Source organism: Toxorhynchites rutilus, chromosome 2, assembly GCF_029784135.1.
Source record: "Toxorhynchites rutilus septentrionalis strain SRP chromosome 2, ASM2978413v1, whole genome shotgun sequence".
NCBI classification, from domain to species: Eukaryota; Metazoa; Arthropoda; class Insecta; order Diptera; family Culicidae; genus Toxorhynchites; species Toxorhynchites rutilus.
The window spans coordinates 333065160-333209338 of NC_073745.1; the positions used below are offsets into that span (position 1 = coordinate 333065160).

At 37.8% G+C, this 144179-nt stretch overlaps 5 protein-coding genes and 1 non-coding gene across 9 annotated transcripts; 5 read left to right on the forward strand and 1 right to left on the reverse strand.

The window, feature by feature from the left end:
- The first annotated feature begins 21685 nt into the window (after nt 1-21685).
- LOC129769587 (protein eiger) lies at nt 21686-88328 on the forward strand. Its single transcript, XM_055771949.1, has 7 exons — nt 21686-22063; nt 30142-30264; nt 79063-79454; nt 81767-81956; nt 82018-82137; nt 87555-87809; nt 87871-88328. The coding sequence occupies exons 1-7, from the start codon at nt 21908-21910 to the stop codon at nt 88129-88131; spliced, it is 1497 nt and encodes a 498-aa protein (XP_055627924.1). The 5' UTR covers nt 21686-21907; the 3' UTR covers nt 88132-88328.
- On the forward strand, nt 72058-74879 carry LOC129769588 (uncharacterized oxidoreductase dhs-27-like). 2 transcript variants are annotated; one of them, XR_008741919.1, is made up of 3 exons: nt 72058-72881; nt 72933-73456; nt 74816-74879. XR_008741919.1 is itself a non-coding variant. In XM_055771950.1 (2 exons), the coding sequence occupies exons 1-2, from the start codon at nt 72084-72086 to the stop codon at nt 73380-73382; spliced, it is 1248 nt and encodes a 415-aa protein (XP_055627925.1). In that variant the 5' UTR covers nt 72058-72083; the 3' UTR covers nt 73383-73614. The 2 variants fall into 2 exon arrangements, 1 of the variants encoding a protein (XP_055627925.1); XM_055771950.1 differs by lacking the exon at nt 74816-74879 and having other exon boundaries at nt 72933-73614.
- An 8291-nt stretch (nt 88329-96619) lies between the features above and the next one.
- Nucleotides 96620-141332, forward strand: LOC129771960 (trichohyalin). Of its 2 annotated transcripts, none has more exons than XM_055776123.1 (9): nt 96620-97007; nt 133052-133143; nt 133228-133324; nt 133444-133596; nt 133906-134940; nt 135003-135240; nt 139528-139739; nt 139807-139931; nt 139995-141332. In XM_055776123.1, exons 2-9 carry the CDS (start codon nt 133060-133062, stop codon nt 140196-140198), a joined length of 2148 nt encoding a protein of 715 aa, XP_055632098.1. In that variant the 5' UTR covers nt 96620-97007; nt 133052-133059; the 3' UTR covers nt 140199-141332. The 2 variants fall into 2 exon arrangements, with proteins under 2 accessions (XP_055632098.1, XP_055632099.1); XM_055776124.1 differs by lacking the exon at nt 96620-97007 and adding an exon at nt 127052-127369.
- Nucleotides 117025-139480, reverse strand: LOC129771962 (uncharacterized). Of its 2 annotated transcripts, XM_055776128.1 has the most exons (4): nt 139187-139480; nt 118772-118954; nt 118592-118705; nt 117025-117125 (listed from the first exon to the last, which is right to left on the reverse strand). In XM_055776128.1, exons 1-4 carry the CDS (start codon nt 139235-139237, stop codon nt 117102-117104), a joined length of 372 nt encoding a protein of 123 aa, XP_055632103.1. In that variant the 5' UTR covers nt 139238-139480; the 3' UTR covers nt 117025-117101. The 2 variants fall into 2 exon arrangements, with proteins under 2 accessions (XP_055632103.1, XP_055632101.1); XM_055776126.1 differs by lacking the exon at nt 117025-117125 and having other exon boundaries at nt 118433-118705.
- LOC129772187 (U4 spliceosomal RNA) lies at nt 128775-128920 on the forward strand. The gene has a single exon (XR_008742583.1). It is a non-coding gene; the product is annotated as a U4 spliceosomal RNA (small nuclear RNA).
- Nucleotides 141333-141797: 465 nt separating the features above from the next.
- Nucleotides 141798-142845, forward strand: LOC129767111 (phospholipid scramblase 3-like). The gene is made up of 4 exons (XM_055767731.1): nt 141798-141921; nt 141981-142028; nt 142095-142241; nt 142301-142845. The coding sequence occupies exons 1-4, from the start codon at nt 141798-141800 to the stop codon at nt 142843-142845; spliced, it is 864 nt and encodes a 287-aa protein (XP_055623706.1).
- Nucleotides 142846-144179: the final 1334 nt, after the last annotated feature.

The window sequence follows — 144179 nt, forward strand, 5'->3', positions numbered from 1 at the left end:
TTGTGTGCGTACGTGCGTGCTTCATAACCCGTACGTAAAAATAGTGCATCTTCGCTACGCTGAAACCCCATTTGTATCTGTTCTCGTGTGCATTGGCCCTGTAACGATGCAACAATCGCTTATTTTTTTATGCTATGATTGACGATTGTTTGGTGTTGCAAATTATGCAGTCGTAATGATAAATATAAACAAGGAGGGAAGATAGCGGGAGGGAAATATTTACGCTTGGGTATTTGGTAATGAAGGCAAATATTCAGTCTTTTTCCAAGCAGTTAAAATTGTTTGTTTTCTGTCCTCAATGCATTGAACTGACGCTACGGCATAGCAGGTGTTCAGGTTGTGCACCAAAAAATTATTTGGAGAATACCAAGTTATTCAATAAGTTTTATTAAGTTATTAATTTATTTGGGCTACATGCCAGTCGCAAAACTGCTCTCAACTAGGATTGCATTTGCGCTAATTTTGATCATAATGAAGCAGTGCTACTCTTTTCGAGGTTGTTGAGATTAACAGATAGAGTTTGTTTCGTTTATTTAGTCACCAAGAAAGTAAATGTCGTTCTGAAATGTTGTATGTGATTTGATTTCGCTTGTCAGTTTGAAAAGTTTTGCTTGAAGGTTTTGCTTCTCTACTAAGGATGACAGCTGCGCTTATCTCGAGTATGTACTGTTCTGTGAGCACAAGAATGAATTATCAAACAATTATCGTCAAATAATTCTACAATAAAAAAATGGGTGGGTTATATCTATGATATAACCGCAAGGTTGACGTGGGACCACCTTAGCTTAGTAATAAATTGTTTGTATTTATTAAACTTTTGATTGAATGAAACAATTTCCGAATTCAATTGAATTCAATATATTTGCGTTGTGAGACCGTGTTAGGGAAACGCACTCCAGTTTACACGAAGGCAAGCGAGTACTAAAGGATTCACAGTTTGCATGTATTTGCAATGCCGATTTCCCCAGACACCTTGGTTTAGAAGTCTTTATAGGTAAACAGATTTCAGTCGGAACAAAAATACTCCCGACCTGCATGAACTTGTAATCCTAATTTCCCTAGACAACTTGGTTCTGAAGCCTGTGTTGAGGAAACATTTTTAAGTCGGAACAAAAATGCCCCAACTTGCATGTATTTGCAATGCCAACTTCCCCACGCTCCTTGGATTTGAAGTCTGTGTTAGGGAAACACATTTCGGTGGGAACAAAAGCTTCCCCTACTTTCATGTATTTGCAATGTCGATTTCTCCAACGCTGCTTAGTTTTCAAGTCTGAGATGGGGAAACCGTAAAGCGGGCCAATCAAAACGAGGCAGCTAGGGCGTTCAGATAACGCTTAACATTTTACAGTTATTCAATTATTCTACTAATGAAAAATTACATTTTGTTAATTGTGATAGATGCGTAGAAATATTCCCTATCAATTGATGCAAACATCTTTCCGATCCAGTAGAAAATGTTCGAGTTATAAGCACTCGAAATCTTGCATTTTTTCCTGCGTGTTCAGTTTTCATATTACCCCCATATACTCCGGTTAGACGTAGTCCCACGTCAAAAAACATTTCAGGGCGACGAAACTGGTAAAATGGTTATTTAAAAATTTCCGTTGCGTTATAAAGTAATATCCGAAGTTATGAACAAGCGGATTTGAATTAAACCACAGCGTAGTTCTACGTCAACAATGCGGTCGTGTCTTGAACACAACCTCCTATAATTTTTTCTTCGATTTCTTTATATAACCCTTGTTGAGCAATTGTCGATTTCCGCTGTAATAATTATCGAATTCCACTACACCGAGACAAATTGTTGAACTGGTTTCTGTTTGATTGCAATCCATGGCGTATGTGCTTTACTTCTGTTATTTTTTCGGGTTTTCATGTTCGTATGATTCGGTTATCCAAACGTCGCTGAATAATTCATGTAGTAAAAAACAATGAACTTATTTAAGGCCCCGTTTCTATAATTCAATTTTTGTTAACGCAATCATTACAGCACACGGACCCCTTCTTGGAAGAGTGGATTCCCTTTCTAAAAATCGTTGCATCCAGCGTATTTTACTTTATATATCTACGCTTCACTGATCTTATAAAACCAATCCAAAAAACCACCAAATGTCGAATAAATTGACATTTGGGACTTGAATTTTCAGCTTTCTTTTAAGCTGCTCAGGTGTTGGGGAAGGTAAGCTATAGCGGGAGAAAGGAAATCACATTTTTACTTTTTGAAAAAAATCATTCTGCTTTTCACGTGCAGCATGTCGTGCGTTTCGTATCAGTGATCATCGTGGCAATCCCTCCTAGCAACAAGAAACGGCAACGGCAAGAGCCATTGCAGCGGACCAGTATCGACGAAACGGCGAACCACACCGTCGAGTGAACCGAACCACACAATGATTCTGTTTTTTCCTGTTTTCATTGGCGTGTCGCTTGATCTGAGGATGAGAGAGGGGGCGAACGACTCATCTGTGAAGTTTGTAAAGTAACATTATCATAGTATTGATGTTGCTTATGCTTGTAGGGTATGTCTGTCCTCCGGAAGAAGCTAAAATTGGCATGATTCGGAAGCTGTGTCCGGTCAAATATAGAATAATTGTGTGGAGCAGATCATACTTATGCCAAACACTAATATCTCACGACAGGAGAAGAATCGTACCAATACGCCACGTTTCAGCTGAGGGAAAATGCACAGCAACTGGACACTTTCTCCACAGCTTCCGTATGCATTGATTCTGTTCCACGAGCACATGGAAACACGCCATGCCATCGTATGGATGAAGGTGATGATAGCCAAACAGCATTTCGCGAATCATTTCCAACACACCAACCAGCGCATGCTTCAGCGAACTGTGTGATGTTCTCATCTATACCAGTGGAGTTGTAAAGCTAAAATCATGAAACTGCCTTCGTAGTTGTACTGTTCATGAGCGCATGTGCGGAATGCATTATCTTCTGTATTCAAAAACACATGTAGACTGCTAAACGTTTACCGGCCGGTTGATTGGTGGGCGATAAATTGAAATAGTTTTATTGGAGCAAGTGTATATGTGAATATGCTCTGGCTCAAAGATTGATCGAGTCAACCTGGTGTTTACGCAGAGGAATGTATTGGTTGAAAGCAGTACCTGCACTTCAAAATTCGTTTTTGAAAGACAAAAAAATATATGAAATATATGTTAAACTGCATTGTACAGAGACAAGATAATCATGTTGATAATGTACCAAATGCTATAAAATAGATACGTACCGAGTACCAGTCAATAATTTAATGCACCTGATCATTAATTAGACTAAACCAAATCGTGAGGCGTGGTGAAATCTGAGTTACTACGTACATTACTGAAGGATAATAGTAATGTCACAAGATGATTGTGACCATTTAATCTTTATTCACATTTTGCATAAGTTGTCTTTTGAGAACATGCATCCGAAGCATATAAGCATACACAATCAGCGATTGAAATCCTACGCATCTCACGATTTTGGTTTAGTCGAATCAATGATCCAGTGTTCCGACTGGTACCTGACAAGTACCTTGTTATTTTTAAGCTTTTAGCAAATTATATGCACACTTACTATGTTTTCTTTACAATAGAATTGTTAATTTTTTTTCTTATTTGTTATTACAAAGTTTCATTCCTGTCGATTTGTTGCAATCTAACACAATACATAATCTTTCCAAAGATATTACTCAACTCAGGGTTACGTAGGCTCATCCTTAATTAAATAATTTAGATTCTAAATACACAACTATGTGTTTTGTGCGGTATACCCAGGTTTTTTTAACGCGGATTTTACAATTAGCGCGGTTTTTTACGAGGTACGTATCCCCCGCGTAAAAAAAACCTGGGTGTATATGAAAAAGCAGCATATTTTGCGGACTATATCTCTCGCACAAAAAAAGATTAACCGTACTGACAATCTAAATTCTATGATCCATCATTTCGTTTCGGACTTCATCATTGGTATACCCATACTGAGGGGAATGAAAAATTGTGATCTTGTGATGTGATAATTTTGTGGCGACGGTTACCTTTTGGGTAACAAAATATCAAGATGGATTACATTCAGTTTCATAATTTTCTCTGGTTTCTCTCTAAAGGTATTCACATAGAATAGTCTGGCAAGGTCACCGCGAATAACAAAAATCGTGGATAACGCAATAAAGGACTAAAATGAGGTGCCAACACGAAAAACAGGAAGTGGGTTATACCTATGGTACAACCGCAAGGGTGACGTAGGACTATCGTTGATTTAGAGATTATTTGTTTGAAGTTGAATCTAAATCCATTCTGAATGAATGAATAAATGAATATTTGGGGGACAAGGTTTTATGCATCCAATATAGGATACGAAAAACCTTGTTCTGAAGAATAATCTTCAGAAACTTTCCTGCTAACTGCACTTGATTGACAAATCACAAACTCAAATGTATTATCTGGATATTTTATGGATAGAAAACATTAAAATAAACTCTTTCGCTTGAATGTAATTTTCAATTCCAAGGGGAACTGGTAGGTTATTTTCCAGCAACGATTAGATATTTCCACATTTTCCTCGATACTGGAAGTCCATTCAAATAAACTCTTTCACATGAATGTATTTTCAAATTCCCAGAGGAACTGACAGATTATTTTCAGTAACGATTAGATATTTCCACATTTTCCTCGATACTGGAAGCCCACCAGTGGTTAATGCTAATTCGATAACCATCTGTTAATAGCACTTGATTGAAACATATTTGGTCACAGTGTTACATGGATAGAAAACATTAAAATAAACTCTTTCACATGAATGTAATTTTAAATTCCCAGAGGAACTGGCAGATAATTTTTCGGATCTTTCTCGATGCTGAATGGCATCCAAACGGAAAGAATTCCGCGCGTGTATGTGTGTGTGTGTAGCGGCTGCTTCGAGATCTTCCCGGGGAATCGTTTGTGGCATCACTCTCCTCCTGATGGATTCCCTTCTGGCCTAAGGTGCACGAACAGGCTCTTGGTGACACCGTTCATCCGCGCTTTCATGATAAACGAAGAGCTTCACCACAACAGCGACAACATGCTCCAATCGCTGTTCAATTAGAACTAAGTGGATTTCCGAGCGGCGCTCGCTTATATACCGATTGGTGATTTCAATAGCCTGTTTTGAAAGCAATTTTAAGACTATTGAAACAAGTTTTTGGATCAAAAAGTAACAACTATAGAACGCGTAGACATTTTATCTTTCGAATGAAGTGTCTATCATACAATTTCGTTCAGTTGTTTAGGAGCTATTAACGCTCAAAATCTCGGTCTCCGGCGTAACGCTTTCGTTTTCGAAACTTTGATTTTACACCCCGGTATAGAAATGAAAGACGTAGTCCTACGTCAAAAAAGGAATTTCAGCATGCAAAACTATATTTTAGCAATATGGAACTCCTGTACTCGCGCACAAAATCCTAACTCGTATACTCGCGCATGGTGCCACATATATTTTTTTGGTGTATTTTTCAGACGTTATTGGTATTTATTTAACCCATGACTAGGTGTAGGTTATGATTACTTTGCGACATTTGCGGGAAACTCGAACTTCGCAAGCTTCAATACACAACAAAACAACAAAAAAGACAGATAAAATGACACTGACACAAAAACACTCTTAAATTGACATGTGGTATCATTTAAAATGCGTTTAACACTTTAGTTTCGTCAAAAAGAGTTTTTCAAAAACGGGCATTTTTGCGTATAAAATTTCATACGCTGGGCACTAATGGGTTAAAGAAAGGTTAAAAGTTAAAAAGTATTTGAATGAAAAGAAAACTCCAGATATTTGGTTTCCTTCAACTTCATTCAGGTTAATAGTCATTAGTATTAAAAAATGAGTGGGATATATATATATATATATATATATATATATATATATATATATATATATATATATATATATATATATATATATATATATATATATATATATATATATATATATATATATATATATATATATATATATATATATATATATATATATATATATATATATATATATGATATTACCGCAAGGTTGACGTGGGACTACCTTAGCTTAGCAATTGTTTGTATTGATTAAATTTTTGATTAAATGAAACAATTTCCGAATTCAATTGAATTCAATATATTTGCTTTGTGAGTAAAAAGATTGAACAAATGATTGATTATGTTCTTCGTTACAAGTAAATTTAATGACAGTCCTTTTCCGTTTGGTATGATGCCTTGGACAAAATATGTGAATGGAACGGAACGGATTATCAAACGATTATTTTATTTTACTCATCTCAAATTCGCGTTTCGAGAAGTATGTACACTTATACTTCTCGAAACGCGAATTTGCTTGATTTTATGAACTTCAGGCACTCATTTTCGATTTTGACATGTACATTGAACGCATATTGTTTAATCAATAGGCGTTATCGTAGCAAACGGTTATCAACATTTTGCCTAATCATCAAGTGGTATGCGTAGAAATTCAGTGAGCAGAAGTGTTCCGTCCCAACGGAAGCGAAAAACCCCTGCCGGATGCCCCACCTACGAACTTCCTATGCCACACCACCAGCGAAGAAATTACGCAGCACAGCAGAGAAATCAAACAACAACGCAATTCGCGCTCGTTATAAAAGCGAGGTGCGCTGCCCGAAAATCACCACTTTTACACCGACCACCGCGACGACAACATCACAGAAAAGCAGCAACACCAAACAAAGAAGCAGCCGAACACCGAAGAAACAAGAGTTGTAGAGATAGAAAGAAATATACGTATTAGAGTAAAAGTTTTCTACCATCTTTCTTCTCTGCAATCATTCCGAAAGAGTATTTAGCCTTTCTCAAGGCTTCCGATCCAGCGAATCAACCCGCATCCGACCACGATCCCCGACGAGAGCTCCACCCGTTCAGCCAATTGGTCCCGAGCTCAGAAGTTCCCGAAAATACAGTCCACCGCAACCTAGTCTTTGTTCCCAGACTGAACAAGAAGATATGAAGGCATATTCTTCAATGTAATCTTGAATAACCGAGCCAAAGCGTTGTAATCGTACCCGCTTTTGTAATCCGTGTTAGGAAAACACTTTTCGGAGTGCAAAAAAAAACATGCGAGTGCAGAAGTACTCCCGGAAGACCGTTTTAAGGGAACATTCTAGTTTGCACAAAGGCAAACGAGTACAAAAGTACTCGCAGTTTGCATTTATTTGCTGAGCCTATTTCCCCAGACATCTTGGTTTGAAGTCGGAACAAAAATGCCCCCGACTTACATGTATTTGGAACGCCAATTACCTCACGCTCCTTGGATTTCAAGTCTGTGTTAGGGAAACACATTTCAGTCGGAACAAAAACACCCCCGACTTGCATGTTTTTGCAATGCCAATTTCCCTAAGCTCCATATATTTGAAGTCTGTGTTAGGGACATTTCAGTCGGAAAAAAATACCCCCGACTTTCATGTATCTGCAATGCCGATCTCTCCAACGCTGCTTGGTTTTGAAGTCTGTGTTAGGGAACACATTTCGGTGAGAACAAAAGTCCCCATACTTTCATGTATTTGCAATGCCGATTTCCCCAAGGCTGCTTAGTTTTGATGGCTGTGTTAGGGAAACCGTAGATCGGGCCAATCAAAATGAGACAGTTAGGGCGTTTAGATATCGCTTAACATTTTACAGTTATTCATTTGTTTAGCTAATGAAAAATAACATTTTATCAATTGCGATAGAAGCGTAGAAATATTCCCTATCAATTGATGCAAACATCTTTCCGATCCAGTAAGAAATGTTCGAGTTATAAGCATTCGGAATCTTTCATTTTTTCCTGCATGTTCTGTGTTTAGGTTTTCATTTTACCCCCCATATACTCTATTAGACGTAGTCCCACGTCAAAACTTTCATCTTCCCATCCGGTTTGCAATGTGTTGTACTCTGACGCCACCTTCAATCCGGAAACAATGCACGGAGTCGTTAAAATTACATCTGTACTATTACGTGGGATAAAGCGCGTTCAGAATTATCTGAACGTGCTTTATCCCACGTATTAGTACAGATGTAATTTTTCCGATTCCGTGCTTCACATTTTACAATTATTCAATTGTTTATCTCAAAAAAATATATGTTTTTTTTTATTGTGCTGGATACGTAAAAATCAGTTGAAGCAAACATCATTGCAATCAATTAAGAAATGGTCGAGTTATAAGCATTCGGAAACTTTCATGATTTCCTACATGTTCAGTGTATAAATTATAATTTTACCCTCCATATAGTTCTGTTAGACGTAGTCCTACGTCAAAAATGTGCCGAGAATGTGTAAAACAAGGTTTCAAGAATAACGCAGGTTTGGCTGGGTCCCCCTTAAAATATACTCACGAGGTAATAAGCACAGTAGCAGGACAGGCGTTACACTGGTAACCAGGGTTGCCAACTATTATTTCCAAAAATCAGGGAAAGTGAAAATAAAAATCAGGAGAAATCAGGATAGCGTATATTGTGTTGTCCGGAAAGATTGAACCGATTTTTGGGAAACACAAACGCATGATTTCTATAGGCACATACATCTATTCAAGTTTATGTACACTGTTTTGTTCCACGATCTTTCGCCATCTTTCACACAGTTTAAAATTTTATCCTGGAGCTTCGAGAATAACGAACAAGTTTAGCTTCGAGATCAATTTCAAGAGATTATGCTAATGATGATGAGTTTTTGTGGAAATATCAGGAAATGTATAGACAAAGTTGCAAGAAAGAATTAGGACTACGTGTTTTAAGTATTCAAAAAACAACAAGTAATTATTTTCATTCAAAATATAAAGATTTAAAACTCCCTTCGGGCGTGCTAATCTGACAGAGTATCTTTGTTTCCGGCCAAAATCAGGCTTTAACCCTTTCACGTATAACATCGAATCTCACTCGATGTGATATAATTGTGCCAAAATGTACAACTTTAAGTCTCTCTCGTGGTACACTTGTATATCACAAGGTGCTAAGACGCGCAGCAGAGTAGTGGAATTACTCGATGCGTGACCCATCGGAGCGTTTGCATTTGGTTCGCTCTTTTGAAAATTGAATCGTACGCGAAGGGGTTAGAAAATGTCGACAGGGTATCATCGATAAAGCGAATCGCTTCGGAATACAGTAAAACCACGATTATCGGCGAGTTGATGATCTGCGGTGCGGATTATCCGCGACAGCGAGTTCCATATTAAAAATATAGGCCTTCCCGGAAATTGTCTGGAAGCTCTTTTTTTTTTGACGTAGGACTACGTCTAACCGGAAGATATAGGGGGTGAAATGGAAATCTAGACACTGAACAAGTAGGAAAAAATGCAAGATTTGAAACGCTTATAACTTGAGCATTTCTCAATAGATCGCAAAGGTTTTTGCATCAATTGATAGGAAATATATCTACGCATCTATCATAACGAATAACATTTCATTTTTCTTGAGATAAATAATTGAATAATTGTGAAATATCAAGCATTGTCAAAATGCACTATGTGCCCATTTTTGATTGGTCCATTTTGTGCTACTCAAATCGTACCGACCAAAACGGGCAACCAGAGCAGCAGCGAAATAGAATGAAGCACGATTGGAAAGGAAAAAGGAAAAAAAGAAAGAAACATTGGTCGCAGTCTCACACATGCGTAATTCTCGAGCCAGCCAGTCAGCTTAAAAATCCCCGCACCGCTGCCGTAACGATCATTCTCATTCGAACCGTACACCACATCGGTTCGCATCACAACACATCAACAAACCAACCCAAGCAGCCATGTCTGGTCATGGTAAAGGAGGAAAAGTGAAGGGAAAGGCAAAATCCCGCTCGAACCGTGTTGATCTGGAGTTCCCCGCAAGGGTAGCTAGGCCGAGCGCGTTAGTATCAGTGCATCAGTCCACCTAGCCGGCGTTATATAGTTTCGGCCGCCGAAGTGGAAAAGCTGCTCGCGACGATAAGAAAACTCGCATTCAGAACAGACCACATTCGGTTCGGTGGACATCAAGACAACAACAGGCAGTTGCAGCGAGTGGCAAACGCAATCGCAAAACGACAGCAGGTAGCGGAAGAAAAAAGTTTGTTCTTTATACAATCTGCTTTGGTGGCAAAACCAGAACAAGGCGGCATCGAGGGCGTTCGAAATGGTTTTTCTTAAAACCACGAGTACTAAGTTTTCTAAATTGGAACCATTCCATAAAACAAGGCGCTTTTCAGGGCCAATAAACCTTCCAAAAAAGAGTTTAGGAAATACAGTTCAATGCTTTCTAAATCATTATCCAAAATAATAATAAAACACAAATTGATTTTTTCATAATTTGTTTGCCAGGATCTGATGAGTATGTAAATTTGGCAGTTGTTCTGAGCTTATTGATTTTCACCAATTCTTAAATTGTTTCTAGATTGAAAGTACAGTAATTTACACTTATCTCGACATTTAGCTAATTGGACGGACCTGTAATGCGACATATTTAGTTGGACATTTTTGTAAACATAGAGTTCGGGGTCCATATTATGACCCCACGTTGAAAGTCGACATTGTATCACTGTCATCGCAAATGATCAATTACAGGTTAAAATTACCTCCAATCCGATACTGAGTGGTGGTAATGCGACGTGCCATTGAATGTAATTTACTGTAAAATATGTCACAAGCTGGATGGGAAGAAATTTTCCAACTGTGAAAGCTGTGGCGAGTGGCAAATGCAATCGCTAAACAGAAAGGTTTAGCCGAACAAGATGGGGATATCGAGTAATAACAAAACAATAAACTCTTTAGATTGAAGATAATTTTGTGATCCGGAAAAGGACCCTTTTTAGCCTGCATGTGAATCCAACGAGCGAACAAATCGTAATGAATGTATTTTTTTGCCATCGCTCCCTTTTAACGCTCATTCGTTCGTCTCGTTGGACTCGCCCCTCTGGCTGAGTCTGCCGATTTGTCTCTATCCTGTGAGTGTGTACCGCTAGAGTATAAAACACGCGGACCCCAACAAAATATCTTATTTTCTTTCAAACCATATACTCGTGTGGTTGTACGGCATCGGCATCGTGGACGTAACAAAGGAGGACAAGTTAAGGGAAAGGCAAAGTCTCACTCGAACCGTGCAGGTCTCCAGTTCCCTGTTGGTCGCATTCACTGATTGCTCCGCAAGGGTAACTAGGCCGAACGGATTGGTGCCGGAGCACCAGTATACCTAACAGCGATTATAGAGTTTCGGCTGTCGGAGTGCTCGAGTTAGCTTGCAAAGTTGCTCACGACAATCAGAAAACCCGCTTCAAGAACAGAGCAGCTTCGGTTCGGCGCTCATCAAGGCAATTAGTTTCAGTGAGTGGCAAAGTGTTTCTCCGGCACGTCGCATTAAATGTAATTTACTAAACAACATGTCACAAGCTGGATGGGAAGAAATTTTCCAACTGTGAAAGCTGTGGCGAGTGGCAAATGCAATCGCTAAACAGAAAGGTTTAGCCGAACAAGATGGGGATATCGAGTAATAACAAAACAATAAACTCTTTAGATTGAAGATAATTTTGTGATCCGGAAAAGGACCCTTTTTAGCCTGCATGTGAATCCAACGAGCGAACAAATCGTAATGAATGTATTTTTTTGCCATCGCTCCCTTTTAACGCTCATTCGTTCGTCTCGTTGGACTCGCCCCTCTGGCTGAGTCTGCCGATTTGTCTCTATCCTGTGAGTGTGTACCGCTAGAGTATAAAACACGCGGACCCCAACAAAATATCTTATTTTCTTTCAAACCATATACTCGTGTGGTTGTACGGCATCGGCATCGTGGACGTAACAAAGGAGGACAAGTTAAGGGAAAGGCAAAGTCTCACTCGAACCGTGCAGGTCTCCAGTTCCCTGTTGGTCGCATTCACTGATTGCTCCGCAAGGGTAACTAGGCCGAACGGATTGGTGCCGGAGCACCAGTATACCTAACAGCGATTATAGAGTTTCGGCTGTCGGAGTGCTCGAGTTAGCTTGCAAAGTTGCTCACGACAATCAGAAAACCCGCTTCAAGAACAGAGCAGCTTCGGTTCGGCGCTCATCAAGGCAATTAGTTTCAGTGAGTGGCAAAGTGTTTCTCCGGCACGTCGCATTAAATGTAATTTACTAAACAACATGTCACAAGCTGGATGGGAAGAAATTTTCCAACTGTGAAAGCTGTGGCGAGTGGCAAACGCAATAGCTAAACAGGAAGGTTTAACCGAACAAGATGGGAATATCGAGTGATAACAAAAACACAACACCAAAGGTTCTTTTAAGAACCATCAACATATTCATAAAGAGTAAAAAGTAAACTAATCCATTTTTCAGGTAGATAGGTAGGTATTCACGTAGGAGAAGAAAATAAAACAATATATTTAAAATATATATTTAACAAAAGCTGTCCCCTTTGTATAGTCCTACGTCACTCCGGTTATGTCCCCGACATTACCCACCCGTCTTTTTGGTCATAACTTTTGCATTACTTTTACATTACTTACCAGTGGTCAGGTGTACACGACCTTATAGATGGATAGTTTAATGATTTCTGTATTGATTACACATAGTTTTCATGCTGAAACATATGTTTGTACCTCATTTTTAATCCTTTGTTGTGTTATCCGCGATTTTCGTTATCCGCGGTAGGCTTTCCCACGGATAATCCGGGTTCTATTGTATATAAATAATAAACAAAAAAAGATTGAACAAGTGCGGACTGGAGAGCTTTTTTATGTAGGCTATTATGACAATTCTCATCTACAACCAAGAAAACTTCGTATATTTATTACGGATAATTTTCATTCTAATAAAGTAAAAAGTACAAAATCAGGATAAATCAGGATCATTCAGGAAAAATCGGGCAAAATTGAGAGTTTGTCAGGATATCAGGGAACGTATCAAAAAGTCTGGGAAATCCTGAAAAATTACGAAGGTTGGCATCTCTGCTGGTAACGCCCTGTATTGATATTGATATTGCACAGGCAGCATCGACTAGCGCTATCTAGTGGTTGATAGAAAAGACGAATTGCTTCACTTTTTAGTACACCCGAATACCCCTTATTTCTATTGTGGTTTTGAACCATGCAAAGCACCTATCTGACATGAATAAAATGAAATATAGGAGAAGTGTATAATATGCTTCGCTAAGATAAAATAAATATATGTTAATTGTGCTCTTTAAAAAGAAGGTTTCTGTTATGGCTATGATCCATATCAATGGAAGCGATTTTGATTATTCAAAAAGTATCACAGAAACAATGCAAATTGTACATTGCGATTGTATAGCCGGATTAGGTGAAGTGTGCTCCCATTTAGGCTTTGTGCTTTTTGCCCTGAAATGCTGGTCTCGTGAAGAAGTAAACTATAATGAATATTCGTGTGCAGATATCCTTAATCGGCGGTTAGTTTCGCCAAAAAAGCAGATGATTATGTTGAAATTAAGAACATATTCAGCCAGAGAGATCAACCAACCCTTAGAAAAAGTGGGAAAATCGCTCAATGAGCATCGCGAAATACGTGCTAGTAAGTTAAGCAATATGCGTCACAGTAAAGCTCTTGCAAAGTTTGTTAGTTATTAGTTTGTTAGGCATCTGTTAAAAAAGAAGAAGGAGATAATCAAATTGTTTTCAGAAGAAAATTCTTTTATCTTGTCCGTACGTCCGTCTTACCTGACTTGATACTGACTTGGTCAAGTTTTTCATCAATATTTCTGGAATAAAAATGAGAAAACTTTACCGCTGATTCGATGAACTGGAAGAGAGGTGAAGAGAGGTGGTAAATCACTCACGTAAAGAAAAATACCTCAAAAAATTTCTCGATAATAATAAAACCTTATTTTCTGCAGACAAAAATTTACAAGAAGTGGCTCTTTGTAGATTACTTTTTTGGTTTTATGTACAATTTCAACAGAAGGCCAGGTTGGTGTACACAGTTAGTGTCAAAGGTATTGATACACTGTATTACAAGTTTGTACATCATTAAAATTCAAAATCAAAATGTAATTTATCAATCATATGTAGGTATCCGTCTTTCCCGACTTTTACAATTTTTATTCAAACGATTTCTTCGTTGCGGCGCCGTTCGTCGACCGTTGAGGCTCTTGGATGACCGCGTAGATTTTGCGAGATGGAGAGAGTCGCACGTGCCTTTTCCGATTCCGCAAAGAATTCGTTTGTATGGTAGAAGAGTAGTTACTGCTGCAGCACTTATTTTGCGCATGGACGGCTGGAGGTTTCCAGACTCCAGCTAAAGGGCCCGAGGACTTTTTCATTTCCCTTCACGAAACCTTGGTCTTTCTTCCTAGTATAAATATGAATATTGGAATATTTGTTGACAATTATTATATCGAATTGTTACACTATAAAGCTAGCTTTTCATTCTTCACCATAAAGGGGGTCTTCGTAGCAACATTGGTTGTGCGTTCGCTTACTAAACGATCGATCGTGAGCTCGCCCTCAATTCACCATCCTTGTGTTGTCATAGAATAATTATGTCCACTCAACAAATCATCAGCGATGGAGGTCGATCCACGGTCGAATGGAGATCGATTCATCCATACAACTGCTCTGCTCTGCAAGAAACATCGGGCTGTTCTACTATTCATAACACAACAATGATCATATCAACTGTCTCCGCTGTTCGGTGGTCTAAATGAACAATGGAAGAACAGAAGGAATACTCTTACGCCAAAATGAGCCTGAATAAATTAACAAAGGGGATAAAAAAATCTTCGCCACTATTGAGGAGGTGGGGGTAGAATGGAGGAAATTCAATTACATCTTTGGAAACTCATGTTTCCCAAAATTTTGTTGCAGTTTCTTGCATTTCAATACAGGCATACCTTTTTTGTGCGGGGGATCGTGCAAAACTTCACCAGAAGCTTTAAAAAATCGTGTTCGGTACAACTTTTTTTTGTGCGATAGATAGATACCGCATAAAAAATGTTTCCCCCAAGAAAATAACTCAAATTCACGCCGTTCACCGTTCAATTTCCTTTTGTTTCCATGTTTTGCGATGGGGCAGTTTTCCTTTTCGGTTGCGCGTGGCTGATTTGTGCTTTTAGCTGCATGTCGAAACGTGTTGCTGTTAGAAATCATGTCATGCAAAAACTTAGAAAAACTTAGAGCATTTGATGGGAGGAGGTGAATGATTTCAGAAGTGGATAATTGAGACGTAGATAGCCTTTTTCGCACTGAAATGCATATAAACCATCGCACAAAAAAAAATTCGCGCAAAAAAACCGCACAAAAACAGGTTTTACTGTATACTGCTTTTCAACCAAATTGGCCAAATATTTAACAAAAATTATAGGAGGTTGTGTTCAAGACACGACCGCATTATTGACGTAGAACTACGCTGTGGTTTAATTCAAGTCGCTTGTTTTTTTTTTTGTAAAAGTAGTTTATTTTGCTTGTCTTAATTTATACAAAAATTGTTTTGTTCTTACATTTCGTCAAACATTTATATCTAGGTGAAAATTCAGTTCATCTACATTAATTCTACCGTTACACTCGTTAACAAAACAGATGTAAATAATAAAGAGTTTCAAGATTTTCTCTCTTTGTATTTTGTTTATTCCTGCTAAAACAGGTTTGACCAGGTCCTCAAAATCGAACATTCTCCATCCACCTACAAAGCCGAAAATTCTCTGTTGAAAAGCCGTCCAAGCCGGCACGACGCGAGCACATGTGCGAAATTTGTGAATGAGTGTCTCTGTTTGATTGGTACAATGTTCGCAGTTCTCATTGTCTACTCGTCGCATCACGCATAATAATTTTCGGTGCTCGATTTTTTCGTTCACGAGCAAGTAAAGTTTAGTCCGCTGTGTTGAAGTGAGCTGCCTTACTGCAATGTTTCACCAAGCGCGTGACCAGTTCACTGTTGGACTTTTCCGTTCCACCCTTGGCAGTTAGTATGGTTGACGAAATGCTGGTGGATTTGACCGACAGAGGGATTTCTTTGTATTTGGTGGGGAATTTGGGACAAGTTGGATAGGATTTGTTTAAGGTCAGGAAGATCTATTGGGATTCGCGGTCGAGGATTTGTTTGGGATAGAAGGGATCTATAGAAGGGAAGGGATTCGATCTCTTGCAAATGTCGGTTTATTGCAAAAACTTCGGATATTAGTTTATAATGCAACGAAAATTTTGAAATAACCATTCTACCAGTTTGGTCACCCTGAAATTTTTTTTATTGTAGAATTATTTGATGATAATTGTTTGAATGATTCATTCTTGTGCGCACAGAACAATACATACTCGAGATAAGCGCAGCTGTCATCCTTAGTAGGAAAAGTTTTGCTACTGACAAGCGAAACCAAATCACATACAAAATTTCAGAACGACATTTACTTTCTTGGTGACTAAATAAACGAAACAAACTCTATCTGTTAATCTCAACAACCTCGAAAAGAGTAGCACTGCTTCATTATGATCAAAATTAGCGCAAATGCAATACTAGTTGAGAGCAGTTTTGCGACTGGCACGCTAGCCCAAATAAATTAATAACTTAATAGAGCTTATTGAATAACTTGGTATTCTCCAAATAATTTTTTGGTGCACAACCTGAACACCTGCTATGCCGTAGCGTCAGTTCAATGCATTGAGGACAGAAAACAAACAATTTTAACTGCTTGGAAAAAGACTGAATATTTGCCTTCATTACCAAATACCCAAGCGTAAATATTTCCCTCCCGCTATCTTCCCTCCTTGTTTATATTTATCATTACGACTGCATAATTTGCAACACCAAACAATCGTCAATCATAGCATAAAAAAATAAGCGATTGTTGCATCGTTACAGGGCCAATGCACACGAGAACAGATACAAATGGGGTTTCAGCGTAGCGAAGATGCACTATTTTTACGTACGGGTTATGAAGCACGCACGTACGCACACAAATATACATATATCGATGGCTTGATGAAACTAAATATACACACACTTATCTCCGTTTTGCGCTCAGAAGCCTTTTCTGTTAATATTGCCAGTCTAGATTAGCTTAGCTGTCATCCCTTGTGGAGGGAGTTTTCCTACCGTCATGCGAAACCAAATCACTGACAAAATTCCAGAACATTCATTTTCTTGGTGAGCCGACAATAGCCTAGCTTGATGATTCCCCACACAATTGTGTAGCCCAGAACCTTAATGCAATGGCGTAAGAGACATCAGCGAGTGAGTAACTCGCGTCCACAGCTCAAACCGAAACGAAGACATGTGATGACGCAAAACAAGGAAGAACAAACGATTGTCATTGCTTTGAATACAGAACGATACTGAAAGTTTGGCTTCCTTGCTTGAGACTTTAAACTTCTTCAGTTCATTCGTCTCTAACCATCAGAAAGGCCATTGGAAAACTTTACTTTATCCATCATATTACTCCTCCACCCCATTGCCTTAAGAGAGGCATTCGATCGCTCGCCGTCCAGTTCGTCCAGCTCGCCCAGCAACGATGTTGTTCAGTCGATTTCCTCAGGAAGAATGAAAGTTTGCCTAAGCGAGATCCACTGTTTATAATCTAGGCACATATTCCCCTTCGTTTTTTTTCTTTTCCTTTGTTCACGGAGACTTAACATCTTACGATTTCCCCTTCGTTGCTCGTCGATAAGTTGCTCGTTATTGACAGCTCTGTTCGGGAAAGCACACAAATGGACAGAACAAATGTATGGAGAAATGGGAATGCTTCCAATTTTCATCAATTCAAACCATATACAGACTATGGAATTGTAATGTATAGCATATCATACACATCTTAGGGTATTTTCGATTCGTTTAGTATGTAAATCGCCAAAAACCGTTCGCGGCAAAAATAGTTATTAACGTTAACTTTATTTCATAAAAACTTGACCTGTTTTCTGATTTGGCACCCTTAATGAAAGACGTAGTTCTAGGTCAAAAAGTATTTTCAATGTTTTTTACTGAAATTCAAACAGACCGAAAAGTATAACATTTTTTTCGATGCGGGTAATATGGACGGGTTTGTAATACATGAAGCGTAGAGGTTTATCGATCGCGAGAGGAATAATTTTATTCAACCAATTCATCAGTATAAACGGACAGACCCTCAACAATTTTGCTTTTGGTTCCAGCCAGCTTCTAAACAGTCCACATTTGGCGATTTAATTTCCATTTATAGACGCAGGGCATTCCTTAGGAATAGATTAAACAGACTTTTCACAGTTCATCTCACTCCCACTGGCAACTGTCCGTTTTACCCCACCGGTACAATTATTTCAATAATTTAAATTTTTCACTTAAAAATAGATTTTCTTTTCCGTACATACCTAATATCACTTCTCTGTTAACTCACAAACCGAAATATAACCATTAGCGAATTGAATTTTGATATTAAAACACTCAAAATGCTTAATATCGAAGCAGCTAAAATTACATCCACACGCGGAATCATGTATGATTTTCGATTTTAGTTTCCCTTTTCCACTTTTGATCAGTATTCATTGCCATAGGGTGGCTTAAATATTGTATTCAAGAATAACATGTAGAAGGTGTTCTCATTAACAGACATCTGAAATTCAAAATGTAACTATTCAAATCAACCACCTGTCCCCCCACTATCCGTATTACCCGCGATTCCCCTACATTTGTGTATGTGTTCCAGAATGAGAAATTACGTAGCTCAATGTGAAAAGCATACCCCGGTAACTCTTTTATCTTCTTTACTCCTGGGCAGATGTCGTGTAACTGCGACTCGCAAACGGAATAGAGTTGTGCCCAGCTGGGTAATGTCAATGCAAATAGAATTTGTTTTATTGATTGAAAATGCAGGTGCTCCGTTAAATAGTTTTGCTATAAAAAGTGCTCTGCTATAACAAAAATCTGAAAACCCCTGGTATAGTGAATGTGTTTGCTGGCGCTACAATGAATACGTGAATATATCAACATCGTCAAAACTATAATAAACCTAAAACTATGGCTAAAAATTGGAAATTGGACCTAAAAACCTACTACAGATAACAATACATATTTTTTTTGGAAAAGAATTAAGATTTTTTTCAGATCAAAAACACAGATTTTATTATGGCAACCCCGCCACTTAAGTCTATCAGTCAGAAATACCGGGCCTCACGTGGCATCTTCTAGTAGATCATTAGGAAGAACTGTCGAAGAGTAAGATGTTTTCAAGCGAATGTGGTAATATCACAAAGTTTTTCCCACGTACGTACAACTCATCATCACAGGAGAACGGCTGATCAGATTTGCGTCATCTATATATCGTTGGGTTTGTCTCCACCCAAATTAGAATGATAGAATACTTTGGAGGATATTTGAGATGGATAGAAAAATTCGAAAGAAATGACTGCATATCTTATATAGACAACAAGGTTTACCTCAAGTACGTATAACTCATAATCACAAGAGAACGGCTGATCAGAATTGATATTTTATTATTTATATCGTCGTGTTTGTCTGCACCCAACGATAACATTCCTCATAATATTCGTAATTTGTTTCTTACGATCCAAAATATTCGCTAGAAATAATTCGGTTCCCGGAATAAATCGCCACAGAAAACGACTGCAACAGAAACCACCGCTTATAAAATGTGTAGTAGGCTATAAATATTGTGGCGCGGTATTGTATTTCAAAACAAGAATTAACCGGGCAAACGTATCGCCCCAGGCAAACGTAACGCCCCGGGCAGACGTATACCGTCCGACGCTCGCTAGAGCTCGGTCGGACATTGCTAAAGGATCGTATCCTATGTTTCAAACTAACCGGGCAATCAGTGGATCCCAGGTTTGCGTGCGAGACACCGCCGCTTCCGACGGCGGGTCGGCGGTGGACTCGGATTGCGTCATCTTGGCGGCATGGGCCGCCTCGATTCCTTATCCTCGCCAAATGGGGACTTCGTCCCCATTACATTGTCCTCAGAATAAATTTCGAAAAACGAGAACAAGAGAATAAATTTATAATAGAAATGTGAGGCACATGATGTTTTTCCCGCGCCAAATATTTCTAGCCTACTACACTTTTTCTAAGCGGTTGTTTCTGTTGCAGTTGTTTACTGTGGCGATTTATTCCGGTCACCAAATAATTCATATGACAGAACAACGTTTGCCGGTATAATTCGTCGATCTATTATAAGATGATTTGTGCTATTCACAGCTACACGTCTAGAATCTTCATGAAGCGACTATAACATGTTTGAATAACGAAAAAGAGAACAGATTGGACTCAGACTCAGGACTCAGTTGTGAAGAAATAATAGCAAGAGTTCCAGAAGCAGTTACTAATTCTCGAATAAAGTCTTCACCGGCCGATGCGTTTCAATTCAGTAAGCAGTCTTGAAAGCCGTTAAAGCAAATAACATACCGAAAATTTACAAAACATCGTCGTTAAAATTTCATCACGCGCACATTCGATAACGAGATATTTATGATGATGATTTAATTTCATTCGTCTGGATCTGTTTGTCAATAAAAAGGAAAGATCATCCACATTCCATCCTCTTTTCGTACTCGGCCGTAAAGTGAATCTGCGATCAGGGAAGCATCCGGAGGAAGCTGCACTAAACCGTCCAAAACAGCCAATCTGGTATAATTATTATTTTACATCAATGTAACGCAAAGTTGAATCATAACCGTTGAATTATTCTGATGTCTGAACGGTGTCATATAGCACCGATAGTAAACCCTGACCTTCCATAACTCAACAGAGCCGCCTACATGTTCACAATGGAACCTCATTATCAATCAATTATATGTGTTCCCCAAATAAAGTTGAAAGGCGACAAACGACGAGAGCCACTGCTAACGCATTGTATATTGATATTGAAATGCAAAGAATCACCCTCCGATATACCCAACTTGTTTCCGATAGATTCCAGTCGCAGATAGAGCAACCATACGCTCCTCCTGAGCAATATCTGTCCAGAAACAGTAGCGGTGGCAATTAAAAGTCATTATTTATAAGTTTACTAACCGCCGCAGCTATTTTAATCCATCTTCCAGATGTCCGAACTTGAGAGATGCGCCTCATCGACACTCGCTGTCCAGAGGCTGTTCGGCTTGGTTTCGAAGACAAGCGCGTTGAGGAACCTGGGTGGGGGTGTCCAGAGAGTGCTAGAGACGTAAAACTGGCTCGCTTTGCGGGATGTTTCGGTGAGAATTGACGGCCGGCTAGGAAATAAACTCTGATTTTAATGGACCTCAAATGCGGGACATTTCACGCGTGCTCATGCATTGCAGTGCGAATTTTGTGGCGCCAACGACGCTAGCGCCTTCCTTGTTTGGACTGTTGCTTGTGTTCTTTTAGATTGATTTTTTATGCGTTAGGGATTTTAGACTCCTAAAATTATTGTAATTAAATCACAAAAACTAGTCGAGTATCATTGTTTTTACTAGAGTCATTGAGAAAATCGATGTTTACCAGTAGTAAACACATTATCGCACCCATCTACAGATGTAAACAATATTATTCACCATTCTTTTCCCGTTTGCTCGCCTCAATGATCCTAGCAAAAATAACCATCGCGAAAAATGAATGAATTTCCTGTGTCACACCGTGTACACAACACCGCTTAGGAGCGGATAATTTATCCATTAGCAGAGGCGTGAACGGACGAGGATCGGCGATCTCGGGAGAGTGATGATCGATGATCACACGCACGAACAAAATTAAGTTTGTTCTCTTTCTCTCAGCTGACTGGTCCAGAAACGTAACAGCAGCATCCATATTCTACAGGCGGGATTGCTTAGTAGATCTTTCGATAGTCAAGTTCACTCAGTAGTACGTGAATGTTCGCGACGTTCGAACGTTATTGGCTTGCGCGCTACGCTTAGAATAAAACAATTTGATATTCGAAGGTGCTTCCGTTTTAGTTTCGGCAAATTTTTTATACAATAAAAAAAATAAAGTGTCCCTTTCTGATCGAAAGTGTTGGAGAAAACCAAATTGTGGCAGGATTCGTTATCAAAAACAAAAAAAAACATGACTGCCGAGTCATTGAAACCGTTTCTGAACCCACCCGCAGCTTTGAGTGCGCTTCCTTCGGAATGCTCTGAGAAGAAATCGGTGAATAAATGCGTGCTTATCTGTAGTGCTATGGTTCTGTTTCTTCTATCGATTTCGATCGTTGGGTTAGAGGTAAGATCAAAGTTTTAAACTATTAATTTTGTACGGGGGATATGGGATTTTTGATTGATGAGGTTCTAAACTAGTATGGTTTCCGCGCCTGTACCTCTAACTATGGCTGTAATTATATATAATCCATTCACTTCATGATTTCTTGTCACAAACGTACCGTTTTTTCGACCCTTTTTTATCAACTTGTACCGTATTTTGAGTATAGAGAAAAATATTTATTCCTTTGTCATTATTTTCAATAACAAAGTACTGCAAAAATTCAATTTTTCTTCTGCCAGTAGCTCTACCTATGGTTTTTCATGGGCTTCCTGTCCTTGGATGTCCTTGAATTTGAGCTCTCTCCATCCTAATGGAAAGTGACACAACATTTTGAACTTTTGAAAAATCTGCTTTGGTTTCATTATGTATCCGGAGACAGTACGAGTTATCCTTCTGTGACCAAAACCCTTGAAATGGTCACCAATGAGCTAGTTTTGACAAACTATGAAGTTCGATATGATGGTTCGATAATGATGGTATTTGGTTCTGGTCATAAAGAAGTCACTGCCCTCGGTAACCTGATCCGGAACATAATCGATTTATGACAATAAGGTCATATTGGTTTGAATAAGTCACGAATAAGCTATTTTTGAAAAATCACGAAGTTTGGTACTCCAAATAACAGGTTTTGTTTTGTTTTTGTTCTGGAGTCTATGGTCCCTAAACATGTACCCACCAAATGAAACTTGTTGCATTCGGTTCATCCGATTCGAGAAAACTGAGCCACAACAACGGTGTTCAGAAAAAGATGAATTATTATGCAATTTAATGAGATATACGATGAAAAACATGGATGGATAGAGATGGAAAGTAGTATTCGTAAAAAGCACTTTCAATTGAGATAGATGCAGAAAACAGATGTAAGCTTTATGCACAGGTATTGTTTGGTTGATATTTTCAATAATATATGCTTTTAAGTTTTCCACTTTGGTACTTATTTGATTGAAAACATAAAAAAATCATCGAATAAAATGCTTTTCAAATGAAGCGAAAAAGAATTTAACTTCGGACACTAAATCAAATTTCGGACAGATTGAATTCAAATTTCGGACACTTTCTTCTGTAATTTTTTGGACGAAAATTACATTACACTTGATTATATTTTATAGTCAACTGCGAAACACTTACTAAGCAATCACAGTAGACTGATAACGATGATGAGAACTGATGAAACACGAGAGAAATTTAAATATTGATGAAGGGGTGAATTCTACGAACTCACGCTAAGCAAATGTCAAACACAAACGATAATTTTTGCCGACTTTTGCCGATTATGTTATAATTCAAATGTAGTTCTCATATGAAATGATAGTGAAACCAAGGGATTACTCTAAAAAGCAAGCAATAAAAAAAGAAGCAATTGTTATATTAATTTTATAGTTTTATCATCTGTGCATTAGGCAATTCAAGATATTAGAACAAAAGGTCCGAAATATGATTCAGAACGGTGCACTCGACAAAAAAATTAGAGGTACAGAGTGCGAGTATTTTATGTACATATTTTTATTACCATCGCACCGTAAATCGAAAGACAGTTTTGAAAACTCCAATAAATTCTGCACAAAGGTAATTTGTTACGTTAACAGAAAAAATTATTTAAATTTTTTGCATCGATTTAAAAAAAGTGCAAAAAACTGAATTTTTATAGTGCTTTACAAAATCCACTGTAATTCTGCAAATATCGCAGTAAGTTCTAATGCTTGCAGGCAAACCTTTTAACCTAGTGCATTGCCTAAACATCTGTGAACGTTTGATGTTGATACGTTCAGCCGTTTTTCTAGCCGATTTTTCAAAGTTGGAGTAAATTAGAGGAGCATTAAATCGCAAATCGTACCAGAAGTACAAAATCCTACGCGACTCTCAGAACGAACGATTCGTAACATTTGTTTTCATGCGTTTGTAGGTACGATTATTATAAAGAGTGATGATACTCACACGTATACATATGCATTTCCACACATCCACGTACTCTTCGCCCACAATCTCACCCAGGCATGAAAACGAAAAATACGCATAGCATTTTGGTACAGTGTGCGAAGGGTGTCTCTAATTTACTCCAAGCTTTGATCGATTTAAAAAAAACCACTGTACGTATCAAAATGAAACGTTCACATGAGTTTAGGGGATAGACTATACCAAAAATTTACCTACTAACATTGAAATTTACTGCAATATTTGCACAATTACACAATATTTTCTAAAACACTATAACAAACGTGTTTTTGACACTTTTTTAAAATCGATGCAAAAACATCAAATATTTTTTCTTCATCAAAGCAATAAATTGACTTTATACAGAATTTATTACAGTTTTCAAAACTGCAATATTTTAGAATTATTCATCAACAAAGACGAAGGGGTGATTTTTCATTCAAACAGAAATATCTCTGTTGGAAAAGGTCCTAAAGGTTTTATGCCAAGCGTTCGAAAAACCGAACAGCCACTTCGATAATTTTTCATGGCTCTGGAAAGCAACCATATGGTAAGGTTTTGGCATCAAATGATAGTTTAGTATATAATCTACCACTTACTATCTATTTCATTCAAATTTTGTTACTCACAAAAATCAGTTTAAAGGAACTATGTGCGGAAAGTACAACAAAAACTTATAAAATTCAAAAATATGTAAACTTTTCTACAATATTACTTTGATAAAAGATCAAATATTGTGATGTAGGAAAAAAAACTATTGGATTGATCCTCCTATAGGAACAAAAATGTAGATTTCGGCCAATGTTTTTGTTTGGCGCTTTTTTTTTATTTTTTGTCATTTTCCGGGAAAAAATAATTCTTGAAGATTGGGATTTCTGTAACACCAATAATCAAAATTACACCATTGGCTTTCGTTGAGGAAATATTGTTTACAGCTTGGTCGTTAATGGGATAATAAGGTTAATCTGATTTGATATTGAGTTGGTTAGCCAAAAATTGGGTTAAATTCAGTTCCTCTAACTTTTTTGACGAGTGTACACCCAGGTTTTTTTTTACGCGAGGGATACGTACCTTGAAAAACTATGGATGGGTTATACCTATGATATGACCGCAAGGTTGACGTAGGACTGCCGTTGTCTTAGTAATCATTTGTTTTTTCAATTAGCAAAAATCGCACCTCGAATGTTCCTCATTGGGTACGCCGCTGCCCGGAGCTATCTTTTGTATGTATTGATTAAATTAGTGAATGAATGAAACAATTTACGAATTCAATTGCAAACAAATCCCAATTTTGGTCAATTTATGCATTATGGCAGTGGTTATCGCAGCAAATAGTTATCAACATTTTGCCTATTCATCAAACGGTTTGCGTAGAAGTTCAGTGAGTTGGCGACATGAAGGGATATGCAATCTTAAATAGCCAGCCAAAGCGTTGCATTTGTACCCGCTTTTGTAGACCGTGTTAGCAAAACGAATTCCGGAGTGTAAAAATGCATGGGGATACAAAAGTACTACCGAGATCTGCAATGCCGATTTTCCCAACTTATTGGTTTCGGAATCCGTTGCTGGGAAACAACATTCCGGTTCGCAAAAGAGCAAACGGGTACAGAAGTACCCGTTGCTTGCATCTAATTTGCAATACCAGTTTCTCCAGGCTCCATGGTTTTGAAGTCTGTGTTAGAAAAAAAAATCCGATATCCAGGAACGCAAGCGAGTCTTAAAGTACTCGCAGCTTAAATCTATTTTACAATGTCGACTTCCCCAGGCTCCATGGTTTCAAAATCTGTGTTGGGGAAACATCAATCCATTCCAGCGATCGTATCTCAATCATAACAGATTGGTTTCTTCTTCTTCTTTTTGGCTTTAAGAGGGTTAAAACTTTTCAGTTCGTTCGCTTCTAGACTAAGTGGATTTCCGAGCGGCACTCACTAATATACCGATTGGTGTTATTTCAATAGCCTGTTTTGAAAGCAATTTTAGGGCTATTGAAACAAGTTTTTGGATAAAAAAGTAACAAGCATATAACGCGTAGACATTTTATCTTTCGATTGAATTGTTTATCATACCATTTCGTTCAGTTGTTTAGGAGCTATTAACGCTCGAAGTCTTGTTCTCTCCAGCGTAACGCTTTCGTTTAAGAAAATTTGAACTTACACCCCAGTATAGAAATGAAAGACGTGATCCTACTTCAAAAACCGCGTTAATTGGAAAATCCGCGTAAAAAACGCGTCAATTAGATTATCCGCGTTAAAAAAACCTCGTGAAAAAACCGCTCAAAAAACGCGTAAAAAACATGGGTGTATATCTAATACTATATTGCATGCAAATAGATATATTTGTCATGTACTTGCAATATTAGAGTGAAACATATTTTATTTTCAGTGAAACTTTTTTTTCAAAATGACCGGTTTGGTATAAAAAGGTATATAAAAACTGTCGGTAGTTCTAGTGTTAAACTCCGTTCGAAAACAGAAGTACTTTTTGATTATAAGGCCTCATAATAAGATCACACTTATTTACAGACGCAAATGACTCCGTTTCCGAGAGGCTGGAACGTGGATGTACCACTCCTTTTAAGTTATTTTGAGATCTCTTTTGTAGTTTTATTTGTTGAGGAACAATTACAGTGGAATCTCGATAATCCGCGGTGCGGATTATCCACAAAAGCTAGTTCCATTGTAATTTTATGGGCCTTCCAGTAAGTGGTAGGTTCTAGCTCTTTGATTTTGGTCATGGCTTTCACATTATCGGACCATTGGTGTACAAGACAGATGGATAGTTTAATGGTTTCTGTATTGATAAAACATAGTTTTATAGCTTAAATATCCTTTTCTTTTACGTTTTTTACCTCAATGTGTTATCCGCTATTTCAGTTACTTCAGTTACACACACTATTTCGCGGATAATCGGAGTTCTACTTTATTATTTTTCTCTGCTAAGTTGGCACTAGACCGTGATAAGCGGTGATCGCACTTCGTGGTCCCGGGACTCAAACCATTTGCGGATGGACAGCCGGCGGCATGTTAGGTTCGTTGTTTTTTTTTTATCCCATTTATTTATTTATCAGGCTCATTAGCATTTTATCTGTAACAGAGCCAGGCTTTTATCGTGTACATGTACATATATTTATGTCTCTATAAATTGTAAATTACACAGTAGAAGTAGTAGTCATTTAGGCGTTAGATTTTCTGTTCCATTACCTTATGGTAAATTGCACTGTAGTAGCCATTTAGGCGTAAGGGTATTCTATCTGTTCTTCCATTGTTCAGCAGACCGGACAGCGGAGACAGCTGATATTGATCATTGTTGGGTTATTTATAGAACAGCAGCCCGATGTTTCTTGCAGAGCAGAGCAGTTGTATGGATGAATCGATCTTTGTTCCACCGTGGATCGATCTCCATAGCTGATGATGGTTGCGTGGACGTACTTATTCTATAACAACACAAAGATGATCAATTGAGGGTCCTGAGTTTTAACTCACGATCGATCGCGAGCGAGCGCGTAACCAAGTGGCTACGAAGACCCCCAGGTTCGTTGTTGTTATACATACAGTTTATTCTTCGATGTTAGAATTTGAGTGACCCAATTGATTTTTGGAAATGACGTTCATATGGAGTTTTTTTTTGTATATGAGGATCGATTTTCAGGTGACACATCTGCGCATGTCATTAAGACATATCACTGCGGTTTCACCAAAACATTTTGAATCCGAATCTGATTTTGTCTAATGTCCAATAAAGTTCCGATTACTTGATTGAAACCAGTCATTTGATTGTACAAGGACTATAATATCAATTCACATAATTCATAAATCCTAGTATGTTCTTGTGTAAACGCGTTAGATTTGGCATTTCCATGAAAAGCGACAGATGAGAGCTGTTACTCGAAGCAACTTTCAGTACGATGAGATACGGTCCAGTAGTGGATGTGGTTCTATAGGTGTTGAGGCTGTGAAACGGTCTGCTTTCGTTCGAATTGATCTTCCGGTGGATCAAACCGTGTAGAATTGTTCCAATGTTGGTCCATTGTAGAACCAGTGATGCTGAACGATAAAGTCGTTCCCCTTGACGTGACTCCATCGATGTCCTATCATCCACTCCTAGATCTGAATTTGTTGTTCTGGAATTCGAAATTCGATTGAATTTCGATTGGATCCAGTTTTGCATTCTTCAATCCGTCCGACTCAAATCCGATCGAGCCGTGCCAATGTGATAGAGTATGAGGCTCGTATGAGCCTCATACTCTATCACATTGGCACTTCTCGATGGGCAGTATGAGGCTCGATGAATAGGTTGGTTTTCATACCGTTAACTGAAAAGAGTTTGTGTATGATTAAACATCAATTATCAACGGTGAAACAAATACACAATCGCCTAAGACCGCAGTATGTATCAGCTGGGTGTTTTGAAAAAAATGCACTGACATAAGGACACAAATTCAGCTGCTTCGGTAAAAAGAGACTCTATCAAAGAAGTCCAGATAAAAACTACGCAACAGCGAATCATCTGGTTTGTTTTATCAATTATGGCATCAATTTTGACACGTCTATTGCTTCAACGGTTGTTGGATTAGATCCTTCTTTTAGGACTTGTCCAAACCCGGACCCGGAATACACGAGGCTGCTTTCTTGAATGGTTACAACGAAGGCTTCATAAACAAGATCCTCCGAAAACACGAAGGGAAAAAAACACCGCCAAAACGCAACCACACATAACCGCAAAAAGAGGAGATTCAGAGGATCAGCCTTCCGTTCTACCTGAAAGTGACAAATGCCATTCAAGGAGTCCTTAAACAACATGGGTTTCAAACAGCTTATAAGAGCGTTCAAGGATAAGATCCCACCGGACGAAAGAGATGTAACCATATTGTGCACTCTGTTCCTGAAATGTTGCCAGTACTGTTCATCTATTGCATCGTGTTAATACGGGTATGACACCCATAATCTTCTCCTGCGTATAAATGAAAATGGCTATATTCTGGCATTTATTTACAAACCTTGACTCTCCTGATAGCATTAAATACACAATTAGCTTTAGTATGAAAGTTTGAAATATTTTTTAGAAATACTAGTACGTAGCATTGCTATTTCGAACGCAAGTCGTAATTTTACCAATTAATTAATTGGTAAAGTTATGAAATCAATTACTAATTTACAATGTAATTTTTTTTATTACGTCTTGATTTGTATGTCCATAGTTTGTAACTAATTAGTTTTCTTACAATATTTTTTTTATTTCGTTACTATTAATATGTATATGGAATATCGTATCGTGAAATTGCTCAGAATTCAAAGTGTAATATTTCCAATCTTTTTTCATCCAAACTTCAGAATAATATAAAGGGTTGTGGCGGCATAAAGACGCTCGACTCCAACTCCATAATATAAAATTAAAACAGACATTTGTTTAAAGTCGACTGACTAAATGAAACAATTACGATCCAAAATAACTTTCTCTAATTCGCTACCGCTTTTGCTCACCATCTGCACTCAATTTGTGCAACGTTATTTCCATTTCACCCACACGTGTACTAGCACTTTCGACGACTGCAATAACACTCATTTCTTCCCATTTGTGCACTAGTGCACGACACACAGCTGGCTGCAGAAGACCAACAAATTTGTCCAAACAAAACGCTGCCATCCTAATAACCGTCCGAAGACCGAAGATGACGCGCCGAGATAACGAGATGATCTTGAGACGCACCGTTCGATCCGACCGGATGCGGCTACGGTGGCGATAGCTGGCAACTTCCCGCCGCCGGCAATTCGCGAGTGCAAAACGCAATCACACATTGCACCATTATGAATAAGTAGTTTCTTGATTCCGTCTTCACTTTCGACGCATTCCGTAAACGACGGAGGAAATCTCCAGATGATGACATCATGATTATGCGGCCCACGAGATGAGTTTTAAATTCAAAGTCAAGGAACTGTGACGTTAGGCGGGTTGCTTTCGTTTGCATATAAAAAAAAATAATGCTAAAAATAATCCCAGTACGGTTTGTTGATGCACATTACACCCTTTACCTCTCAACCATTTCGAGGAAGTAATGCAGAATTTTTTCTTCATTTCTAATGTAGACTATCTTTGTAATCTAATTGCAGATATGGAACATCAGCAGAATCTCCGAACTGCAGCGCAATGTCGATAAGCTTAAACAGCAGATGCAAGAGCTTAGCCATTTGCGTATCGGAAATCTAGAGGACTTCAACGACTTTGAACAAGCTGTAAGTGATTGGAGTGCATCGATTAATGTTTAATGTTTACAAGACAATTTATTTGTTATGGCTAGTTTGAACTAATAGGGCCGTAAACAAACAGAGTGGTTGTGAGTTTTTTTTTGGTTTTGTTTTTAAGTTATCCAATACATTATTTTGCTGGAAAGGGTCTGGCCGGGTAAGGGAGTAAAAAGTGCCCCCAAACCAAATCACTAGCTGTATGGCAAATATTGTAAAGGATATTAAATAAGAAATTTTGGCGGTTTATTTGAACCCCTATGTGGTTTGACGTAGAATCTATAGTGAAAAACGTACTTTTTCGATTATTTCACGCCATCCTCAAAAGATCCGAGATAAAAATTTGAAAAAAATACTAAATGTGCATCTTACTATGGTGTATCAAGAAAAACTATCAAAAAAATATTTCATCAAAAATTTTAGTACTAAAAAAAATATTTTATTTTGAAATTATTTTTTTGGGATTTAGAGATTGCACATGCACATTCAGTATTTTTTTCAAATTTTTATCTCGGATATTTTGAGGATGGCGTGAAATAAACGAAAAAGTACGTTTTTCACTATAGATCCTACGTCAAACCACATAGGGGTTCAAATAAACCGCCAAAATTTCTTATTTAATATCCTTTACAATATTTGCCATACAGCTAGTGATTTGGTTTGGGGGCACTTTTTACTCCCTTACCCGGCCAGGCCCTTTATTCAATACCGTGGGATTAGACGAAGCCACGAAAAACCGGAAGAAAATGACCTGTCGCAGTGTTTTTATCCAGACTTTCAATCACTTTTTTGACCAGTGATTCGAATGCATGCAGAAAAGTAACATGTCCAAGATAAATAACAGTGTTTTGTTATATGCTGTATTTTATTATCAATTTAGAAACAAAAATATAATGAAACAACAATGAGCAAAAATTTGAGGGTAAACAGAACGTTAAGCAATTTGAAAGACAGAGGTCTTCAAATTGAAGAAAAAATTATTTTAGATTGTACTGATCGCATGAACTCATTGAAAAGTTGAGACTTGTTTTCCAATCCTATCTTTTTGCTTAGTTAAGTTTTACGTCATATTTGTTGATTGAATAATTGCTGAGACTAGTTCAATGTATTCCGTTATACTTAACTGCACGATATGCACAATGCAATCTAGAGCCGATTTTCAGCACAACTGCTACAGCGTCATTCGCGAAAATAACTCATGTGTTTATTAGTGAGTTACGTTTGCTATGGATTGAATCATGAACGAAAACAAAACATGAATGCCACGGAAATATTACTTAAGTTTAAATGATCAGCTAGTGTTTTGAAGAAACTCGATGATCGGTTCCGCCAACCAAAATCATGAATAAATTATAAGCACTTTGCGTTCTCTGATTTCATAAAAAACGGTTTCTACAAAAAATTGCTCCGATTTTGTAAAAGTTTGGGTAGGGTAGCTCGCAAATTTTATTAACTGTTGCAATCATAGCTTAGCAAAAGTGTGTATAGCAATCAACAAACAAATGAGTAATTTGGGGCTTGAGTACTATTTTTTCAACGGATTTTTCTATGCAACAAATGTTTTGAATAGTACAGATTGCGATACAGATTTTTGAAAAAAATAATCAAGATGAAAAAAACTTTAGTATAACGGTGACAAATGTCCGTTATACTTAACTGCTATTTCCATTTTAGGGTTGTCCGAAAAATCAACTGTTTTCCTCTTTTTTCCAAAAATGACTTTTTTTCAAAAAATCATAACTTTTGAACTACTAAACCAATTCATATGATCGACATATCAAATTAAAGCCAGTTACTTGATTGATTGTATTCGTTTGATTCGTCTTTTATTGTTTTCATAGTCTCGGGACCAAAGGCGCTATATTTTTCTATATTTTCTCTGAAAAGTTGAGGATTTTTCACATAATATATATCGAAACCAGAGAGGCGTTTTCTTCGTTTTTGAGTTATGATTTTTCAAAGTTAACCGATGATCCAAAAAATCATTTCTCACTTTTTTTTTTTTCCAAAAACGACTTTGTTCAAAAATTTATTACTTTTGAACTACGGGACCGATTCAGATGATCGATATATCAAATTAAAGCCAATTAGATATTTTGAAAAAAATGACACATTTGCCAATTAATTGAACTCTAGTCGCATACATCCAGTCTAGTCGCAGATAAATATTGAACGAAGGCCGAAAACAAGTTAACTTTGAAAAATAACTCAAAAACGAAAACAGAAGCCTCTCTGGTTTCGTCATATGTTATATGAAAATAACACATCTCTGATTTTTTGTATATGTTATGTAAAAAAATCTCAGCTTTCAAGAAAAAATATAAAAATTATAGCATCCTTGGTCCCGAAACCATGTAAACTATAAAAAAAAACTAATACAATAAATAATTACGAAATCAAAATCCATTTTTTTTTTCGCAAGTTTCATATTTTTCAAAAAAGACTATCTAATTGGATTTAAGGTTAAGGTGTTCAGATGATAGGAATCGGTCCAGTAGTTCAAAAATTATAATTTTTTTGTGTTGGAAAAAAGAGGAAAAAATTTATTTTTCGAACCATCGGTTAACTTTGAAAAATCATAACTCAAAAACGAAAGAAAACACCTCTCTGGTTTCGACATATGTTATGTGAAAAGTCTCCAGCATTCCAGAAAAAAATATATCCCGAGACTATGAAAACAATATAAAACGAATACAATCAATAATAACAAGAGCAGGATTCGAATTTTCTACAGGTATAGTATTCTTTCAAGAAATTGATTGGCTTTAATTTGGCATATCGATCATCTGAATCGGTCTAGTAGTTCAAAAGTTATGAATTTTTGAAAAAAGTCATTTTTGGAAAAAGAGGAAAAAGTTAATTTTTCGGACAACCCTAAAATGGAAATGGTCACCCTACTGAAAAAAATAAAAAAACGGGTCTAGTGTTTTGCGATAAAGAACAAAACTACCACTTTTCACGAAAATCTGAGAACCACTATATCGGTTTGGCATGGAATGGCTGTATATAAAGTTACTCAGATTCACACATCGTTCATCAGTCGAACAATCTTCCTTATAGAGTAAATAACAGTATACCACAATGGACTGCAACCAAATTTTCTCGAAAATGACATTTTTTTAAAGATGTTTCTAAAAGGATATTGCATCCCATTAACTTAAGTTTCTAAATCACTGACACGGTCAGAAACTTTTTTTTTCAGATGAACATTTCTTATCGTTTTATGGAAACGGTCTACAACACGAGAAAATTTTGTTGCAGTCCATGTAGTATGCTGTTATTCACTCTATAAGGAAGATTGTTCAACTGATGAACGATGTTTGAATATGTGTTTCATTATTTACATATATAGTGGAAAAGAAGATATCTAACTACAGGTACCATCTATGCATAACGTCCGGTTGAATCAATGGGGTGTATTTATGTTGTTGGGATTTTAACTCTACTATGAAAACGTGTTCGTGTTTTGATTATGCAACACGAATAGTATGTTAAAAGACTGTATTAAAAAATTTTAGTATCGCTACATTTTCCTAAATATATATTTTCACCATAATCATGAATTTTGAAAAGTTGTTGGAAATTATAAGAAAATTCATAAAATTTCATAAACATGACGGTTTAACACTACAAACATATTGCAACGGTCTATTTACTATAAAAAGACAATACATTAGAAACATTTTCAAAAATATCTCGAGAATGGCTGCATTCAGAAGTAGATTGATAATGAGCTTTTTTTGTTGTAAGCCACATTAGGTTTCATAGTTTGTGACTAAAATTGATTGTTATCATACGAAAACTCTATGTTTCGAAAATTATAAAAACTCGATGCTCCACAAAGTTTGTAAAAAGAGTTTTACAATCTTGGACTTATTCCTTGAATTTTCAAAATGACTTTTTTTTATGCGAAAAAAAACTGAAAAAAATTAAAAATACATATTTTAGATATTGCAAATTAAAGTATTTTGGTTAATTAAAAAAAGAGTACTATTTTTCTCTGTGTATGTATTCTTTACGTTTATACATCAATATTCTATAACTCTTTCTAAAACACTATTTCGATACGATTCATAGTTTTTGAGATATCAATTATCAAAGATTTTTCTTACTAAAATCGATTTCCTCCAACCCAAACGGAATACAAACTTTCATTCGAATCAAAGTACATGTTTTTAAAATCTGCATTTTTGGGACGATTGCATTAGGAATTGCTCTATTCTGGAACACATTGAATTTTTTAACGATTTTTAACGATCAGAACAAATTTGGTTCAATTAATAAAAAAAATCATTCGGCAGCAAAAATATCAACATAAAAAGCCATTCTTTCGAAAGGTTCCGATTTAGAAAGTTAGCTTTCTAATGACTCACCATGAGGCGCTCGAAAAGCACAGAAAGGCCCACATGTTAATTGTGAAGAATTATCATCGACAGAAAATGATTGACCTGACCTTTTATTATTGAATATTGCTCCATACCGGTCAGCCACTAACGAGAAGCGGAGCTCAAACCCAAAAATAGGAACGTACAATGATACCGGTTCATTATTTTATGAACATCTTCCGAATCATGCTTTTGTCCGGGAAATCGTGAATAATTGAATTAACGACAATGGAGTGCATAATTAACCGTCGGTATAAACGAATAAAGTGGGGAGTGATGGTGTCAATAATTTACACTTGGCCAAATGCCCTGATAAAAAGAGACCGAGAGATGGCAATGGTTGAAGTCACTTCCACGCTCATTGACATCAACTTTTCGACGAAAATTCAGTGATGCGTTATCAGGTGGTATAATAAGTGATTTATGTATTGAGGCATGAATATGGAAAATTTTCAACAAATTTCATTCTCAATAAAATCAATCGAAACAAGTTGCACGTGCATGAATAAATCATTAAATTACAGAATTTTCCTTAGAAACTGTCATTCCCCGCCCACCTAGTGAAATGACCATCGACATCTGGATGTGCGGCATCACAAATCAATTAGTTCCCCTATTTGTCTCAATTAGTTTTTTCTCATACAACCTATTCCCAATCAACTCGTTGTTCTCATGGGTTTATGACCACTCACTTTAGTGACACATGATGTTGTTTTCCGCCACTCAGAGGCAATAAACGCGGTGACCAAAGCATTAAAAGCAAGAAATACACAAAGTAAAATAGATTTTATGTACCACCGGCTGTCCGATGGGGAGCATCCCTACAAAGATTTATTGAGATCTCGCCGGCGAATTTTTTTTTTCTGCCGCAGTCGGGACGCCGTATGAGAGAGAAGATGATTTGCGATAGGTCAGCTGCCGGCTATCACTGCAGGAGAATGCAGTAGCGATAGAGTTGCCCATTGATCGCAGAATGGTGATTAAATTCATCAAAGCAAATATTGCTCAGTCAATTCAAAACAGATCTAGATGAATAGCTTTGTTGACAGATGAACAATTGATGTGATTTGCGTTTAGTTGAGAATACTGTCATACTTGGGTCATTCGAAGAATTTCAATTTGTAACATAGATTTGTAACAAAATGCTACCATCTGCCCACGCTGCCCACAAACGCACACAATAAGACTCCATTTGGCTAGACATAGTCGTGTTTGAGAATCGTTTTGTCGGTATCAGCAAAGCGACATGCTTAAAAATTGATTCGACATTATTCAGACACATTTGGAAAAACTCTTCAGGGTTGCTTCTTTCGATTCGATCCATTTCCTTCAGTAGAAACCAACAGAGACATAAGAGAAGCGCAAATAATATTCGGTCCAGTTTGTAACCAATAGTTCTTACCTCGAGAGGTCGTCAGATCGCTAGGTAAACAAACCCCGAAATCATCGCTGAAAGCGTGGAAGCGCCAGTCAAACTTAAGACATTATAGCAACAACAATAACAACAGCGTAAAGTAAGCAGTAACTTATCAATATCCATGTCAATGTCAAATCTGTCCAAACTTCAGTTCGAATCCCATGGCCAGACAGAGTACAAATAAAACCTAATCAATCCATCGATTTCCGCTCCCTCTGTCAATTATTACACGACTTTGAGAAATCAAGTTCAACTTCAAACGCGCGGATGAAATCTTATCGGCACCCACAAATAATGCACAGCATCCGCCAGCAGTTGGAGAAACGTGAGTGAGCTATCCTTGCGTTTCGCTCTCTGTCTCTCCCTGCGTTAAATATAGGAGAACAAACGTTTGTAATATCGGACAAAAACATCCATAGATGGTAGAATGAATGGCCAGTTGACGTCGTCGTCGTTGTTCTGCATGCCATTTTGGTCGACATTTCGTTGACCCGTCGTCGTCTGATCGGACACGAATGTTTGTGTCACGTCGCATAAGCTAGTGCGGAAGCTGTTCAGCTTGCTTCATGTTGCCCACGTTGAAACACGTGCAAAGAGACGAAAAAGTTCATTCAATGTTTCAGCATTAAAATTTGCGTAAGGCGAAGATATAGGGATTGATATGTTTTCAATCATGTTTGGATGTTAGTGTCATTATTCATAAAAACATATATTAAAATTTAAACAGTATTAAGAGATAATTGTTATTCAGCCATTTTATGAAAACTGATATGGTGGTTCTCAGATTTTCGCAAAAAAGGTATCTTTGTCCCTTATCGCAAAATATTAGACCCATGTTTTTTTTAATTTTTTCATTACGGTGCCACTTTTTCCCCTTTTTTCCAAAAATAACCAATTTCAAAAATTCACGGCTTTTGAACTACTGGACCGATTTAGATGATCTTTTCTGAAAAAAATGCACTTGCGAAAACAATTAGTTTTGTCATCGAAATTATAGATTACATTTGTTTTTTTTTTGTTTTTTTGATAGGTCGAATTTCATGCCAACTCGTCTTAGGAGTTGGCAGCACCATCTCAAATAGCAGCGAAACGTTGTGAGTGTAAGCGCATGGGTCTTTTAAGCAATTTTGCACATTTGAAACATTCAAAAAAAGAATTATATCACTTTTTAAAAAGGGCCAAAATTTTTTTCTTGATATTTTTCAAAAAAAATTAACTCAAAAACTATAATACCTACAAAACACGAGTCATAGGATGAAATGTGGAAAATTTTTTGAATTTTCAAAAAAGATTACCACATTTTTTTCGAGAAAAAATTTCGCTGAAAAAAAAAATATTATTTTAAAATTGAAATTTATTTTTCTCAAAAATGCTTTTTTTAATTCTCAAACAAAATTATATGAATAACTCTTACAATTTCCTACAAGTCGTCCATACATTGGAAGATGGGCACTTTTACGAGGAAAAAGTTTCTCTAACAAAAACTTTTTCATGTTTTCTTTGAAAAAATTACTATTAAGCCTAATTTTGTTTAAAGTCAAGATAGCAATATAGTGTATTCGACAAAGTTTTAGTTTAAAATATGAACTATCGTCCAAGACGTCAACTTTCTATCTTTTACAGTTTCTGAAATATAGGGAATTTTGGCATGAAGACTCCTGAAAAAATAATGTTTTACTCGTTACATTTTTGTGTGTAAATTCTCGCGTTTGACATGTTTTTGACATGCTTCTGAATAGAAAAAAGTTAGCAGAACATGTAAATCGTGCATACGAATGTTACGAATTAAACATTAATAGTAATTTTTCAAAGAAAAACATGAAAAAGTTGATGTTCGAAAAACTTTTTCCCTGTAAAAGTACCCATCTTCCAATGTATGGGTGACTTGTTGGAAATTGCTATTCATATCTATTTCTTTAGAATTTTTAAAACGCATGGTTTAAAAAAAAAATATATTTTCAAAATATTTTTTTTCCAATGATTTTTTTTTCAAATTTACCTGATGTTTGCTTATGAAAACATAATTCCCTAAAATTCATTCTTTGACTAAAATTTTGTAATTTTGTCTGATAGATTTTGTGTGAGAAATTACTTGAAATTTAGAGTTTTTTAAACTTTTTTTTCGAATAATCTTACTTTACAAACTAAAAGATCTACAAAATGTTAGCTAAAGAATGAAATGTATAGAATTATTTATGTTTTCATTTAAAAACATCAAAAGAATTTTTGAAAAAAAATCTTTGAAAAAAAAATTTTGAAAATATAAATTTATTTTTTTTCGAAAAAATGTTTTTTTTTAATTCTGATGAAATAGATATGAATACAATTTCCAACAAGTCTCCCATACATCGGAAGATGGGCACATTTACAGGGAAAAAGTTTTTCGAACATCAACTTTTTCATGTTTTTCTTTGAAAAAATACTAATTCGTAACATTTTTATGCATACATCATCGCGATTTACATGCTCTGCCAACTTTTTTCTATTCATAAACATGTCAAAACCATGTCAAACGTTAGAATTTACACACAAAAATGTAACGAGTAAAACATTATTTATTCAGGAGTCTCCATACCAAAATGCCCTATATTTCAGAAACTATAGAAGATGGAAAGTTGACGTCTTCGACGAAAGTTCATATTTTAATAAGATCTAAAACTTTGTCGAATACTCTATATTGCTATCTTGAATTTAAACAAAATTAGGATTATTTGTAATTTTTCCCTGTAAAAGTGCCCATCTTCCGATGTATGAACGACTTGTTGGAAATTATAAGAGATATTTATGCAATTTTTTTGACAATTTTAAAAAAATATGTTTTTGAGAAAAATGAATTTTAATTTTCAATTTTTTTTTCCAGCGAAATTTTTTTTCAAGAATTTTTTTTTTTATATCTGTATTATAGTGATTTTCAACTCATTTGGCTGGTTCGTCACTTTTACTTCCATTTTTGGAAGAATGTCGGGAGTGAGAATTGAACTCGTGACTTCAGCGTGAGAGGCATGGATGTTACCACTACGCCAGATCGCCTCCTCTTTTTCAAGAAAATTTTGGTATGTTTTTGTGAAAATTCAAACAAATTTTCTACATTTCATCCTTTGACTCGAATTTTGTAGGTATTATAGTTTTTGAGTCATATTTTTTTGTTAAAAATCGAGAAAAAAAATTTTGACCTTTTTTAAAAAGTAGTCTAATTTTTATTTTAATATTTCAGGTATACAAAGTTGCTTGAAAGACCCATGCGCTTACACCCACAACGTTACGCTTCTTTCTGAAATGGTGCTGCCAACAGCCAGTGGAGTTGGCATGAAATTCGTCATAGATTACATACCTAGTTAAAGATAGAGAGCGCTTTTTTTAAATATTTTTTCTTGAAAGTTGAGTTTTTACATCCTGAGAGCGTTTTTTTTTCGTTTTTGAGTGATGATTTTTCAAAGTTACATGATGATTTGCGACCAGATTGCCATGCTATAACGATTCATAGCAACCTTAACATGTTTATACTATCAATACTCCTTAAATTCTAATTCTAATTCTAGGCTATCATGTTATACATAAAGACTAGAATCAAGTTCGTTGATTGCTTTTGTATCTCATGAATTAACACGTTGACTGCCACGTCAGTCACCGTTGACTGATATAAGCATATAAACTTATAAGCATTCCCTTTCGAGCAAAAATACCCTCCACTACGATAAGAAACGATGGCTCGAATACGTTTAAAACTTTCCATAGAGTCGCTATAAAACCGTGGTACTCAACGTGTTAATTAAATTGAATTTAGGTGATACATGTTTACCGGACTAGAAAGAACTCCATATCTATATCCATTTTGATTAGATTCAACATTTTGATAAGACCATCCGGGAGAGATGTTCCTAACTATGCTCATGACAGGTTTGGAATAAAATTAGTTCATCTGTTATATTTTTCATTCAACTACCTGCGCAACCAAAACTGGTTAACTTTGATGAATTACAACCAGTGCTCGGAATATCTGTTTCACCTCCAGTCTTTTCAGTTGAATTTCGGACCACATTTGATCATTGTACCATTGTATTCGAGATACCGAACATGAACCAACGCCAAGCCTCACAATCACAGCAAGCTACTGACAGTTGATTCTTTCAGTTTCGTTTATTCTCGCTTTCGTTCTGCTCTGCGTTCACGAAATGTCAAAAAAGGAAAGTTCTGTCATTCATTGATATTAATATACTAGTTCATTCAATATCAACATCGTTCTCGGTCACTGACGTAACGGTGTAATTCGTTGAGAAAGATAAGGAAGTACAGGAAATTCATAATAGTGACAACAAATTAGGATGGCGTTGCGGAGTGTGAAGGAATCGACAGCGTAAGACGAGGAAGATGCGTTTTTAAAATTGTTCAAGCAAGCAAGGTTTCAAGTTAAAATTATTTCATTTCACTGAAGAATATCGGGATTTTTTGTTATTTATTTACTTATAACATGAATGTTCAGTAAATTTAGTTTTTGAAATGAAGTGTTCGAAATTTGAGTCTGCTCGGAATAAAACGGTTTATTTAGCTCTATGATAAAAATAAAAAAGTAAATTAGGTGCAAGTTACAAGATCGCGTACCCAAACAGAAAACATAATAGAAGGTGTCCAAGACACGACTGCATTGGAAATAGTTAGAGCTTTTTTTGATGATGATGATGATGACCCACCTCATACCCCTACAAAGGTTTGAACTGACCGATTCATCTAATAGATAATATTAATGTTTAACCAAATTAATATAACAGTAATATAAAACCAAAATCAAATCGAACTGACTCTGTTGCAGGCATGAATTTCTATTAATCGAACATTATAAATAGGCAAAAACTGTAAAAGAAAAACAATGGTCCTATCCGTATCGACATTAACATAATAATAATCTCAACTTCAGGCCCAAAGTTTTTTCAAGGCATGTCAAGATAATTTCCAACCCGGGAAGATCCTTGACAGATTGGGAATTGAACCCAATATCTAAAAGTGTCTACTTAGAACATGATAGAGATCTGCCACAATTCAGAAATACTCGATATAACCATCCGATAAAAAGATAGTTTACGACAATTCTGAATGAGCTATCCCCATTCCAGTTTCCACTTCAGACCTCACATAAAAATTTCATTAAGTATCAGTGTTCTACCAGTATTCACTTAACATAATCCAGGCCCACCAAACGCGCGCGAGGCTCAATCTTCCGTAGACAACGCTCATTTTTTTACAATAACAAACATTAACATTAACAAAACAACAAAAAATCATCATCATCAGTACGAACATGGTAGTTAAACCTGTAAATAAATTTTATAAATTTTAATCAATTGCATAAACATAAATGAGTTATTTAGAAAAAATTTATAAAACCAGTTTACAAAACATATTTTACATGTGAAATACACATTTACTCAAACTCTGCCATTGCTGCCGCACGTTTATTTTCTCTGGGCATCGAATTGAAAAAAATTATACCTTTATACAACAACGAGTTATGCGACCTACTAAACATAAAGTTGGGTGTTCTTGCATCATTCGCGTTTCTTGTATTGTATCTATGAACATCGCTTCCTCTTTCAATTCGATCACACAAATATCGAGGCAGCATATCGTTTAAAATTTTAAAGATGAACACCATTGTCAAGTAATAAATTCTTTGCTTCACAGATAGTCACTGTAGCGCGTCCAATATCAAACTAGAGGAAGTGTATCTACTACATCTTAAAATCAAACACATTACCTTATTTTGCAAACGCTGCAATCTCGTTAGTTGTGTATTATTTGCAAGGAATAGGATCGACGAGCAAAAATCTATGTGCGGTGAAATCAAAGATATGTACAATTTAATTTTACTGCTTACTGTCAGCTCTTTCTTCATACGACACAAAACGCCGTACTTCTTGGCAATCTTTTTGATGACATTATTAATGTGAGACTTGAAAGTTAACTTGTCATCAATAATAACTCCTAAATATTTGATTTCTTTTACGAGTTCTAATGTCTCACGATCTATTTCAAAATTTACGTCAATACTGTATAGTCTCTTTTGCCTCGATATTCTCTTTCCATTTTGCTAATACCAAATTCAGCGCGGTTTCACAAGGATGTCCCTCTCGATATCCCGACTGCTCTGGTATTAGCAAATTGTTATTATCTATAAAATGTATTAGCTGACCTTTCACAACAAGTTCTAACAACTTCTCTAATATGTGCAGCATGTTAATAGGGCGGTACTCTTCGGCTTTATCCGTCCCATTAACTTTGGGGATTGGAATCACAAGGGATTCCTTCCAAACCTTTGGCACGTGCCCAGTTCGAAAAGAGTCATTTATCAGGACCAGCAGATCGTGTCCAATGATATGAAAGCAATCTTGAATAACTTTTGTGTTGACGTTATCGGTACCAGCCGATTTTTGCAATGAAAAACAGATACCTTTCAACTCAACAAAAGTGATAGGTGAAAAACAATCTAGTCTGCAATTTATAGTAATCGGCTGTATTATTACGTCAGGTTCACTGACCAACGCAATACTTTGGTTGATCAGCAGAACACTATTAACGAAATAACTGTTAAATTTATCTGCAATAATTTGGTCTGACTGTTCTTCTGACCCTCCGAAAACTATGGAACGCGGTATACTATTTTTCGAATTTAATAATGTTTTCAATATTCTCCATAGTCCTTTACTATTATTTTGATGTTCATCGATTTTTCTCTGTATGTATTCACATCTAGTCTTTTTCAAGGCCCGTGAATATATGTTCCGCGCTAAGGTGTACATGTTCCAATGGTTTTCTAAATTTGTTCTTGAAAACTTGTTGTACTTTTTGTCTCTTTTGCGTTTGAGACGCATCAGATCCGAAGAGTACCAGCTGTTCAAATTGCTTAAAACAATTTGTTTTTCAACTACTAATTTATTCGTACACTCTCTTTAAATATTAGTTAGAACAGCTGCTTTATCATTCAGATGTCCGGTCATTTCTGCAAAATCCAGGTTTGCTGACACAAGCTGAGACATGGCTTCTTTAGAATATCGTTTCCAACATTTGATTTTTACTTTATTTCCATCACTGTCATTCTGTCCATTCTCAATGTAAACAAAAATTGTCTCATGGTCAGTTATTTTAAATCTGGCCTCGGTCGAAGAATGGACAGTAGCAAAATTTGAAAAGACGTGATCAATTAGGGTTCTACTATGTTTAGAAATTCTAGTAGCTTCGACAACTTCGTTTGTTTCAAGTTGAAATAATGTGATAGTGAATGTGAATGTGTTTCAATTGATTCGAATTTCGTACATTGAGCCAATCAATATTAAAATCACCAGCAATTACATTTAATTTGCTGCAATCAATGATATTTTCCCACCAGTTCTCCAAAATTTCAATAAATCGCTGGTCGCTGGAACTAGGCGAATGGTATACAATCCGATAATTTCCCATCTGCATGCCCCTTTCAACTGAAATAGCCAAGAACCAATTATTTTCAACAGCTTCGTTTAACCGAATGTTGAAATTAACTGATTCTCTTGCATAAATTGCAACACCTCCTGTGTGTTTGGAGTGCGACAAGCAAAAAGCAACTTTATAACCCGGTATGCTGTAAATGATTCTTCATTACCTATGTGAGTTTCAGAAAGAAAAACCATTTGAGGACGCATGTTTTCTACAAGTAATCGCATTTCTGCGTAATTTGTAGAAAGCCCAGCTATATTCAAATAGATTATTGCTAACTTACTTTCACATGTAGACTTCCGAAATTGCTATTTAGTTTGAAAAATTTTCCTTTTTTGCTTCTCCAGCAGTCTCCGATACACAGGACACTGTGTACTATAAGTTGGATGATTTTCATCCAAATTCATTTTTTGTTCCTTATTATTTTCAAGCAATTTATACATTTCCATTCTGTTGATGAACGCTCAGATGTTTTCTGTTCTCCATTACATCTTGAACCTGTATGTTCTTTTTTGCAGTCTGTACTCTTATGCCCAAATTCTCTACATTTAAAACATCGCAAAACATTAAAGGCCTCTATCACATTACATTTATCCCACCAACGCTTACTTTACCAGCAGTCATGAGGTGGCCATAAGTGTCATGATCAACTTTAATAATTGTGTTATATTTATTATATTTCAAGCGTAGATTTTCGTACATAGCAATAATCTTAACATCAGTGATAGCAATGTTATCATTCTGACTCTTGAAATAATCGATGAAAACCTCAGAGGAATATCGATCACTCATCCCAATAATTTTCAATTTTGGTTTAATTGGTTTTGGTATAAAAGTATTAAACCTCTCTCCAAGATTGCTTTCATTTCCTTGTTTCACATTTTCTATATTATCCCCTGCCGCACATTCAACAATAATCGAGCCATCTTTACCGTTTCTGAAATTGGCTATTTTGTGTATTTTCGGATCTAATTTAGTCCTTCAATTTTTTCTAGTTTCATCACTTTTTTGTCAGACTCTATTGGTTTCACCACAAGCACTGGGCGAGCCTTACGAGCAACGACATTCGCATAAGTTTCGATATTATTAACATTATTATTCCGAACCATCTTTTCTTTCAAAGTTCCTTTTTGTATCAAATCATTATTTTTATTCATCAACATAATCTTTTTACTCGGAGTGTCCATATTGGCACTAACTGTGCTTGGACTAATATGACGCTTCCTGTTCAGAACAGCTGTGTCCCTTTCAACATAATTTTTTTCAAAGAACAAGCTTTTTAAATTATCCAACTTTTTGGCAACACTGCTTTCCAGTCGAACTGCCATCTTGCATGATTCCGTGGACAAAGAGTGTACGACTTCTAGGTGAACAGCACGAATGGACAAACAAGTGAATAATGCCACCCAACGTTTAACATTACTCCGCAAAACTCTGATGGTGATGGGGCCAAAGTAATCCACGCCCACAAATGAAAATGGACGCTGAAATGCTCCCAATCTCGCAGCTGGGAGAGGACTCATTCTCGGCACCTTCGGAACGGATTTGACGATCTTGCACCAGGGGCATTCTTTAGCTACTTGTCGTACAACTATTCGAAGATTTGATACGTGAAAGCGTTGTCTCATCTCATTGACCACCGTTTCTTTATTCTCATGCAGGAACTTCCAGTGATACCACATGACTACGAGATCCGTGACATAGTGTCCACGTGGGAGGATTATAGGGTTCCTGGTATCATAGGACGCAAACGCTGCTTGACTGATCCGGCTTTCCATACGCATAACGCCATTGGCATCCAGAAATGGACATAATTTGAACAATTTGCTATTGCGATCTAAACTCGGTTTCGTTTCTCTCGGATCTTGAAGTGCAGCTATTTCTTGAGGGTAAAACTCCTTCTGAATTGTTCGGAAAACCCATGCCTCCGCTAATGCCAATTCTTGCTGCTCTAATGGGCCCTGAATTGTAGTGGCCTTATGAACCTTCGCATTCACGTTACCAGCAAACCGGATCACGTATCCGACAGTACGGATTAATCTTCGCCACTGCGAAAATCGTTTCCAATCGATTCTTGAATCTGAGACATGATGCTCCATAACCCATTTTGTACATTGCTCTTCGTCGGTCTCAAAATTTGCTTCTCCCGATGAAGGCCAAAGCTCGGCACTCGTGTATAAAAAATCGGGTCCACGGAACCATCGACTGTCCGGCTCCAAACTTAGTTCTCCTTTCCATTTTGTAGCGTCATCAGCGACGTTTAAATCGGATGGAATCCAGTTCCACTCTCTGGGATTTGTCTTCTCGAGAATCTCTCCTATCCGGAAACCTACGTACTGGCGATATTTACGTTGATCAGAACTTATCCATCCCATCACTGTTTTGGAATCTGTCCAAACAAACCTTTTTGCAATTGGTAGAGAGTGCGTCGCGCATATTTCTTCCACCAATCGAGCACCGAGAACCGCAGCTTGGAGTTCCAATCGTGGCACTGAAGTTAGTTTGAGTGGAGCCACCTTTGATTTTGCGGCCACCAGTGAACAATGTGCTAAACCAGCTACTTCCACTCGTAGATACGCAACAGAAGCAAATGCCACTAAACTAGCATCCACGAATACGTGCAATTGGATGTTCGAGAGTTCAGAAGTAGGCTGCCCCGGAAAGTAGCATCGCGGTACTCTCGTCTTCTCCAATGCAGAGAAAAGATCCACCCACTGTTTCCAACGTTGTTTCAATTTTTCAGGTATTTTCTCATCCCAGTTTGTATTACTTCGCCACACATCCTGAATGATGATTTTTCCGTGGATTATAAAATGAGACAAGAATCCTAACGGATCGTAGAGACTCATCACGGTTCTCAATAAGGCCCGCTTGGTAGGCCATTCAGGAGTGTCTACAAATTTTACCGAATACGTGAACACATCTTCACGGGGTTTCCATAAGACTCCAAGAACTCTTTCCGATCCACCAGAGACTTCATTTGCAAACTCCTTCACTTCGGCGGACTCTAATTCACCCAACTTCCGAATAACTTTTTCCGAATTGGACATCCAACCTCTGATTAAAAACCCTCCTCTTGAATGGATGAACGTTACTTCTTCCGCTCTCTTTATAGTTTCTTCCTCGTTGTCCAAACTATCCAGATAGTCGTCAACGTAATGCTTACGTTTTATAGCATCAGACGCATCTGGGTATTGTTCGCTATATTCACTGGCATTACAATTTTTAACGAATTGTGCTGAACACGGCGAGCTAGCTGAGCCAAAGGTGGCTACGTTCATAAAATAAACTTGCGGTTCTTGTTTAGGCTCTTCCCTCAGCAGTATTCGCTGCGCTTGTCTATCGCATTTTCTCATAACCATCTGATGGAACATTTCCTTAACATCGGCACATATTGCCACTGGCCGTTCTCGAAACCCTGTGATTACAGTTTTCAACGGTACGAGTAGATCAGGTCCTTTTAACAGCATGGTATTTAAGCTAACGCCATCTACTTTGGCGGATGCATCGCAGAAGATGCGAATTTTCCCGGGTTTCTTGGGATTGATAGTTACTCCGAGAGGCAAATACCAGATTTTACGAGGATCTGCTTCAAGTAGTTCTTCTTGGGACGCCTTTTGAATGTAGCCTTTAGCTTTATAGTCTTCAATCTGCTTTTTCACAGCTTCACCCAGCTGTGGATCTACAATTATTCGCCGCTCCAGGCACTCTAACCTTTTCCTTGCCATGAAGAAACTATCGAGAAACTCGAACGCGTCGAACCTCCACAATAAGTCGATTTCAAATCGGGATCCAATTCGCTTGGTGGTGTTATTTAAAATACGCTTTGCTCGTAAATCTTCTTCTGATTCTGGTGTACATTGAGTTGCTACTCCCATACTCTCTAATGAAAAATATTGCCTTACCAATTCATGTAACGCCTCGTCTCTCTCCGTACATTGACATATATGTAGATTAAAACCTTGATTATTATTCGATAGGGTGGGGCCGTGTATTGACCATCCTAGACGAGTTTTCGTGGCGATAGGTTCGCCCTGTTTTCCTTCTCGCCTCTTCAAAGCAACGGCGAGATGGGCGTTGTCGTTACCAATAAGAATTTTGGGAACAGCTTCCAGATAATCTTGGATCGGCAAATCTCTCAGATACGGGTAGGCTCCAATCAGGCGCTCGTAGCATAGGGATTGATTTGGTAAACCTAATTTCTTTACGGTATGCGCCTTGGCAATTACGTACTTCCGCTGCCGTTGACCACCGGATATCTGCAGTGAAACTTGTCTGGAATCTTGCTCACATCGAGTGACGCCGGCGGTCCAAGTCAAGCACAAATTACTGGAACGACCTTCCACGCCAAGGACTTCGGCAAGGGAACTCTCTATAAGCGTAACTGATGAGCCGTCATCTAAGAACGCAAACGTCGTAATTGAACGTCTCTGTCCGTAGAGTGTCACCGGAATTATGCGGAATAGTGACCCTTGGCCTACTCGATGATGGTTCTGGACAGCAGTATTACTCGAAGTGGCCGTATTCATAGTCCTTTTGTTAGAATGTAACAAAGGATGGTGCCGATATTCACACCCATCAATTTGACAGCGCTCTTTGGATCTGCACGGACGTCTTCCGTGAGAAAATAAACAAATGCGACAAAGTGATAATTTTTGCACCAACTTCCAGCGCTCATCAACTGTCAACTTTTTAAAAGAATCGCAGCTTTTCACTCTGTGCTGTGAATCTTTGCATATCAGGCATTGTTTTATGCCGAAACTGTTATCCACCGGCTTCGGGTGACTATCTGAGGTAGTAGCTTCTGCAGAATGAGAATTGCAGTAATTCTTCTCCTTCATCCGATGATGAGGGATTTTCGTGTCCACCGTCAACGTGACCTCGGTGGCTGCCGATACTATCGTCGACATGTACGAAGCGAATGTGCGAAGGTTAGCTCCCGGCTGTTGCCGTTTAACCATTGCCCAGTCCAGTTTGAGATTTGACGGCAACTTATCGACTAGCTCGAAAAGCAATGTGGGGTTGTTCAAATGAGCCTCTTGCTCACCAGCCTGCAGGTGATCGCAGAGGTTCTGAACTGCCATACCAAATCCTATCAAAGTCTCCAGCCTTTCTGATTTTGGGGCGGGAACTTCGCGAACTTTTTTCAGAAGAGCGTACACAAGTATTTCCAGTCTTCCATATAGTGTCTGCAACGTAGATATCACTTGCGGCACTGAATTTGGTAATAGAAGCCTACTTCGAACAGCATCTAGAGCTGGACCACGCAAACACCGCTGGAGTCGCATCAAGTTCTCCGCGTGCGTGAACCCACATGCGTCGTTTGAATTGTTGAATGAACTTATAAAAAGTGGCCAATCTTCCGGGTTGCCCGAAAATGGTGGAAGCTCCTTTGGCAAAACTTGACGCGCTGCTAACTGTTCCGGAGTGGGAGCTACCCGGAGCATTGAAGGGTTGGTCCGAGAAAGGTATGAGTTCGACGGAGGATACGACTGTGGTAGACTGTTACCGGATGGTCCAGGAGGAAAGGAATATTGATTGGGTGGGGAGAAATGAATGATTTTGTGTAGGTGAAAAATAATATCGAGAACCGAATTCTTGAATCCCAGCTTGCGAAGACGGTACATTGCCTTGCAAGCCATTTGTTCCTGCTAACACCTGTCTACCTAGCACATAGTCGTGACTCATAATATTACTAGTATCATAACGTCTCCTGTTCGTTTCACCTCCTATCTTTGCATTAAAGAACTGGCCCTGTGGTGGGATTTCATTTATTACACCACCAATTGGACGAGTGTTGTCGTTACATACCGGCAGGTTTGACGGTTGTTTTTGGCGTGCTGTACTGTTCGGAAGCCCTACAGTACGGATCGGACCTGGAACGGGAATTCTACCTTCGGGTACGGTGACAGCTCGCATCGGTTGATGCTGACGATTGACACCCTCATTATTGGAGTTATGGGCGGCGACTTCGGTGAGTGTAGCGGGAACAGGACCATTTCCAGATGTCGTTGGAATTCCTTGGGCGTTAGACTGGATAGTTGTTTGCGGTGAAACATTCACAGCAGTTGTCGAAGATGTAACCGGAATAGGAACGGTCTCTTGGATTGCCATGGTTGAATTGACCATACCTCCTAGAAGTTGTTCTCGCCATCGATTCACCTTGCTGATACTGCTTTGTGCGGATGCTCTACTCATCACATCGTCACCGTCGTCATCACCATCCTGTTCCAGAACCCGGAACTTCTCCTCCAAAAAGTCTATCTCCATCTCCAACTGCTTCTTTTCAATTTCGGTGTCCTTTAATAGTCTCTCCACCTCGTGTTGTCTTCGTTGCTCGGCGCGTTCCATCTCCAATTTTCGCGCCATCAATACCTTCTGTTCTTCTAGCATTTGTAGTCGAAGATTTTTGTTGGAATGTTTTCCTGTCGTCGAACCACCAGCGTTCGTATCAGCAGATTTCATGGGTTCTGTTGTTGGGTTCTCTTTTTTCCGTATTGCCGCTACACTTCGGACAAATAAATTCCTTCTCGCTTACGCTGTCTCCGACACCCACACATTCGAAATGCCACCATGAATCGCATTTATCGCAGGCCACCATAGGTTCTTGGTCCAATTCATTGCAAGCCTGGCAATGGTGATTGTCGGCCATTGCAAATCTTTTAGTTTTGTTGAACGAGAAGTTATCAAAGCTCTCCTTTGAGCAGAAAAAACCAGCGTTTTTATGGAAAATTTGGTTGCCTTATCTTCTTTAGTTCAACAATTATTCTTTTATTATCGTATGCCTTAAATTTACTTTCTTTATTCAATTCAATCTACTTTGTTTTTCTTCGACTATCATTTTTCTACCATCTGTCATTTCTACCTTGTCATTTTTGGACGACTCACACACAATCAACTGTGGGAACTAGGGGACTTGCTGATTCTTCCTCAAACGCCGTAACAAAGCTTATAGTGCGATTCACATACAACATCCACGTTACGTTCACGTCCCGTCACGTCACGTTACGTCAATGATTCTACAATGCAAATCTCATGAAAACATTCACATACACCAGCAACGTAACGACCTGTCAGCATACGATCAACGAAAACGACCGGCAGGATTTGTAGAAAAGAATAATTGACGGAGACGGACGGCTCGTTTGGTTTTTGTCTAGGCTTTGTGTCTCGGCTTTTGTTTTGATTTTGGTTGTACAGTAATTTACATCTAATTCTAAATTTAGCTAATTGAACAGACCTGTGATGCAACACGTTTAATTGGACATGTTTACCTCTAATCGGACATTTTTGTAAACATTGAGTTCGGGGTCCAAATGATGGCCCCACATTGAAAGTCGCCACCAGTCGCGAATGTCCAATTACTGGTCAAAATCGCCTCCAATGCGACATTAATTGTTGCCTCGGCATGTCGCATTATAAGTAACTTACTGTACTTTGTACTTATGATCCAAATTTAGGAGTGAAAATCATTCGCGACTAGCTGAGAGAAACAGTCTATATATTATTATTGTTGAATAACGGTCGGACTACGGGGTTCAAGCATTAAAATTCAATGATTTTCATTCAATTCTTCAAAATTTAGAACTGTTTCTAGGCATGCTGATTCGGAAGAGGGCATTGCAATTAAAAATTGTTGTAGGTGGCGACACCATGAATAACATTCAATGAATCATTCGTTTGACATTTGACGGGTCGGGCTGGTGGAAGCATTGACTGCATGTGTGAATTGGTGGAGACGTTGACGGAACGTAGACGTTCTTCTCCGTAACGTTCTATGTGAATCGCACATATCTCTTCCCTTCTCAAACGCAATGTTTATTTGCTCGGTGATGTTTTCTCGGATGTCAGTGAGAGAAAGTGAGACTTTTTCCATCTCTCTTTGCAATCCCACAACATCTAAAACATCATCTCACACGCCACATTTCTGATTCGACAAACATTCGTCACACACAAACTGAATATTCGGATTATCGGCAATCAGTTTTGCTATTGCTTTTGTTAGTGAGGTACAGCGTCGATGGTATCGAACACCGCACTTACCTACACAAGCAACAGGATCATCGCTTTTCACTCGCTCATCTCGAGTAAGCCCCATGCGGCAGCAATGGCAAAAGCAGATGAAAACAAAAACAATTAGACAATACACAAAACACAGCGAGCCGTAGCGCCGTGATACTAAATCGCAAGAAAAAACACGAAATAATTATCAGCATGCAAGTAACTTATACTTATCGCAAGATAGTTCCGGATGTTGCTATCGGAATGGCGGATGAAATTGACAGCATCTAGATTTGGTTTGCAAACGAAGTTTTCATTCGCTAGTCGGATCGATTTTGCAAAATGCATCTCGCCCTCCAAGCCTATGTAATCCTTAGCAATTTTTGTGAATGTGCGTGCAGATCATACTTTTTTGTTGGTATTTCTGCTTGAACCGCCGACTTGCGTTGCCATTTCGGAGTTTCTTCAGAAATAACTGAATAAGCAAGACACTCTCAATGAAAAAATCACACATTTATTGGTATACTGAAAATGAACAGTCATGACATTCCTGACGGTTCAATGGAAATCAATAAATGTGAATGAAGTCTCATGAGAGAAAGCTCAGATAGAACAGAATGAATATGAATAAATATTGTTGTATACTTGTGTGACGTTGAATGAATGACAGCGGCATCGACAAGCGAAATAAACGCGTTACACAAAAAAAAATCTATTTTCAATATTACTTAACGAGCTCAATATTTTCAAGTCCTGATCACAACTCAAAACCAAAAAGAAAACACCTCTATAATTTTCAGATATGTTATGTAAATAAAATTCAGTTTCAAGAAAAAATATAAAAGAACAAAAGCCCCCTATCTTTAACCATGTAAACTATAAAAAGCAAATAAAATCGATTATTACGAAAACATAATCCAAATTTTCCGCAAGTGCAATATTTTTTTCAAATAATATGATATGTGAATCATCTGAGAATCGACCCAGTAGCTCAAAAGTTATGACTTTTTGAAAAAAAAGTCATTTTTGGTAAAAAGGGGAAAAGTTGATCTTTCGGACTTCTCTGGAATGAAAATTGGCATTCTATCGAAAAAAAAACGGTTCTAATATAAGGAACAAAACTAAAAAAAATCATGAAAAAATGATCATGAAAAAAAAATCATGAATATACCACTTTATCGGATTGGCATGGAAAACTGTGAATGGTTCATATCATCATAAACAAAAAATCCTGTTTAGAATCCCATAAAAAAATCGAAAAAATAAGATATCAAACAACGGCTATGTAACGCTTTAGATAATTCATTTTTACATACTGATAAAAAATTTAAGCCAAATCGGACTTTCTAGAATTTTACATTTTTGAGGGCATAAGCTTCCTTAAAACGCAGAACATAAAATACATTTTTTCGACCTTCTAGACCGGAGTCCCCCTTTACCCCTTTGAAATCACGTCTCTGGTCTCTGGACTGGACTCTTGTCTTGTCAATCATTAGCCCATCGGTTTGGAAAACCAGTTTGTGTTTCAGCAAGCATCGGCTCTGCTTTCCGAACAAATCTCACTAAAAACATTGAATCTCTCTTGTTTCTCATTGTTTTGCGCATTAAATTAAAACAGAATACAATGAATGAAATTTTAAACGATTCGAAGTTGTTTTTATCTATGTGTTTATGAAATATTTGAAAGAAATAAAAAAAAATTACAATGGGCACATTATTTTACCAATGACTGTTGATTTTCCTGTGTTTGCGCACTACTGTTTGACTGTTTATCGAAAGGGTATTAATAACTCAACTGACGTTCAGCATTAATAATCATAATTCAAGATTCTATCATTTCATATAATTTAGGTCCAATTGTTATTATGTTAATAATGAGATAGTTGCGCAGAAAACGTTCTGACTTTCGATATTTTATTTACTTCATTTTGATTGTTGCAACTCGTTATGCTACATATTATTGCCCGGTTTACGATTATGGATCTTTTGTGATGAATTTCAGTGTTAGACCTGTGGAAACCATCACGTAGAACTTCAAATCTTTTGGAGCCGATCTGGCGTAGTGGTAACATCCATACCTCTCACGCTGAAGATCACGAGTTCAATTCTCACTCCCAACATTCTTCCAAAATTGGAAGTAAAAAGTGACGAACCAGCCAAAAGTGTTGAAAGTCACTATAATACAGATATAAAAAAAAAAAAAAAAAAACTTCAAATCCAATTCTCCTCAGAATCGGCTTTCAGTTGTGTCTGTACCTTCATTGATTTTATAAAAAAAAACATTTTTCAACTTAGGATTATGTATTGAATATCTAGATTATCACAGAACGAGATATTTATTTATATCCTTATTAGAATATGTGAACGATTCTCTATGCCAGGTTTGACAAAACCAGTGTTACAAATAGAAATAACTATTTTAAAGTCTTGATCCGCGTCTGGGTCACAGAACAGCACCCAAAGAACCTGGTGAAGTTTCTCTAGGAACGTTTGTTTCCCTGAAGAAGAAGAATAAGAAGAAAAATAATTAATTTCTCAAACATCAATGTTTTTTGAATTACCAGGTCATGCGTGGAGATGTCGTTGAAAAGTGGAGCCGATCTGGCGTAGTGGTAATATCCATACCTCTAACGCTAAAGGTCACGAGTTCAATTCCGTGTTTAAAGTCACTATAATAGAAAAAAAATGTCGTTGAAAAGACTTCTGCATATCCTCCATATTGATGTGCATGCGACAATGCAAATCGATATAGTTTTCCCAATGAAAAATCCATCGAAAGAAATAAAAATCGATTCTAAACGTCTCATCATAATTAAAACAGATTTCGCAGACTATGCGGCCACAGAAACCACAATGTACAAATGTTCACATGAACAAATTCTGAAAAAATGTAGTGGAGCTTTCCGTCAAGTTAGTCGTGCATACGACTGTTTTTCAGTTAGAGTCACTCGACAAGAATCGATTATATGTAATCCATCCCACAGCTAAGCAATTCAGCCAAGGTGAAATTGTGAAATCGGTGTAACAAAATGATTTAGTCGTAGAGAAATTGATTGTACACGCTGTGACATATGTAAAGGGTGTGTCACATCAAATTGCATCACGGGAAAAACGCTGTAGAAATTTAATTTTTAGGAATTATATCTTCTGCTTTCGCTTATAATCAGATAAGAGTGTATAGATCACGTTGGCCATGCTTCACTGTCAATTTTTCGTAAATTTGGAAAAATGTCGTCGAACGAAAAAGAGCGTCGTAAATTAATCCTGTGCACTCATTTCGAGAATCCGGAGTTGTCACATCGGGACATCGGTAAGATGCTGGAAATCGTCCAATCCACGGTCAGCAGAGTACTAAAACGATGCTTCGAGAACCTAACCATCGACCGGAAGGTGAAGAACGGCAAAAATGGATGCTCCGTCAGTGAAAAAGATCACAAGCGCGTAGTTAAGCAGTTTAGACGTGATCCGAGAAGTTCGGTCCGGGATGTCGCCAATAAGCTGAATTTGTCAAGTTCATTCGTCCAGCGGACCAAGCAGCGGGAGGGCCTGCGTACATACAAGGTTCAGAAGGCTCCTAACCGCGACGAAAGGCAAAACATGGTGGGGAAAACGCGAGCCCGGAAGCTGTACACCGAAATGCTGACGAAGCCGCATTGCCTGGTATTGGACGACGAAACCTACGTCAAAGCGGACTTTCGTCAGCTGCCGGGCCTGTTGTTCTTCTCCGCAGAGGACAAATTCAGCGTTTCGGAGGAGATTCGCAAGCAGAAACTATCCAAGTTTGCCAAAAAGTACATGGTGTGGCAAGCGATCTGCTCTTGCGGAAAGCGGAACGCTCCCTTCGTGATGACCGGCACGGTAAACGGGCAGGTTTACCTTAAGGAGTGCCTACAGAAGCGCTTACTACCACTATTGAAGCAGCACGAGGGCCCGACCATCTTCTGGCCGGATCTCGCTTCGTGCCACTTTTAAAAGGACGTGTTGGAGTGGTACGAAGTCAACGGGGTCACCTTCGTGCCAAAGGAAATGAACCCGCCCATCGCGCCGGAGCTTCGCCCAATAGAGAAATATTGGGCGATTATGAAGCAGGCCCTTCCGGAAGAACCCAAAAGTTGTCAAATCGGAGGCGGACTTCAAGAGAAAATGGATTTCTGTTCAAAAAAAAACTACAACCTGACGTTGTACAGAACCTTATGGACGGGGTAAAGAGGAAGGTGCGAGCATACGGGCTTGGGCTCGAAGTATGAATAAAAAGAAAATGCCAAAAGTTGTTTAATAGTTTTTATTTTACTGTCTAAAATTTTCAAAAGGATCGGTCTACTGGGCGAATTTCTACAGCGTTTTTTCCGTGATGCAGTTTGATGTGACACACCCTTTAGTATACTCCAACATTGGGAATATGAATAAACCGGAAAAGGAAACCTAATTTCAAGATTAGTTCAATCATGTTTTTGGGAAATGTACTTTTTTTTGTATGTATCTTCGATTTCTCAACCACGGTGAGGATCAATCACTGATAGCCGAAGAGCGACATCACATGACTTATGAATTCTTGATAAGTCATACTTCCGGGCTATGTGAACATTATAAATGTATCTTTGTTTGATTCTCTTATATATTTTTTTTATTTTTTATTTAAGTTTCTTCTCAAGAAATGATCGGGTGAGAAATATAATCACACCTTTGTGCTGGGTATTTGCAGTATGAGTACAGAGTCGTAAACAGAGATATAAATTCTGGAAGAAAAACATTGAAAGAAGAGTGAATTTTTCTTATAAAAAGCCGAAAAAATCGACGAATTGAAATAACAGAATATCCTAATCCTCATCAAACAAAACAAAATGCACTTACTCCATCCTAGTCCTAGACCCTACTCCCGACCAATCAAACTGCTTTCTTATCATCCTACGAAAAAAATATTAGCTATAGAATTGAGACTAATAAATTTATAATATCGAAGCTAAATATTATAAATTTATTAGTGTCAATTCTATAGCTAATATTTTTTTCGTAGGATGATAAGAAATTGTGCCTGATAAATAAACGTTATGAAAAGAAAACGTTGAGGAATGGGGTAACGTGTCGACAGAAAAAAGTTTTATGATACTGATGATACAATATGACATCTGCATAAATTTTGAATATGCGTTGTAGTTAAGTTATTCGCTATGAGATTGTCACACCGAAGTTTTAATTGTTGAAATTTGAAGGAAAATAATGGCTCAATGTTTTTTAAACTATTGAAAAAACGAAATTCTGCAAAGCATTTATTTTCTATTAAAATACAACCAAGATGATTATTATGAGGGGGGGTCTTCGTAGCCACTTGGTTGCGCGTTCGCTTACTAAGCGATCGATCGTAAGTTCAAACTCAGGGTCCTCAATTGACCATATTTGTCTTGTTATAGAATAACTACGACCACACAACCATCATCATTCATCCATACAACTGTTCTGCTCTGCAAGAACCATCGGGCTGCAATATCAACTGTCCGGTGTGCGGAACAATGGAATAACAGAAACAATACCCTTACGCCTAAATGGCTACTACTGTGTACTTTACCATAAGGTAATGGAACAGAAAACCTAACGCCTAAATGGCTACCACTAATGTGTAATTTACAATTTCTAGAAACATATACATATGTACGTGTTAGTGCCCCTCCTCCCACTTCTCAGAGAGAGTGGAGGAGTGTCTATTCGCCATAGAAAAGTTTCGTGTCCCTTAAAACGCTCGCATGCCGAATTTGGCTCCATTTGCTTGATTATTTTTCGAGTTATGCAGAAATTTGCCTTTCATTTGTATGGAAGCTCCTCCTTAGAAAGGGAGTTGAGTGTCTAACCACAGTAAAAACATTTATTGCACCCTGAAACCCTCACATGCCAAATTTGGTTTCATTTGCTTGATTAACTCTCGAGTAATGCAGAAATTTGTGTTTCATAACTCTACCATATTCATGTAGCTTTCCTCATAATTTCACTAAATCCTGATAATATAAAATGTTTATTAAACACAAGGCTCGTTCAATATCGTTTCTACAAATTGCAAAAAAACCCTGTTGTTATATTGCACAGAATATTTTTCATACTTTCTCAAGTAGAAAAATAATATAGGACATATAATGGGAATGCTGAAAATTACTGAAGGATCATGATTATCGTAAACCCTTCCGGAATCTGTCGGTGAAAGAATAATAACACCTCAAATAAATGTATGTGTAAGATCATTTGTTAGTTTCTGTCATTTTATCCGTATTTTGTATAAATAATGCAGAGTGGTGCCAATGGAGACGAAAAAGTAACCAATCTTCAAAATGAGTGAAAATCTGTGCATCTTGTGACGAAACTCTGAGTGGAGTGTGAAATATGTCGAAAGTTCAAAACTATACCGAGGACAGATTAAATGAGGCAATCAAAAAAGATCAACTGATTCTCTATTCATAAATATTTGTATCATTTCTAGTTGTGACATTCCTCATTGAATTTATATTATTTATATTGGATATATCTCACAGACCACTTAAGCATGTCATCATCAATAAACGTACAGACAATTAATCTTATCCCTTTCCACAACCCAAAGGTCAGGTTCCAACCTTAACCACCCTCCGGGGAAGAAATGTAGTCCAAAAAAAGTGGCGTCTATATGATAAACGGCGCCCTTGACAAGCAAAAAAAAATCGTTCAGCTAGCACCTGATATAAGCCATGAACATAAATCGTTGAGTTTTCTTCCAATAAATCAAAGCCGCACTCGAATCACGACGCTATTTTTGGGACCACTAAAAATAGCTCGTAATAACATTTAAAAACTCACAACAATCCATAAATTTCCACAGCAATTAAACATCTGACTGCTGCACGCTTGAAGTTCTGTTCGAGTGGTGATGGTGACGTCTGTATTTTTGCAACGCATTCAAGGCACTAAATATTAGCTGGTTGTAATTAGTTCGCGGTAGAACTCGTAATTCACCTCCTATTAGGTGTTCCCCGCTTGATCGCTACTCCGATCATGTTCGAATGGACGGAGAGAAATTTGCGGGTTTTTTCACTGTCGAATTTGAGCGCATGGGGAAAGATTTATTGCGACAATTTACTAGGCGACGGTTCGTGGTGTCAGTGGATATCGAAAAGCTGCGCGCGTGATACTCATTGGATGAAGTTGTTTGAATTTTATACTAATATAGAACGTTGAATCTGTATATACCTGTTGCTCCATTCCTAAAATTTCGATTCGCTATTCTCATTTTTTTGTGGTACTTCCAATCGCGTCGAAATCTACGAATACTAAAATCATTCTATTTCTCTTCAGGAGAATATAACTTTTTTCGTTTCTTCATTTTGTCAATTTCTCATTGAATCATACTGGTCGGGTTGGATCATGTCTCTTCATTGTCAAGATCGGTTTACGACTTTGGAAAGATTTCTACAAAACTGAACCTACCATAGTGAAAAGACAGAAGAAGTTTGTTTCAATTTAATGTCTATTTCATAAATAGTAATGATAATAATAGGTGCTAAGTATGTTTTGCTCAAATACTCGTATAGTTCATAATCTAAAAATAATTGATGCTCCTGAATAATCATAGTATTGGTTTATTGATTTCGGACTGATGATACAGAACAAAAGGCGTTTTCCTAATGTTCACGATAAACCCAATCCAACCCATTCAAGTGAGACAGTCAGTCGAAATGTGAAATTTGCTGAACGTGTGAATGACCTATAATGGGTAACCAATCGACTACCGTCTGCTCTCAATCTTCCCCACGCACACAATTCGCCATAATCGATTAATTTTCATTCCCGTCTCTCGCTGTCAAGAAAACCGAATATCACTCGTCAGAACCTGTGTTGACGACGCTGACCGCATCCACCGGCCAAACTACAGAATCAAAAGAAACGCATCGGCGTTTTGCCTCCACTTGAAAATCCCCATTATTAGTGGTCATTTATTTATTAATACGAGCGGAAAATATGCACCCAGCGCTGTAAATCTAACACTCATCTCCGTGGCCCCTGTCCCCGGATCACATCGGCGTATAGCCGAAACACCTACGCTTCTTGCATCGCCGCACCGTGCTCCACACCGAAGGCGAGCCAACATTTTCAGTGTAAACAACGCTGAAACAAGTGAAATGGAAGAAAGAAGATGCCTTCGACCCGAGTCAATTATGTTTACTCCAATTCCAAAAACAACTCTCATAGCCATATTCTCAGTTCTACATGCCAGAGCAAGATAAGGAAAATATTTATTTCTATCTCCCGAACGGGGGATGCAACCAATATTAGATCAATAGCTTTCTCTCCCGCCTTGAAGCGATCGATCGGTCGGTATTCCGCGGAATATTTTTTTTTTCTACTCGACATTGCCCTATCAAATGTTCCAATCCGAATTGAGTTTTCTGTCAACAGGTTCACGCATGTGGGAAGCGTCTGGTTTGATCAGTTTGTTTAGTACTGTTGTAAAGTTTGAAGGTGAGACGATAACCACAAGCGGGAGAGATATTATTAATAAACAACTGTTTTTCAGAATGAAATTTGTCATTTTTTTACGATTAATCTCAAAACTGTCTATTTATCCAACTCGACGATTAATATTAATCCATTTATCTTTATCGCCTCGTAAACTTCTATCATTACTACTGAAAAACATTTATTCGCATAAGGAACCCGCATCCCAATAAATCTTCACAGACAAGAATACCCATAAATTCAGTCAAACCATTGTTTCGGGGCAACGTGCTCTCCAATTTAGGCTTGCGAGCCATAATTCGCACCACTCCGATTGCTGATGTTCGGAAATTATGCATACCATCTTTCGCTTTTGTGTTTGACCTGAACAGTTTAACCCATTAACGACCAAGCTTTAAAAATATTTTCTGACGAAAGCCGTTGGTGTAACTTTTGATTATTGGCGTTAAAGAAACTCTAATGTCAAAGAATAATTTTAGAGGTCGGAGATATCACTGTTTTACAGTGGAATTGTCGTAGTCTTATCCCTAAATTGGATACATTCAAATTTTTAATTCATAACTTCAATTGTGATGTTTTTGCTCTGTCCGAAACTTGGCTTTCTTCGCGAGATGATATCTCTTTCCACGATTTTAATATTATACGCTTGGACCGTGATGATAGATACGGAGGGGTGCTTTTGGGGATCAATAAGTGCCACTCATTTTTTAGAATTGACCTTCCAACTATTGGAGGGATCGAAGCTGTTGCTTGTCATGCAAACATCAGAGGCAAAGACCTCTGTATTGTCAGCTTGTATTGGCCTCCGAGAGCTGCGGTTAGCCGCAAACAACTTGATGACATGTGCTCACTCCTTCCTGAGCCACGATTGATCTTGGGAGACTTCAACTCTCACGGAACTGCCTGGGGGGAACAGTACGACGACAATCGTTCATTGTTGATATATGACCTTTGTAACAGCTTCAATATGACCATTTTGAACACTGGGGAAACAACACGTGTACCTAAACCTCCTGCTAACCCTAGTGCTCTTGACCTCTCGCTTTGCTCGAATTCACTATCGTTAAATTGCAAGTGGAATGTAATTCAGGACCCCAACGGTAGTGATCACTTGCCAATCAAAATTTCCATCACCATTGGGTCGAATTCTTCTGAATCTATAAACATGGCATATGACCTCACAAGACACATTGACTGGAAAAAATATGCGGACGCGATTGCTCTAGCCATCAATTCCAGAGATGGTTTACCTCCATTGGAGGAGTATAACTTCCTTTCTCGTTTGATATATGACAGCGCGGTTCGCGCTCAAACGAAACCCATCCCAGGTTCCACCATTCGCCGAAGGCCTCCCAATCCATGGTGGGATAGCCAATGTTCCAAGCTTTATGTAGAAAAATCGAATGCATTTAAAGCTTTTCGGAAACGTGGAACCCCTGAAAATTTTCAAATGTATTTAGCCCTTGAGAATCAGTTCAAAAATTTGATCAAAGGGAAAAAACGTGCTTATTGGCGAAATTTCGTGGGAGGTTTGTCACGAGAAACGTCAATGAAAAAATTATGGAAAGTGGCTCGAAACATGCGAAATCGCTCATCAACGAATGAAAGCGAAGAATATTCACATCGATGGATTTTTAATTTTGCACGGAAGGTTTGTCCTGATTCCGCTCCTGTGCAAAAAATTGTTCGAGACATACCACAAGATAGGTGCGATCTTGATTCCGAGTTTTCGATGGTAGAATTCTCTCTTGCTCTCCTTTCTTGTAACAATTCGGCTCCAGGATCGGATAGAATTAAGTTCAACTTGTTAAAAAACCTCCCTGGTGTGGCGAAACATCGCTTGTTGAATTTATTCAATCGGTTTCTGGAACATAATATTGTTCCAGATGATTGGAGACAAGTACGAGTTATAGCTATTCAAAAACCCGGAAAACCCGCGTCCGACTTCAATTCGTACCGCCCAATAGCAATGCTGTCTTGTATACGGAAATTGTTGGAGAAAATGATCTTGTTTCGCCTTGATCGATGGGTTGAAACGAATGGCCTACTCTCAGATACACAATATGGGTTCCGCAGGGGCAAGGGGACGAATGATTGTCTTGCGTTGCTTTCTTCAGAAATTCAAATGGCTTACGCCGAAAAAAAACAAATGGCTTCAGTATTCTTGGACATAAAGGGGGCGTTTGATTCAGTTTCAATAGAGGTCCTGTCAGACAAATTACACTCTCGGGGTCTGCCGCCTCTATTGAATAATATGTTATATAACTTGCTTTGTGAGAAACATTTGAATTTTTCTCATGGAGATTCGGCAGTGAGTCGGATCTCTTACATGGGCCTCCCTCAGGGCTCATGTTTAAGCCCCCTTTTGTACAACTTCTATGTAAGCGACATCGACAATTGCCTTACACAAAATTGCAACCTAAGACAACTTGCAGATGATGGAGTGGTGTCTGTCGTAGGATCAAACGAATCCGACCTGCAAGGACCCTTACAAGCTACTTTGAACAATTTTTCAACCTGGGCCATTGGGCTAGGGATCGAATTCTCCACGGAGAAAACAGAGATGGTGGTTTTTTCTAGGAAGCATAGACCAGCAAAACCAAAGCTTCAACTTTTGGGTAAACCGATCACTCATGCTATGTCATTCAAGTATCTTGGGGTCTGGTTCGACTCCAAATGTACTTGGGGGGCCCATATTAGGTATCTGAGTAAAAAATGTCAACAAAGAATAAACTTTCTCCGTACAATTACCGGCACCTGGTGGGGAGCCCATCCTGAAGATCTTATAATGTTGTATCGAACAACTATTCTCTCAGTGATGGAGTATGGCAGTTTCTGTTTTCAATCAGCTGCCAAAACACACCTCATTAAACTCGAGCGAATTCAGTATCTTTGTCTCCGTATTGCGTTGGGATGTATGCCCTCAACGCATACCATGAGTCTCGAGGTTTTGGCAGGCCTACTCCCACTAAAAGATCGCTTCAATTTATTATCTCTTCGGTTCCTCATCCGGTGTAAGGTTATGAACCCATTGGTGATCGGAAATTTTGAGCAGCTTATCGAGCTAAATTTTCATTCTGGATTCATGAGCTCATATCATGAATTCATCACCATGCAGGTTGATCCTTCTTCGTATATTCCCAACCGTGTTTGTTTTTCTGACTACATCAATTCCTCTGTACATTTTGATCTGTTCATGAAGGAGAAAATCCATGAAATTCCAGATTATCTTCGATCGAGGATCGCTCCTACGATCTTCAAAGCAAAGTATGGGCGTGTCAATTGTGATAATATGTACTTTACTGATGGGTCCTCTATGAATGAGTCCATAGGATTTGGAGTGTTCAACGTATTTTTTAGCACCTCACACAGTCTTCAGTATCCTTGCTCAGTATATATTGCTGAATTGGCAGCAATACACTGGGCGCTGGACAGCGTCGCCTCACGACCTGTTGAACACTATTACATTGTAACGGATAGTCTTAGCTCTGTCGAAGCTATCCGTTCAGTGAGGCCGGAAAAGCACTCGCCGTACTTCCTTGAGAGAATACGAGAAATTTTGAGTGCTTTATCCAGACGCTGTTATGTCATTACCTTTGTCTGGGTCCCTTCACATTGCTCCATTTCGGGTAATGAGAGGGCTGACTCATTAGCAAAGGTAGGTGCAATTGAAGGCGATATTTATCAGCGTCAAATCGCCTTCAATGAATTTTATTCTTTAGTTCGTAAAAATACCATCGCTAACTGGCAACGCAAGTGGAACGAAGATGAATTGGGCCGGTGGTTCCACTCGATTATCCCTAAGGTTAGCCTCAAACCATGGTTCAAAAGTCTGGACTTGAGTCGGGACTTTATTCGGACCTTCTCCCGACTCATGTCCAATCACTGTTCTTTAGATGCGCTGCTTTTTCGTTTCAAGCTTGCCGACAGCAATCTCTGCGTTTGTGGCCATGGTTACCACGACATCGAACACGTTGTTTGGTCGTGCGAGCTATATTTTGTCGCCAGATCGAATTTAGAAAACTCCCTTCGAGCTCGAGGAAGGCAGCCCAATGTGCCGGTGAGAGATGTGTTGGCTCGGTTAGACCTTGATTACATGTCCCAAATATATGTTTTCCTTAAAGATATCGATCTTCGAGTGTGATTGTTCTTACATACTTTCCCCCCCATTTTCTCCTCCTTTTCGTCCTTCGCGAGCTATCGGTTCCCTAACATTAGAATAAGTTAAATTGTTAATACATATTAGATGTGAGGATAGTTTAAGAATTCAGTGTGATGTGTGAGTATGAATGTGAAAGTGAGTGTGAGTGTGAGTGTGAACATGGTTACAATCTCCTTACATCCCATCCTTTTCCTAAAGAAAATGTGTCACCCTTCTAAACTCGAGTCGACCGCGAGTAATCGGTTTCCTATTTCATTAACCGTAGAATTAAGAAAACATGTTAATAGTAAAAGTATAGTTGAGAGTTTGGCTTCTTTAAACCTATGTAACTGAGCCTGTACAAAGAATAATTTTTTTTTTTCGTATTTTCCATTTATCGGGAAATGTCGAAAAATCGAACATTGGCCGAAACCCCTATTTCAAATGGTTCGAATTTTTATTTTTTCTACATCACAACGCGTATTATGTTATCAAAGTAATACTGTAGAAAAATATACACATTTTTGTTTATTTGTTTTTGTTATTTGTTAGGGTTATTCCACACATAGTTGTTATAAACCGAATTTATTGCCCAATAAAGCTATACAAAATTAAATGGAATTGATGGTAAGTAGTAGCTAATAAATTAAACTATTATTTGGTGCAAAAATATTGCCATGTGCTTCCACAAGACATGAAAAATGATCAAAGTTGCTGTTAGGTTTTTCGAACAGCTGGTCGTTATAAAGTTATAGGTATTGTATCAAAAAATCCACACAAATAGGTGCTCCACTGAATCGCAAATACCTTCTGTCAGGAATAAAGAACGGTTATTCAGTTAATAGTCCGCTATTATTAACCTTCCTATTCTCGCGCATACGGTCTCACAGACTGAGAATGAATAATTTTGTGTAACGCTTAAAAATGAATAATAGCAATATCAGGCGAATCAGCCCAGGAGGCTAACTACAACTATCCTTCACACCTGTCCTTTACAGAATAGAATTTGAGCGTTGTAATAAAATTTTTATTACAATAATTTGTAATTTTCACAAAGGTTAAACTTCGTTTACCGAAAGGCTGACAATGTTACAGAAGGCTTATGGTGAAGAGTGCTCGAAATTATTCAATTCGCCTGTCTATCACTTCTGATCAGGGCTTGAAAATAATGAGCTTGCTAAGTAATATTGAAAATATATTTTTATCAGTGTAACGCGTTTATTTTGCTTGTCGATGCTGCTGTCATTCATTCGACGGCAAACAAATTTACAATTGTGTTCATTCAAATTCATTCTGTATTATCTGAGCTTTCCTTAATTGATACATTTCGAATATCGTGTTAATCTACCGGGTCATGATTTTGTCATGGCTGGTAAACAGAATCTTATTCCGTCTGTTATCGCTGAATGCAAAATGAAGCTAGGGCACTTTGGTCATGCTGAAGCAGTTCAATACAGTGGTCCAATGTACGTTGCATTTCGTTCAGAAAGGAACTGTTCTTCGAACGCTTTTTTGTATAGACACGATTTTAAAAGGATGTGTAAGCTAGAGCCATATTAGAATAGGGATAATGAAGCCAGTTCATAATTCATGATTAATGCGGATGGAAGACCAGATAAAAACTCTCTTTATAAAAAGATCATAGATAGTTTCGATTGAATCTCGATGCAATATGCTCCAGGACGCAGTGCTTTCAACCGAGTTGAACGTCGGATGACTCCTCTTTTCCGGGGGTTTGCTGGTACAATACTTTCTCATGAGCATGAGGGATCTAACTTTGATGAAAAAATTAAAACAAGGGACCCGGAACTGGAAACGAAACATTTTGAGTATGCAGAGAAATTGTGAGCTTATGTGTGGAATAACCTATACACCCATACCTCGCTCGGTATATATTGGGTTCGCAAACTCCCAAATCGATGAAGCGGAATTAATACTATTTTGAGCCGAATGGTTTGCTCGTCTCGTAAATACATCCCTATACCTTTTGTAAGTAGTGAAATGTAACAACATCTTTTGTAAGTAGTGAAATATATCAAAAGGAAATGCTGCATTTATCCAAGGAGTAGTAACTTCTGTGTAAAACAAAATCAATTTATACCAACCCATGTTCCTCTTAACTAAACGCCAAATGGTTCGAAAGCACCAATTCCAACACATGTGACCATTAATTTTCTGACTCTGTTTGTTCGTAATTGTATGAACTTGTTGAAAGTTCTTCCTGGGCACCTGGGCAGATGTCTGATTTTTTACGTTGATATTTCCATTACCTAAAAAAGATGAAGTAAATTTCAAAAGAAAATTCTTCGAAAGGAAATCTAAAGAAACATTTTCAAATGACTTTGACTTTGTGTAAAGATTATGTTAGCGTTACGTTACTTAAGGGGGAGGGGGGTTTGTCTTGCGTTTTTTAATGTTACATAGGATAGGAGGAAGTCCAAAAACCGCATTTTTAGCATTACGTAATTTGGGTATCACGCCAATGTTCTAAAGGTGTGGAAAGAATCAGCTGAAGATGCTTAAGTCATGATTCACTCTTTTTTTCACGAGCACGAGAATAATGAATACGATTCGAGCGAAATTTTTATTCAAAATGAGACACTTTCATTCGATATAAAAACCTTTCACTTTCATTTGACGATTTGATAATTTGTGAAGTGTGAAGAATGAAAGAAATGGACGTGATGCGAAACGAGACTGTATGAAGATGAAGTGATATTCTCTGCATTGATTGAGCATGAAGAGAGAGTAACACTATTTTCAGTCTGCTCGAGTTTGCAGCAAAGTGAAAGGCGATAGGCTCATTATTGAGTAGCGATGTGTCAACTGAAGTGAAATTGCATGGCCCTGGTGGTGATATTCGCAGTTCCATCTAATTTTCATCAGTTTAAACAATGATTTAGATGATTTGTTATGCATATACATTTTTACAAGTGATACAGATTTCTCTTTTCATCGTTGGTTAAATAGGATTAGGGTTATGAGGTAGTGCTAGGGTATAGGGATGTCATGAACAGTAAAACCTGTTTTTGTACTGTTTTTTTATGCGTTTTTTTTGTGCGATTTTTTTTTGTGCGGTTTTCTGTTCTTGTGCCGTTTTTTTTGTGCGGTATATGAAAAGAAGCTTATTTGACGAAGTTATCGTGCATTTAGTTTTTTTCGATGGTTTATATGCATTTCAGTGCGAAAAAAGCATATTTGCGTCTCAATTATCCACTTCTGAAATCATTCCCCTCCTCCCTCCTCCCATGCTCTAAGTTTTTCTAAGTTTTTGCATGACATGATATCTAACAGCACTACGTTTCGGTATGCTAGTTGCAAAGTTGCAAAGCACAAAACAGCCACGCGCAACCGAAGAGGCAAACTTTCTCATCGCAAAGCAGGGAAACAAAAGGAAATTGAACGGTGAACGGCGTGGATTTGAGTTATTTTCTTGGGGGAAACTTTTTTTATGCGGTTCCTATCTACCGCACAAAAAAAGTTTTTTTTCCAAAATGTGTACCGAACACAGTTTTCATTAAGGCTTCGGTTGCTCGAGTAATACGATTTCACTAAAAATACACGTTTGTGTGAATTGTAAATCTTGACACTAAAAACCATCCGATCAGACTGAACGAGTTGCCGAATATTATCGTCCCGAAGTGGGGAATGTAGTGTTACCATCGACGGAGCGAAAAAAAATTCAATTTATCAATACACCGGGTTTTTATAAGCAGTAAACTATTGTTTGATGAAATGTGAAAAGTTCCCCTCACTGAATCAATCAAGCTTTATCACGGGTTTAAAAAATTATGATGAGACAGTTATGCCTAGAATATCGACATGAGACAATTGAACTTGATGTTGTTTTGACGTAGGACTACGTCTAACCGGAAGATATAGGGGGTGAAATGTAAATCTAGGCACTGAACAAGTAGGAAAAAATGCAAGATTTGGAACGCTATAACTCGAGCATTTCTCAATAGATCGCAAAGGTTTTTACATCAATTGATAGGAAATATATCTACGCATCTATCATTACGAATAACATTTCATTTTTCTTGAGATAAATAATTGAATAATTGTGAAATATCAAGCATTGTCAAAATGCACTATGTGCCCATTTTTGATTGGTCCATTTTGTGCTCCTCAAATCGTACCGACCAAAACGGGCAACCAGAGCAGCAGCGAAATAGAATGAAGCACGATTGGAAAAGAAAAAGAAAAAAATTAACGAAACATTCGTCGCAGTCTCACACATGCGTAATTCTCGAGCCAGCCAGTCAGCTTAAAAATCCCCGCACGGCTGCCGTAACGATCATTCTTTGTGTGGACACCGACTGGACAACATCGTTGCTTGACGGGCTGGACGGCGAGGGATCGAGTGCCTTTCTCAAGGCAAGAGGGCGGAGGTGGTAGCGCTGGAGTAGAGTAGAGTAGAGTTTTCAAAGGGCCTTTCTCAAGGCTAGAGACGAATGAACTGCAAAAGTTTAAAGTCTCTATAATACAATACCTTCCTTCCTTCCTTCCGTAACGATCATTCTCATTCAAACCGTACACCACATCGGTTCGCATCACAACACATCAACAAACCAACCCAAGCAGCCATGTCTGGACATGGTAAAGGAGGAAAAGTGAAGGGAAAGGCAAAATCCCGCTCGAACCGTGTTGATCTGGAGTTCCCCGCAAGGGTAGCTAGGCCGAGCACGTTAGTACCAGTGCACCAGTCCACCTAGCCGGCGTTATATAGTTTCGGCCGCCGAAGTGATCGAGTTAGCTGGCAAAGCTGCTCGCGACGATAAGAAAACCCGCATTCGGAACAGAACACATTCGGTTCGGTGGACATCAAGACAACAGGCAGTTGCAGCGAGTGGCGAGTGGCAAACGCAATCGCAAAACGGCATCAGGTAGCAGAAGAAAAAAGTTTGTCCTTTATACAAACTGCTTTGGTGGCAAATCCAGAACAAGGCGGCATCGAGGGCATTCGAAATGGTTTTTTTCAAAACCACGAGTACTAAGTTTTCTGAATTGGAACCATTCCATAAAACAAGGCGCTTTTGAGGGCCATTAAACTTTCCAAAAAAGAGTTTACGAAATACAGTTCAATGCTTTCTAAAACATTATCCAAAATAATAATAAAACACAAATTGATTTTTTCATAATTTGTTTGCCAGGATCTGATGAGTATGTGAATTTGGCAGTTGTTCTGAGCTTATTGATTGTTGGGGACTTTCCTGATTATTCAATTTTCACCAATTCTTAAATTGTTTCCAGATTGAAAGTACAGTAATTTACAATTAGTTCGACATTTAGCTAATTGGACGGACATTTAATGCGACTTATTTAGTTGGACATTTTTGTAAACATAGAGATCCAAATTATGACCCCACATTGAAAGTCGACACTGTACCACTGTCATCGCAAATGTTCAAATACAGGTTAATATCGCCTCCAATCCGACACTGAGTGGCGCTTCGACACGTCGCATTGAATGTAATTTACTGTACAACATGTCACAAAGCTGGATGGGATGAAATTTTCCATCTGAAAGCTGTGGCGAGTGGCAAACGCAATCGCTAAACAGAAAGGATTAGCCGAACAAGATGGGGATATCGAGTGATAACAAAACAATAAACTCTTTAGATTGAAGATAATTTTGTGATCCTGAAAAGGACACTTTTTATCCTGCATGTGAATCCAACGAGCGAACAAATCGTAATGAATGTAATTTTTTGCCATCGCTCCCATTTAACGCTCATTCGTTCGTCTCGTTGGACTCGCCCCTCTGACTGAGTCTGCCGATTTGTCTCTATCCTGTGAGTGTGTACCGCTAGAGTATAAAACACGCGGACCCCAAAAAAAATATCTTATTTTCTTTCAAACCGTAAACCCGTGTGGTTGTACGGCATCGGCATCGTGGACGTAACAAAGGAGGACAAGTTAAGGGAAAGGCAAAGTCTCACTCGAGCCGTGCAGGTCTCTTGTTCCCTGTTGGTCGCATTCACTGATTGCTCCGCAAGGGTAACTAGGCCGAAAGGATTGGTGCCGGAGCACCAATATACCTAACAGCGATTATAGAGTTTCGGCCGTCGGAGTGCTCGAGTTGGCTTGCAAAGCTGCTCACGACAATCAGAAAACCCGCATCAAGAACAGAGCAGCTTCGGTTCGGCGCTCATCAAGGCAACAATTAGTTTCAGTGATTGGCAAAGTGTTTCTCCGGCACGTCGCATTAAATGTAATTTACTGAACAACATGTTCAAGCTGGATGGGAAGAAATTTTCCAACTGTGAAAGCTGTGGTGAGTGGCAAACGCAATAGCTAAACAGGAAGGTTTAACCGAACAAGATAGGAATATCGAGTGATAACAAAAACACAACACCAAAGGTTCTTTTCAGAACCACCAACATGTTCATAAAGAGTAAACAGTAAACTAATCCATTTTTCAGGTAGACAGGTAGGTATTCACGTAGGAGACGAAAATAAAACAATATATTTAAAATATATATTTAACAAAAGCTGTCCCCTTTGTATAGTCCTACGTCACTCCGGTTATGTCCCCGACATTACCCACCCGTCTTTTTTGAAATACTGGGAACAAACAATAAGTTTTGTTGTGTTTTCCGAAAGATTATGCATCAAAATATCGTTTTATGAAGAAAAGTAAAAAGTGTCAAACAATAACATGGGATTACTATGCGCAGATTCCGAGATACCTCCTATTTTTTATTCGACCACCATTGATTGTAGTATTTCTCAAATATCCTCCGATACGGATCGAGTTTTCTACACTACAAACATGCCCTACCTAAACAGGCTGGTCTCGTCGTGTAGCACGAAGTCTTATTTCACTGTTCTTAGGTTAGAATGATTGATGCAAAGACAGTCACACGTATACTAAATTTCTGTGCACTTCATTCTCCAGTAGAAAACGGGTTAGCATTATTAATTTAGACAACAAATCCAATACATTCAGTTCACATAAGTGAGCTTCATAAGTGGGTTGAGATGTTACCCTATATAAAAGGGTCCCCACCTCGAAAAAATATATAAAATAAATATCAGCTCAATCAGACTTAAGTCCGATTTTATGGTCAAAAATCGACACTCCGGGACTTTTTTTCGATTTTTTCGATATTTTTTTTTGCAATTTTAAGACATTTGGCATCAAATCTTTTTTTTCGAAAACCCTGATTTCCTTTACTACCCCCTTGTATGATATTTTGATTTTCAAAAAACTCAAACTTCGACCGCTTTGCGCCACTCTCCCTTAAGTCCGATTGAGCTGATATTTGGTATAGGGTGTTTTTTCGAGGTGGTGAACATTTTTTATGGGGTAACTTTTTGAAATTAGAGATGACCATTTTCACTGCCACCCTAATGTATATACAAAGCATTTACACTCGTTCCTCTCCGAAGTGAATAGCTTGAGCGCGTCATCGTTGCACAACTAGAGAGTTGTCATACAGGCCTAAGTTGTTTCCTTTTATAAAGACTCGTTAACGTGAAAAGAAAGGTCTCATCACAAACAATCTTCTAAAATGTATTCAAATCCAATGGTAGTCCCATCGACAATAGTTATAAATATTGTAAGTGAGACGCAAATAACTCACATGAAGCAGGAAAAAACAACAATAAGTGAGAGAGACGAAAAAAGGAAGAAAATATAACAAATTTATGTTGTGATTCGTCCTCTACTGTACTATTTCGAAATCGGACGTAACACAGCTGTTTTGGGTAAAAAGCGTCATCGACATGTAATAAGTCGTGATTCACTCAATTGCAATTGTAGCAGTCTAATGACACCTGATAGTAGTCCCAAATTTGTATCACAATGGTCACGTATCAGCTGCAGACGGCTTTCATGATTCACTACCCATGCTCCCACTGATTAGATATGATTCGCATAGCTCAATTTAAATCGGGCGCCGCATCCAGTTATCGATCCCAGTTTACCATGGCAAGTAGCGTTGAATTGCCACCTTTTGTGCATGATTCCATTGCAACGATTGCGTTGCAAGAGGGTTTCACTTCGGATCGATTCAGCGTAATTATCGAATCCGGTTGCAATAAAGGCGATGGGTTCAGCAGTGACTTGTTCCGTGTTATTGTGGAACAAGATGGCCGAAAACTAGTTCTACTCTGCAAGCTGCCACCGCTGAACCAGGCCCGACGACAGCAGTTCAACAGTATGAAGATTTTCGAGCGAGAGAGTCTGCTATATTCGAAGCTGCTGCCAAATTTGATTGAGTTCCAGAGCCAGAAGGGGGTTCAGCCACATGAGGGGTTCTTCAATGTGCCGAAATGTTACCTGGCGAGTTGTGATGTTGAGAAGGAACAATCTATTATTGCGCTGGAGGACTTGCGGGAGCGTGGCTTGAAGATGTGGAACAAAATGATACCCGTGAACTATGAACATGCACGTATGTTGATGGTTCACTTGGGTCGCTACCATGCCGTTTCGTTCGCTATCAAAGATCAACAACCGGAGCTGTTCGAGCAGTTCAAAATACCAGATCTGATGACAACAGCGATGGCAGAAAATGAAGCGATCCGTGCGCTTGTCAATGCCACTATGGATCGAGCGATTGGTGTCCTGGACGCGGACGAGGATGTCGCTCGGTGGAAAATGGTAGCTTTGAAGGAGAACTACTTTGAGGCTATGAGGAAATGCTGCGACGGCGCGGGGACAGAGCCATACGCAGTGTTGGTACATGGCGATTGTTGGATCAATAACATGATGTTCAGTTATAAGGTAGCTTGGTTTATTTTCGAGAAAATTTTCGCCAATTATTGTTATTTTCAGAACAAAATCCCCGAAAGCATGATTCTACTGGACTGGCAAGGAGCCCGGTACGCTTCTCCGGTGCTGGATTTATCCTATTTCTTCTCTTGCTGTACCGACGAAGCATTTCGTCGTCAATATTACGATGAGATGCTGAACATCTACTACGGTTCACTCCGTGATCTACTGGAACGGCTTGGAGGTGATCCCGCGAGGCAGTTTCCCTTCACCGCACTCTTGAGACAACTAACGCGCAATGCCCGGTATGGTGTGATGCTTGCGGCTTTCGTACTGCCTGTGATTTGTACGGCCAACGAAGACATTCCCGATTTGAACGATGCTGCCGAACGGTATCACAAGTCACAACAGCTCGAGGCGAACATGTTCGCCAATTCTGGATCGTCGGAAGAGGCGTTTCGCCGGCGAATGAGAGGATTGATTCGCGATATGGTCCGATTCGGTTATATTTAGAATTGATCGACGGTCCGAAAGAAGGGAAAAAGGTCCCACAATAGTTAAACAGCAATGCTTTTCAGTTTCATGAGGTAACATAAGAAAATCCCCCAACATAGTAATAAATAAAACAATTTACAAGATTCCGCTTTGGGAAATGAGAAAACATTGACGAATATTATGGCTATATCTGTGCCTAGAATTCGTAAACAAATAAAAAAGGCTTATAAACAGATTTGCGTGATTCAAATAGCTTGTTATCAAGAAATATTCAAGCTATTGAAACAATTTTTCGTGTCAATGAGTAACACGTATATAACTCTTAGACATTTCATCTTTTGTATGTAATGATTACTATAACACAGCTGGAAAGGAATAATTAACGTTAGAAGAAGAAATGGATTCCTCCTCGAAAATATCCAACACAAATAATACCCCCTTTCCCACCAATTGGAAACGACGATCGACTGCGGCATTCGTAAACAAATGATATTATAACTCTTGCTTTCATCAATGTGATTTCTTTGATATGGTGAAATATTCTCTACACCATATTAAAGATTTCTCCCCTGTCAAATCCATAGTCAATGGCACCATTTGTACCCAATCTGTATCGAATTATCATGGATTCTCCGTTTTTGCTAAATGCTCCGTTCAGTCCGGTTGCAGAAAAGAAATGGGATTGGGAGAGAAGAGCATAGTGTTTAAGCGAGCAAGTAAAACCATTTCCATTCATTTCGCACCTCCACTCGTTTCGCAATCACAACTAAAAGGATTTCGAAGTGGACGCCAGCTTATATACAGACTTGTGTGATTTCAATTGCCTGTTTTCTAGGCAACTTTAAAGCTTTTTTGGGTCAATAATTAAGGATCATATAATTGTTGAACATTTTGTCTTCCGAATGAAAATATTATTATCACACCACTTCGTTCAGTTGGCAAAGAGATATTAACGTTCTAAACTTTTCAGTTCAAATGTAACGCTCTTATTTTCGAAACTTTGAACTTACACCCCGGTACAGAAATGAAAGACGTAATCCTACGTCAAAAATGACGTTGGTAATACCTACGATGAGACGGCAAAAATTTCACTGGAAACATTAGTGCCATTCAAAAAGAAGTCAATACATCATCGAAATATTTTGAAAACGTGTGCCTCAAAGTGTCGTTTTATCGATTTGAGTTGTGAAATAAGAAAAAAAATCAGTCGTATCGAAATCATGTGTTTTTATTCGAAGATATTTGTTTAATTTTCGAACCGGAAGTTCGCTCACAATGATAGCTCCGTGAAATTTCAAGTCGTCTCTAAGTAATTCTAAGTTTTCGTCTTTGAAATGTTTTATCGAAATCGTCTCATTTTTTTTAAATTAATGCCGAACCTTGTTGGTTAGGTTGCGTGTCAATCTCATTAGCTTATGTCGAATTGTCAATTATAATGCGTTTTATTTCAGGAGTATTTCACGGATGAGGGCAAGTTTGTTGTGGATGACCGTTGCAAAAGGAAAAAAGCTGTCGAAATTTGTTTCGAAGAACAGCCAATGAACCTTTCGTGACCAAAAGCATCATAAGGGGTGAGATCTACAAAACTGAGTTCTTCTAAACACGGCTTTTGTTCGTTCGTCATCGACAGTTTCACAGTGAGAATATCATGCGACATTTATAATGATAATTTATAATAAATATATAATTTTTATCGTACATGACTACTTCTTTATGTGCATGTTAGAGTATCAATGAAAATGGCCATTTTGAATTTTCAATCGGGACTTGATTAAAAATGTTGATTCCCACGAAAATATCATATCATATCAGCTCAATCGGACTTCATTTACTAATGTCACACAGCCGTCAAAGTTTAAGTTTTTGGAAAACCGAAATTCACTCAAGGAGTAAAGAAAATCGGGGATTTCAATAATTTCCATTTGATGCCAAATGTCTTCAGAGTTGATGGAATATTATCAACTTATCTGATCGCATAATTTGGACGTTTTTCGGCAATAGCGCTTCAAACGGATCATAGTTACCTGTAGAAGTCTCCATTCATCGTATGACCAGGTCTTAGTTGCTCATGTATCACACCCTCGATCCCACTTTTTCGATTGACCCGGATGCTCCACAATGACAAATAAAATCACCAATTTTAAATCGTCCAAACCATTCCCTTCAAAATTTATCCGATGGTACAGAGTCACCATAAACTGCACAAACAAGCCCAAGAGATGCGCTTCATGCACTTTTCTTCCAATGGAAACAGAAAATCTTGATTTCCCACAAATGGTAGGGGAAGGTTGCCCTGAACCGACCACTCCTTGGATATCGAGAACGATGCTACCTACCGAATTTTTAGTAGTGTCAAATGAAATGTGTCACTACGTTGACAATTTGGTTGTATGATTAGCGCCGTTTTATGTTTTCAATGCTTAAAAAAGGAAAAGATAGATTTTTAATCTGTACGTATGATAAGTTAATGTAGATGTCAAAAATTGATAAAAATAGGCTTTCAGATCGGAATTCAGATCGGTTTGCTCATTAAAATAAACTAAATAAATTGAACATACCTGTAATCTGTAGTATGCTGTATGTAGTTAGTTAATTGAAAAACGCGTTTCCGTTTCCGTTTTCGTTTCCGTTTCCATTTCCGCTTCCATTTCCGTTTCCGTTTCCGCCATTTCGCTCTAACACTTTTTTCATCTCGCTTTAATACTTTCTTTGTCTAACTCCCCTAATTTAACGTCTGCTCTATTAGCGCCGTTTTCAACGAACCGGAGGCCACCATCTTCGTTTACAAAATGGCATTAGAATACGAAATCTGACTTCCGCTCTTAAAGCCCTTTCACTCAATACTCATATCGTAGGGGGTATCCATCACTGGTTACAAGATTATATTCGTTTTCCGCTCGTCAGCTATTTTCACTCATTACCTATATAATTGGGGTTGTATATCATTTCCGGCCAATTGGAATAGATTCGCAGCAAAAAAAAAGAGGGCTCAGGACTATAGGAGGGTCGGTTAGAGACCACCATTTTTGAAAGTGACGAAAAAAGGGACTTTCGATTTGGCCTCTGTTTTCCCCTTTTTCAACGTTCATGAACCACACCGACCAGTATAAAACATGGATTAAGAGTTATAGTATTCATTTCAATACCGAAGTTACAAAAAAACGAGATTTTTATGTGATGAATAGCTGTTGCAATTTAGGGGGTCGGGTCAGGGCCCCCTTTCCCTACTTATTTGCAACAAAACTGAACTCGACAAATTCAACGATATTTTTAACGCGGCAGAAATGTATTTGTTGTGCAAAACTCAAAGACTTGTAAATAATATTTGCTTGACAGATTTAGACACTTCACGATTCAGTAGAAATAAGCTGTCGCCTTCGACTATTTATGGCACCTCGAACCATCTTGCGGAAACGGAACGAATTATGTTCCACACACAATACATATACTGAACTACTGTGAAAGTTTGGCTTGGTATTTTGATAACTATAACCGATTTATCAATCAATCCAAAGTTTGATATACCAAATGTTGGTTTCATTGTTTGATTCGGATGGCAAGTATAGGTGCTGCAATTGAAATCATATTCTCTATCATGTTATGTAATACAATTATAAAGCAGAAGCTCAAATCGAAAAAAAATACAACATTGTGGATAGAAATTTGCTAGACCCTTTACAGTATCTCTACTACATCTTACCTACATCTAATGGAGCTCACTCATGTAAACCATGTTTGAGATACTAAATTCTGACTCAATCAATAATACAACCCATTTTCCAATGAAGAATATGAGTGCTATCGAATTTAGTATACGTGTGGCTATCGTCGAAACAAACATACCACCTTAAGAGCGATTAAATATGCACTACGTGCTGCATGCTGCGAGAGCAGCCTGTTTTGGGAGGACATCTTTGTAGTGCATTCGAAATACCTCTCAAAACCATTGATATCATTCCGTACATACGTGATGCGAAGGATGAATGATAAATACCTGGCCTATATCTGTGACTGAAACAACAAGATTGTGTATGTTATCCTTGAGAACCGTCAGAAGCCTACATTCCATATTTCACAGAATTTCGTCGCTAGTCGTATAATTATATTATGTTCGAATGACAGAGAAATTATAATATATTAATTTTTTTTTTTATAAATTCGTTTATTTTTACAGGCTCAGTTACATAAGTTTAAAGGAGCCAAAATCTTAAATATATTTTTAAAACTATATATATGAACAATTTTCTTAAATCTATGGTTAGTAATGTGGAAAACCGATTACTCGCGGTGGACTCGAGATTAGAAGGGTGACATATTTTTCTCAGGAAAAGGATGGGGTATAAGGAAATTATTACAATGTTGATAATCACACACACTCAATTCTTAAATCTATTCGTACATCTATTGTGAATTTACATTTCATTCTCCTGTTTATAGCAAGCGGACCAATTACTCACAAAGGAAGAAATGGAGGGTATAAGGATATAAGGATAATCACACACGAACATCGATAGATTTAAGGAAAACATATATATGGGACATGTAATCAAGGTCTAACCGAGCCAACACATCTCTCACCGGCACATTATATATATTTATTTAATAACCACAAAACTTCTTTTTTTAAAATTTTTTAGAAATTGTCCAAAAAAAACGATTTTTTTTTGTTAACATAAGTGTTTCTGTCGCTTTGGAAAGCTTGCACTCTAAGCTCACTGCTGATTTGATTGTAGCATAATAGGGATAGATTTATGTCACATCCATCATCGAATATTGTATGAAAAAGGCTGTGTATCAAAACAGTGCATGGAATTCTCGACGCTCTCGATGGAGCAGAGTCTGAATAAAAACCAACAAGCCACTGATTGGCTGGAATGGTCTGCTAAAAAATGTGGGACGTTTCATTTGAACTGTTTGGGTTTCACTTTTTCCTCGAGCAGCTTCGCTCGTGCCAAAATATGGCAATCAAGAAAACGACAAGTTTTGACGATTTCGCCCAGAGAGGTAATCCCCCACATTTCATAACAAGGTGCAGTCTCAAAGCTTCTCAGAACACCTTGTTTACAGAGCAGTGGGCGCAGTGCGAAAAGTGTGCCTTCATTTTTGCGTTATCAAATGGATAACGTGACTTTCTGTTCAGTCACTTCTAGGGGAACTGTGTGTTCCAATCGCTCATATTAGATATAATTTTCTTAAAATAATATTATTAGATAGAAAACCAAAGATACAAACGCAAAATGTCACAATTTTTTGTTTCGTAGATTAGAGTAAGAATTGTTTGATGTTAATACCACCTTAGTTCAATAAAATATTCATATTTGTGAATGTTTCCGAGCGTTAATGAGTCGATTACTAAGAAGTATTGCCACATGTCATGCGGAATTGTTGCCTCTCATTTTCTCGGATAAACCGTTTAACATCGATAAATCCAACATTCCGAGAAACCACCTCGTTTGATCCTGCTGATTTAGGCATAAAAATGAATTCTCCACTTTATGAAAAAATAAATATATTTTCAGTGAATTAGATCTTTTTATTACGGTAAATTTAGCGATTTTTTTAGTGACAAAAACCGAACAGGTTCAAATTTTATCACGTGCTAGTTTTCCGTCACATTCGAAAAAGTTTCCGTCAGACCGCATCGAAACGCGTTTCGGTTAGCAATTCCTATCATATCCGCTTTTGACCTCTCTTTCAGTATGACACCAACGACATTCAACCCAGCTCCGACGAGTATGATGAGGAACCGTACGACGGGGAAAGTGACATCGAGGAGGGAAGCACCAGCGTGTTCGGAATTCCGGACTATCGCCTGGACGATATCGAGACGGAAATTAGCGTGACGGCCACTAACACAATCGATGGCAAACGGAAGGCTCGTTCGATTGCCGAAATGACCTACCAGGGAATTCCTATTTATGAAGAGCCGTACATGAACCTCCATCAGAACCGCTCCCGACACCAGCATTTCCGTCACCAGCAGCAGCAGCAAACACATCGGTCCGGACATTATCAGCAGATGCGCCAACGGCCAGAGGAGCTGGCAACTCCACCGCCACAACTGAAGCTCAAATGGGACGATGAAAACAGGTGAGAAAAAGGCACATATTTCACAAATTCCTAGCGGGACGGCTCTGAGTAATTCCAAATGAAATCGACAAATGACAAAACATGAGTATTTTTGATTCGAATGAGAGTGTGTGTTCCGTTTGGGTTAGAGGAAATATGAGTTTTCCACAGCAATTGCGAATTTTTTGACTCAAGCGTAACTTTTGAAAAGGGCGTATCGATTTGAGCAAGAGAAATCTTTGATAATTTATATCTCAAAAACTATGAGTCGTACCGAAATAGTTTCTTAAAAAGAGTTATAGAGTATTGATGGTTGAATATGAAAAAAAATGCACACTGAGAAAAAAATTGGTTTTCTTTTTTAATTTACAAAATAAAAATTCAATTTGCAATATCCAAAATACATATTTTGTAATTTTTTTTTATTTTTTCATACAAGTCATGCAGAAAATTAAAAAAACGGGCCCAAGATGGTAAAACTATTTTTGACGAAATTTGTGGAACATCGAATTTTCAGGAATGTTCGAAACATCGAATTTTTGTATGTTAACAATCATTTTAGCCACAAATTATGAATTCTGATGTGATTTAAAACAACGAAGGTTATAATCAATCTCTTTCTAAATGTAGCCATTCTCGAAATATTTAAAAAAATATTTCTAATGTATTGTCTTTTTTATAGTAAATAATCCCTTTTAATATGTTTGTCGTGTTATATCGTCATGTTCATGAAATTTTATGAATTTGCTTTTAATTTACAACAACTTTTCGTATTTGGAAAAGTTCATCATGGTTCATTTTTTGACTCAAGCGTAACTTTTGAAAAAGGCGTATTGATTTGAGTAAGAGAAATCTTTGATAATTTATATCTCAAAAAATATGAGTCGTACCGAAATTAGAGTATTGTTGGCTTAATTTGAAAAAAAATATACACTGAGAAGAAAAATTAGTACTCTTTTTTTTTATTTACAAAATAAAATTTTAATTTGCTATATCAAAAAATATGTATTTTTTTATATTTTTTTCAATTTTTTCATATAAAATACAAGTCATGTAGAAAATTTAAAAAATGGGCCCAAGATGGTAAAACTATTTTTGACGAAATTTGTGGAACATCGAATTTTTAGGAATTTTCGAAACTTCGAGTTTTTGTATGTTAGCAGTCATTTTAAATCACAAATTTATTGTATTTTTCATAGTAAATAGGTCCTTGAAATAGGTTTGTCGTGTTATACCATCATGTTCATGAGATTTTATGAATTCACTTATAATTTCCAACAACTTTTCCAAATACATCGTTATGGTAAAGACACATGTTTAGGAGTTACGTTACGAAACATACATTGAAAAATAATATAAAAAATACATATTTTTTTATATCGCAAATTAAAATTTTATTTTGTAAATAAAAAAAGAGTACTTATTTTTCTTCTCAGTGTATATTTTTTTCAAATTAAGCCAACAATACTCTAATTTCGTTACGACTCATATTTTTTGAGATATAAATTATCAAAGATTTCTCTTACTCAAATCGATACGCCCTTTTCAAAAGTTACGCTTGAGTCAAAAAATGAACCATGATGATGTATTTGGAAAAGTTGTTGGAAATTATAAGCAAATTCATAAAATTTCATGAACATGACGGTATAACACGACAAACATATTAAAAGGGATTATTTACTATAAAAAAGACAATAAATTAGAAATATTTTTTTAAATATTTCGAGAATCGCTACATTTAGAAGGAGATTGATAATAACCATACAAAAATTCGAAGTTTCGAAAATCCTAATAATTCGATGTTCCACAAAGTTCGTCAAAAATAGTTTTACCATCTTGGGCCCATTTTTTGAATTTTCTGCATGACTTCTATTTTGTATGAAAAAATAAAAAAAAAAGTGTATTTTGGATATTGCAAATAGAATTTTTATTTTGTAAATAAAAAAAAGAGTACTAATTTTATTTCTCAGTGTACAATTTTTTCATATTCAACCATCAATACTCTATAACTCTTCCTAAGACACTATTTCGGTGCGGTTCATAGTTTTCGAGATATAAATTATCAAAGATTTCTCTTACTCAAATCGATACGCCCTTTTCAAAAGTTACGCTTGAGTCAAATATTTCCAATTGCTTTGAAAAACTCATATTTCCTCCAACCCAAACGGAATACACACTTTCATTGGAATCAAAAATACAAGTTTTTAAAATCTGCATTTTTAGGACGATTTCATTTGGAATTGCTGCTCTATTGTGCAGCAATTCCAAAGCCGCCCCAACGCGGGATGATATACAATAATTGACGTATTCTCTTGCGCTTGAATAAATTATAGGGAAATTCCATCACACCAACAGTTGAACTTTGTGGACAAACATTCCACACGAAGGCATCACATTGCTGAGCGGCTTCAGACCCCGTTTGCCACCGCTGCCACCGACAGTCTGCCGTCAGTTCCTTCCTACGTTCGCCGGAATGAGTTTGATAGAAGGGAAAAGTTCGTGGAAAATTCACAGCCTAACTGGGTGAGTTACTCGGTATAATAGCGTTTGGTTCTGCAGAGGTATTAAAGTTATTCTTTCTCAGGTTGGGCCAGATCACACCACAAAACCCCCGGGGTCAACACATGACCGCCGGAGTCGAGTTATGTTTACAAATGCGGAGAACAAATACCCAAAAGTTATCAAGAATCCAGGAAAGTACATGGTGAGTGCAAGAACCTTTACTTGTGGCCGTTTGTTCCGACGACAAGAGATAGATTCCTGTGATGGATATATGTTAGCTTATTTTTTGTGATGTGTTTCATGAGTTTTTAATGTGTACTAGATTTTTGAATATCTGAACAGGACTTTGGACTTTTCACCGATGTTCTTTTGTCATTTCATGAACAACAAAAGCTATAAAACCGAGTTATTACAAAAATTACAAATATTCTGTTTGAAACTAAATAAGATTAGTTTGAAGAAACAAGTTCATGTTGATGATTGTTTACCCCCCAATATCTCGCGCTGATGTCGTATACGCACTCGACTGATGGTTGTTGGGAGTATAAGGATGAAGAATATGGTAGCCAAGAGATCATTATACTGTGCTCCACGATGGAAGTATAGTGCCGTCGGCCAAAGTTTACATCGGGGTATACTTTGGATGCGATGTCCTTGTAGATTTCTGTCCAATTCCTACTCACAGATGTTCGTTCCGCTCTCGTGTAGTGTGTAGTCACCCACCACCATTTCCGATTCTGAATCTTAGTTGATATCGGCTTCAAATGACAACGTTCGTGAATCTGCCAGTTTCCTGCAGTATCTTAGACATCGTTAGACAAAGACCTGAAGCTTCGTCTTGTTCTCTACTGATAACAAGATGACGTCACGAGGGGAGGGATGCACTTGGTTTCGATTTTAATTTTTTTGGTTATGGACCAGAAGGGTTTAGAGCGAGAAAGAATTTGTCGATTTTTTGCTGAAGTTCCCTGTTGTTTAGATCTTTAACCTTCTAATTAGATTATTGAAAATTATTTCTTCCAACACAGCCGTCAGTACCATTTTGTCTCAAATTCCAAACAGTTAAGCTTTGATAGCCATTAAAAAACCTCGCATTACTCAAAATAGTACTGTTTGGATTTTGTTTTCGTAATCATTGGTTGTTTTGGTTTTTTATAGTTTACATGGTTTAGGGACCAAGGACGCTATATTTTTCAATAATTTATCTTGAAAGCTTTTCTACAAATTTACCTCTTTTTTCCATAAATGACTTTTTTTTACAAAAACAAAAGCTTTAAAGAAAATATATCAAAAATATAGCGCCCTTGATCTCGAAACCATGTAAACTATAAAAAATAAATACGATCAATAATTACGAAAACTTGACAACGTAAGACGATTCTGTTGCTTTCGTTTGAAAAATGAGAAAAAAATGTGAGTATATATTTATATGAAACTTTTGAATTCAGCCATTCCATGCCAAGCCGATAGATTGATTCTCAGATTTTCATCAAAAGTGGTAATTTGGTTCTCCATCGCAAAACATTAGACCCGTATTTTTTTTTTTATATGGGTGCCTATTTCCGTTTTAGGGTGGTCCAAATTTTTTTTTCACTTTTCCCAAAAATGTTTTTTTTAGTTACTACTTTTTAATTACTGAAAGGAAGATAAATTGTTTAACAGATAACTTTGAAAAATTATATCTAAAAAACGAAAAAAAGCATCTCTGATATAGAGATATGTTATGTAAAAAAAATACTCAGCTTTTAATATAAAATATGAAAAAAACGCCCTCTAGTCTAAAGCCATGAAAACAATGAAAAACGACTACAATCAATAATTATGAAAAAAAAATCATTTTTTGCGAGTTTAATATTTTTTTAATAAAGCTCGTAAAGCTAAGCTAAGGTAGCTCATTGGCTTCAATTTGATATGACGATCATCTTAATCGGTTTAGTAGTACAAAAGTTATGATTTTTTAAAAAAGGCCATTTTTGGGAAAAAGGTGGAAAAATTGTTTTTCGGATCAACCTAAAATGGAAATGGGCACCCATATAAAAAAAATTAAAAATACGGGTCTAATGTTTTGCGATGGAGAATCAAATTACCACTTTTGATGAAAATCTGAGAACCACTATATCAGTTTGGCATAGAATGGCTGAATTGGAAGATTTAGGCAACATTTTGAGAGTAGTGCAATTCCAAATGAAACCGAACTGAACATACAGATTTTAAAAACTTTTATGTTTGATTCGAACGAAAGTTTGTTTTTCGTGTGGGTTGGAGAAAATATTAGTTTTCCAAAGCATTTGGGAATTTTTTGACTCGAGTGTAACTTTTGAAAAGGGCGTATCGATTTTAGTAAAAGAAATCTTTGCTAATTTATATCTCAAAAACTATTAGTCCTACCGAAATAGTGGCTTAGAAAGAGCTATAGAGTATTGATGACCACACGCGACGAAATATACACTGAGAAAAAAATAGTATTAATTTTATTTACAAACAAACTTTAATTTGCAATATCTAAAATGTATATATTTTTACTTTTCATCAATTTTTCATATAAAATAGAAGTCACGTAGAAAATAATGGGTACAAAATGGTAAAACTATTTGTGACGAACTTTGTGGAACATGGAATTTTTATGAATTTTCGAATTCTCGAGATATTTGAAAAAACATTTCTAATGTATCGTCGTTTTCAATTTTTTATTTTTTAAAAATAGTTTTACTTTCTCATACTCTTTTTTTGAATTTTCTACATGACTTCTACATGAAAAACTGTGCATCACTTTCAAATCGCCCAAACCATTCCATACAAAATTGATCCGATGTTACAGAGTCACCATAAAATTTCACAAGCATTCGAAGCACTGCAGCTGTAGTTTTCTTCGAATGGAAATAGAAAATGGTGCTTAAAAGTGCTTATGTGCAACGAAACTCGACATTTTTATCACAGTAAAAATGAAACATATTGTACCAATCTCAAAGATCAGAAACAATATTTGGTTGACAGATATCAACACTGCACAATTCAGAAAAAAAATAGCTGTCGCCGTTCACTATAAAATATTACAGCGACTATAAAATATTACGACACCCAATAAAATATTACAGGAATTCCGATTCGATTGGTATGTAAATCATAATAATGCGTTGGAAGCAAAAAGAGTTTTCAATATTAATACTATTTTCATGAAAACGTTAAATGTGTTCTGATTTGGCACGATTTTTCATAATTTCTTCTTTTCCACTGCATACTCAGTGTTACGGCTTCTCTAGCCGGCCATGTAAAGCCCCCTCGGCGAGAGCAGTGGACCAGTTAGATGGGCCACCATGATAAACAGTGGTAAGGAGATTCGGAAACAATAGGAAGGAACTAAATGTCAAAATAAATAATCAAAAGTAAAAAGCGTAGACAAAGAAAATATATTAAGGTGAATAATAGGAATGGATAAGGGAAACTCTAAAACATAAAAATTAATTATCTCCGTTGCTACTATATCGATTGTAAGTAGTCTGAATTACGTATAATTGAGCGATTGAATGAATTGAATTATTATAGGCTGGAAAAAAGAGAAAGGACATAAAAGGAAGAAATTGTTGGTTGGACAGAACAGATACGAAGTGTGAGTAGACAGAGGTTAGATTGTAAAAAGAATTATTAAATGAAAAATGAATTGATGGCTTTTAGCTGTGTCCAAAAACGATACGTGATCTGCTTAAAAGATCCTGAAAATTTTGCCAACACTCAGCCAAGCTATTTTTGAAATGATTGCCCGATATTTTTAGGTATGAAGTATGTGAGTAGTTGGTGGGTTTAGGTTGTTTCCGTCAAATCCACCCGCTTTTTAAGATACCACTAAAGTATCTTTCGGTTGTAGTGTAAGCTTATCAAACCTGGCAAACACTTTTACTTGTACAGGGGTTTCCTTTAAATTCCGAAAGTAAATTGAAATAAAACACACTTAGAATTCGAATTTCGATGAAACTTTCATTTCAAATTAAAGTTTGGTTTATGCCATTATGTGTGAAATACAACATCATTCAAATGTCCACCTAGGGCTTCCTCGCACACCTTGATCCGGAACAGGTAATTTTTGATGACTTTTCGGCACATATGGGGCGGTATCTCGGTCATATCTTCACGAATGTTGTCTTTCAAATGTTCAAGAGTTTGCGGAGAGTTGGCATAGACTAGGTCTTTCGCATAACCCCACAAAAAAAAGTCTAGCGGGTTCAAATCGCATGGTCTGGACGGCCAATTGGCATCACCAAAACGCGAAATTATGCGTCCCTCAAATTTCGTTCGCAATATGGCCATGTTCGGTCGTGTTGTGTGGCACGTGGCGCCGTCCTGCTGAAACCACATGTCATACGTATCCATATCTTCAATTTGTGGCAAAACAAATCGGTTAACATGCGGCCATAGCGGTCACCATTCACAGTTACCGTCTCGCCTTCCTCATTTTCAAAGAAATACGGCCCGATGACTCCACCAGACCATAATGCGCACCAAACAGTGACTTTTGGTGGATGCAATGGCCTCTCAACAATCACGTGTGGATTTTCTGAGCCCCATATACGGAAATTTCGAGCCCCCGAGCTCGAAATGTGCCTCATCGCTGAAGAAAATTTGATGCGAAAATTCAGCATTTTGCTGCTGTTGTTCGTTTACCCAATCGACGTATGCCCGACGCATTCCATGGTCACCACGCTCTAATTTTTGTACCAGTTGGACTTTATATGGATGTAGGTGCAAGTCCAAATGCAAAATTCGCCACAATGATGTGTTTGACAAGCCCAATTGCTGAGCACGCCGTGGAATCGAAACATTCGGGTCATCCTCCACACTGGCAGCAACAGCAGCAATATTTTCAGTCGAACGCACATTACGATGATGCACAGGTTTCACAATATCCGCTACGGATCCAGTTTGTTCGAATTTACGCACTACATTAGCGATTGTGTGCTCTGTAGGCCGTCCATGACGACCAAAATCCGTCCGTAATGCTCGAAAAACATTTGCCGGTTTTTCATCATTTTTATAGTATAATTTAACAAAATTAACACGTTGTGCGATGCTAAAACGATCCATATTGTAAAATGGCAGACATTCAACTAACGATATGACGCTTTGGTTGACAGCTATGTCAAACGGTTGTCAGCGCAGGGCTGTATACTTTCGGAAGCCCGAAATGGAAAATCCTGTATATCCTCAATTCCAGAGTCTGGTTTGTGACCAAACCCCAGTTATCCACCTACTGTAGATTTCGCCCCAGATCGCGAACTTCTTGCGAATTCGTCAGCGAAATCGAACTTGAATCTGCTTGGAACATCTCCTCAAGCTGCCTTCATCCTGGGCACTCCATGAGAGATATTTTTTGCAATTTCCATCTGCGTGTTTTGGACGCGAATATCATTCTAACAATCTTTCTCTCCTCTTGGTGACGGTAAAGATGTGGCTATTTAAACTATTTGAAGCTCGAATAACCGAAACTATACATCGAGAATGGATTGTTACTTCAAAGCGTCATTCAATGTGTTCTATGTGCAATTTCACTAGTTCAGATCAATCACGGAGAGCAACTAACTAAGATTTCAATTCCCATACAAATCTTACTAATCTAATATATTTTAGGAATCACGTCAACCGCCAGTCCATCGGGTAGGACGAATCATACGCAAGGCGGGTGCTCCGAGTCGTGTAACTGCGCTCCATCTGGCGAAATACCACCCGCACTATACCAACTTCAGGGCTACGAATCATGCAACTTGGCACTGGCTTCCAGTTGATGCGGCCAACCACGAATCACTGAACTCGGGTATTTTCAAACTGTCCCACAATGGCACCCTCACAGTGAACGACTCCGGATTATACTTCGTCTATGCTCAGGTAAACACTAGTAATAGTCAATGATTAACACCGGCTTCTGAGATGTTTCCTTTCACCCCAGATCACCTACGCAGACCTGCATCCGATCAGTGGCTTCAACATTCTGGTCAACGGGAAGAAACACGCGTCATGCTCTGTTCATGGACAGCATGGCAAGAAGACGAGCACTTGCTACACCGCTGCATTGATAGACCTTGAGAACGGATACCAGCTGGAGGTAGTCGACATAGACGAAGGCCGTGTCCACCTCCCGTTCCAGGAGAAGACTTTCTTTGGTTTGTACAAACTCGGCAGACGACCGCTGGCAGCAAGCAATACTTAAGCCAACGATGAACAACACGTCCCAAACTTTTGTACATATACGATTCCCTAATCTATTGTGTAGTTTTAAGTAACTCATTAATATTTATCCTGACTTGTTATTAATACGAGTATGTATTGAATGTGTTATCTCTGCTGTTATCGTGATATACAAAACCAAGGTTACAGAACTCTTGTGAAATAAATGAAATCAACACATGTCCCCTGGAAAGCCATTTTTCAAGTGGGTGAAATTCCATTACGATTGCGGTTCGTGACGCTGGCCGAAATACACTCATTACTAGTCGACCGTGCCCGAAGATCCTTATTTATGTGCTGCCTTTATTCTTTCCCTGATATCCCCACTTCTTCCATCTTACTTTCCTTTTTTCTTTTTTTTTACTGTCGGCTCCCACTTGACAAGCCGACTCAAGAACCCTTCTATGGGATGCTGCGTTGCGATGGAATGGGCGCAGGAATTCTCACGCCGTTGGAAGGAGCTGACGATGATGACTGACTGACTGGATTATGCCGCTGTTATATGGGCACGTCCGCAGCAAAAAGAAGGAAAAAAATAGAAAACAAGAGAAAGTGGAAATATGTGGGATTTCACACTTTTTTCCTCGGATATGCTGTAACCGGCGTTGGGAGGATGGAATTTTCTTCAGAGCTTTATTCTGGCTCATTTCACATCGTCTGGTTATTAAGTTGATGATGGTGATGAAGCAGATATGTGCGACAAAAATATAAAGAATGGAGAGGAAGTTGATCGAGAATAAAATCGTTTGAAACTCACTTTTCGGATGAATCGATACGTCGACTCATCGATGTCACCTGAAAGGGAATATTTTCGCGCCGATGACAAGCATTACTGGGGACCTTTTCTCATCGTTAACAATATGATCCATAAAAAAAACGATATCGAATGGACTTTCAATGGGGGTAAGTGCTTCAATTTGCAGTTAAAACGCAAGCATCGGAAGAAGATTCATTATTCCTTCCTTGGAACACGAAATGCGAAACGATTCCTGAGGATTGACTCATTTAGGGAACCTTGAACGTGGGAGGACGATTTTTCTCGGAATAACGATCGAAAAATCTGACACCGTCGTTGATATTTGCTCCGTGTTTTTGCCTTTCATTGGAAGGATACCTCACGTCTACCACAAATAAAGACAATGTGAAAACAAAAGTGGAGCTTTTCCTTGAAGACGGATCTCTAGGTAAATAGATGAACCAGAAAATTGACCACTCGGGGAATGCTGGGTTTGAGCCGAATAACAACCACTCCGACATCCCGAATCGGAATCATTAGAAGGGCAGATGAGATATCGTTATTGATTACATTTTTTTCTCGACAGCGAGAGTAAGGAGCAGCATATCAGTCAAACAAGATTAGCAACTGGTGAGTATTTCCACGTCAAATGACTGATCAGCCAGATTCATGTGGTACTGATTTGAAACTTTGCACACGTATTTGATTTAGGGAACTAAGTATTTTCCACGAGCATTTTTTGAAAAAGAATGCAACGAAATTCTAGTATAATCCCTTCAGTAGAAGATTTTGATGGCCCTAAAATACCCGATGGTTTGGGTGGTTTTGTGGAAGCAATTGAAGATGACTGATTCATGATTCATTATTTCCCTTGCGAGAACAATACACAAACTGACCATATAACGTAATTGGCATCCTTCTTCTGTTTTGTATTATAGAGTTAACTTGAAAAAGGTTAATTGGAACATTAAAATCAACTCTCTTGTAGTTTTTAAGATGATAACACATATATCTATTTATTTTGACGTAGGATTACGTCTTTCGGGAACATATTGGGGTACAAATTGAAAATCGAAAATCGAGCACATCGTGAAAATTGTTCAATTATCATTTCATGATGAATTGATGAGATTTTTGCGTCAATCGATTTCGGCACTATATAACAATTTTTTATATTGAAGAAAATAATATTTGTCATGAAACTAACTATCGAACAATTGAAAAATCTCAACCCTTATCCTAACGGAAATACCCACTTCTGATTGGTCGCAATTGACGAAACATGCGGCGGGTCCCTAACAGAGACATCTAAACTAATCTACCTGGGGAAATTGGCATTGCAAATACATGAAAGTAAGAGGAACTTTTGTGCCCACCGAAATGTGTTTCCTAACAGAGACATCAAAACCAAACTTCCTGGGGGGAATCGGCATTGTATATACATGAAAGTAAGAGGAACTTTTGTTCCTACCGAAATGTGTTTCCTAACAGTGAATTCAAAACTCGGTGCTCAGGGGAAATCGGTGTTGCAAATATATGCAAGTTGGGGGCATTTTTATATTGCAAGTAAAGTGAGTGATACGATAAATTCTAGCAAAAAAAAAATTTAATTTGGAACTTGAATGTATATGGTAGCAGTTGTTCAAAAATGACTAGATATATGAAACGATTTATTTCTATTTTCATAAATAAAAAAAAGGTGTGTTTCCGCTCGAGAACAGGTTGTTTGGTTTAAGCTGTCTGTTTTTTTTGTGTTTATTTTCACCCAAGAAAAGTTTATACGAGAAAAATTGGAAAAGTGAAGAAATATTAGAAAAAGTGATTTCCCATATGCTCTACATATAGTATTAGGCGTTGTTGTCCAATTGAAATTCGCATTGGGTTGAATAAACACTCATAAAGTAAAAATTATAAAAGAAAATTACCTTTACCATTTCAAATATGTTTTCTCTATATTGAAGTAACATGCTTTTACTGATGAGAAAAATTGAAAATTATGTTCGGTATTGGTAATTATCTTATATTACATTGGTGAGTTTTTTTTATTTATTTCATCCATTCATAACACAGGAGCCATCTTGTCTAGGATCACAGAGGGCGGTTTTGATCACATCTCGTTCCACATCGGTATCTTTTATCTGATACGCACCATCCAACGACTGTTTACTATTCTTATATCATTATCACTCGGTAAAAACTGATGGACAAACAATACCCAGCAACTAAACAAAACGGCCCTTTACAGAGCCACCAAATCATTATCAAAGAGTTTACCGAACTAATTTTTTCCAATATATCCAAAATCAACAGATAGCCTAACGGAATCCTACGTCAGCTATGCGGTCGTGTTTCGGACTCAACCCTCCTGTGACTTTTTTATAACAGGTCTTTTTCTCTGGGTGACGGGCGATTATATAGGGTATCATTAAAATCACGATCACACATTCGGGTGTCCCCAATGCGAACTCTGTCCTACCCCTTTGATCAGCTATTTTTTATTGCGACAAATGTAAGAAATACAATAAAAGCTTTTTCCAGATGAAAATTACAATGGATTCAAGTACAAAATAAATCAGAATCTTGCACCTTGCAGGTATCAACAATATACAGATCAGAAAGATGCTGTCACAACCTCAAATATGACTGAACTAATTCCTTTTAAATTTACTACTTTACCAACATAACACAAAAAAAAAACAAATAATATGTGTTTATCTTTTTTTCTTTTATGGCACACATAAAATATACCAAAGTGGCACCCTGTATGTTTGCGGAACCTTTGGTTGATGTGCACCCGGTACCACTAGCGATTGATGTGAATCTGTTGACTGATTGCTGGCCCGTTGACTTGAGAATAAAAATAATGCCTTGTCGCTTCATTAGTTGCTCGCAACAAACGGTGCGGGTAGGTAAACACAGAAGAGCACAGAACATAGATATGGAAAACTGGGAATGCTTCCAACTTTCGTCAATTTAATGTACTTCTTGACTCGAGAATACATTGTAATATATGTCACATAAGTATCACAGAGTTCCCGATTCAATTCAGTGACAATCACTGACATCAGGGAGGTGACTAAACCAGGATCCTACCTATCTCTTATCACCAGTCCAACATTTAACGGCAACCTTGTTTTTTTTTAAATTTTTTTTTGCTTTCTTGTTTGTTTAGCGACTTTCAGCTGCTCTCCGGGAGAGATCCGCAACACTGTTAGCCTGAATTCCGAAATACAAACAGCAGTGTGGCACTTCGGCTGTTCTCAATAAACACCGTTTCTGCTGGAGCTACTCAATGACATCAGTCCCACCCATATTGACCTAGTTCCAGGAAACGGGAAGCGGAGGTAGCAATGCTGGCCTTTATTCACAATCGATTAAGAAAACTCGTTGTGAATATATTCAGAGGAAAATTGATCAGCATCAAAACAACAGCAAAGAGTTATGGAAAATTCTGAAATCTTTATTAAAACCTAGTAATAGCAACCCGCGGTCCATAACCTTCAATGACAATTTTGAACAACCTGAACAAGCTATAGCATCTAAGTTTAACGAATATTTTGTCAATAGTGTTTCATTGATTGATTCATTGATAAATTGATTATTGGATTGGCCGATGAACCTGATGAAATAAAACAGCCGATTAATAGTAATTGTTCCTATTCAAAAGGTTGTTGGAACGATTAAAGCCGAATAGTTTCGTCCCATCAACATGTTGCACACATTAGAGAAAATTTTGGAACTTATTGTTAAAGGCCAGCTGTTGGACTATTTAAACTGTAACATTTTGCTAATACCAGAACAATCGGGCTATCGGGGAGGTCATTCCTGTGAAACCGCATTGAACCTGGTTGTTACGGTGAATTTGAAATTCATATTGAACAGCAGTATGCGTTACGATTGATACTCTTCAATACACGAAGAGGAAATAAGGGAACTTAGCTTAGCCTATAAATACGGACGAAAGATAAGACTCAGTCTCTCTTATCATCACCATCGGTCATCGGCAACACATCAGTGAAAATAAATTGTGTGAGAAAATATCACCTGTGTTTAAAAGGTTAAAACGCGTTTTTTTATTCGTTCGAATCACACGGGTCGCCGCGGGTTCTTGCACCCAGTTAACCTGGGAAAGTCCGGAACACCGGTGTTAGCAAAATGGAAAGAGAAGACAATTTCTAGGCCCTTGTTGTTGAACACGATTAAGCGCTTTGGAATTACGGGTACTGCATACAAATGGTTTGAAAGCTGTTTGTATGACAGAACTCAGCGGACATTTGTAACGATTTCATTTGCAGTCCCGTAGGGAATAATCTTGGAGTACCTCAGGGAAGTGTATTAGGGACCATTTTATTTATTATGTACATCAATGACATGCGACGAGTTTTACGATTTTGTGACATCAATCTTTTTGCAGATGATACTGTGTTATTCATTGCAGCTAATGATTTAAATCAGGTCGTGCTACATTTAAATGGAGATTCGCATTCTTTAAGTAGATGGTTGAAATATAAGCAGTTAAAATTGAACATAAGTAAAACTAAATATCTAAATAATCTCGAGAAATCGCTCTAATGAAAACTCTCTCTTTGATGCTGGACGCTCTGCAATGGTTATCCGTGAAGCAAAGAATTGTTTATTTAACTATGGTGTTAATTTTTAAAGTAGTTAACGGTTTGCTGCCTCGATATTTGAGTGATCGAGTTGAAAGAGGAAGTGATTATCATAGACATAACACTAGAAACGCGAATGAATTGAGCACACCTAATTTCTTGTCATGTGCTTCATAAAATAAAGTACTTCAAAGGAATAAATGTTTTCAACTCGATGCCAAGACATATTAAATGTGCAGTAACACTTACAGAATTCAAGAGGCATTGTATTTCACACATTAAAGCTGATGGACTATTTTTATTTTTTATTTTTGTTGTTTTCTTTTGTAGTAGTTGAAAAAAGATAACAGTAGTCTACAAAAGTTTGAGCCTCGCGCGCGACGCACAGATATAAAAGATATAAAATTAAAGTTTTGTGAGGGAAGGTCTAGGATTTTTTCGTCATGGAAAATTTCTCGACATATCTGTATGGGGGTACTCATTGTCTATCCAAAACTAGGCTGGCGGTTGGACTTATGCTCTGGTGGACCAATTGGCTGCAAGGGCCTAGTCGGGATCGTATCGGGTCTGTGGCGGACAAGACTGAGTATTGGCTTCTCTTTTGATAATGTAATAAAATATTTTTTTGAGTTTATATCTGTAAGTAAAATCAGTTCGTTTTTTTTGTTAAACTGATTTCAAAACTGAGGAAAAAAATATTATCTTCTAGATAACTCGTCTTGATCAAACTTTGTAGGGGAAGGTGGCGTGACCATCATCATCAATATACACCGAGAAATTGCGTTTTTATAGAAATTGTTTAATTTATCATCTAAATTTCAATTATCACCTTCAAAATAGGTCTCTTCCAGTGTTTGGATATTTGCCAATATTGAATGAACCAGAATGTGTCATGCTACTAACCTTTCACGAATATAAATATAACCTAACATGCAAGGATTAATTCAATGCTTGTCCGAATGACAGTATTCACTTTTGTTGCACCAAATGTATATACGAAGCTTGTTGGCTGCATATCCGAGCTGTACCTAAAATCGCACATCATTGTCGAAACCTGCATACAAGTTTGAACCGCATATATCGTCGTTTCCAGCAGCTTCATGGTGCATGTAAACTTCCATTTTCGCCACGTAGAGCTTTGGTTTCTGTTTGAAAACATCCACCAATTTGAAATGAGTTTTAGGATCAACTGGCAGGACATCACCACCGTATATTTCAGATAATAACAGAGTTTAGTTAACTCCCAAGTGGATAAAGCTTCAAACATTCATAATCCGGAATCTCTGTTCATTTAATCTCAGCGGTCGTAGTACGCGTATCTGAAATCTTTTAACAGCAAATTTTTTGGAAACCTGTATCTTTCGACGGTGAAAACATCGCGTTAATCTGTTTTGTTCTGGAGGAAGGAAGTCGAGAGATGAAATTTGATTGTGGACACCTACATTAAAAATCCGGCTACCTAGTATACAGGCATTCCATGCCAAACCGATATACTGGTTCTCAGATTTTCGTGAAAAGTGGTAATTTTTCTTCTTTATCACAAAACTTTGTTTTATTTTTTCGTTAGGGTCATCATTTCTATTTCAGGGAGGTTCAAAAAATAAATTATTCCACTTTTTCCCGAAAATGACTTTTTTTTTTAAATTCATAACTCTTGAACCACTGAACCATTTTAGATGATCGATATATCAAATTGAAGCCAATGAGCTAGCCTTTTATATATTATTAATATTTAACTTGCAAAAACAATGTTGTTTCCGTTATCATTGATTGTAGTTGTTTTTGTTGTTTTCGTGGCTTTGGACTATATTTTTTATATTTTTCCTTGAAAGCTGAGGATTTTGTACATAACATAACATATCAGAGATTCTATTTTTTCGTTTTTGAGATATGATTTTTCAAATAAGTTTTTGAGATATAAATTCGATATGTCGATCATCTAAATCGGTTCAGTGATTCAAAAGTTTTTTCAAAAGAAATTTATTGTATGCAATCTAAATTTCTTGTTTTCCTCACGACAATATATAAATATCAACCCTACGGCAGTTCAATGGGGAGTTTTGTGCGTGCCTCTAGGCAACCGAAACTGGTATATCTTTCTAGGATTCTTAGTATTCGTTCTATATATCAAAGATAGAAATATTCAGCTGTAAGCATAAGTAACCGGCACACCATTCCAGCATTATAAATGCAGTAAATACGTTATTTCCTCCTTCACATAGGCATTACTGGAATCGATGACAGAGTTTGGTCGTTCCCATCAATTTAAAACGCAAAAGCTCCGCTATATAATACATTCTAAGCCGCAATTAGTCACCCGAAACATATCACGTCTGACATGGTCATAAAATAACGCTGTCAAAGCCTAGACTGAATTTATAGTGCTCGATACGGAGATGAGAGAGTGGTGTTATCAACTGAAAAAAACAACTAGATGGGCTGCTAGCATTAACACTGAACAGCGCACATCGGTGGTAACCTGTTGCACCCGCCTCGGTATCATAGTCTCGACGAGCCCCTTGATGGGATTTTATTCCGATGGAGACGCACGATGTTGGAATGTATCCGAAACCTTTTACATTCCCCGGTCAGTTTCGCTCTCTCATCTAAAACACGTTTCGATAGCACTCAACAGCTTTTGCTTGCGAAACGCGTTTCCCCAATTTATTCAAACACAGGCCAGAGGTGATCAAATTCCACACTATATATATGCAACAGTTTCTGATTCCGCTCATTTCTAGTTCATCACATCACGCGAATCGCTCAGAGAATGTCGTCGGAAAGTACTGCTCTTCATTGACAAACATAGGCTCTAATCATAAGAACGTTGTATCTTCCTGTATGGATAAAACCCATGAGTGCAGGCCAGAGAGGGAGAATATTTTTCCGTTTTTCCAACCGCAGGCGCAGACCTATCGATTGGCATTCATAAATGTTGCACAGTGGGAGCACAGCCTTGGCTCAAAATGTCCTTCTGGCTGGAACAAATTCGTGACGGTTGAACGCATCCTTCCCACAGTTCATGGCACCGCCGGAAGCAAAAAACATTTTCTCTCTCCCAAAAGGTTCTATCACGAGAGCATGATATTACACCAACACTTTCGCTGCCATATAAAAAGCCCGACGACAGGATTTTCCATTCACAATCAGTGAATTTTCGAAGCAGACATCTCGTGATCCGGGTCACACTGGAGTGACCTTTCCAGTTCCCAGTTTTCTTGCAGTCCAGTTTGCTGGTCAACGGGGAGTTGTTGGTTGTGTGGACACTCCGTGCTAGTGTAATAATCATCATGGCGAAAACATAAACCAATAGTGCTCAGTGAAGTTTGTTTTTATGGAAGGAAAGCAGTGAAGTTTTATTAGCTAAGTATTTGAGGCATTTGAGACAATCATAGTGAAGCAATCTCCAATCGAACAGCATCAGTAAATAATTGGACTACATCCCGTCGAGAAAAACGAAACCAGCTTGAGAAAGGAGTCTACTAGTGTAGCGCAAAAAAAAACCTGCCCACGGTAATTAGTTTATCCATTTTGTATAGCCCCATCAGTCGGTGCCCTTTTATCTGCAATAAAGTGACAAGAAACGCAATTTTCCACCATGTTTGATTGGTGTATCCCACACTTCCCTCCCCCACCATTCCTCAATGGTTTCCTGGAGTGGGATCACATTTCGTAATGAAATCATCGCTGGGAAGAGGACCGTTGATTTTCGCCAACAATAGACGAATTCGTTGGAAGGATTCGCACTAATGACGAAGCCCATGGAACCCATGGAACAAATGGGACCTCTCCTGGAAATTATTTCACGAGGGGTGGTGGACAAACCAACGAACCATGACGGCGTACAAATTGGGTATCGTCGTCGCGCTGAAACCTGAATGCATTGTTTTGCTGGATAACCATGGCGCCCTGTATTTAGAAGTTTAACGGGAAAGGTTAATAATGGAAGAAACACTGCTACGAATTCCGATGAATGATTGTTATACCTATATCGTTTTTTTGTATAAAGTCGGCACAATGAATCATTTATGACAAATATTATTAAATGCTTCATTGGAGAATTTAAATTAGAATTCCCCATTATCCTTTTCAAATGCCAATACTAGATTCACCATGATTCCATTAGGGGTTCCTCGGAAAGAATTGAACATCTACATCCGTTTGGCTACATTAGCAATACTACGTTCAAGTATAATCATCTATCACTTCAAATAACACTTTTTCAACATTACAACACTCTCATTAGTTCTTCTTGGCGTCAACGTTCCCTTTGGAACTTTTATCGTCTCAACGTATGCATTAACTAGCGTCATTCATTAATACTTAGTTGAGATTTCTTAAGCCGAACAACACGCCTTGAATGTATTCCGAGGGGCGAGCTCTAGAACACGCGTGATCACAGTGCAAGTCGAAGGAAATTTCTTTGATGAAAAATCCCCCGGCCAGAACGGGAATCGAACCCAAACACTCGGCCACGGGTGCACCTCTACTCTATTCCCTGAAAATAGTCACGGATACTATAGCTAAGATTTTAATTTTTTTTTTTATCCAAAATATATATTTTTATTAAGGCTCATATGGCGTCAACCTGACGGGGCCGGGAGTTCAATATTTCGACAATGTTAGTAATATGTAACCGATTACTCGCGGTTGGCTCGAGGTTAGTATTACAAGTGTTTTCGTAATTGTGATGTTGCTGTCTTCAATGATCTGTACCTGTGCCCGACACGGGATACTTCCTATTGGGATGCAGCTGACCATTAATCAGCAACGCCCCCCTAGTCTGTACCCCGTATCTAGCGTGGTGCGTCTTCTCGAGGAATCCAGGATAGAATGGTCACTAGCCGGCGCAATCATCAGCTCGTGTAGAGTTGTCATGCGCGGTACAACCTTTGGCTTTTGTTGAATCATCAGTGGACTGCACAACCTTTGGCCCGTGTATCTGTAAAGAGTGTGTGTATGTGATTTTCAATTTATCAAAATTGACTTTTTGCAGACGGGCAAACTTCACAGGACCTACGAGAGTTTTGATATACAGTAGAGTACCTTTTTGTTTGTTCATCTTCGAGTCCATCGTTCTGTTTATAACGAAAAGTGCGTCTGATAATATGATTTCGTATTGTTATGATAAGGTTTTATTGGAACATCAAAAAAAACCCTAGACAAAAAATAATGAACAATAAGGAACAGAAGTATGTATTTTGAGTATTCAAGAAACATCAAATTAGAATTTTCATTCAAATTTTACCATTTTCGGGCTTGCCAATCTGGTGGACAATACTTTCGCTTCACACCAACTCAAAGCTTTGGGAGTTGTCGACACTTCTCGTTATCGGACTTTCTAGGATTTTGATATTTCTGGAGCAGACCACGTCGGATTTTTTCACGCGAGAGTACAACATGAACCGAATTCTTTCGTCTTCCATCTGAGGACTGTTCGTTTTATAAAGTTGACACCTATTTTGGTTTAGAAACAATTTATTCTAGAAAAAAACTTCTTAATTTGACTAGTACACATGAACGTTATTGTACATTTGGACGAGTATATGCTTTTTTAACATTACTCTATGCCACATTGTCATGAAATTTTCAACAGTATCTTCTATCCCATTCTTTTTGGGATACCTTTTGGCTATTGTCAGATATCTTCCGATAGGTCACAATTCAGGACTGTTGGTGGATTCTGCCATCCATTTTTCAACAAATTTAAGTTCAGGCAGGTCCAAAGTGGCAGTTTGATTCTAAACATCGCATACTTCGTACACTTTGCGACTTTATCCGATTCGCGCAATGATGTAGCTTTTCGGGAGACAATTTTTGCAAAATTTAACTGTGTAGTAAAGCTGATTAGACCACTTTATACGATGCGCAGTTCTAAGCGCAACTTTTACGAAACTGCGCGTATCGGAATGAAACATTCAGCACTGGAAGAGGAACACAAACATACAAAACAAAATCATGTTAAAATATTACGGAATTTGGTGGTCTTCGTAGTAACATTGGTAGCGCGTTCGCTTACTAAGCGATCGATCGTGAGTTCAAAACTCAGGGCACTCAATTGACCATCTTTCTGTTGTTATAGAAATAACTACGCTAACGCAACAATAATCAGATGCAGATCGATCCACGGTCGAATGGAAATCGATTCATCCATACTACTGCTCTGCTCTGAAAGAAAAATCGGGCTGTTGTACTATTAATAACACAACAATGATCATATCAACTGTGTGCGCTGTCCCGTGGTCTAACTGAACAATGGAAAAAAACAGAAGGAATTCCGGATGTTTTTAGTTTATCAGATGAACCTGAGTTCAAACATTTTTATACTTGAATTTCTTTGAGCAAACAATAATGGTCAACAACCCACAAAATTTGGTTAAGATCGATCCACAAATAGAGGAGTATCAACTGTCTCAAGAAGTTGTTGTCACGTCACGCAAAGTATACGATCCATTCCAGCGTTACGTGACAACATTTTGACTCACTACAAATACTTTTTTTTACGTTTTCATGTATAAATCACACAAAATTAAACGATGTTATAGTAAAATTGAGAAAATTTCCTACAAGGAACATCCGTTGGAGAATATTTTATAGTTAGATTGGCTTGTTGTCAATCAAATCCTTCTGTGAATTGACAACACCTGACTTTTTACTGTTTCGGACTATTGAACTTTAATGATTAATTTAATTAATTTCAGTTCCGTATCGAAACAAACAAATGAACTTTCTTCTATGTTTTGTGAACAATAGATGAACGTAGATACCAGAATATAAATAGTATATAATCTTGTTTCGATAATAGTATTCAATGACAAAAAAATATGGCCATACGAAATGGGTATTGGGTACAGGTGTCTTGCCAGTGGAAGTCGAATATCGTATTCCGATGAAATACCGGTTCGCTGAAAACGGATTTAAAATGCCGGAAATGACGTTAAATCCCACAGTACGATCATGGTAGTGTTGGCATATATCCACGGGTCCGCGAATAAGAATGAAAAAATAGAATAAAGTTTTATAGTTAGCAGATAGGATTTGAGCAAGAGGGAGATAATGTTAGAGTGGCAAGAATTAGTGTTAGAGCGACGCGTGCAGAGTTAGACAAAAAAAAGTGCACATACAAATGCACACGCAAACGTCAACGGTCAACGATCAAAGTCAACGTCAACGTCAACATCAATGACAACGCCATCTTCAACATGCAAACATAAACGTCCTTGTACAGGACACGGATGCATACATACAGTCATTCTGATAGCAAAATCAAATGCGTTCCACCGGTAGTGAGCGCCGCCCGATGAGCCAGACTTGTGCGGGACATAGATGGCAAACACCAGAGTGAACGTGTTAAATAATCACAATGTAAAAACTGGGGGTCGGTTTAGGACCACCCCGACTTTTCCCACACAACGGCATGTCGTGTACTGCAGGTAACAGGTAGATTCACTTTATATACTTTATTTTGATGAACATACCATAAGCAACTAAAGTTGCCTTGTTTCGTAATGTTTCGCAATCTTAAAGAACATTGATCTCATTTTCCATACAAGTTATAATATTTTTACTATGTTTTTGGAGCAATGAAAACGCAAAGTGACGCTAAAATGCTAGAATGAAGAGAACCAGAAAAAGTTACCATATTATCAAATTGTCAACGTTGTGACACCTTTCATTTGATACTACTGAAAATTCCGTAGAAAGCACCATTCCTGAGATACCATTGGAGATAGGTTTAGGACCGTCGGTTGTGTTAGGACCACTTTCCCCTATAGGATCGACTTTTGGAAGGGTAAAAGGAGATCTCAGAGGAAACTGAGAAATATTCAGAGTAATAAAAAACATAAAAAATAGTACCTAACAATATGGTGAAATTCTTGTTTAATACAATTTATTGATTGTGTGACGTGTAGGATTGGGCGATCCCGGATCGATTCTCAAACAATCGATCTTTTCCATTCCGATTTCCGATTTTTTGGATCGATCTTTTGTACTCGAGAAAATCGAGAAAATCGATTTTCTGCTTTCGATCTTTTCGATCTTTTTGTAGATTTGTTTTTCAGTGTTCATCGATTTTTTATCTCACCAAAGGCCAGCTAACATTTCTTTTAAACATAATGTCAGCATTTGGATCGCTTCTTCTACGATTTACTTCAGTACAAATGCTGACAGAGACAGAACTAATGGAAGCTACATAGGGGATGAACTGTAACAGGCTGCGCGTAGGATCAATGAACCTGATGTTGACATTAATTACTGGCGAAAGGTTGTTTTTTAGATCTGGCGCCAAAATCGAGAATCGTATGGCACGATTGGCTTTTATGGGATCATTGTTAGCTAAGTTCTGGGCTGTTGTTCAATTTCTAATGATACTTTTTCGATTAATTCATCAAATAAAACAACTACCTGACGGCGCAAGATGAATTCCCTGTAGCTGTGGCCTTCATGCTGTGGAACAAGAGGAAATGCTTTTGATATTTGAATAGAAATATGAAATTTGTATTCCCTGTTTAAAGAAACGACAGTATTCATATAGGATAAGCATATAAATCGAAACAAGCTTCTAATTTTTCAAAAATCGATTCAGCAAAGATCGATTCTTTGGTACTGATTTAATCAGTGGATCGATCCCTACGCTGTTTGGAAAATCGATTCAATAAGATCGATCTTTTTATAAAGATCGCCCAATCCTAGTGACGTGACAACGCTTTGTGGAGACTGTTTTTTTCGCACAGGGTGCGTTGTCACGTCACAAAATGCATGCCGATTTTTTCCAAGTTTCTGTGAGTTTTAAAGAAAAACTGAATATACAGGAATTCGTGAATCATCTTTTGTTGACAAATCATACAACAAAGTTTATTTGTATGTTTTGAAACGGAACTGAAAATACAACATTACTGTGCAAAAGTCGGAAACCGCAAAAAGACAGGTGTTGTCACGACACAAAAGTATTGGTCTGGCAACAAGCGAATCTAACTGTAAAATATTCTACAACTGGAGATTCTTGTAGAAAATTTTATCAATTCCACTTTAACATCTACTACTTTTTTGGAAATCGTATGCTTTGTTTAGAAAACGAAAATGAACCTATTTTTAGTGAGTCAAAACGTTGTCACGTCACGCTGGAATGGGTCTATATTCAGTGTGAATAGCACCTAAAAGCTCCCATTTCTTCTTCTTTCCTAGGAGTCTTGAACCACTGCGTCTTTTTTGTTTATCTATTGTGGTGCACACCAGTTCACCTAATATGCATTGTCGCACAAGGACTTTGCACTTCGCATGTGGGAGAGTTAGGATTTTCTGGTGGAACTGTAAAGCCTATTTCATCTGTCCATAATGTAACGGAGTTTCAAGCGATTTGAAGTTTCTAGCGCATCTTAATCCTGGAACGGTGGTTTTCGATAATGAGCTTTGTAGATAACGGCTCATGCGACCTTTGATTCCCCATATCTCGAGAGATTTAATGATTGGAAAACGCTACGTATGCTTTCGACAGATTGAAAGAAATAAATCATTCATGCTCCTTTCCAGTTGGGAAACAATAAGATCCTAAAGATCGGTGAAGTAATCGTCGCCACTTTTTTTTAAACAAAAAGCGAATTGACGTGGTCGAGTAGATCACGAGATTTCATTAGAGCAATGAATCTTCTGTGCGTCATCAATGGTCGATAAAATTTCACTCTAATCGGGTTTTGGTATAGCAATCAGTAGCATTCTTTTCTGTCACCTGGGATTGCTTCCTGGTTTAATATCTTGTCGAAGAGATACAGGAGGATGTTTTTTTCCGACCAGCAGAATATTCTTAAGGAAACGATAACCAACATCTTCAAATATTATTGCCAGGACAGCCAATAATCAGGGCAATATGGTTTTTTGAAACATCCGAAAATTGATTCGACGAAGTCTGCCGGAGTTGGAAGGTGGTCAGGTTTTGAATTTGCCGAAAACCGCAATCAGGTGAATACCGTATGCGTGATAATGTTTGCACCATTGAGCAATGTTAAAATTTTGAAAATAATCTAAAATTTCGGCTCCGATTTTTTTGTTTATTTATTCACAAGGAGAATGTTTCTGAGAGTTTTATACTATGTTATTGTGTATCCGTCACTCTAATCCTCATCTGTCCGTAACAACATGCTTCCGGAATGCAAGGCGGGTCCTAATTATAGAGCCTGTACCCTTCCTCTCCATGTACGGGTCAATGTTTGTATGAGGCTTGCCGTATTCGGGTGGCTGAACAGACCTTGGCCTTCATGACCCGCCATACTGAGTAATCCAACGGGTTAAGATCGGGACTCGATGGCGGCCACATATCTTCGCCCAGAACGGCAGATGTTCCTGCAACCACTTCTAAGTGCGGTTCAAAATACAACATTTGGCTTCGGGTCGTACTACTATTTGGTCCACGGAAAAACATACTTATTTAAAATCCCGATGTAGACCTCCGTGTTTTTTTTGTCACCTTCTGGAATGAACACCGGTTTCATTTCTTGCCATCGAAAGTCAACAATCCAAACACCATAACGTTAACACGATACTTGGTCAGATGCAAGTTTTTATGCTCGTCGATCACGTCTTCTACCAGGAGAGAGTTAGCAATCGCTTCTGGAATTTGATACGGGATCGACAGTAAACATGCTCTCGTCGGTAAACAGGATTACCGGATTTTTATGCTTGAGAAAGTTCAACTTTTTATTACATCTTCTCGACTCGTAGCTCCCGGAAGCGGTTGTTAATCATTTTTTCATGCCCTCGACTGCGCCCCGCAATATTCTATTATGATTGAGCACTGGATTCGCACTTTTCTTTTGACGTGACACTCACGATTGAAATGCCTTTTTGCGATATTTGAGCATAGAACAAATCATGAATACGCTGCCACTTCATCATGATACAACTGTCAAAATAAGGAAATCGGCTTCTTTTACTCATATCCTATTATGGTATGAATTATAGCTTACGTACATGCGAAGAAAACTCAAGCATTGCATGCACAGGTGAACCGAGAACCTCATTTGTACGATGGTGCAAACATTATCACGCATAAGGTATGGCAGTCGTTCAATTCATAATAGTTGGATTTTTTTCATGTTACTGCTGAAAAAAATAATCAAAAATTGAATTATCCACTCTGAGATCTCATTTAATAATTTCTAAACTGAAGGATGGAGTATTGAATAATGTATAATACGAGGTTTGTGAAAAAATGTGGCTATATGATGGAAAAGTGAAATTTCGTTTCTTAGATTGATTATCAATACAACGTTCAAATTAATCAACCGTCAATCAATAATTATCGAATGATCGTTTCGTTTTGTTCAAAAAGTTCATTGTGGACAAAACTGTTCCCGCTAATCCAATCACATAGCAAAGTCTTCTTTACGGAGCGATTTAATTCTGTGATTATTTTTGATTGTTGGCCTGAAATCACCCCTTTGCGATTACCAATACAAATTTACTAGCTTACCCGGTAAACGTTGTTCTGCCATTTAAATTATTTATAGTGGATATTTTAGCTGTTAAATAAAAAAATATCTAATGTATTGTGAATGTGTTTGAATGTTTTCACGATCAATAAAATTAATCGATTGATGGCTGAGATTGGAGAACAGTCAAATGTGTCAGACCTAGTTGTAGGACCCGGAAAGTTCACTGGATCCGCTGACAAAACTAGTCTGAAGTCTACTGAGTTTGTAAACATAAAAAAAATAGATTTTTTTTGGAATCCTCATTTAAATAATCATTTACCGAACTTTCGAACTAAGGTTACGAAATCCTATCTAGCCCAGATGTTTTGCAAAACTCCCGGTCGCTCACGTATGATCACCACAAAGAAACCATCCACTTCGAAGCGAGCGTATGTTCCACCCTCATGATAGAATGCGGAAAGCGAAAAAAGTAATATATTTTTGTCATAAAATTGAAATAAAATGAAGAAAATCAAAATTAATTTCGGTGGGTAAAAAAAAGGACGGCTAAATTTAAAAGTGTTGGGTCCCGTTCATGAACTGGGAAACCAAAAAATACGCCAGACAAGTTCATTGGAGCTGATATACCGGTCAATTTGAAAGCTCATTATTCTGTCGTTGTGATTCAATCGAGGAGTATTCACATCGGTATTCTGAATTCGAAACACATTCGCATTGCTTCCTTTTCTCTCGAACATGCAAATGTATTTATTGCTCTCATCGAACTGTAGAACTCAACATCAATATGAGCATTGAATGTCAGTTTTAAATTGCCAAAAAATTGAATGAAAAACAGACATAGTCATAAATTAATTGTTTTTCTATAAATCTCATTGAGTTTTCGCGAGAACTTTATCCATATTATAAAATTATTATCAGAGATAATTTTCGTACAATATTTTTCTGTGTTATCCTGTTGAACAAAACACATATTAGAGGCTCTTTTTCTTCGGTAGAGTACTTTTTCGTTTAGAATTCTTGTTTTAAAAAACGTATTTATTTCACCTGAAAATCCATTACCAATTTTGCTTCAAAGAAATGGAACATGAAGGTCAATTCGAATTACATGGCAAGGCTGTCCACGAATCGATTGAACTTGTGTTGCGATCGGTTTTCAGAATACAGGAATCAGTAAATGGATCAGAATTTACTTTTTCCCAGGGCGTATTTTGCCCACTAACCAAACTAAAAATGTGCGTATAAGGTAATACTCGCTTTTGTCATTCAACCGAATACATCCAGTAACATGTTGGATGGAATACGGGTAATGTTATAATGGAGCTCATTGAAGACTTCATTTCTTTTGCAAACGTTTTCAACTGGCAACAACAAAGGCTGTGTCGGTGTTGCGCATGATAGCGTTTCGCAAGTGAATGTATTCTTCCTCAAACCTCTTCTGATGATTGTGTCATAGGAATCGAAGTCTTTTGCTCTCTACCCTTACGTATATGTTGACCATGGATTGTTGGCACAGCTCAAGTCATCGTAGAATGACGTTGGGCTGACCGCGGTGAATTATCAAACGACACACTTAAAAACCCAATGAGCGCTCTCCCTTGTTTGATTCGGATCCTACAATCACACATTCGAAAATATAAATTTAAGATGAGTAATGATAAGTAATAATGTAATTAGAATAATTTCAACACTTTACAGTTAATTATTTCCGAAGCAAGGTTTTACTAGAACATTATTGTACTTGTGATGTGCACTATGAATTTCACATGATTTCTATTAGTGGTCTATGTCAAAACCGTTGAATAAAATGTATATAAAACCGTTTCCTCATTTCAATGATTGGTATATTATTATTTCCGATTCACTTTTTAAAGATTCAGTGGTACCATACGGTTACGAGATTCGTGACGCAATGTCCTTGCTTGCTGTTGGGTCAGTTTCCATTTTTCACTTGTAAATCGGACAACGTATTCTATTGTTCGGATAAATTAACGTCGCTCCATTATCGAAGGATGAATTTGAGATGTAATGTTTCTCCATCATACATTTTTTGCACTTAATTTTTTCAGAACATCCTTTGCTCTTATCGATGACGAGCTGTCTGCACAAAACATTCAACCGATGGTCGGCAATTACTCACAATAAAATATTCATTCTGAATAGAACAAATCACAAGTGGCCACTGAGGCTGGATTAATATAATAAAAGGGCTCACTTTGTTCAGCTCTCCAGTGAATTGTCCCAACACTAATTGGTTTCAAATAACTTTTCCATCAGCTTCCTTTTTCGACACTCTATGCTAAATACACAGAACAGACAGTTTGAGTCCAACAGCGAGAACAGAAACGGGCAAGTCAGCGGTATATAGCTGCATATCTAAAAATAACGTTTCCTTCTTTCAAATGCAAATAAAAATTATTCCTTCGGATCCTGGCCATGCCGTCCGCATATTTGTATGTGTGTGTGTGCGCATCCTAAGGGAAATAATGATGCTTTTAAATGCACGACATTTGCGGTTCACGCCTCTTGCTGTGCATCACCACAATATGGTGGTCTACCGGACGACATCAGCGGAAAATTGAAGTATCCTTCCCCGGTTACTCCCAGCATATTGCTAGGATTTAAAATGCAAGCACGACAAACTTTTTCGCATCGGTACCGAGGCAAGTGTAATGCAAACATTTCATGAGAAGTATTTTATTTCAAGTCGCAGTTGTGCGTAACATACAATGTTCCCGCAGTGTCTGTTGTGCTCCCACACAGCAATATGTAAGATGTAAGATGATTGAGGCATGACAATTCTCCAGAAACAGTAGGATATTTCTCCACCCAGATAATGAACAATTTTTGCGTTATTGTACCGCGAAATGCGAGAAGCTTTACATGAGTCTTCTCAAGAGGGAGTAGATTCAATTCCAGAGATGTGAACTTTTATTCGGAATAACGAAGTGAAAATAATGCTTTTATTCCACACCGAGAAACGAATTGTTGCATCTCGAAGTGATAAACTTTGAACTACCATGAAAATTTCATTATTTCTATACCAATGACGACATTCACCCCCGCATTAGCGGATTCAATCTATTTGCAGCAACTCGTTCTTGACCAGCAGACTTGAGATCTCTTGGCCGCTATGAGTTGCTGGTAAGAAACTGGGATGAATTTATAAAACAATTAATGCTATCGGGTTCCCGGGAGGGTCTGCTCTGTGTTTAATCTATCAATTTTTGTTCCAATTAGTGTCGGATTATTAACGTCGTCCGGTTGGTTGCGGGTGGCATTCGAGTTTTTACAGAGGGTAAATTCATTGCCCCCAAGGCAATGTGCGAATTATGTCTACGAGAGTCGCTCATCACTCGATTTTTCCTCCTAAATATTGAACAATTGATTCGTTTCAAGAAGTCCTCGTAATCATGTGATATCAATGACCAATTCCAAATGAAATGGACAATTTTACAGAACATGAGTATTTGAAATCAATGTTTGTATTCCGTTTGGGTTGGGAGAAATATGGGTTTTTCACAGCATTTGGGAATTTTTTAACTCAAGTGTAACTTTTGGAAAGGGCGTATCGTTTTTAGTAAGAGAAATCTTTGATAATTTATATCTTAAAAACTATGAGTTCTACCGAAATAGTGTCTTACAAAGAGTTATAGAGTATTAATGTTCAAAAGGGAAAAAAATATACACTTAGAAAAAAAAATTATTTATTTATTTATTTCATTGAGCTCCAAAAACTTGAGACATACGTCTTTTGTGTTCAAGTGCCGCTGGTAAGACTAAGTGATCAATTACATTTCGTATTTTATAAAATTCCATATTCACAAAAAGTATACTTTTAAAAGAAAAAAAGAAAAACACTATCTAATTTTGATCGAATTATTTTACACACGCTCTCAAATCCCACTGCTGAATCCAATAATTGGATATAAGACGGTAATTCATTCCATATACTGACACCTCTTACAAATGATGAGCTTCCATAATGCGATGTACTGTAACGGTGGATTGAACAATTTCTACCTCGCTGGCTTCTCATAGGCATAAGTTTTCTATACAAGTATGTCTATACAAGTATGGAGGAGTTCGACTTGATACTAATTTATGTAACAGGATAACTGATCGCATTTTCAAAAAAAATATCTAATCTTAAACCTATTAAAAAGAGCTGCATGTGAGTCACGCTTGCGAACCGATTTAAATTGAAAACAAAACGTATGTCACAATTTAATACAACCCTAATTCGGTTTATGACGTTTGCTGAAGCTTGCATTAGTACAAAATCAGGGAATAAAAAATGCGGGTAGATTAGAGTTTTGAAAAGCATCTGTTTAGTCCGAGAACTAAGAGAACTTGCTTTCCTCAAAGTTCTCAAAGACGCGTAGATTTTTCCACATTGTTTTAATACAAAGTCATCCCATTCAAAATTATTCTTAATTGTCACTCCTAGACCAACGACTTCATTTGAGAATAAAATTCTTCTATTCTGAAGCGAGATGAAATGAATATTGCTGTGCATTTAGAATCAACAAATTATCATTTGCTTCTTTCTGTTAAATATTCGTACAGTTGAAATAAATACTGTGTCCAGAGCGGTACCCAGATTGATTGAGAGAGGGTAGATTATTTCTGGATAGAAAACAACTGATTTGCTCCTGGGGCACTCGCTTAAATGCCTTTGATAATGCACTTAAAATGCTTATTGGTCTAAGATTTTCAAGTGACGAGGATGTTTTCTTCTTCCTAATTGAATTAATCCTGGAAGTCTTCCACTGTTTTGGATAGATGCTTGTTACGAAAATTTGATTGAATAAATATTTGAGCGGTTCAATAATTAATGGCAACATTATTTTGATAAATTTTATGGGAATGCCATCAAATTCAACTGCGTTCGATTTAATTTCAAAAATAGCTTTAACGATGTGATATTCTTCAACGTCATTGAACTGGAATTCTGTTATTGGTGCTGCCAACATTGCTTATTGAATTACTTAGAGTAAAGTTATTACTGAAATATCCATTGATTTGGTCGGGAGTAAAATCTGAAGACAAATCGAAGGGTTTTTTCTTAGACCTATTTTATCAAATTCTATCCATAAATCTTAAGAAGACATGTTATTCGTAAAAATACTATTGATGAAACTTTCTTTGGCAATTACTATAATTACTTTGATAATTAAATTATTATTTTTTTATTTACGAAAAAAACCTTTAATTTGCAATGTCTAAAATATATATTTTTTTATTTTTTTTTTCATATAAAATAGAAGTAATGTAGAAAAATTGAAACTTGGTGCAAGGTCCGGACTATACGGCGGATGCAAAAGAACCTCCCATCCGAGCTCCCGGAGCTTCTGGCGCGTCACCAAAGAAGTGTGTGGCCTGGCGTTGTCCTGATGGAAGACAATGCGGCCTCTGTTTATCAAAGATGGCCTCTTCTTCATGAGTGCGTCCAGTTGTTGGCAGTACAGGTCCGAATTGAGCGTTTGGCCATAGGGAAGCAGCTCATAATAGATTATTCCTTGACAATCCCACCAAACACACAGCAGAACCTTCCTGGCCGTTAATGAGGGCTTGGCCACCGTCTGAGCCGCTTCAGCGGGCTTCGACCACGACCGTTTGCGCTTCACGTTGTCGTAAGTGACCCACTTTTCATCGCCAGTCACCATCCGCTTCAGAAACGGGTCGATTTTGTTGCGATTCAGCAGCGATTCACATGCGTCGATACAGTCAAAGATGTTTTTTGCGTCAACGTGTGTGGCACCCATACATCGAGCTTCTTTGTGAATCCAAGCTTCTTCAAATGGTTAATAACGGTTTGATGACTTATCCCCAGCTCTTGGCCGATGCTACGGCTGCTACTATGCCGGTCTTTCTCGGCTAATTCAGCGATTTTGTCGCAATTTTCGACGACAGGCCTTCCGGAGCGTGGCGCATCTTCGACGACATCTACACCAGAACGAAAACGTTGAAACCATCGTTATGCGGTGTAAATGGAAACTGTATCGGGTCCATAAACTGCACAAATTTTATTGGCAGCTTGAGATATATTTTTGCCTTTGTCATAGTGGTACTGTAAGATATGTCGGATTTTCTCTTTATATTGCTCCATATTTGCGACACTATAACTCACGAACGACTTAACCAAAAAAAAATCAAATATCTCGAGAATGGCTGCATTTAGAAGGAGATTAATAATGAGCATTTTTATTTTAAATCACATCAGGATTCATAATTTGTGGCTAAAAATGATTGTCAACATACAAAATTCGAAGTTTCGAAAATTCATAAAAAATCGATGTTCCACAAAATTCACAAAAAAAAGTTTTACCATCTTGGACAGATTTTTTGAATTTTCTACATAATTTCTATTTAATATTAAAAAATAAAAAAAATGTATTTTAGATATTGCAAATTAAAGTTTTATTTTTGTAAATAAAAAAAAGAGTACTAATTTTTTTTCTCAGTGTATATTTTTTTCACGTTTTAACATCAATACTCTAAAACTTTTTCTAAGACACTATTTCGGTACGACTCATAGTTTTTGAGATATAAATTATCAAAAATTTCTCTTACTAAAATCGGTACGCCCTTTTACCAGTTACACTTGAATCAAAAAATTCCCAATTGCTGTGGAAAACTCATATTTCCTCCCACCCAAACGGAACACAATCTATCATTCGCATCAAAAATACTCATGTTTTGTCATTTGTCGATTTCATTTGGAATTGCTCTTTGCTTCTATCGGACGCATATATGTTTTCATTGCTCGGTTTTTCCTCCTAAGGATTGAACAATCGGATCGTTCCTAGAAGTCCTCGTCATCATATGTTTTTAATCTGTTATAGGTGAAATACATCATCACTAATATCCTTTTATGCTTTGGTAAAAAAAAATCTAGTTTGAAAGGAATGATGCCGAAAAATGTACACAAATATTGAGCACTAACGTTCCATCATTGCGTACGCGAAAATATGTTTCCTTCCTTGTCGTCATAGTGTCAATATCAATACATTTATTGAAACCATTCATTCGTTGGCGTATGACATTACATTTCCGTTGCGAGTGTTAAAATAGCTGACAACGTTATGTTAGTTATGTCTCAGTTATGATGTTATGTCTCAGTTTATTTCCGTTCCGATCGAACTGCGCTGGATGTGAATGGCACTCCATGTGTTGACATGTTTTACCATTTCATTCACAATTTGTTCCGAAAATGGCGTCATATTATACGTTAGAAACCGATTCTAGACACACGAGAGGACACAAAATCGAAGAACAATAATATACACTATCGAAGATAATAGAAACACTCATCTGCAAGTACAAAATGAACACTGCTTTTTATTAGTTCAGCTCCCACTGCTCTGCAAGAATGGCGATATCGAGAAAAAGGACCTGATTGTGATCAGTGAAGATTAAATTGAACGAAAATAACCACTCCCCACGAACTGCATCTGGCAACGATGGTGGTGCCGGTTGTGGAAAAGCATACCATATATCGATCGCATATATTCTCCCCAGTGGACCCCCCACGGGTGGTCTTGATCCTCGGCGATCAATAAAAGCAAGACAAAACTGTGCTTTCGAGTGTTAAGAAACTCCGAGTGCTACCCACAAGTGTCATTCGTCTCCATTTCCTATTTCCCACTGCTCCAAATAATATGTTTGATTACCAGCACGGGACCCTTGCGTAGATCTGAGCAAATATATCACAGTGGGACTGAGAATGTCGGTCTGTCGAACGCGATGACGGGAATTTACGACTGCCGAACCACCGTGAGCAGCTCACACACAATCGATTTTAATCCTTGCATGCGGTGTGGGTGCGGACGGATCTGTTCCGGTCGTGCAGTACCTTCTCCATATTTATCAGGAAACCTTTCTCAATATCCGAAAGCTATAAATTTACTTTTGCAGTGTTTGCTTGTCGAATAACTTAAAACCTCCTGATCCCTTCAAGGGTAGAGCAAAAATTTTCCTAAATTGGAAGACGCAACAGGTGGAGTCAATTTGGTGGAGACGTGTTATCCCTAGTGAAACTTTCGAGCCCCAGCATTAAACTATTGGTTGTTTTTCCCTTTCGAAACATGTCTTATCTACATGTAAAATCGCCCCGGGGGAAAAAAAATGTCACACAAACACGAATGGCGAATAATATTCGCCATAAAATAATCCCCAGGGTTCGGAGCGAAATCCAGCTGGGCCGACAAACAACAAACAACGAACAATAAAAAACAAAACGCTCGGAATCGCGCAGGGAGTCGTATTCAATATGGAAACATGAAACGGAAAGTTCGATGGATGCGATAACACACATACGTAAGCGGGATCGAGATAAACAGCCGGTAGAGGCAACTTTGACGCTGCCCTCGTCAACACACCCGCACATTTGTCCTGCGGGATTTGATCGGAGAATGGGACTTTGATGTGGGAAATATAATTCCATCATCTTGATACACAAGTGGTGGAATTTGTTATCGATTTGTGCCCTGGATGTGCTGCTAACCGCATGAGGGTTATGGAAATGTTTGATCACAGACACTGATTTCTATGATTGTGGACGAATTAACACTATATATACATCATGGATGCATTTTCAGCTTGCAAGTTCTTTCGTTCTCTATTTGAGGATTCAACAGGTACACTCTGTTCAACTTCTCTGAGACCCCCCTCAATATCTTCCACAGTATGCAATAAGTGCTTTGAGTTAATTCGAAAATCAGCGTAAAAAAATCATGTCACTTAATGATAGATATCAAATGGAACTATCCTCACGTGAAACGGAAGTAAAAAGTTGAGTGTTGTTCGCTTCCGAAAACCCGTAGTTTTTTCCTGCAATTTTGTTGGCTACTGGTAGATATAGTTCGGTTTTCCTCACGAATGGGGTCATCTGTTGTTGCTAGAAGATTCCCTTGTGATTTGTGCATCCTACTGCCGATGCACGTGCAGTACCACTGTTGGACCGTCCAGAGCTAAGTAGACAGGGAAAGACGTTCACGAATCGCTGCCCGTGAAAACCCCGTCCCGTGGTACCGCCCGGTGAGCTCCCCGTTACCCAAAACCTAAAATCCACGTAAGAATCGTGATAAGGTGCGGCACTACTTTCCTTCATAGGCACTGAGCTCCGTTACAAGCACTAATTACCGTAATATGCTCTGAGGGAGTATAAGAGAAAAGTGTGAGCTGACGGAGAGATGTGATATTGCACTGGTATTTTTTTTACGCGGGCACGTGGGAAAATCCGCGTTAATTGGAAAATCCGTGTAAACAAAATCTCGTAAAAAAAACTGGGTGTACTGCTTTAAATTGACATAAATCCTTCAAACTAAGAATCACCGAAGGTTTTTTCACTGAATTTATGTCCGGGGAACAAGTTTTTCATTCCAGCAAATCTATTTTCGAACCACTGTTTGTTTTCTTTGTTCGGATTATTAGCTGCATTGATGTGCTGAAAGACAATTGTGTTCGACGATATTCACGATAAATCCACAATAGAGACCATACCATACTCCATTGCCGAATCATGTAAGTTTGGGGCAAAATTTGATCTTTTTTCGACGTGAGAAGGTGTAACATTAATGACCTTCATCTCTTTAGTTCTTCTGGTGTTGGTCTAAAAAATCAACTTCGAAAAATATGAAGCAAAATGTCAACAAAATGGGATGGAATCGTGGTTTCAAGGTTTACCAAGACAGTGACTCAGAGCTAGGTTTGGGCGATCTTGGATCGAAGATCGATCTTTTTCCTTCGATTTTTTCCGATCTTAGAGTTTTTTTCCGGTGTACATTGATTTTAATCTCACCACCTGACAAATTTTATAAACATAGCTTTCGAGGATGTCAAATTAGTGATAGTAGATAGGATTGGGCGATCTTGGATCGATATTTAGAAGATCGATCTTTTCCTTTCCGATGTCCGATTTTTCGGATCTATTCTTCTTATTAAAAAAACCGCGAAAATCGTTTTTTTCTTCACTATCTTCCCGCTCTTTTTTATAGTATAAAGAAAATTGGTTGCAGCCATACAAATGAAACACAAATTTCTGCATTACTCGAGAATTAATCAAGCAACTGAAACCAAATTAGGCATATGGAGAATTTAGAATGCAATAAATGATTCTATGGTGGTTCGACACTCCTCCCCCTCTCTTAAGGTGAGCTGTTTTACAAATTAAAAACAAATTTCTGCATGACTCGAAAACTAATCAAACAAATGGAGCCAAATTTGGCATGAGAAGACTTTAGGGGGCACGAAACGTTTCTATGGTGAATAGACACTCCTCCCCCTCTCTAAGGGGAGAAGAGGGGAGGGGTTTGTCTTCATTCTATCATATTTTCTGTATCAAACATTTATTCCATGTAACGGAGAAACATGTTATTTGCAAGTGGTTGAAAAATATTGAACGAGAATTGTGTCTGAAAATAATCTGATATTATAATGATGAGTTTTGGTAGAAGTACTAAGAATTTTTTAGTGAAAGGTAAATTCAACGGGGTCGATTAGAAGATCAGTCAATGAACAGTTCTGCGATTGGACTCTTGAACTTGCGCTTAGTAATAAAACATGAATGTTTGAAGGTATTGATAACAAAAAACAAATTTTGGGCGGGATGAAGTTTGCCGGGAAATAAAAACCTGAAAACAGATAGCACATCTTGTAACTTTCATATGACACTCTGACTTCTGACCCTGACTCTTACTCTGATGTTTCGAGATCTGCCAACCGGCCAAAAGAGTTGAAAGTCACTATAATACAGAAAAAAAAACTGTATCTGTTTGCCTCTTCTAGAACATGTGAACAGTCGTTCGAACTGATGATTTGTTGAAGATATCAGGTGGAATAAAAACAATTTCAAGGAAAAATATGGTGCCTATTCTGTATTCCGACGGATTTCTATTTCGTTCGAAAGTGATATTTCGATCGTTTCGATTCGTTCTGCTCGTTTCGATCGAGAGTGTTTGAACATTTCGAATATGCATCGATCTGTCAAAAACCGATAAACAAAAGAAAATTCCGTACTGAATAGTGGCGAGTGCGAGTTTAATTTTAATTATTTTTAATCGTAATAGAAATTTGTAAGAAAATTTTCTCGTTCAATGGATTCCGCTTTGTTACCGATTTTGGCGGAGCAGGGCAAGATTATCGCATTGCCATAGCACAGCCCACATTTTTCAAGGCGCGACTTAAAAATTATTCCACCTAAGCTTAATCGAAATTTGTTTTTTAATCGGAAGGGAGTTTATAGTCTCAACGTTCTTATTGTAAGTATTGTTAGTATTTGAATTAACAAATCAATGAACAAATACTCTTTTCATCAACACGATCAGCAAAGGATTCGTTTCGTCTAATCATGACTCTCATATATGGGGCCTGTAAGCCATGCAAGAAGAGCTTACTTTGAGCAGCTTCACCAAAATGATGAAGTAAACACTAATATTCTTGGTAATGTTCAAGTACAATATTTGAACATACTTGTATATGCTGTGTGATACAATGTTTTCATGTGATGCTGGTTATCCATTGGAACCTTGGTTAGTAACGCCATTCATAGCAGCGGAGGAAGGGAGTTTAGAGAGCGATTTTAATCGCAGGCATGTATTGGGTCGTGCTATCATCGAACGGACAATCGGTGTACTAAAAAATCGGTTTAGATGAATCCTTGGCGCGAGTCAACTTCACTACAATCCTACTAAATGCGCTCAAATTATAAATTTACCTTATATATGCTTAGAATATGGTCGTTCTCGGTAGTTATCACATGTTATGCAGCTGTTTTACATAATAAACTATTGTAATACTCATGAGAGTTAAATTTCGTCTAACTTGTTCTAACTTGTTAATTCCTGTCAAGAATTGTCTGGGAGCTTCTGTAAAGTATTATGAACTCCAGAGAAGTTTTGTGTACCTCTCGCCGGCTTGAGCCCTGATTACAATGGTGAATTTTAGATAATCCGTAATTAAGTAAGATTTTTCTCTATGGAAAGATGTAAAAATACGATTAGAACTTTTTTCATATTCTATACTTGAGTTACAATATAAAGATAAATTATCAGATCACTGATATTTTGAAACATTATTCTAATGTTCTGAAATATACGCAATCTGCGTTTCAGGGATTTGTCGCTTAACTTTTGATTTCTCCAGCGCGATTTTCTCCATCTCGTGATTATTTCGTTTTTCAGCAATTCCAAATGAAATCATCCTAAAAATGCAGATTTTAAAAACTTGTATTTTTGATTCCAATGAAAGTGTGTATTCCGTTTGGGTTGAAGGAAATATGAATTTTTCAAAACAATTGGGAATTTTTTGACTCAAGCGTAACTTTTTAAAAGGGCGTATCGATTTTAGTAAGAGAAGTCTTTGATAATTTATATCTCAAAAACTATGAGTCGTACCGAAATAGTGTCTTGAAAAGAGTTATAGTGTATTGATGGTTGAAAATGAAAAAAATATACACTGAGGAAAAAAATAAAATAAAAATTCAATTTGCAATATCCAAAATTCATATTTTTTAATTTTTTTTGATTTTTTCATACGAAATAAAAGTCATGTAGAAAATTCAAAAAAATAGCCCAAGATGGTAAAAATATTTTTGACGAACTTTGTGGAACATTGAATTTTTAGGAATTTTCGAAACTTCGAATTTTTGTATGTTAACAATCATTTTTAGCCACAAATTATGAATTCTGATGTTATTTAAAACAAAAAAGGTTATTATCAATCTCCTTCTAAATGTAGCCATTCTCGAGATATTTAAAAAAATATTTGTAATTCATTGTCTTTTTAATAGTAAACAGGCTCTTTAAATATGTTTGTCGTGTTATACCATCATGTTCATGAGATTTTATAAATTCGCTTATAATTTACAACAACTTTTCCAAATACATCGTTATGGTAAAGACATATGTTTAGGAGTTATGTTACGAAACATTCGAAGACATGTGGGTTAATACAAAACGTAGCGAAACTAAAAAATCTTTTTTTATACAAACTTCAATCAATCAAAAAAAAATGTTGGAAATTATAAGAAAATTCGTAAAATTTCATGAACATGACGGTATAACACGACAAATATATTAAAAGAGATTATTTACTACAAAAAGATTATAAATTAGAAATATTTTTTTAAATATCTCGAGAATGGTTGCATTTAGGAGGAGATTGATAATAACCTTTTTTTGTTTTAAATCACATCAGAATTCATAATTTGTGGCTAAGAATGATTGCTAACATACAAAAATTCGATGTTTCGAAAATTCCTAAAAATTCGATGTTCCACAAATTTTGTCAAAAATAGTTTTACCATCTTGGGCCCATTTTTTAAATTTTCTAAATGACTTCTATTTTATATGAACAAAATTAAAAAAATATAAAAAAATACATATTTTTTGATATCGCAAATTAAAATTTTATTTTGTAAATAAAAAAACAACTAATTTTTCTTCTCAGTGCTTTTTTTTCAAATTAAGCCAACAATACTCGATAACTCTTTCTAACACACTATTTCGGCACAACTCATATTTTTTGAGATATAAATTATCAAAGATTTCTCTTACTCAATTCGATACGCTGAAAAGGGAGTTACGCTTGAGTCAAAAAATGAACCATGATGATGCATTTGGAAAAGTTGTTGGAAATTATAACCAAGTTACCCGTTAATTGAACTACCTGCCTCTCCAGCTTGGACAAATTGATATTTTTATTGGGTGCTTCACCTGTTGCCCTTTGCTCCCGTTTGTTGTGAGTGAGTTTTCGCTGGGCAGACTTAGAGTCCGCCCAGACCTACACAGAAAACCAGGGAAAAAATGAGTCTATAAATATATGTTTCCGATTAATTTTAGTATATACCTTTTTCCACCCAGTTCCATCGCGAATAGGCGGTTCCAAACTATTGACTTCTGCTGCCAGATTATTCCAGAAGGGTCCGGAATTTCCTCGGGTGAAACCTTTGGCAATGTCCGCCTCTTGCTCGAGAAGCAGCACCATCCGCTCACACTGCTTTTCAGTTGTCTTTTTGTTTTGGTTTTTTCCCTGTTGAATGTAAAAAATAATTTACAAAAACACATTTTGTTTGAACCACTCGATAGAGACTAGACGTGTAATAATAAATCCACGACGATTCGGTGGAATTGTAGTTTCTACGAAGTCCTTTCACAAAGAAGGAAGTATCATTCCGCACAAACCTAAACCAAACTAGCGGTTTGTGGCGGTCGCGTACAGTGGCGCACCGTAGTGTCGAAGAGGTTGAGTCGTGAGGGTTGGCATTATCGTCAAAACCCCAGAGCGCGGTGTGGCGTGGCCGAGGATCCGTACCGGCACCCTGAACGACGAACGAGAGGACAAGGCGGCGACGATCCGAATCTCCGCCAAACAGGAGAACCAACGCAGGAACGAGGGAGTATCAGCGGCGGTCAGAACCTACGCCGAAAGCCGAGGCAACGCAGGAGCGCGGCAGAACCAGCGGCGGGCCCTGACACGACACAATACACACATGTGAGTATTTGTAAATCTGAGTAGGAGTTAGGGAATTAGGGCAGACAATAAATAGAATAAAGACCGTCTCTTTAGGAATCTATAACGTGCTGTTTTCCCTTTTCCGAGAAACCTAATTTGACTGGAATTGAGCCGACCCTGGGAGGGAAAAGAAGGAGTACATGCGGGCAGCTGGGCGTAGCAAGCCCTGTGTTACATATTGGCGACCAACGAAAAAATTTCCACATTTTTTCTAGGTTAGCTCGGGAAGGGAAAACCAATAAAAAATTATTGCTTTTGTCGGTGATTATGGTGATTGAGCCCAAGTTCACCTTTGCTAAGCAAAAAACATAAAAAAAACACTTCGATACGAATTGCGTAAATTGCGTGCGAAAAACTGGCAAAACTCTATATAGAGACTGCATGATCTTTGATGAACGTATTTCAACAGTGCTAATCTTCAATCGTAGAGCGGTTTTTTGTTAGTTTCTTTCGCGAATAAAAAGACAAGAGAATAAACTTAATTTATTAAAAAAAAATCAGTTCGAATATTTAGTGAAAAAGAATTTCTTTTGTATTCAATTTCCGCCATTATCATTTCGCCATGGAACATTTCATCACACAATACTTTGGGTTGAATGTCGCGCATTTGTTGGACGATGAATTATATCACGAGTTGATTATCCGTCGCATTGATGCCAGCTCAGGTTCAAGAGCATCGCTGGAGCGAAAGTGTAGAGCTGAGCTGAAACGAGAAAAAGAAGAAAATAAGTTAGAAATCGATTATGATAAAGCATGGGAATCATTGATTGATGAACTCGAAACGTGTGTAGGGAAAGTGCAAGAGATTAGAAATGCTCTAGAAAGTAGGCGGTATAAAAAAGCTCCTGATCAAAAGTTCATGTCTCGTTTACTTCATTTACTCTTTCGTATGCTGAGAGCAAAAGTTCATGCTACAGAAGACCCTGATAAAAACTCAATTTCAGAAACAGCAGATCAGTGTGTGAGGCTTTTGAATAGTTTTTACTCTGTTGCATCACCGTATCCAGAAGTACGGAGAGCAGAGATCGATATCGTAAATAATAGCTTACTAAGAATGCGCTATGCATTACCTGATGAACAAAATGCAATCGTGATAGAAAATCCAGATTTTCCAAATGAACAACCTAATTTCCAGAGCGAAACTGAGCGTATAGGCGAAGAGAATACTTCGAGAGAAAGCAGGGTGAATGAGTTACCACCTCTTGAAGAAGAGGTTGAACATGAATTATTTGAGGAAGCGGTAGGAGGTGAAAGAAATTTAGAAGTGAGCGAAGTGAGTGCGCTTCGTGAAGAGAACAAGCAATTAAAACAAATTCTGGAACAGTTGTTAACTCGCATGGAGAAATTAGAACCCACAATCAATAATAAAAAAGTGAAATCACAAGAGAAATCCGAACAGTTGAAAAATAGTACACCATTTGATAGAACGACCGAATCGATTCAATCGAAAGAGTCACATTATTCCGAGAATTCCAAACCAAAGTTTGCGTATAGACAATTCTTGGATTGGTTGATAAAAAACCAAATATTAGTAGAAGCAAAATTAAATGACATTGTAGAAAGATGTGATCCTGTGCAATCCGAAAAGGTGTCACCACAACCACGAAACCAAGATAATTTAAATGCTAATAAACGATTTCCAATTCACAAATGGAAAATTCGATACGATGGTGCGGATAACGGCCGTCGATTGAATGATTTTCTTCGTGAAGTCGCATTTAATGCGAGATCAGAAGGTTACACAGATGATGAATTATATAATTCAGCATATCACTTATTTTTGGGAAGAGCGAGATCGTGGTACATGGAGGTGAATGCTCAAAATGAATTGAGAACGTGGGATAATCTAGTAACGGAGTTGAAGAGAGAATTCTTACCACCGGATCTAGATTATTTTTATGAACGCCAAGCGCATCTTAGAAAACAAGGAGCGAAAGAGCGATTTCAGGATTACTATTCAGATATGACACGTGTTTTCCGAAGTATGACTACCCAATTGGAGGAAAATAAACGATTCCAGATTCTTTTTCGTAACCTCCGTTCCGAGTATAAAAATGCAATGCTTGCAGCTAACATTACAACGATCGCTAAAATGCGAGAGTTTGGGAAAAACTTTGATTCCATCAACTGGCAGTGGTATACACGTATTGGGAAAGAAAACTCGAGAGGGTTTAAGCGTAATGAAAATCAAGTTGATGAGATAGCAACGGATAGGAGAGACAACAATTTCCGACAGTGGAATAAGAGAGAGAACTCTCAGAGAGATCCCAAAGCTTTGAGCAAATTTTCTGAGTACAAGAAAATTCCCCCCGCTCAACAACAAAGGTCATATCGGAACACACAATCACAGTCGGTGAACCAAGCACAAACACGTCATTTTCAAGAACCCCAACCCGGTCCGAGTAGAAATCTGAACACAATCGAGAAAATTTTGAAATCCTATGTACCAATTAAAAAGGGAACCTGTTTTAACTGTCATGAATATGGACACAATTTTCACCAATGTGTGAAAGAGAAAAGAATATTTTGCGAAACATGTGGTTTCCCAGGTTTCATAGAAAAGGACTGTCCTTATTGTCCACCAAAAAACTTCGAGAAGACTGCTCTATGAGGCAGAGTAGTCAAACCTCATTTCCCGAAAGGCCTCATTCTGATAGAAGTGACATAAGTAATATCCTTGGACAACGCGGTTACTATCCTGTACAGTCTGTTCCACAGTGTGACGAGGAGGTCAACACAATTTTTCTCCACCCACACGGTGATAACAGACCGTTTGTTAGAATCGATTTGCTAGGGATGAAACTTTTAGCTCTTCTAGACAGTGGTACAAATAGAAACATTTTGGGAAGAGGTTCCCAAAGAATAATTGCAAACTTGGTTCTTTCATACACACCATCAAATTTAACCTTAGTTACAGCTGAAGGACATCCAGTAGAAGTGTTAGGAGAAATTGATATTCCAGTTTCATTTAATGGAATAACGAAATTTGTATCGTTTGTTTTCGCTCCCTCATTAAAGCGACCATGCTATCTAGGCATGTCGTTTTGGGACGAATTCGGAATTTACCCATCACTCCGAGATTCATTCATTGAAGTGATAGATGAAATCGAAGATCACGGAGAAGATGAATTATCACTCAGAGAGCAAGAAGAACTGAACGAAGTCAAAAAGTTATTTTTAGTACCCACTCCTGGAGATATAGGTTGTACTAAATTACTCGCACACTCTATTGAAATCAAAGATGAGTTTCGAAACCAACCTCCAATACGGAAAAACCCATACCCATGGAGCCCTGAAACACAACGTAAAATCCATCGAGCATTAGATAACATGATCATAGACGATATTGTTGAATCATCACGATCAGAATGGGCACAACCTGTGGTCCCAGTTGCGAAGCGAGGTAGCAAAGATGTGAGGCTATGTCTCGATGCGAGGAAATTAAACGAGCGTACGAAACGTGATGCTTATCCACTTCCTCATCAGAATCGCATCCTAAGTCGATTAGGATCATTCAAGTATTTGACAACCATTGACCTTAGTCAAGCATTTCTTCAAATTCCCCTTAGTGTGGAATCTCGTCCATACACAGCCTTTTCGATCCCTGGACGAGGACTATTCCAGTTCAAAAGACTGCACAATGGATTCGGACTAATGAATAGTCCTGCGACATTGAGCAAATTAATGGACAGAGTATTGGGATTTGGAGAACTCGAACCTAATATTTTTGTATATTTGGACGACATTGTTGTCGCTAGTAGAACCTTCCAAGAACACATCAAAAATTGAGAAGAGCTAGCTAAACGTTTGCGAATTGCAGACTTACGAATAAATTTAGAGAAGTCAAAATTTTGTTTGCCGGAATTGCCTTATTTAGGATACATCCTATCCAAAGACGGTATAAGACCCAATCCCGATCGCGTACATGCGATTGTTGCGTATGAGGTGCCCAAATCCGTTCGTGCACTACGCAGATTCCTCGGTATGGTCAATTATTACCGACGGTTCATTGACCAATTTAGTGCACTTACCGTCCCGCTTACTGATTTGCTCAAAAACCGACCAAAGACAGTGACGTGGACGAATGAAGCCGATAAGTCATTCCGAGCCATTAAAGAAAAAATGATTAGCGCCCCAGTTATGGCGAACCCCGATTTTGGACTACAGTTCACTGTGCAAACAGACGCTAGCGATCATGCCATAGCGGGTGTTTTGACACAGGTACAGAATGGTGATGAGAAGGTGATTGCATACCATTCTGAAAAATTGAAAGGAGCTGAGCTCAATTACCATGCCGCAGAAAAGGAAGGGTTGGCAGCTCTCAGATGTATAGATAAATTTCGGTGTTACATCGAGGGTACTCAATTCACTCTGGTGACTGACTCGTCAGCCTTGACCTTCATAATGCGTTCGAAGTGGAGGACGTCCTCTAGATTGTCGCGGTGGAGCATCGAACTTCAGCAGTACGATATGGTGCTCAAACATCGTAAAGGGATAGAGAACGTTGTACCAGACGCTTTGTCAAGGTCATTGGAGATCTCAGAGATAGAAACCAGAGATAATTGGTACTCTCGACTGTTCATTTCAATTCAGCGTGAACCCGAGAAGTACATTGACTTTAAGCTTGAAAAGGGAAAGCTTTATAAGCTTGTTTCCTCGCAATCGGATGTTTTAGATTACACCTTCGATTGGAAATTGTGTGTTCCAGAATCGTCGCGACAGGACATTCTGATTAAAGAACACGATAATTCATTCCATATTGGATATGAAAAGACGGTTGAGAAAATCAAAAAGCGTTATTATTGGCCACGTAGCGGACATAAAGAAATATGTACTGAATTGCGATATTTGCAAACGGATCAAGCATTCGACAACGTCTGTTGTTCCCGAAATGGGCAACCAGCGTGTTACGACTGGACCTTTCCAGATTCTCACAATGGATTACATCCAATCTCTCCCGAGAAGTGCTCGAGGCAATACCCATTTGCTTGTTCTCATGGACGTATTTTCAAAATACTGTCTTTTGATTCCTGTTCGGAAATTTTCTTCAAGCAGCGTTTGTGGAAACGTTGAACAATTGTGGTTCAGACGGTTGTCTGTTCCCCAATTTATAATAACCGACAATGCAACAACATTTCTATCTAAAGAATTTCAAGAAATGCTCAATAAATATGAAATCCAACATTGGGCCAGTGCGAGGCATCATAGCCAAGCAAATCCCACAGAACGACTAAACCGCACGATCAATGCGATGATTAGGAGCTACGTACGGGAAAATCAAAGAGTATGGGATACGAAAATATCTGAAGTGGAATTTGTGTTGAGTAACACAATCCACTCCACTACAAAATATACACCTTATCGAGTGATCTTCGGACACGAAATCGTGACGAAAGGAACCGAATATCTACTACAAGATGAAGATGATTGCTCTCCAGAGGAGAGATTAAAGCGATTGAAAACAATCAGTAAAACTGTTTACGAAAATGTGACTATTCATTTAAAGCGAGCTCACTACTAGAAAGAAATATGATTTAAGACATAAACGCTACTCACCGATTTTCGATATAGGTCAACGTGTCTATAAAAGGACTTTCCGTCAATCCTCAGCAAGGGATAATTTCAACGCCAAATTAGGTGAAGTGTATGAACCCTGCGTTATTCTTTCTCGAAAAGGATCCAGTTCCTATGAAGTTGCAGATCTTAAAGGGAGAAACCTCGGTGTTTTCTCAGCAAGTGATTTAAAAGCCTGAAAATGAAATGAATAATTTATATTTCCGCCATGTAGCGTGTGTAAAATTGTGAGCCGAATTTAAAAACTATACCCATGGTAATTTATCTCTCGTGGATATTTGCTTATTCGACTCAGTTAAACAAATATTGTCCAGTAAACTTATTATTTTCCAGGAAATAATGGAAATAAGAAAAATATGGAACATTTCCATAGCCATATTAGTGTCCTCCATTCAAGCGTAAGATGCGCATAAATCCGGAATCTGAAAAATTAAGAAAATATTAAAACTATTATATAATTAATTTCAATAGAATAATTTTACTGTGCCAAATAATGCATACTTACCTTCCATATATGATTATCAAAAAAAATCTAATCGTTGTGGTACCAATAGTAGAGCAGTAATGCTAGGAATGAACGCGTACCAGCCAGAGTTAATTAGACGACGCGATAGACAAATCTTCGATAGCCTCAATACAATAGAACTAACGCCATCACACACACTTTTACAATATCCAAGGACGTAGCCTTCAAGGTCGTCTGGGATGTGGGTGATTTAAAATGAAGTGAAGTATTGTGATCAACTTACGATCAGCACACTAACCTGATAAATTTCCAACAACCCATAAATACAGAAGTTGATTTGCTTCTGTTTACGAATTACTCGAATAAAATTGTGAGATGAACCATTACGAAATGATCTTTGGCCAATAATTTCATAAATCTAGATAGCATACGTTCTCACAGACGCGCGTATAATTGATTTGTAAACCGAACCGAATCGCATGAATCCATAGCTAACCTATCCGTATTGCTCTAGTACGTCGCGGTGGTGTAATAGATTGTCTATTGCTCTCCAGTAATTAAACTCTAAGAACGGACTCCGCGTGTGATAATAAACTATATTGCACCGATTAAAAGTTCATGACTTACATGACTTAATGATTAGCATATTTTGTACCGGTACAATGAAAGACAATTTAATATTAAATACTTGTTTTTTTTAATTTAATATTAATAATTAATATTTAATATTATATTAATTTAATATTAAATACTTTTTATATTTTTTTTTGTTATTTATCAACGTAATATTTATGAAATATTGTTCTGCATTTAATTTATTTGTTATTCTCATGTCTCTTGGTTAAGTTAAAAGGAGTTTGCTACTATTGTTATACTTGTCTTTAATTATGCGGTTCATTTGTCCGCTGATTGTTCGTTTTTTTTGTTTGCTATTAGTATTGAAGATTGTTTTACTTGTTTAGTAATTGATGATTACTGGTACAGGTGCGGCACTGTAATGATTATTAGAGGTTTTCCTTAAAAAAAAAATATTAATTTCATTAATATTTTTTTCACTCGAGCGGTGCGGTAGTGTGACAAGTCACTTGTTGGGTCTTGCTGTCTGTTGAAGTTTATCCCGCCCTTGGTATTGATTAAGAACAAAAAAAGGAGAAAACACACATTTATAGAAAAAATAGCTAAATAGGGTCCTTCGCATAAAATTAAAAAACATATACTTATTTCCTAAACTATATTTCGATAAAAAAACCTAAAATAAAATTGAAATGACAGATTAAAAAATAGCTATTTAAGGGTTAAAAGAAAGACGGCACTTAGTCATACACAACACGAATTAAGGATTATATACAGCACAAACAACATTACACGACACATTAAAACATCGCTGCGGTTGGTAGTGCTGAAGGCGATGAAAACCAACCCGGATTTGGCGGGTCGTAGAGGTTCCGGTTGGAGCGAGGCGGGACTTGTCTGAACCACTCGATAGAGACTAGACGTGTAATAATAAATCCGCGACGATTCGGTGGAATTGTAGTTTCTACGAAGTCCTTTCACAAAGAAGGAAGTATCATTCCGCACAAACCTAAACCAAACTAGCGGTTTGTGGCGGTCGCGTACAGTGGCGCACCGTAGTGTCGAAGAGGTTGAGTCGTGAGGGTTGGCATTATCGTCAAAACCCCAGAGCGCGGTGTGGCGTGGCCGAGGATCCGTACCGGCACCCTGAACGACGAACGAGAGGACAAGGCGGCGACGATCCGAATCTCCGCCAAACAGGAGAACCAACGCAGGAACGAGGGAGTATCAGCGGCGGTCAGAACCTACGCCGAAAGCCGAGGCAACGCAGGAGCGCGGCAGAACCAGCGGCGGGCCCTGACACGACACAATACACACATGTGAGTATTTGTAAATCTGAGTAGGAGTTAGGGAATTAGGGCAGACAATAAATAGAATAAAGACCGTCTCTTTAGGAATCTATAACGTGCTGTTTTCCCTTTTCCGAGAAACCTAATTTGACTGGAATTGAGCCGACCCTGGGAGGGAAAAGAAGGAGTACATGCGGGCAGCTGGGCGTAGCAAGCCCTGTGTTACAAGATGGATAAATTTTCCAACCGCGAATCTGGAACCACAAATCCATTTCTTCAAATGATCGATAAATCAACAAATAGCTTTCTACTTATCCATGATTTGGTAAGGTTATAATAGACAACACCCTCTATATCATTGTCTATAAGCACTAAGCTTCGAATGAAATATGTTTAGAAGTGTTTCATCGGTATTCAGAGTAACTTCGATTGCTTTTCTCGAGAACTTCAAACATCATTGACAAAATATTTGCCCGACGTTATTATTGATTGATTAGTATTCAGCTAGTCAAGTATATATAGTTTTAAGAACAATATGTACAATAGGAATGAAGTGAAATATTCAAGCACCGATCATTCTCTCCCTAATACAAGGTGTATCCATATGCAATCGAAGTTTTGTCATTAAAACTAAATGTGCTCATTGGAAGCTGCAGATTTTTCACATCTGCCAGTCAATTCATGAATTCTCATATTTCAAAGTTTACTTCCACTTTAATACTTTGCTAGACGCGTATGGCTAGCATACTCTTGGAAAATCGCAATGGGATTAAACCGCGATTAAACCACCAACAATCTATGCGATTCTGAGCAGAACATTCGTGGGTACATAATCCGCACTTTTTAACACCAAGAAAAAAATTATCTCCATGGTACTTCTAATATTGACGTGGGACAATCCTCATTTGAATAAAATCTTTTTTCCACCATATCTTCAAAATGCGGAGCAAATAGTAATATAACGGAGTTACGCCTGTAGAATAGGAGAATGTAAGTAAAACCCCTATTTCAATTTATTTTAAAGATTACAACTCTATCTAAACATAACATCGATACGGGCAAGAAGTGCCATCTCTCTGACTTTTCAAGAGGTTAAAGTACAATATATACAATCGGAATGGAATGCTTCCAAGCAGGGTTGTCAATGTTCCAGTTCAAACTGGATTCGTTTAATTTTTTTTATCCAGTCAAATAGTTTAATAGTAGTCTTAACTAGTGATGAAACGTGTAGTGGCTTGGCCGGATACCGGATATCGGGCCAGCTTTGAGGCCGGATAGCCGGATATTCGACTCTTTATTATAAAATACAAAATCAAGAGAAACTGCATGTCCAAGGTTCAAATAGAGCGTTAAATGTGAGAAAAAAATAAACACATTTTAAAATAAAAATTTTGAACGAATATTAAGTTTTTCGTTTAGAATAAATATCCTATTTAGCTTTGAGCATTGGCGATAATTTGGTTACCAATGAGGTTTTACTGAGGTGCGATTATTGCTGGTTGAAAAAAAAATCCTACTTAACAGTGTATCATGTTTTCTACCAGAAATTTAGAACTTTTTTTCTGATAATGATTTATATTATAATAAGTAAATTTTTGTAAGTGTATTGAGATTATTCCAATACTAGCAGAATAGGGGTGAGAGTTACATGCAATCAACAATCTATTATTTTTATTGAGATTTAGAACAAACTTAGAACTGTCTTCAGGGATGGCAGTCTGAGAGGGAGTACACTTAGTTCACTACAAACCGAAATTATTATGATCAGAGACCTATTCACTAATTTGAAGACTCAATAACTGTTAAGCTTGGCACTCCAGTTTATTGGAAAACATTATTGGCGACCTTGCTTCCAAGCAAGTTGGCAACACACGTGAGAACAGTCGGAATATTTTCAAATGAGTTCAAATTCATTGGCCAAAAAAATGTGTTTCGAGAAGCTCTCGTTGTGCGAATTTACAATTTTTCGAGTACCCAATTTTATAATTTTGTGCCGGAAAGGATGTTCATGATGCAGCATGATACATCAGAGCAGAAAAGTTCAGAAAAAAATCGAATTGTGGTGTCCAAAGAACTCTTTCGTACAACTCACTTGCCTTACAATGCTCGAATTCACGAAAGTTGAATGATCGATCGGAAAAAGCCAACAGAAATCACAATCCTAAATTCTCACAAGCTGTCTCCCGGCAAAACATTATAAAAATGAGTTTTATTACCTCGAATATATTTTTTGAATCCATAGAAATTTAACGAATAACTTTTTAGTTTAGAGGTTAATCTTTCCGAAGTTGGAATCTCTATAATTCAAAACATTGCCATCCCAATTCTTGGAGAGAGCTTGCAGAAATAACAATAGTAATAGTAATAGTAATAGTAATAGTAATAGTAATAGTAATAGTAATAGTAATAGTAATAGTAATAGTAATAGTAATAGTAATAGTAATAGTAATAGTAATAGTAATAGTAATAGTAATAGTAATAGTAATAGTAATAGTAATAGTAATAGTAATAGTAATAGTAATAGTAATAGTAATAGTAATAGTAATAGTAATAGTAATAGTAATAGTAATAGTAATAGTAATAGTAATAGTAATAGTAATAGTAATAGTAATAGTAATAGTAATAGTAATAGTAATAGTAATAGTAATAGTAATAGTAATAGTAATAGTAATAGTAATAGTAATAGTAATAGTAATAGTAATAGTAATAGTAATAGTAATAGTAATAGTAATAGTAATAGTAATAGTAATAGTAATAGTAATAGTAATAGTAATAGTAATAGTAATAGTAATAGTAATAGTAATAGTAATAGTAATAGTAATAGTAATAGTAATAGTAATAGTAATAGTAATAGTAATAGTAACCTGCGCCAGTAATACCGGTAGAGTGTGAAGATCAGTGTTGTTAACCACGTAACCATCCAAAGACCGTTATATGGCGACCGTGACCGGACTTTGTCATGGTCAGCTAGTCCACAGTATTCGAACAAACAGTGAAGATCGGTGATGTTGTTAGGAACGGAATTTTTCAACTAACGTCGACAGAAATATTTTAACCTTAATTAATCACCGTTTTATTGAACGTATTTCACCCATCTGTCAGGCAAATTGTGGATTCTATTACATTAAAAAAATGTTTGTTTCGCTGGAAACCATTCGCCGACATATTAGGCTGTCAAAAAAGTCCTGCGGTATTTTTTTTGAATTTTCATTTGTTCATAAAATTAGTTACAATCATCTGTTTTAAGTCAAATATGCGCCGTTTTGTTCGATGACTTGTTCCCAACGAGATGCCAACTTCATAATACCCCTGTTATAGATGCTCACTTCCTTATTGGCAAAAAACTCGGATAGCCAATTTTTACAGGCCTCGTTTGTGGCTAACTTCTGACTACCTAACTCGTTCGCCATGGACAAAAACAGGTGGTAGTCACTTGGTGCAAGGTCCGGACTATACGGCGGATGCAAAAGAACCTCCCATCCGAGCTCCCGGAGCTTCTGGCGCGTCACCAAAGAAGTGTGTGGCCTGGCGTTGTCCTGATGGAAGACAATGCGGCCTCTGTTTATCAAAGATGGCCTCTTCTTCATGAGTGCTACTTTCAAGCGGTCCAGTTGTTGGCAGTACAGGTCCGAATTGAGCGTTTGGCCATAGGGAAGCAGCTCATAATAGATTATTCCTTGACAATCCCACCAAACACACAGCAGAACCTTCCTGGCCGTTAATGAGGGCTTGGCCACCGTCTGAGCCGCTTCAGCGGGCTTCGACCACGACCGTTTGCGCTTCACGTTGTCGTAAGTGACCCACTTTTCATCGCCAGTCACCATCCGCTTCAGAAACGGGTCGATTTTGTTGCGATTCAGCAGCGATTCACATGCGTCGATACGGTCAAAGATGTTTTTTTGCGTCAACGTGTGTGGCACCCATACATCGAGCTTCTTTGTGAATCCAAGCTTCTTCAAATGGTTAATAACGGTTTGATGACTTATCCCCAGCTCTTGGCCGATGCTACGGCTGCTACTATGCCGGACTTTCTCGGCTAATTCAGCGATTTTGTCGCAATTTTCGACGACAGGCCTTCCGGCGCGTGGCGCTTCTTCGACGACCTCTACACCAGAACGAAAACGTTGAAACCATCGTTGTGCGGTGTAAATGGAAACTGTATCGGGTCCATAAACTTCACAAATTTTATTGGCAGCTTGAGATGCATTTTTGCCTTTGTCATAGTAGTACTGTAAAATATGTCGGATTTTCTCTTTATTTTGCTCCATATTTGCGAAACTATAACTCACGAACGACTTAACCAAACAAAACACTCTCAAGGACTAGCGCGCAAAAATACATTTCCAACAAGCTATAGTACGACTCGATACAATGAATACAACTAGAACTACGCGCTTACAACGACACCTCGCGGAAATACCGCAGTACTTTTTTGACAGCCTAATAAATTGAATTTCACTTCCATTAACATAAACTTAAATTCTGGTTGATTTTTGATTACTTCACATTGAATCGTATAGCGTTTGTTAACCCTTTCACGCCCAAGGGAAAGATTTTTCCCTTCTACAAAAATCGTTATGAATTGTTCAATTATTATTGAATCGATATTTTTTTTTACTGAATGTCAAAATAAAACGTATGTCCAAGGAAGCAAATGTGTTTCTGAACGAATAAAAAAACGAACTGTCAAACATGGTCCGGTCTGACTTAACAAAGACCACACAATAAATGTGCTATGTGCAATGTCCACTTATGCTTCACAAGTAAATGAAATTGTTTCGTAGAATACCATACCATTTTTTTTACTATTCTGATAATTTTTGTATTACAAAGCAATAAATGAAATACCAATATAATAAACCTAACTCTTCGTTAATTTACTATTATGGTCCATAGGGAAAAATATTTCTCTTGAAATTATAGGAAACCTATACACCCTGCTATGTTTTTCTGATGATATTCTCTTACTTTACACCCACAATAGCTAAAATATTACGTTGTATTGTCATATTTATTTTTATTGTCCTGAAAAAGTCAATCAATCAATTATTCGTATACACCACTCGAGGCCTCCGCGGAATAAAAAACCATTATTCAATAATTTGATTAAATAAATTTGGTAAATATTTGACCTACTTTAAAACCGAACTTGATGTATGTAATGCTGTAGATACACATGTTTCAATTAATGCACCAAACATACTGTTAAAGTACATACTGTCTCTGAGCTAGTTATCAATTAAATTTCGACATAGTTTCAGTTTGAAACGTGGATAGAGTTTTCTTTACTTCTAAAACTTTATTCTGATCTTATTTGAGCATAATTACTATTGGAAGTAAATGGAAAATTTAACGATTGTCATGTTTCCAGCTATCCATATTTAAAAGGGTACCAAATAGAAATTATAAAGAGAGCATTGGGAATAATTCAATGAAAAAATAAGTACCTATAGATTCCTCCAAAATGGCATGGTAAGATTACTTCCACCTTATGACAACATGTTGCTGACGGATGAATCGGCACCCAAGACAACATCGACATAAACATGAAGTGAACGTTATTGAATACCGAAATACATTGTATTGTTACATAATAGACCATAAATATAACCCAATTACTATTACATTCCTCGCAATTTTCCCACCTCAAAACATGAATATGAGGACCGTGAAATATCCACCATATTTTATCTATTTTATCACTTCTTCCAGGCCCCAGGATGGCGCTGTTAGTCGTCTATAGTTCATTCATTTTGTTCGTGGGAGTGGTTCTAGCTTCGCAACACTCGCCCTACTCCTTGCAGGTTAGTATCCCACACCCATTCCAAGACTATCCATCAGAGGCAGCGAGAAGCATGTTGATTCGTATTGAATAATTCTCTCCGCAGGCCGCTGTGGATGCGCTCCACCGACGCGAGGCTCAACTAGCTCTCCGAGATGAAACGAGTGGGGATCAGCTGGAGGACGATGGATACTGGATGGAGCGTAAGTATCTGCTTATTTCATGGCCCCCTGCAGTCATCGAATGTCAAATTCACAAGCAAAAGCATTACTAAACAAAAGTTCGATTTTTCTCTTTTTATTCCATGCCACGTCATGTGCAGCATCTGATGATCAACCAACATATCGACCCAATCGGCAACGGATGAATAAAATTCTGGCTAACTATCTGCGACGGGACGAAGAGCAAGAAGAGGGCTCCTATGACCCGTACGATTTGGAGGCTCGGAAGCGATCGATTTTCCGTGAAAGAGATGGTTCGTTGATTTTTGTTGATGTTAATGACAATCATTACCACAACAACACAATACGCAACTATTTCTCACATTTAACACCTAAATGCACTCAATTTTTGAGAGCACTTAAATTTAGGCTCGCTTTACTTACAATGAATGGAGCAAGTGAAGTCAAGTGGAAGCTGGGATTTCCTTTTATGCTTGACGGTTATGCTTTCACTTCTACCCACCCTAAAATCACACACGCACGCATGAGTTTCCAGCAACATAAAAACGTTTAAAAAATCCGCCAATAAAAAGCGAAATATAGAACACAATTATTTTTTGCAGCCATGGGTGAACTGCCCTCGTATCCGACCGCATTCAGAGAGCGACAAATAGAGAAACCCTACCAGCGTCCGGACTTATCGTCCGACTTCCTGAAGGAAATAGACCACCAGGCAAATCTCGAACGAGAGGAAAAATATGTGGGTCGGCTGCGCCAACTCTGGGACAAATATCAGCAGGAGGAAAACGAGATTGAGCAGGAGCTTTTCGACGAAGACCACCCCGGCGACACCGGAAACCCACTATATTACGAGAAACGCCAGGGTTTCCCGCTGTCATCCGATTCGGAAGCGACAGCCATCTACTACGGACCACCGATGGAGGAAAAGAAACGCACGATGCCAATACTACCGTGGTTGCCAGCATCCCGCAAGAAGCGATTCCCGGTAATCAAGCGGTCGCCCAAACCGGAACCGATCGCAGCAGCCGAAACGGACGAGAAAGTCGCCAAAGATCTGCAGGCTCTGTTTGGATCACCCGAGGAAAAGAAAAAGCGATCCAGCGGGCCGGAAGTAGAAAAGAAACAGACCAAAGCTAACGAAACTAAATCGCACGAGAAGCGAGACGCCAGTGGGGAACACGATCATGACGGAGAGCACGAGGAGCGTAGTTCGGAGGAGGGACACGATGAAGATGAGCATGACCATGAGCATGAACAGGAGCATGATCATGAACATGACCACGAGCACACGGAATCCAGCGAGGAATTCGAGGGAGAAGACGAGGACAAGAAGAAACGTTCCATTAGAAAGCGATCGAACCTCGAAGTGGTGAAGGAGGATCAAATCATTCCGGGAGATATTGGGGAATTCCAGGCGAAGAAATCAATTCAGTGGAACAAGTACTTCGGAATGGATCGGAGGAAAAAAAGAAGCTGGGGTTACGCGCCGCATGCAATGAGTTCATACAAGTCGTACGATGATGAGCGTCGGAAGAAGAGTCTGAACCAGGAGAAGCTTGAGAACATGGATCGGAAGCTGAAGACGATCGAGGATCTGATTTTGGATCAGACTGTAAAGTACACCGGGGACCATGAAGGTATACAATTTAGATGCTTCAAACTTTGGAATAATTTGAAAAAAAAAATTTCTTAATTGCAGAAGGACTAATTGAACCGAGTGAGTTACAGAAGCTGAAGGACAAAGTTGTTTCACGTCTTGCGACTGCTTATAGCATCGAAAAGATGCGCCGGACTTTAGACAAACTCAAAGAATCCGTCGATGACGAATCAGATCCGCTAAAGGAGAATGAAATCAATGACGATGTACGAGGTGACATGAAAGACAAAGCCAAACGGGTTGCGGTGAAGAAGGAAAAGGCCGAATATGACCACAGCCAGTAAGTTGCGCCTTGCATGCATTTGGGGATTCAAATAAGTTTTGTTTGTGTTAGTGACTTTTCCGCACCTTTCAGACAACGAAAGATTTTTTCGTTAAAAAAATCCCTTTTGAAGCGACCCAATGTTTTACTTTTTCATATGAAGTCATGAGATCATGTTCAACAGAAAGGGTATGTGATAGTCGAAAGGAAAAATGTCAGGAAGGATCCACTAATGTATTTTGTAACATGTGACCGAACATTGTTTTACTGTAAGATCACTTTATCATGTCTTTAGACATATTTGGGGCGATGGAACTTCAATGTTAGGCTCAATTGAATCTAAGGTTATTGGTAACGCCACTAATTATAAGTAACGCATTTTTTTACAGGACAGATTTCGATGTTTGCCCACGGCTCTGAAAACACAAGCTTGAGCTAATTTACAATAGAACTGTGCATAGAACTGTGAACACCTAGGCTTAAATTCTTCGAACTAGGATTCCCACAGGTTTTCCACTGAATTTAAGTCCGAGGAATTTATTTTCTTGCCTTATTCATTGTTTCCTTGATCGAATGAAAAGTGTAATTATCCTGCTGCTACGTCAACTGTTTCCGTCAATATTTGTGCCAAAAAGGTAGATCGGAGCCCTGCATAATCCAGAAGTAGTTCTTGCTACTCAGTCTGAAGGATGTGATAGCTATCTCAACTGTTTCAGCTGCTTAAAATTTATTAATGATACGACCCCAAATTTCGAGTGGAGAAATACTGACCAGCACTTGGCGAATTGTCGCCCGAGAAACGTTTAACTTCGATTATGATCATCGATTCCGAGGTATTTGAAGCAGCTCTAATGATTTCCCGTTTAACTCGCTTGGTGGGCTTTGACTCATGTGTGGAACTTTCAGTTCCTTGAGTCCTTCGGGATTTGCCAAGTAATTGCGTACCACTTGTTTGGGCCGATCATTTCAACCAGTGTTTTCTCGAATTTCAACCTTATCATAGTGGAATGCTCCAACTTGTCCTTCTTCTTTTCCGTAAGCACTTTTTCCTACGGAATTCGACGATGAAACAGATAGTGGGGGCAATTTGAGCCGCCTAAGCAAAGCACCTATTATTTCCAAGCCAGATACCAGAAGCCAGATGAACATCATTACTCTTTTTGAATAATTATGAACATGAGCTTAGAGAAGACGAAACAAACAAGAGAGTGTGCTCGAAGGATTTTCATGTGAGTCGTGAGTTCAATTCCAACGACACAATCAACAGAAGCGGCGTGAGAAGGAATACTTTAAATTGCGAGACGTTATCATTTATAAATTAATGATGATGGCCCACCTCATTCCCCTGCAAAGGTTTGAGCAAGACAAATCATGAGCAACACCGACACAGCCTTTGCTGTTACCATGCCAAAATGCATGCATTGTCATGACATTACAGCACATAATCGGTCCCACACGTTGTTGGATGTATTCGGTAGAATGGCAAAAGCGGCGAAGAGCAAAAAATACATTTGGCAATATGGTCATCTTCTTGGCGCTTCATTCATCGGTATGTCAAATACTAGTAGGGCTCGGCAAAGTCATATCCAGTCGCCAAAGAACTATGAATCCATCAACCTTCGCATTCAACTGGAAATGTGTTTTGCTTCGTCCAGCAGTTCCTCTGTCAACATAGATTAAAATCGTTCGGAAGCTTTCGTTGCTATCTACCTTCACCATTTCATTTAATTTTTCCCCGTAAAACGAACTTTGGGGCATATTGAAATGACCTCCTCTCAGACTGAATTCGTTTCTCTCTCTCATTTATAAATTGTAGATGAGTTCACGGTAGATAAAAAATGAATCCATTAACGATGCAACTATTTTCTTGCATCAGAAATCAATTATTTGTTTAACTTTATGTGGACATTTAAATAAAATTATATACGAGGGCAACGAAGTACATGTCGTGGTGGAGTAGTGGTCGAATTGAATGAAGAGGTAGACCATTTGCTTCAATATTGCAATATACCAGCTCGAAACGAAGCGACTGAGAGGAAAGTTGATTTTTATGTTTCGTTTTCGAAAATGTTGGACCCTGAATACAAGTACGAACACAAGAGTCACAAACGTTTCACGATTCTTTATTGAATGACAACGCGCACCGTTCTTCTCGGCAGCAAACATCAAACACATTCTCATTTGTTCTATTCTGTAGATCACATTCGATCAATTTTATAGAATGTTTTAACATTAAAACACACTTAGTATACATTAGTAATTTTTATTTAACCATCCAAATACTCACTAGAAATAATTTATATGGTAGATCAACGTTTGCCGCGTCAGCTAGCATATAATAATATAAAAGAGAAGAGAAAGTTTCGCTGCATCAAATGGTTTCTCTTCTGTAGGCATAGACTTGGTTTTGCAACATACTCATGATCTTGGAATGGTTCAACCATTTCAGTTGAATCACTCAAAAGCGAGTTCCACTTGCGTTTAACATTTATCATGGTACAATAACGCTCCCAACTATGCCAACTCTTCGCGCGGATGTCGTCTATAGACGATGCTCGTAGCGAAAGGGTTAAGTACGAGGGTCGTTCGAAAAGTCTGCGTAAAACATAAAAAGAGAACAATTTATGGAAATAAGGTATAACATCTCTCTCCGTTGTTTTCAAAAAGTTCTTCAACAAGATTATAATTTACACCTTGAGGAGGTTTGATTACTGGATTTGAACGCCTTATGAGGCTCAGCAGTAAGCATAACTTCTCTTGGAGTTAAAGTACCAGGATCTGTCTTTGTTGGCGACGCAGTTGGTTTTAAGGGCCTCACCGGGCTTATACCGGGCCTCTAGTTATCCTAGCGGAAGGTAACCTTAGTGCCGGCCACCGAAGAAACAACAAAAACTGTGGATTCTACTTATTCATTGTCTATTTCTTCTCGGAAAGAATCTACCGAATCCGCCCCCGCAAGTTTGCACCGACTGCTACAATACATTCTGTCAAATATATACCAGGAAGGTTGCAATTTTAAAACTTTCTGCTGAACATTTTTCAATTTTTTTTCAAGTTGGTACTACTGTCAATCTTAATGTCAATGTTGAGCGCGATCTGTCGTTTAGCCTGTTCACAACATCATTGAGAACAAATTAACTTTTTTTGCTCGGCGATTTTTTAATGTGGATAATTTTATTGATCAAAGATATTGTGTGAAATTTAATGATTTGAACAAAATTTTACTGTGCCGAAACGTTGAAAATGTTGCAAACTACATTTAACTTGTGACTCAACTATGCCTAAAACACAGGTATGTGAATGGTATAAGGGATTCGAAGACGGCCGAGAAGAATGACCATCCACATCTTCAACTGAGAGAGCTAGCCCGTGAATTAAATATATCTAACGAGACCGTTCGTCATATTGTGGTTAATGTTTTGGGTATGAGAAAAATTGCAGCACTAGTCAGCCAGGAAAGATTAATTTTCTTCAGAGTTAATCAAAAGTGAATGTAATGCTGACTATTTTCTTCGATATTCGTGGTGTTGTCTTTTCGGAATTCCTTCCGGAGGGCCAAACGGTCAATTAAGAGTATTACCTTGCCTTTTGAGACGTTTGAGAGCGAAAATTCGTTGCATTTGTGGAAGAATAACACTTGAATTTTGCGCCACGATAATTCACCGACTAATTGATCGATCATTATGAACGTGTTTTTGACCAAGAATGGCACCGTACACTTCATATACTGCTTCGTGGGTCCCATTTTGACAACATTGAAGACATGAAAACGTATTCGTTGCGTAAACTGAAGGCAATTCCCAAATCCGTATCTATAAGAAGTGTTTCGATGACTCGATTATTCGTTGGAAAAATTGTTCAAAATGGGCCTATTTTGAAGGTTATAATATAAATTTAGAAGATAAATGACTCATATATCACTAGAAAAACATTCACTTCAACGTTAAACTGTGAAATCACTTACATCCGCAGTTGTCAGATTACTGGCGCCTATTGCTTTCGATGTAGAAGCCATGATGAATGCTCAACGTCAATATTTCTCCGTCTTTCGATGCAACTTCCAGTTGTAAGTAATCTTGAACTAGATCAACTTTCAACAATTCCTCCCTCCAGCCAACGACGCAAAAATGAAAAGTGCGGTTTCAGCAAGTTTACTCATCTCCTTATGTAGTACATCTTGGTCACAATGCATGGTCCGATGTGATTCAATGCTGCATTATCTTTTTGAGAATTCCGCAAAACTTATTCGTACTCCCAATAGAACGTTACCTCATTATCAAATGAACTAATTTTCAAACGTCTCAGACACTCGCTGGAACCGGTCGAGAAGGCTAAGCACGACCCAACTGAGAACGACCTGGACGAATTAGACGAGGATAAGAAGAAGAAAAAGAAGAAGCGCATGAGTAAGCGGTATCAGGAGATTCTACGTAATGACGTTCCCGATTTCGAGGAGGAACTTGGCGCTGGTCACTATGCACCTTCAGGCGAAAATCTCGAACGAAACATAGCGCTTGGTAAGTGGAACTGTAGATTTGTTCACTTCAGTTTCTTTCTTCAAATGTCAATTCAATTTCAACATAGAATTAAACGAATGCCCTCTATTGGATGCTCTGGAACGCAGGTGCCGAGGAGTAGACGTACTGAGCGGGGATATCTATCAAGATTTGCTACCGGCTTGTGGTGCTCATCAGTTGTGTTATCTTTGCGTAAGTCCCCGTGTCAGATCAAGTGTGACAGGAATAACCGAAATCAATTTTTTTGGTTTGCAGGGAACAACCCAGACCGTATGTGACTTCCAGTACCTAGCCGAAACGGATACCATCTGCGAGGGTCAGACGAATTGTCAGGCAACGGCTCGATCGGCCTTGATGATTCTACGTGGTTTCCCTGGTCCCACGCTGGGTCCTCGAGAGTGTGCGAAGAATCCTTGCCTCTACCGGGCGATGCTGGAGGTCGCAGTTACTGGATTGTAAACAAATGAACACACCACATGGAGTTCTAATACTCCAAGGGGGTAAATAGCTGAAAATTTGTTTGCATTTCAACTTATGTTGTTTCCAAAGATCTTCGATACAATCGTGTTGATGTAGAGTAACTTAAAAGACAGTAGCCCGAAGATATGTTGACAGGTACCAATTTCCTTCCTAACCCGACCAGAACTGCAGTGTTGGAATAGTATTTTGAACAACAACTCTAATGTGTATGTGTGTATGTAAAATATTGAATCACCAGCCAAAACAAAAACAAGAAATGTAATTTACATTGATATCAGTATATGGAAGCTTATCCTCAAGCGCATGCTATAATTCATGGGATTGATTTACCCGTAAATGCACTGTTAGTGATGAGATTATTTGTTGTTTAGCATTTAACTTCAAAGGAGTAACTTATTTTTTATACACAATACTTCGTATTGAAATGTTATATACATCTATGGTAATATATTTAAAAAAACACGAAAACAAAACTGAACATAAGTACTATTTTTATCTACTGTAAAACATTTCAACCTGTTTTAATGGAGTAGGTGTAACTTATCGCTGTACTAACCTGTATTAACACATAAGCGTTAAACACACCGCCGTCAGTGCAAATGAAATAAAACACAAAAAAGTTAAGCTAATTCCATGCCATCTACAAACCATTTTCTCTGAATGACGAATAATATACACGAATAGAAGAATCAGACAATAAATTCAAAACTAGACAACGCTGGTAAGAGCAACAACAGGAAAACTAAACGAAATGTGGGCAGCTAATTCGAAAGGAGCGAATAAAATAACATGTTCTTTAAGACTTTGTTAGAACCAGCTAAAAATTTTGAGTGCTTAATGCATGTGAATTTCAACAGATGTGACACAAAATGTATCATCACTTTGTCGCGCAACTTTTAAAGTATTTGTGAAACAAGAATCATGTGTTAGGACTAGCGAAAAGCAACGACACTTGGGTTATAGGTATGACTAACAAAAAAAAAGCAAGTACAGATAACTAGTGAAACGAATCTCTATATATACATATATACAAATACAAAGATACCAAAAAGTCTAAGTATAATGAAAAAATAAAATCAGTATTTGTTAAAAATAAAGTCACTATAAATGGAAGCGTTTGATTCAATCAACAAATCGATCATTCCTCACACTTTCCGCTTAGGTTCTTCACACTTGACAGGCAATATGTATTCGTTCATCAATAATAGGTTCGAAACTGCCGATAACACTGAATGATAAGATAAAGTACTTCATGGTCTAGATATGCCTGTTTTACTTCGGCGCAATGGTTGAAGCATTTGCTACATTTCTCTGGGAGTGATTTGATTCAATATCTCCCAAATTGAACTCACCTACGGAATGCGAAAGCGTAAACCTTAGTATCTATAAATCTATGGTGAAGTCGACTAATGAGCTAAACCCCTACAGCAAATCTCTTGCTACTTTTCCACACGCAAGTTTGTATGCATATCTGACCCAACTTCACCTGCTGCATTACTTACAAGCGAGTTCAGTATTGCTGTGATAAAGGCTCCATCAGAGCGCAACTTATCAGCAACTGGTCGACCCCATATGAGAATGTCGAACGCAAAAACCAATCAAAACATTCATGAACACGACGTTCCAACGTTCGATCTCAGCTGGGACTACGGATACGATGGCGAAGTTCGTGTCGCACCGCAAAACAATGTGACTCCGATAGGTAAAATTATGTTGTTTCATCCAATCTTAAGCCCACACTTCACAGTTTATCTTTTCCAGTTCATCAAGGCGAAAATCGAATCATCACAGCACAGCCTCAGCATAATGGTACCGAATACATACCAGTTATTCAAATGATAAGATAAACCCTTTGTAATGATCCATTCTTTTCAGAAAATTCTTACATATCTACGATCAATGACAACCCGATCCGTGCGATAAACAGTCCCTTTTTGACGCCATTCAACCCAAGATCTGGTTTGGATTTTCTATACGGACTACCTTCGTTATTCATTGAGCAAACCTACGACTTGAATGAATGTAAGTAGTCAATCCTTCCTTCTTGAAGATATGCACATTTTGTTCCTTCTATCCAACAGTACTATCAGCGGTCTCCTCCGAGAATCGGTACACCATACGCGGTCCTTCGAACGAAGCCCTGTACGCGGCGTCGGAAACTTCAAACTCGAATGATCGCTGCTGGGGATCACTCCGACCCTTCCAGTTGTCCCTCATCGATCGGAGTCACCATGAGGTTCTTCTGCTGAAAAAGAACCTCGGCTGTGGGGTGCTGTGTTGCTTCTGTCGGACTCAGTTCCTAGAGATGTGGGCTACGCCGGGGGATTTGATCGGATGCATCCAGCAGGATTTTGGCCTAACATCCAGAGAGATAATTCTGATGAACGGGGATTTGAATACGATGTTTCGTATCACCGTTCCACTCGCTGAAGCCATTCGGATGCCGAAAGAAACACACTTCCGGGTGATGGATCGAGACTTGCGGTCGCAGAAAGGAACCATCACAAGGGCATGGAATGTTGGCAGTTCATCGTACACGAACAATATTTACTTTAACGAACCAGAGTTGGATGTTCGATTGAAAGCATTATTTCTGGGTGCTGCCTTCTTACTGGTATGGTTGTGAATGTTATTTCGAATAAACTTTATATGAATTTTGCTCAATTACAGGAATATATTTATTTTCAATCGGATTGCTGTTGACAAAACACCACTAAATACATCGTAATGGAACGGGAAATTGTTACAATATTTTATAATGTGATATGGAATAAATACTAACTGTTCATATGAATTCGTACATAAGTTACAAAATTCTAACAAACGATTTTGTTTACTATTTCATCCTTGAAAAAAATGTCATGCAGAACCAAGTTCCCGCGATTCTCCAATTTATATTTGTTTGAGATACATGGACAATACCTTTTTCGTGAGAAACGACGTCTTTACGTAAGATCATTCCGAGTTCAAACTCTCTTTCAAACACTTGATAACATTTACCGTTTCGCTGTTTTTTTTTCTTTCTATCTGTATTATAGTGACTTCAGAAGCGTGATTTTGAAAAAGAGTACTTGCAGTCAATTAAAGACCACGGTTAGATTTTAGTTCGATAGTGAATAATTTAGTAATTACAACTTTTTACACTCTGGCTCTTGTTCCACTCTGTCTGAACAAGATATGAAAATATATTCGATTAACTTTCAATTGATTGACCTAGAAAACACAGATGGTTACTGGAACTGTTTTCTACTTTTTGGAACTCACCAATCGATTCGTCTCATTTCACATAACAAGAAGAGTATGATTGTGAACGAATTTCTGAACAAAAATCTACTACACGGGCTGGAATGCTCCGGGATTTTTTATGAAAACAATCGTTTTCAGGGTAAAGCTGTATTCCTTCCTCAATATACCGTTCTGAATCATATTTCGGACAGTTCCATATTTCGGACACTCTTAAAAAATAACTTGAAATGCTTGATGCCCTGATGATGTAAGTATAAAATCAATATCACAATTGATTCTTCAGAGTAACCCTTTAGTCATAAGGACATTAAGCATTTCAAGTTATTTTTAAAGTTATTATTTCTGCCAATTGGATTCAGGAGCGTGACAATGAATCCACGTTTCATCCATTGTCACAAAATGTCGAAAGAAGTCCACTCGGTTACGCTTCAACAACGCCAAACCGGCTGTTGAATCATCTACGCGCCGCTGTTTTTGGTCAGCTGGACGGTCAGCAAACGTGGGACCCATCGTGCGAATAGCTTTTTCATGTCCAAAATGTCGTGCAAAATGTATTCCACTCGATCCACTTTACAATCGTTCATAACGAGCCGTTGCACTTGTTTTACGGTTTCTGGATTCGTTACCTCTTTTGATCTTCCAGAGCGAGGTGCATCGGCGGTGCTTGTACGGTCCATTTTAAATTCATTAAACCATCGATAAACTTTTGTTCTC

Coding starts and splice junctions, on each gene's coding strand:
- LOC129767111 (XM_055767731.1), top strand. CDS start 141,798: ATGTCGAACGCAAAAACCAATCAAAACATTCATGAACACGACGTTCCA. Junction 142,029..142,094: donor AGCACAGCCTCAGCATAATG/GTACCGAATACA, acceptor CATTCTTTTCAG/AAAATTCTTACATATCTACG. Junction 142,242..142,300: donor AACCTACGACTTGAATGAAT/GTAAGTAGTCAA, acceptor TCTATCCAACAG/TACTATCAGCGGTCTCCTCC.
- LOC129771962 (XM_055776126.1), bottom strand. CDS start 139,237: ATGGCTTCTACATCGAAAGCAATAGGCGCCAGTAATCTGACAACTGCG. Junction 118,955..139,186: donor GTAATCTGACAACTGCGGAT/GTAAGTGATTTC, acceptor TACATTCAACAG/GGAAAAAACCAAAACAAAAA. Junction 118,706..118,771: donor ATGGAACTGGGTGGAAAAAG/GTATATACTAAA, acceptor TTTTCTGTGTAG/GTCTGGGCGGACTCTAAGTC.
- LOC129769588 (XM_055771950.1), top strand. CDS start 72,084: ATGGCAAGTAGCGTTGAATTGCCACCTTTTGTGCATGATTCCATTGCA. Junction 72,882..72,932: donor ACATGATGTTCAGTTATAAG/GTAGCTTGGTTT, acceptor TGTTATTTTCAG/AACAAAATCCCCGAAAGCAT.
- LOC129769587 (XM_055771949.1), top strand. CDS start 21,908: ATGACTGCCGAGTCATTGAAACCGTTTCTGAACCCACCCGCAGCTTTG. Junction 81,957..82,017: donor AAAATTCACAGCCTAACTGG/GTGAGTTACTCG, acceptor ATTCTTTCTCAG/GTTGGGCCAGATCACACCAC. Junction 82,138..87,554: donor AGAATCCAGGAAAGTACATG/GTGAGTGCAAGA, acceptor AATATATTTTAG/GAATCACGTCAACCGCCAGT.
- LOC129771960 (XM_055776123.1), top strand. CDS start 133,060: ATGGCGCTGTTAGTCGTCTATAGTTCATTCATTTTGTTCGTGGGAGTG. Junction 134,941..135,002: donor GTACACCGGGGACCATGAAG/GTATACAATTTA, acceptor TCTTAATTGCAG/AAGGACTAATTGAACCGAGT. Junction 139,932..139,994: donor ATCAGTTGTGTTATCTTTGC/GTAAGTCCCCGT, acceptor TTTGGTTTGCAG/GGAACAACCCAGACCGTATG.